Here is a 107,375-nt window from a genome sequence, read left to right on the forward strand (position 1 = left end):
GGATCGAGAGGTTAAAAAGAAAATACGAAAGAAGAGACATAAATCAGAGCAACTAATATTTAATAAGATCTCAAAATACAAGTTGAAATCTACTTGATATTTCACGAACGATTTCAATTTTTTTTTTCCATTTATTATATTTTTATATATGATTTTAAATCTTTCATACGATGAAAATCAGTTCGCTATGGAATTTCTGTGATCATATCGTATTAACTTATTAATTATGTTTAAACTTTAATTTAAATAAAGTTTTTCATTTTTTTTTTAATATTGTCGTCTCTGTCCTGTCTATTAAAAATTTTTTGTTGTTGTATTATATTAAAAGATAAGGAAGGGGAAAAGAAGAATGTTACAACTTATAACGAGATACCATTTTACATCAATTGGATTTATTAAAAATTTATAAGATTCCGACTCTCTCTAAAGTATTTCCGAAGTTTTATCGAAGGGAGGATATATTAATAAATTGATATCAATATCGAAAAGAACTAACATAAAAAGATTTACGTTCATATGAACAAAATTGTTGATGTCTTTTTATATACACATATACATGTATATATTCTTTCATGCCTTTTTTCCTGAGAAAAAAAATTTTTAATTAAATATAATGGTTTTTAATATATGTGTGCATATATACATTATAATATAATATAAATAATTCTTTCGATAATGTTATAAATATTATTTCCAAAATATCGATGAACATTTTTAACGAGAACCTTGACGTCATATTTCAAGACTAACGTATTAAAACGAAGAGTTCGCAGTTACTTCCGTTTCTTGTTTTTTTTTTTTTTTTTTTCATTTAAAAAAGAAAAAAACTCTAGCTAGCGTTGGATCCCATATTTCTATCGTTTGCTAATTGTAAGTAGAAGCTAAAAACCGTGGTGATTGTTCACTTTCCCTCTCTCTCTCTCTCTCTCTCTCTCTCTCTCTCTCTCTCCCTCTATTTGCCTCTCTTTTTTAACCATTCGGTTTTTAGCTGCAGTACGCGGCACGCTTTACACCATTTATCCTGAATGACTCTCGTTACGAATGGTACGAAGTAACGAGTCATACAATTTGCTTTTCGTTCGAGTGTTTTAAGAGAAGAGAGTTTGCTTGAAAAAATACTGCATGACCTCTATTTCTATTATACTTATAATGTATATTGTGTATTCTATGTATTGTATTTATATGTATATATATATATACACACAATGAATGTTAATTTGCATAATTTCTTTCATTTGAACAGATTGCCTGGATAAAATCAGATTCGAGAGCCATACTAGCTATTCATACTCACATGGTTGCTCATAACCCACGACTTTCGGTCACCCATAACGGGCACAATACTTGGAAGCTTCATATTAGCAACGTTCAACCTAACGATTCTGGAACTTACATGTGTCAGATTAATACGGACCCCATGAATAGTCAGGTTAGTGAAATCAATAAAAAAGAAAAGAAAAGGAACTAAAATATAGTTAAAAATATTAAATATACTTTTTTTTTTGAATTGCAAAAATCATAAGCGATCTTCTCATCGTATATTCTTTCGCTTTCAACTACTATTGTTGTTGGGAAGTTCGACTAGAATATGCGTGTTCGAGAATGTAAGGGGTAATATTTATATAACGTGTTATATTCGATGTACAATATTTTCTTTAGACAAGTTCTAAGAGACAGATAGGACAATTGGGATTGAATCAATTTTAAGAAACTATGAACTATACCATGTTATATTTTTATACGAAAAGTATATTAAATATTTCATTCTCGATCGATTTACTTGGAGACAAGATAAAAAGAGAAAGAGAATCTTTTATTTTTAAGAATAATTGTCGAAATTTTCAATATAAAATATACTGGTCATGTTTTTTTTTTCGAATAAAATTAATACTAATTAGTAAGATATATCAAAATATTGATTTCCATATAAGATATTTCAAATTTTCCAAATAAAAATAAAAATATTACAGTGCTATTTATTGCATATAAAATAAAGTAAATATTTTTTAATTAAAAAAGAACAAAAATAATAATCTTATTATGATAATAACATAATAATATAAAAATAAATAAAATATAAAATAAAATATAAATAAAATATAAAAAAAATAATAATCTTATTAATAATAATCTAATTATATAACATAACTTACAAATTCATATAAATTTCAATATTACTTGTTAGTCAATCAAATAATTTTTTTTTGTTTTGTAAAAAATTCATAAGAAAAATCTTCTGTCTCTCACTCAAACTAGGTCCTTTAACGGTCCTATTATTTGCATTCAAATATCGCACAACTCAATGCTTTCTCTCGTACTCTAAAACCGAGCTTAATGATAAATCTCGGCCATGCAATCGCAATAGTCGTCGAATATGAATAGAACGTATGTAATAAATACATATATGGGTAAGGCAAAGGAGTGTAGGGTGGGTTGATGATAATAGTAGTAGACCCTTTACTAGTCATTGCAGCAATAGTAGTATGTGTTAGTCAGTAACAAATGTTACACAGACGGGCTACATGAAAGTAGTGATACCACCTGATATTATGGATCTCGACGAATCGGCTGACCTTTTAACGACTAAGGAAAGCGACGATCTACGATTACGGTGTCGTGCCACCGGGACACCAAAACCTATGGTCACCTGGCGAAGAGAGGATGGACGTGAAATTACTCTTAGAAGCGAGTTAGGTGTTAAACGAGGTATTATTATCTTATATTCCTTTGATCTATTACGATGTGTATGTATCTATATAATAAACATATAGAGAATGTATGTTGATTATAAACGTACATACCACATGGTTTAAAAAGATGATCCGAATTCACTGATAGAGAGACAAACAGAATGTTAACGCATTGTTCCAAGAGCTATAATCCGATTAAAATCTTTAATACATTATCAACCTACCGATTGCGAATTAAGTGAATATATACGCCTATTATAGACAATTTAAGTATAGATTTATTGTATTATCGGATTGGTATTTATCATTGCATAAGAATCTTGTGAAATAAAATAAATATGTAAATATATGAATTTTACGTTTGTAGGTTGAGAGTGTGTTAATATATTGAAAATTTGAGGATAATTACATTTAAAAATAATATTTATATTGAAGCTATATATGCATATATATATAGATAAATTGTACATTAGTAAGAAGGATCAACAATGTGTTAATATACGTTCATTTGAGGATCAATCAATGTTTGAAAAATCCATTGAATGTTTTTATCATTTATATTTCTTTTGAACGATACCGTCGTTCTTTTGTACCATGAAAATTTTCTATTCGGTTTTGATCAAACCGAATGAAGGAAGGGATGTTGAGGAGGAAGAGCGAAAAGAGAGAGAGAGAGAGAAGCCAACGACGTGATAGATTTGCGACGACAATATATTTTCCATGTAGTCATCATCGTCGAGACTTTTTCGTAGTAACGTGATGAAAAGGCCGAACACTCCGTTACGTAGATTCAACGATGTCCCGCGGAAAAGCAACCATCCGATTAGCCTTTCTAACAGTGAGTGATGGATGTTGACTTTACATATATTTCCTCTCTACCAAGCCCATCGACTCTTCGTCTATCCGATTGCAATATTCAGTGTGTACATTGCGTCGCGAGAGTGTATACCAGCCACCGGTATCTCCATCGTACCAGCAATTCCGCGATTTTCCTTTTAAAATCTATCGACAGTAGCGTGTGTAATGTCTTTATTAGTTTGTGCATCCTACCTAAGTGCTCTCAAACCGTTTTATTTTTTTTTTGTTTCTTTATTCTTTTTCTCAATTTTCATCTGAACAAGAATATTGATCTTCTCTATCTCTATGCTTTCAATCAATTTATTACCTTTAATCTGATCACTGATATTAGTTTTATAACACTAATTTTCTTTTTTGTGTTCCGATATTTTTTCCTAATTTAATTAATCGTTAATATTATGTTCTTTATAAATAATTAAGCGTCTTAGCATGTAATTATAATTTCTCTTATATTATTACACATACTGCTGATCCAATAAATATAAGTAATTTTTTATTTGTTTTTGTTTTTCCTTTTTTCTACCCTTATAAAAATAAGATCCATTTCTGAAGAGCTCTTTAAAAATAAAATAAAATTTCATTCTCAAGTACAAATCTACGAGGGTGAACAACTGCATCTAACAGGGATTTTACGACAAGAGATGGGCTCGTATTTGTGCATAGCATCAAACGGTATACCACCAGCAGTTAGTAAAAGATATCACGTCAACGTTCGATGTAAGTTATGGACGAGAACAAACTTCCTGGTAGATTAAAACGAAAGCTATACGATTAATAGGAAAGTTCATTTACTTACAGTTAAGCCTTTGATCAAAGTAACGAATCAGTTGGTAGCTGCTCCGACGAATAGCAATGTCGTTCTACAGTGTTACGTTGAATCCTCTCCTAAAGCTTCGAACACGTGGTACAAGGACAACGGTGAGTTTCCATTAGGAATAATATAATCACAATTAATCTGTAAACAAAAAATAAAATAAAATAAAAAAGAAAAAAGAAATGAAAAAAGTGAAAAATATTTTGGTAGGAATACAAATGTTGACGAACGACAAGCACAACGTATCCGAGTTCACGATCAACGAATACGCGTATCAATTAAATCTGACGATCAAACATTTAAGTCGAAACGATTTCGGTAGTTATATTTGTTCAGCGGAAAATCCATACGGTAAGGCAGAGGGTACTATAAGACTTCAAGGTAAAGTAACACAATTTATTTCCATTTTATAACAAGTGAATATTCATGAGAAGGGGTTGGGTCCTATAAAAGGAGGGGTTTCGGATAGGTTAGCTATTTTAAAACAATTGTTGTCCAGATTGAAATCTTGATTCGTATAGGTCTAACTACTTTTCACGAATACAGATATGCATTTTTAAAAAGAAAGGAAAGAAGGAACAGAAAATTTTTCCATAAAACGGTTACAGAGTTGCATCTGTCGAGGACGACAGCACCGACAATTCGCAATACCGAGTCCGTCGAGAGGCAAAAGTGGGGAAAGCTAACGGAAAGGAGAAGTCACAGCAAGAAGTATTCCTCTTATGCGTTAGAACGAGATGAAGGTAGTACGAATTCGACGCAGAGAAATGTTGGAAGTTGGACGCAGACCACGCCGATCTCAAGAAGAAATAACTCCAACTCTCTGCCAAGTGTCGTCCTAGCGAAGAATTCTAAAGTTTCATCCTCCTCGTCCTCCTCATCTTCTTCTTCTTCTTCCTCCTCTTATCCAGCACCAGCACCTGCGCCCGCACATTCAGCACCGACCCAACTGGACGCACAGAATGATGCTGCAAGCACGCGTCACTTTAGATCGGTTCATCAACTTCATCTGACGATCTTTGTTCTACTCTTTGTTATTACGTCCTCTTATTGAACAAATCTTTCGATTTCTGATAACTCGATTTTTCTTTTTTTTTTATATATATATATTGCAACATCTAACATCTTTGTAATTTATAGAGAAATCAAACGACTTTCTTTAACTCATCTTTTCCCTTTGTTTTTTCTTTCTTAGAAAAACATTAATGCACGGAAGTAAAAAAATTCGTGTTGTGGTGTAAATAACAACTCCTCTCTACCTTCAGAAAAAAAATAAAAAAAGGAGAACATTTTTATGACAATAAGGGTAGATGTAATGTGTGTGACCATTATTGTTTTACAGTAGAGAAATCTTTTCTTCGTTTTGATACAAACAAAATTCTTGATACTCTCTAAAATTAAGAAAACAAAGATTATTCTTTTTCTTTAAATCAGATATTATTAATGGAGAATTATGATACATAAGGACCGAAATCACATTCGGTTTGCCCAAGATTAAATTATATTCACTTGAATGTATATACGCATGACAATAAATGTTGTTTGTATTATAAAAAAAAAAAGTAATTCATACAAATTTTTCCCTGTTTTGTAAGAAAAATACAAATCACAATAAAATTATTCCGGTTCAATGATACCACAAATCGTACAAAATAATACACCTGCATTAACAAAATGAAATTATAATAAATGTAAAAATCTCATAACTAAGGTTATCACAGGAACAGTATGAAAAAAAAGAAAAATAAATGAAATTATTACACGAGAATTATAAAAATATATAAAAACGTATCCGGAAGTTCTAACAGATAATATTATCATCTTTCCATTGAAATGAGAAACGAAAAAGAACACCCACCACTCTGTGCGACTATGTAACTGATAATAATATCGTTAAAAATATTCAGTTTGTCGCGAGATTTCCTTCGTGTAACAAGTTCCTCGACGTTAAAGGATAAAAAAAAGAAGAAAATTATAGAAAACAAAAATGAGGTGTTTATTCTACTTCCTCGTTTTCTATTTATTTGGTCACGCCTACTCGAAGAAATTTTGTCGAACGATAACTTCGAAATTTCCAAATAGAATAACTTTCGATTGTACAGAATTAAACACTTTACTAAATCATTTGGAATCGGCACGAAGTAATACAACGAATATTAAAATTTATGGATCTAATTTAAATACTATCGCAGGGTGAGTGCACATAAATTAATTTCAAGATTTAACAATGTTATAATTCTGGAAGGAAATAATTGTTTAAATTAAATATATATATATATTTTTTTTATTTTGACGAGAAGACAAGCCTTTATAAAATTTAGTGCAACTTTACGAGTTTTGGATCTACATGAAAATAATATCAAAGTATTGGAACCTCGAGCTTTCATAGGATTAGTAAACTTGAATGAACTAATACTATGGGGTAACCAACTGACATGGATAATTGGTGATTGGTTCGTAAACCTTTATAATCTTCGAACTCTCGACTTATCGTTCAATCAAATACAAACCATGGATTATAACGTCTTTCCGTTGCTTCCTTACTTGGAAAACTTCTACATCGATTATAATAACTTTCAAACTATAGACTATAACATGTTCGTCTATATGGCGAACTTAAAAAGAATTAGATTTAGTAAAAATCCTTGGAATTGGGGGTAAGTAGAAAATATAAAATTAACGAAAAACAAAAAAAAAGAAATATTTCGATTTTGAAAATAAACAAATTATATGTTAATGTAATTGCAGATATCGTGCTCTGTTAACCTGGCAAATGGAGAACAAAAATGTTGATTACTCTAGCGAATGGGATGATTGGAATTGGATGAGCAACACGATAAAAGATTGCACGGAAAGCGGTGAGGGTGAAATTCCGAATGATAGTGTAATCGATTGCGTTGTCAGGAAACTGTTGGACTTTACGTACGATACTTTGCACTTCTCTCCTATTGGATTGGCAAACGATGTTGGATGCGCTCAGGAAGCAAGGAGATTGATCAGCTGCGCAAGACCAAAGAATGTTACTCAAAACACGGATTATCAAACAATACGTATGATCCTTCAAGATTATAATAGAGTTTTACTTCCTATGATACGAGCACATAGTCCATTAAGTTATAATGTTAATTCTCAACTGTAATTCTACATCATAAATATATATTATAATATATTCAATGCATATGAAAATGTAATTAAACGTAATTAACAAAAAAAAAAGTTATTCGAATATATGCAAATTAATATTTTGATTTGTCCTATAATTATGAAACGGTATAAATAATGTTGAAATTTTTAAATAGTTTATATTTAAATAAATATTATATAATATTGAAAAATAATGTTACTTTACATATCTTCTACATATATAATATTATTTAAATTCTAATATTATATATAATATTATTATATATATTATTATATACTATAATATTATTTATTACAGTAATAATAATAATTATATATATATATATATTTATATTTATATTATTAATATAACATATAATATAATTATTATATAATATATAATTATATTAGTAATATAATTATAAAATAGTAGTAATATATATATATATATATATTACCTATTATAATAATAATAATATATAATATATATTATATACTATAATATTATTAATGTCCTCGTTGTATTTAAATAAACAAACAAAATGTCACGTGATAAATTCTCCGAAAAGCTGTCCTCCCCTAACAAGCGAAAAGTAACGCACGAACGGAACTGCTATCTCGTTGTTTTGTATCGTTTACCCTCACCATCGTCACTTGTCGCAAAGCAAGGTTTCTTTTTCTGCGCATGTTTCGTTCTTTTCATCTCTTGCTCGCCAGTGGAAGATAATAAATAGTAGGGATACAAAAATTTTCAGAGAAGGGAGAGACAAAAATAAACACGTCTGCTCCGGACACATTTCTTTTATATGCAATGTTTTGTTAACACTGGTCAGAGAAACGTCAATATAAATATATTAACCTTTAAATTAATTTCATCATTTGCGATTATACAGCTTAAGATTAAAACATATTTAATAAATGTCCTGCTACAAAAGTGGTAGAAGTTTAATAGATATTATATTTAAATATGTAGACCTTTACTTTAATATAATTAAATGAATTTCTTTTCTAAAATAGAATGTAGTTGTCAACCTGAGACTATCACAGTTCTAACTCTTGACGGACGTCAAAGAAAGATTCGTACGTATTGGTATGAAACAATTAAATCATTGAAGCAAAGAATTTCTTGCATCTACAAGTCAGAAGGAAATCAAGATTGGCCACCAACAAGAATAAAATTATGGAGCGGTGGTTACTTTTTAGAAGACAATCGTACCTTGTCGGATTATAATTTAACATCTAAACATATGATTATCATGCAATTACATTTTCTTAATAACTGTTACACATAGTATCGATTCACAGAAATATTTATTATTCCATAATGTCCGTTAAAAGAAATGAACAAGAACATTGAGATCATTTCTAACCACTTGGATTTCATTCTTATCAACTTAGAAAATATGTAACATAAATGTTAAGTATAAAGAAACTGAACGTTAACTTTTTGTCCTATGTGCTAACGTTTTAAGTAAATTAAAATGTGTTAGTTTCTCTATGATAATGCGAGTAAATATTTTATAATCTTACAAATAGCTTTTTACATTATATATAATATATAGTATAATTAAATAAAAGTCATTGTATACGTATAAAAAAAACATAAATAAAAAAGTGAAATTTTCACTTTTTTAATATCTAATATTATAAAAAAAAATAATAATTTTTTTCTAGTTGGAAATTCCAACAATCTTCTATATATATTTTTATAATGATCTATTTTTTATATTATGTTATTTTTATGTTAAATATGAATAACTTTAAACATATATGTAATATAAAACAATGATAGAGCATTTGTGTTCCAATATAAATCTAACTTAAGATTCTTCTACATAGATAATGATTCGAAGTAACGATTCTGTAAATACCTTAGCGATTAACGTTAATAATAAAATGCATTAATTATTACGGCTTACGCAAAAAGTGAATAATATTTGACCTATACATTTTTTAAAATTCAACTAGATTTGTTACAAAGTGATACCATTTAAAATATGTTTTTTTAAATGATTATTACAAACCGATCCAAGCCAACTTTATAAAAAAGTTTCTATATACTCATAGAATTTGATATCACAAAGTTGATTATAATCAATACGGTATATAATTAATGTAACATTTCATTGAAAAGTTTAAAATTATAAATGTAAATTTCGAAATCACGTTAAGGATTCGCGCGTGTGAGTTATTATATATTTTATCAATTTAGAATCTTATGATTGTAGTTAATCTTTTGCAAAAATAATTTGATTTCATTTGAAGATTACTTTTAGCATATTTTTTTCGTCGATTTCTATAACGCGTATTACCAATTACGATTAAGAAATTAATAACTTCCATTAATATAGGTATTGTACAATGAATTTGTCAATGTATAAAACTGCGTTCCATCAAATTCCACAATGTTTTGTTGCGTGCAATCTTGTGCAATTTTCTGATTGTCTATAAAAAAAATAGTAATTAAAAAAAGATTAAATATTTAAATATTTTGTTGTCGATTAAACTATGATTTGTTGTAAGAAAAAAGAAAGAAAAAATCTTACCAGGATTATTTGTATACGATTTAGACAAGTAATGATACATTTTTAACGATGTCGAACTGATTGCTTTATTTTTTGTAGGCATTACTTCTCCGTGATATTCAAAAATTGTGGCATTTCCTTTGAAAATGGTTATCTATAATAAAAAAAAGAAATTATCTCTGAAAAATATCGTGATTTAGTATAATTCATTTAACTGGCCTGATGATGGTTCATTGCACTAATTAATGAGGTGTCTGATTTTTATTGTTTTAATTATCTATAGAAAAATTAATCATCCACAATATAACATTAGAGTAATTAAAACATTGAGAATTAATGCACGTAGAGAAATATTCGTTAGATATAAAAGCTACCTAAACAGCGACTTTAAATTCCCTGAATTCTATCTTTTTTTCCCTCACACCACTCTCCCCCTCTCTCCCCCTTTCCCATGGAAAGTTTCTGGAATTAATATAGTTAGAAAATGTACGACGAAGTCCTCCCAAGGAATTAGATACATTTACGTATTCGCTATAACTTTAAACGTATTAAAAAAAAAATCAGGAATAAAAGAAAACTGTAATACATTTAAGACTACATTATTCTTTATCGTATTATCTTTCCTCGAATATTTTCCAAGGTCAAACATACGAAGTTGTCGAGAAAAAAAATGAGGTCAGTATTCTTATTGGCGAGTTCTTTTTTTTCTTTTTTTAGCCAAAGAAAAATGACTAATAATTGGACAATATTCTTATGTTTTTTCTTCTTTCTTGTAGTCCTCACTTTAATATTTATTGTTACATTCCTAATACTTCTGATTTAAAGGTTTCATAGACGCATACATACAATGCTGAGCAAATGTAATGGTATAAATTAATGTAAAAAATATTAAAGGAAAATCAAATCTTTACCAATATATCATACCATACCATCTTCACCAATATATATAAAGTTTTTAGATAGAAAAATATGTTATTTATAAATTTCGTAATTATGAATTTATTTGTCGATCTTACCTTACAAATATATCCAGGAGTATCAACCGCTCTCCAACATTCAAAGGAGCACATTGCACCTAACTTTTCCTTAACCAAAGTTTGTAATGCGATGACGTGAGCGGTACCTTTATTATTATTTTCCTCGTATACCTCTGGAAGTGCTTGAAGATAGTAATTCTTCGACAATAATGGCTTGAAACGAGCATTTCTACCAGTTGACGCAGCTTCATTTATACATTTCTGCCTCTCTAAGAGTTTTGATGCACAAATCGGTTTCGCCCAACGAATTTCCCAACCTTCTTGCTCTACGATGCTATTGCGTTCTATTGTTACCAAAAATAACATACGTATGAAATTTAGAAATTAAACGTAAATAGATATACATCAAATAAAATATTTAAAAATAGAATATAAAGAAAATACTTCCATTTATTTTATCAGTATTTTCAAACATTTTGAGTCAATATTTGTGAAATAGATGATCAATATACATACATACATACATACATACATACATACATACATATATATATATATATATATATATATATATATATATATATATATTTTGTTAAATATATATTAAATATATGTTATATATTTAAATTCTATTAAGAGATGCACAAAAATTTTACTCACGCGACATAATGTCCATTACTCTTTGTGCGGCTTGTCTTGATTCGTAATGTATAAACGCAAAATGATTAATTTTTTTCAACTTCAAAATAGGTATATTCGTTGATTTTTGAAATATTTCCTTGATTTTCTGTTGCGGCATATTCAAAGATAGATTCCTTACAAATAAAGCTGTTACCTGTGCACAATTAATATTTGTAAAATTAGATCATTTTTTAAATGTACTTTATTGGGCGCCATATTTTTTATTTCAAATTTAGACAAATAATAAGCGTTCAATTTACTTTACAAAAAAATGACGGATGACCGTTAAAGGTAAAATTTATTGAATTATAAAATGAACACTTTTAAGATTTAATTTTAATTATAGAAAAAAATATTAATTTTTTTTTATTCAAATTTATTTTATGTACATATTATAGTGAAAAAACATATTTTTAACGAAAAAGAAACATTTTAGGAACCAGTTACGAAAGTTCCAGATGCCGCGAAATTCAATGTGGTTCTTCACAACTTTTTCGTATGCGTCCGATTGGTTAGATAAAAAAAAATACAAAACTTACAGTTTGCATAATTTCTTCATCAATCGGATCGCCGGGTTCTGGATCGGCCCAATCAACAGCAATTTCATGTTCCCAAAGCATAACTCTGCCAGGTATAAGTTTTCTTCGTGCCATTGCAGCAGCACGGTGATCCTTGAATTCGACAAAAATAAATCCACGATTGAGTGACTTATCCAAAGCATTTGGATACAAATAAATATCGGTGATCCCTTCGAGAAGTTTCGTCAATTCTTCCATAAACTCAGCTTTCGTTTTATTTTTGGGTACCCCACCAAAGAAAAGTCGACAATTGTCGATCGATTTGACAACGCCAATACGATGTCCCGGTCGAATTTCATAACCGTCTAACTCCATGCAGGCCTTTTTAGCAGTTTTCGAATCTTCGTAAAGAGCAAATGCATAACCACGCGTTGATCCCGAAAAATCGAGCATCAATCTAAGTTCCATCAATCGACCGGCCTTACTCAATATTGGCATTAATTCATCCTCGTAACAATCACGAGGAAGACGACCGACAAATACTTCCGCACCTTTTTCTCGTTCTTTTCCGTCGTGATAAATTTCTGGTGCGGATAATCTTCTTTGACCATTTTCCTGTATCAATTCGTAATTGGTATTTTTCAACATTTCTAATAATTTGGCGGTCAATCGACATTCACCATTAATTATTTCCTCCATCCTATTAAATTACTAAATAAATTATTTTTATACAATTTTTTATATTATACTAATCAAAAACAGAAATCAAAAATGTAAACGTCGACTCTATAAGAGCAATCAAACTAACAAACCGAACGTTACTCGATTACTAATTACTTCTTCGTTACTTTCTTCTCTCCCCCCATTTACCTCCTCCTACTCCTTAACTTAATCTTCCCACCTCTCTGTCATCTTTTTCAACCAATAACTTGTATATCTTATGCACTCACATCAAAGTCCGATGATTCTGCTTGAAACTTTCTGTCCTCTTCTATCTCTGACGGACCAATCAAAACAAAGGTACGATGATGATTTGTGTGTGTTTAAGCATCTGAGAGATAGGCTTATCTATGCTAATGAGTGCGAGAAAGAAAGGAAGAAATTTGTAACGGTTCGCGAACTTCGTCATCGATCGTTTTTCTTCGGGATCCAAACGTTCGGCTATTTTCGGACAATAATTGAAGTTTTCGTCAGTGCACATTTACATCATTCGATAGTAGTACGCGTTACGATTGTTTATTTTAATTCATTTCATTATTGTAAGCTTTTTGTTATGTTAAAATAATTTTAATTAAATGGAGGATAAAAAAGATTTTATTTTGTAAAGAAATGTATTCATTTATGTAGTTTATTATTGCTAGAAATTGTTATTATAGAAAATATATTATCGTTTTGTGCATGTGTGTAGGTGAGTATGTTGAAAAGAGTTAGATAATTATTTTGTAACGTCGAACGTGATTGGTTCTTTTACAATAACCGTTATTTTCATATACTTCTCGGATTATTTTTTGTTCATTTCGTATCAAAGTTTTAGAACTGCTTATTTAATTCAGATAATTAACCTTAAATAATTATAATAGAATAAATTATTTACACACATTAATTTTTTTAAAGATTATTAATTATTATAACAATAAATGAAGAAAATTTATTCGGGAAGTTTTAGTTATTTCGGCGGGTCGACCGTGATTGATTTTTTGTACAATGATCGTTATTTAATGTCATAAAATCGTGATTAATTTGACTTTTTAAATATTTGCGTAAAATGTAAATATTTATAAAATATAATGATTATATATTTTGCTAATGAGATTAACAATTAATCTGACAATAAGGTGCGCACAGGTGAGATCGGTCCAAGGGAGACCCAGCCACAAGGGATCATCGTTGAAACACAGGTTTGTAATGATAGATTTAGTGAATTATAAGCGCAAATGATCATCTTCCAAAATGGTTGTATGTATTATCTATTTAATCAATTATAATTTTTTTTTAACAATTCTATTTTATTCGCTTATTTTAAATTAATATTTTCTTTGGTTTTATTCTTTTGATGTAATGATTATTATTTGTTAGATTGAAAATTGAATTATTATTTGATTTGATTAAATTATGATTAAATTACTATTTTGATTTTTCAAAAATTGATTAATGAAACAAGTTGGATCAATTTTTATCTGAAAACAATACTTCTGCTTTTTCTATTTTTTATATTAATTTTTGTCTAATATTATTTTTTATTACTTGGTAAAATCTCATGCTTTTATTCCTCATTTATTTAAATGTAAATTATTTTCAACAAGACTTCAGTGTAAACTCCATTTTGTTACGTTTGGAATGGCGAATAGTCTGAAGTTGTGTTAGTATATTCTCAACAATATATATATATATATATATATATATATATATAAAAGTATAATCTTTTTTTTAATATCCTTGATAGTTGTTCTTAAGAACGATAAATGTCATTTTTTTTAAATTTTATAAAAATTTAAAACAAAGATTAGTTTATTTTTTTACTTTAAGAAAAAATAATTATTATTTTTAATTATTGAAGAGATAGATGGCAGCACTTGTCAGTAGGATATCGATAAAAGTTCATGTCGATAAAACAGGAATTGGAAAAATTCATTGTCGATTAGTTGTTTAATACTAAATTTTTAAATATTATCATTGAGCTTAAATATTTCTTGAAACATTCTTGTATATGCTTTAGTTACATAAAACAAAATTAATACAGAAAATATAAAAATTTTATTGCAATGATATAAAGATGCATCTATAAAATTCATTTGTGATCCGTAGAAGATTTAAATATACAAATTTTTTATGTACTATATACAAATATATTACATATATAAACACTGCATATGTTGTAATGAATGCTGGAGAACAATTTGAAAATCAACAACTAAAATAACCATCAAAGGCTATCAATATCGTAGTCTTTAGCTTTGAAATCTTCGAATGGATTATATTTTACTTTTTTTGTTTCGGGTCGCATAGCAATTAACTGTTTATATAGGTCTTTGTAATGTTTGAGTGCTTCATTCATGACTTTGCTGTTGTTATCTTGATTCATAGACAAATTTTCAACTAAATCACACATCTTGTTACTTCTAGAGATATAACTTTCTAATTGATCTACTATAGTTAGTTCTTCTTTCAATGCTGCGTTTAACAAAGTGGCCTGAAAACATAATACAATAAATAATTATATGAACGATGATATGATGTTACAATCATACATTATTTTTACATACCCTCTTTGCTCTTTGCTGTAAAGTCTTCAAACGTTCCTCTAATAGTTCATATTCTTCATCAGTATATTGAACACTCTGGCATTTATCTTCATCTAACAACACATTTTTTGGTATAGAAATGTATTTCTTAACGATACTCTAAAAAGAAATCATAGATATAGTCTTTGTTGCTTTTATAAAAACAAAAATAAAAATTACAAATAGCATAGAGTTACGGTTACCTCTATGAATTTTAAATGTGGCATTGCACGTTCACTATAAGTTTGTATTAGCTTTTTTACATTTTTTTTAAGCTCTTTTAACTCATCCTTATCATAATCGTATTTATCTTGCAAACTTTGGCGTAAACTTTTACATGTTGATTCTATAGCTTCGTAAACTATTTTTTCCACTAAAAAAAAAAGGTATGGATATATTATAAAAAGCTAAGACACCTACAAGCAATTTGTATTTAGCAAAAATAAAAAGCTAGGAAAGTATAAATAATAAAATTGCAATTGAAGAAAAGTAAGTAAATAAAATAAAAATAAATATCTTTATTTGTATCATGCTGGATAAGGGTAAAACAAATGTAGGAGGCATAAATATCAGAGGAATATAATAAAATAAAATTTATTTAAGAACAAAGCTGAATTTTCGGAGAAAGAAAGAAAAATAAAATGGAAAATTAGCTTTAAAATTCAGTCGATGGTGTAATGCGTTTGGTGAAATTATTTCAAGCGTTGGACGAGTGTGACTCTAGTCATGATCAAAACTACATGACCCAGAGTTCACTCGCCCAACGACTGAAACATCATAACCCTAAAATGAAAAGAAAAAACTCTTGTCTATGTAAAAATCTCGTTGGCGGATTAAACAGGGAACGAAATAAATAGCGGCAGCGAAACGGCTTCATCATCGTCGTAGTTCTCTTACATGTTGCATTAACGGCTCTCGAGTGAAAGCCCAACAGCTGCATTTCGTATTCTTCCTCTTTACGTTTTTCAAATTCGGTAGACGCCATTGTATCTATTCGAAATACGCGTTACGATTTTATGCGATTATCTTTACGAGCACTTGTTATTCTTAATGACTGTTTTATTTTTTCTTCTTCCTTCTTTTTTTTATTCCTTTCTTTCTTTCTTCTAAAGAACAACCTCCTCTCTCGACGACCAGACACCTTGACGTCCGTTGACAAACGAAGATGGCGTCCTTTCTGCTTGCGCGTTCAAAAGCGTCCTTTGTTCTCGTCGTTCCTCGACGCATCCGGCTTGATCCAGTGTTCGTGGTGGGGTTTAGGACCGCTACGAGATGTCGACCAATCATGTTTTAGCTAAATAAACTTATGGAATTTTGTCTCTCGACCTATAAGAATAATCCAATTTTAAATGGTGAACTAATCTTTTTTTTATACATAAGATTAACTTCATTTGTTTTTAAATTTTATTTTAAATCATTATTTGTGTCTAGAAATTACAATAATTTAGTTAAATGATTTTTTGAATGATTATAGAAAAAAAATTGTTGATTCGGTCGATAACGTTGCAGGTTTGCCCTTAGTAATATAGTTACATAATTCTCTTGTTAGATGTCGACACTTGATGTTTGTTTATGAGTCATGTTTCTCTATATATTTTTCGTTTCGAAGCATGAAGTTGTTTCGTGTCGATAAGCTATGAAACATGCTATGAAATATTAGACTGAACAAATGTTTTTCAAACCACTGTCAGCAACGTGAGATAATTAAACATTTCCAATAGGTATCTTCATATCTAACAATGATTCATAAAATTACGATATACTTTTAAATGAAGGCCTTGTTTGTAGTTTAGAAAATACATTCTTACAAGGAGTTGAATACTAAGCATTCACCTGGCGGATATACAAAATTCAAATATTTCTGTACTTTTAGTCTTATCAATTTTAAACACAAACGTTTCCTGTCTTTAAATTTTATTCTATACCCTCATCATTTCGTTAAAGTTCGTGAGCGGATTTTTTGTTTCCTCAGCAGTTAAATAGAAAAATTATATTACAAATATAATCAATCGTTTGGGGTAACAAATTATGGTAATTCCTAGTGGTTACCAAAATTCCAACAACTAGTTTCACTTATATCAATAATTATGAAATTTATGTTTTTTATTTAAACTTATTTTAGAAATTTTCTGTTTTTTAACGTATTCGTAATCACTTTGGAATACTTTGTGCTTATATTAATAAAGGATGATAAAACGATTATATTTAATCATCAATTACGTAGACAATTATTTGGAATGATGATTACTTGGATAAACCAATATGGTGAACAATAAAACAAGAAGAAATATTCGAGGAAAATTGTGGGTAGATTTCACAACGGATTTCTACGATCTTCTTTCTCACATGATAAATTTTTATTTAGAAAACAATGATTAAGAAAAAAAAGAATAGGCCCGAATTAATTTGGTAATCGGATGCACGCATGGCCACAAATATGACATCAGACTTTTTTGAAGCATGGTTAGTCATTCGTAAGTCAAACTATATCGTCGAATATCGATGACGAGTGTATACGTTTCAAACAGCGGAAATAAGATTCGTATTTCATATCCTATTTATTAATAGGCAAGCAAAACGTTACTTGTAACAGATATATACGTTCATTATGATTTATCAAGAATTTTATGCAGGCTGCCAGGATAGAGATGATTTATTCATTTAGACAGTAAAAGTCAGTTTTTTCTGGTTTGCAGTTTTATTAACAATATTTCGGATTGCGTCGATAAATAATGTTGGAAGTTTATTTTTCAAGTTTATTTTTAAATAAATAGGAGAGGAAATCGTAGTTTTTATTTGCAACAAATGTTTTATATTTATATAACTTAACAAGTAATACTGTATAGTATTTTTTTTTTATATATTGATAATGTTTCAGTATTTTATATTTAAATAAAAAACTAATTTTAAATATTTTATAATTAAATAAAAGACACGTTAATATTTCTCTATTAAATATTCTTACATTACTAATTGGTTAACCCAATAAAAGTTAAAACATATATGTGAATGATTCTATAATTAATTTTTATATTATAATTACTTAGAAATTTTTGACCCACTCTGTATTTTTAAATCTTGTAGTTTCGACGCGAGATTACAAATGAGGAGATAATTTGTCTTCTTTTTGTTTATTTTTTTTCTTCACTGAAACTCCCTTCAGGGAAACAGTTCAAATTTACGTCCGTAAATTTGCACCTAAGAAAATATCATTTTCACCTAAACTCGTTTAGCACATTCCAATTAGAAATATTAAAGATGAAGTGAATGGATGATAAAAATGAAGAAGCTTGTGTTTATTGTTAGTTAGCTAAGCGTGCACGAATGCGTGTATATTACGCTCGTCACGTGCGTTCATTCCAATAACTCCACATTTACAACGTGAAGCTTATGTTAGGTGGTATCATCTAACGTGTTCGACTACATAGATCATAAGATTACAAAAATTGATTCATAATGCATTATTGTATACAAAGAATTCTTTTATCGATGAATTTTTAATTTATCAAATAAATAAAAAAAATAAAATAAGATTAAGAAATGTTAATTATCATTTATGTATATTTAATTTATTATTTAATTTGCATATTAGTAATGTTATTTCTTATTTTATTATATTATTACTTGTTTATTTTTCTATGTTGAAAAGTACTGAGCCTAGCATAGAAATAATTCTTTTTTCGGTCAAACTCATTTGTATTTAAAAGAAAAAAAAGCCAATTCTTGTTAGTCGATATTGAAAATTTTTCGACTTGTATTATATACACTTTTCATTTTTACTTAATATAATTTTATTTCAAATTTATTCGACTATATTATTTATATATTACTATTTATAATATATATATATATATATATATATATATATATATATATATATATTTATATAAAACAAACATATATATAATAATAAAGTTAGAAAAGTATAGATAAGTTTTAATGCAAAATCGGATATAAAATTTGATTTTGGCGGTAATATGCATGACTGCGCAATAGAGCTGCGCGTTTAGATCACAATCGTAGTGCGCAGGTCCCCGTAAAAAGCCGGGGGCGCGATTCAGCCGCCGTTCTTCGGATACCACGCGCGCCCGTTCTCTCAGTTTCTATTTAGTATCCACATCGAATCGGTGGATACGTGTTCGATTTCCTTATTCAGTGTAATACCCTTCGGGACGCAACTTTGATTATACTCTTCCACGTTCGTGAAGTAAAAGTTAACGATTAATTACGGTTAAGCTAATCGTTTAACAAGAGACGAACGTAGGCCTGAGTTTAGTGAAACGTTTTTATATTTTAATTTTTGCATTTGATTTTTGCATTAATTTAATCACAAGTGCCATTGTGTCTTGATCCTTTCTTTGTTATCTTAAAGAAATTTCATTGGTTTTATGTTATTTTTTTTTTTAATAAATAATTTCAAAATCAATTCGTCGTCACATCGATTACAGTGATCCTTCATCTCAAGGAAAATTAAGATTAAAAGGATGCATATCCGAGTGATCGCTTTGATAACTCTACTCCTCGTCGTTCAAGGTAAGTTTATTAAACATCATTATGTAAAAAACAATTGATACAAAAAAAAAGAAAGTAATTTAAAAAAAAGCCTCGGAACAATTCTGACAAATTGAAATAATTTATTTCTAATAGCACGTAAGTCAATTTTTGAGATCTAGTCGGCTAAAAATTTGCAATAAATTTTATTCCACAGTATTACTTTTTTTTCTTCTCTAAATTGTATTCTAACTTCAATATGAATATGTAAAACTCGTTTAGATAGTAATGACGCTGTTGTTTCAATGAGACCAACTCGTGTATTTATATTAATTAAACTTTGTTTGAATTCATACCGTACGATCATAAACATCGTAGTTGACGATACTCATTGTTCATTCGTTTGATGAAGTCCGTATAACCTTTCCGGAGTCTTAACCACCATCGCAAAAGGAACAATTACCGATAAGAAAAAAAAATTTGTAATTGTTTTTCCGCGTACGTTTATAGATATTTTTTTTTCTATTTCTTTTTTATTTTCTCCGTGCACACACCTACGCGGAACGAAGAGAGTCACAGAGGACACGCATGTTGAATCTATGATCAAAGTAACCGTGACCGTCATAAAATTGTTCCCTCCACTCATTTCATCTTCTACTTCAATTCGATCGTAATTTTATTATTGTAAATTTACAAACCCTCTTTTTCTGTTATTTTGACGTGGAAATATTGCACCGAAAATTCAAGGAAACGTTTGTTTTTATTTTTTTATGTATTATAGGCCGTCTCGAAAGTTTCTGTTGTTTTTTTCTTATGTACACAAAATCGCACGCAGGTTATTCGGTAAAACAGACATAAAATAAACAAATGTTGTCCATGTACAAATGATCAAAAAAAAGTATTACCAAATATTTTTTTCCCTCTGGAATATGAAAGAGAAAAATAAAAGAGTACACGATTTGACCGTCAGTGCCATTCATGTTTCAAGGGAATTGCAATGAGTGAGTAAGAAAGAAAGAAAGAAAGAAAGAAAGAAAGAAAGAGAGAAAGATATGGTTTGGTTCAGTGGACAAGACCGAGAGAGGGAGAGAAAGAGAAAGAGATGGTTTGGTTCAGTGGACAAGACCGATTGACAAAAGATAGAAGGTATGAGAGTAGCAAGAAAAGAAAGAGAGGGAGAAGTAATACTGGACGATAGCCGGTTCTCTGAATGGACTGAAAAATAAGATAAAGGGAAATAATGTAGTTGGTATAAACGTGATGCGAATGAGAGAGAAAGAGCGAAAGAGAGGGAGTAAGGGGCCAGGTGAGGAGAGAATATTTCATTCCATCTCTCTCTTTCTTTCTCTTTAAATCGTTCCCAGGTAGAAGGGAAGAAGGATGCTGCGCTGACGTGTTTCGGGAGTCCGCAGATGCTTTTTGGGGGGAGAGAAGCAAGGATGAGGTGAAGCCGATGGCCGATGACTGGCCTGCTGCTGTTACTGTTACTGTTACTGTTGCTGATGCTGTTGCTATTGCTGCTAGCCAACAACATCCAAGAGCATGGAATCTTTGCTAAAATTTTTTTCTTCGTTTTCGTTTTTTTTTGTTCTTCTTCTTCTTTTGCTTTTTTTATTCTTCTTCTTCTTCTTCCTCTCTTATTCTAGTTGGTTTTTTTTTTATTTTATTTTCTTATGGTGAAAAGAACGAGAGAGATGGATGGATTCGTGCTGGTTTAAACGAAAACCCATGAACGTTATACATATTATTTTTTTTTTCTTCTTCTCATTTTTTTTTTTCCTTAATAATAGGAGCGGCCTCTTTTTCTCGTGCACCGGCTAAGAAGGCCACCAAGGGCCAACTCGTTTCCTACGTGACGATCATCCTAAGTAGCCACCTAAACGCACCGCTCTCACAGATTAGGAATGAACAAATCTTACACCAAGCCCTCTTTTTTATTCTTCTCTAATGTTAGAGAGATAGATAAGTTCTCTCTTAACGAGTTTAATAGAAAATATCTTTAGAGAGAATATTATCTATGTTATGGTCATGGATTATTTTAATCTTGTATCTTTTCTCTTTTTTATTTTTTTTTTACATAATTGGATCACGTTTTTTTTTCGACGATTAGTGTAACGATATAAGAAGGCTCGTCATTTTCTCATTAATTGATCATTTTCAATCTGAATTTCAAATTTTGATTTTATTTTCGGTGGAAAAAGTGATCCTTTTTTTTACATTTTTTATTTTAAATAATTGGATCACGTGTTTGATATCTTTTGTCGACATAAAATTTTGCAATCGATCGCTCGTCGTAATATATTGTCTCATGAATTTCGATCACGAAATTTGTGCTTCATGAAAAAGTGATAGCTTTTTAAATAATTGCATCACACAGGAATATTGGTTTTTTTTTTGATAAAATTTTAAATTGATTGCTCGTCAAAATTCTCTCATATGAATTTCAATCATGAATTAAATGCATCGCGTAAAAGTGATAACTTTTTCAAATATTTCGATCATATAAATATATTTATTTTGTTAATTAATTTTTTTAATGGAATACTCGTTTATAAATTCTAACATGAATTATTCAATATTCAATTCAATAATTCATTCATGAATTTATGCTTTACGAAAAAGTGAACTTCATAAAGATTCGTATCTCCATAGGTTTATTTACTTATCGATAAAACCTCATATTTCTGTAAAACCAGTCACAAGTTCGATTTTTTTTTACAATTTAATAAGTAAAAAGTTATCAAGAAAAATAAAATATTTGATATTTAATAAGATTGTTATAATTAAACATGATAACTATCATCGCGTATAGAATCTCGAGTTCAATGCACAATGAGTCAATAAATATACCTGATAAAAATAAAACAGAAGATTTAAAGAATACAACGGAAAACTTTTGATCGGAGAATCGCTTTTATGTAGATATCAACATATACACCTATATGCGTACAATTTTTCATAGTGTTAATGTTCGATTTGACTTGGTGATTCGAGAATGTGATATCAAATGGTTAAACTCTTCGTGATTTTTATAAAACGCGTTCAATGTCTCTTTGTGTGTTTGTTTTTTTATCGACACAATCGTTCACGTAGATCAAATCGAATCATTTACACATACGAGTATACATATAATATCTTTATAGTAATATTTTTATTTTATTTAAATACACAATTTTTGTGTGTGGAGATAATTAAAATTTGATTAATAAAAAAACTTGGAATAAATAATTTATTTTTTACAACTACAACAATTAATTACAATTACAATTCTAGAATAAAATTCAATTAATATTGTATATCAAATGACTTGTTTACGAATTTTGATTACCATTAAATATTTCATAAATATTTGATTTCCAGAACTTTAATAGTCATGTTCAAGCATACTTAGGGCATTTATGAAAGAAAATTAATTAAAAATTTGTACTATTGGATTAATGTTGACAAGTTGAGACCCAGTCAATGATTCTTTGATTTCTAATATCATCTTGATCAAAAAAATGAAAGGAAAAAGCGTATGCGAGACCCCTTGTTCGTATACGTGTATATTGAACTAGCGTGTTAGTTACTTTTAATACTCATCATCGTGTTGCGTAACGTGGTAGGCATGACAAGGACCCATGTATTTCCCCTTGAAACGTTTATTGTTTTTTTCTTTTTGCTTTAACTTTTGCGTCGGACAATCCGTTAAAAAATTCGTATTCAAATGAAAGTACGTTTTAAAATTACTCGCGTTTTCGATAGACAAACCAACTGAATTATTTATCAATCGCGAACTTAAGGTATTTTTCTATGGAAAACTGTTTACCATTTAACATTAGTTTGCTGTTAAAAACGAATAGTAATCGTTGCATTTCTATTTTAGTCCATTCAAAATAGAAAACTTCTTTTCATATAATATCGAAATATTATAGTTAAATAAAATATATGGATAGGTTGAAAAGTTTTGAGTCTAACATAGTCAATAATTTTTTATTATAGAACATAAAGTTTAGGCTTAATACTTTTAAACCCACCCTTGTATAATATTTAATAATAATAATAAAAAATATTAAATTTATATATATATTAATAATAATAATAATAATTAATATGCTGTAGAATATTATTGTCATCAAAATGTATATTATCAAATAAATATGTGATAGATAGAATACAAAAATATTGTGATAGATATAATACGAAAATATTATATATAATTTAATTATATATATTAACCTTTAATATTATATAATTTATTATTAATAAAAATTTTAATTTAATATTATGTATATATTAACCTTTAATTTTGTAATAATTCTTAAGCCTTTGAGCAAGAATGATTAGAAATGTATGTAACATTATGTTTATATGTATAATAATAATAATTATTATTATTAGAAGAAAAAATTAATTCTTATGAAGTGAAAGATAGGTACAAGATAATAAAGTTAGTTAATTACAGAAATCAGTTGATTCCTTGAAGCATAAGTAATAAAAAATCCATTGGAATGGCATTTATATAAGTATACACTTACATGCATAGGTATTAAAGGTGCGAAGGACGTGCGTGTAAAAAGGGGGTCAAGTTTTTATCGATAACTAACGTTTCCTAGTGTTTTCCGATTCATCGAGTTCAATTATTTTCTCAATTTTTAGGTCGAACACGAATACGTTTGTTTGTATAGATAAAATTTCGTCAAGTGGGTTAAAATTATCACAGAGGCATAAAAAACACAAACACGCACACACATACCATTCGCTCATATTATACTATACATTCATACGTATATACACATTTTGTACGTAGAATATAATACGTAAGTTAGGAATATTTTATCTATGGTTGTTTCGTCACAAATGTGTGTGTGTATCCCGCTTTAACCCACTAATCAAGTAATTGAGCTTTATTAGCAGAAGAGTAGGGGAAAATGTCAGCATATATGGGAGGTCAACCCGCATGAGAAAAACTTTTTGGATGGGAAGATTCATTCTCACTTTATTTCTCTTTCTCTTTTTCTCTTTTCCTAATGTTTCAATCTTTCTTTTTATCTCTCTATCTCTTTGAAGAATTTTTTAAGATTATCTCTCGAATGAGCATCAGTTTATATATATATATATATATGTGTATGTATATTACCTGCATCGGTCAGTCAGAACATTAGAAAGGACGTTAGAAGTAACGTCAGAAAAGATGTTAGAAACTATGAGGAAATGCGATACCAACTCGTCTCACGAGCTAAACTGAACGAGCGCATGGTTAACTGATTTCGAAGCTCGAACTCTGGATATTTTGGACATGGATATATATTTCACCTAAACGCACACATAAATACCTTGGAATTTCGGTTCATTTCGGGTGCATCATCATCATCGTTCAAATTCTCACTTTGGAGAATGCGTTATATTTTTACCTTTCATATAATTTGTATATTCATTTTTCTCGCATGTATTATTAAATTATCGTAAACAAATCTTTTTTCTTTATATTTTCTTTAATAAGATGATTTTCTTTCCTTTCGTAGTTAATACTTTTTGATATTTCTTTTTATTTTTTTAATCTCATTCTCTTAGTTACATTGAATGAAAGAGTATGTACAAGATAAAAGCAAGCAAGTTACCAGTGAGTGTGTGTTACGCATTTACATAAGAATCTTATCTCCCCTTCGCGGTAGTAAAACGCGAGATTTTAAAGTATGCCGAAGTTCAGAAATAAAATTAGCGAACGATTAATCTCTAATTACATGTACTACTTTCTCTCTCTCTCTCTCTTTCTTTCTTTTTCGTTCTCTATTTCTCTTGTGTTGCTAAATAAGATGTTATAAAAATGAGTAAAGTCAATGAGAGGAAAAGAAAAAAAAAATAGAAAAAAAACGAAAAGAATAAAATGAGATAGAAAGAGATCATGCTCACGATTATTACTCGTTGTCCTCTTTTTCATTTCCAGATAATCACACTTGTATGTTACTACTCGTAGAACTAGACGCCGCCTTTGACTTTTGCCATGATACGTCACACACAACAGATAAAGATTATTCTTACGAAATGTTATATGTTGTATCGTGCAACTATTTCATGCGGACTATTATATTTTTCATTTTCTATAATAAATTTTTTTTTATTTATAATTTTCTTTTTTAACTTTGGTAATTTTATCGTTTCAAAAAAAAAAAAAAATACAAAATTTGCTAGAAATAATAGAAAGATAGGAAGGTAGATAAAAAAGATACACATTGCGTTTGAGCAAGATTAACGCCACACATGCGGCATCTTTTTCTTTCCTTCTTTTTTCATGTTTTTTAGGATAAATGTATTTCTGGTAGGTGGACAAAAGATTTTATAAATCAAATTTTTGGTGTATTACTTATGTTATATTTAAAATATAGAAAATATTAATCAGATATTCACAAATGTTCTTGTCATATTAATTAATAGAAATGTATGATACAAAGTAATCTAATAACTTTCCTCTCGTTTTTATTTTTTTATAAAATAAAATTTGAATTTTTGATTTAATACTATGCATACAAAGTAAGATTTTTGATATTAGAATATAAACGCTAGTCAAATCAACTTTTAAGAAAATAATTCAAACTCAACAATATATCTCCTATAATATTTAATATTTATTTATTGTAATATCATAAAAAATATTCTTGAACAAATATAAGATGAACAATAAAATGTTTGTTATATACGATAGAAACAAATAATAAAAATGGTAAGAATATATTTGTGGTTATACCTGATATCATCTAACATAAAACCAAAAAGTGATTTTTCCAACGATTCTGATTAATATTTCTTTGACTCAACTAAAGATATTATATCCTCTCATGAGGTTTAGGATGATATCATTGCCAAAATATGTTTGGTGATACCACCGGAAACACATATTGTACAATTCGCGGTAGGACTTGCAATGAAGGGGGAAAGGGAAAGAGAAAACGTAAACGAAAAACAACAACGACGACTTTGCGATGGCATGTGTGCGTTGTCGACAACGACGATGACGCTGACGATGAGAAGACGACGAAAAGAAATCTTCTGCGTTTATTCTGAGCAGAACCGCAATACAGAATAAGAAGAAGAAGAAGAAGAAGAGGGCAGCAGCCCGAGACACGATTTTTGGTCGCGGTGTTCCCAATTCGTATTTAGGCCGAGCGTGTATGTCCGCAACTGTCGTAACTCTTACGCTTCCAACCAAGAAAGATGTTTAAAACGTTCAAAACGTTCAAGAATTTCAAAATGTTTTTGAAGTTCATCGTTATATTCTTCCATTCTCTCTCTCTCTCTCTCACTCACTGTTTTTACTTTTTGTTACTTATTTTTCATTATTTCTTTTGTTTTTTTTTGTTATTCTCTCTTTATCTTTTATTTTGATTAGACTTTTATATTGTCTGGTCGATTTGAACAGCTGTGAATCGTTCCACTGGTTAATTTCCACAACTCTCACTTTTATACGTTACTGGTGACACACTTTTTGTTCTTCCCAGTCAAGTTCCGGATTTTAGAATTAGAATTAGAATTAGAATTAGAATTAGAATTAGAATTAGAATTAGAATTAGTGTTAGAGACATTTTAATTATAATTTCTGTTTCCTTTTTTTTTATTTTTTTCAAATTGCTATTTTACAATAAAGATAATACTATGTATTCTATTTAGAATAAATTTATTTCTAGTTTATAAAAAAAAAACGACAATGATATTATTATGCAGGAATTCTATCAAATATATTTGATAATTTCAAATGAATAATCATCAATAAATAAATCGTGTTAAGATTATTTATTATAAAACAAATATTAATTAAATTTAATTGTAAAAATAATAATAATACATACAATTAATTGGTAAAAATTCGAGAAAGATAAAAGCATTTAAACGATTTTCTTATCGATTGTTGATCAAACATTTATATATTAAAAAAATTGTTTGGGTGGTGTAACTTAAGAACTATTAAAACCATCTTGTCCAGCTGTTGTTCCGGAATTTTAATAGACACCGGACCCGTTGAAAAGCCTCCACCCAAAAGGGGGATTTACGAGCATCGGTTTATTTGCAAGGAGCCCAGCATATGAGGGAATACTACTTTCGATATATATATATATAAATTTTATATGTATATGCATATGTTTATATTTGTTATAGGGTTCGATGTAGCCACTAAAACATCGAGACTCTACTAATAAACAACTATGTCGATCTAATAATAATAATGATGATGATGAATGAATAACAATAATAATTCGATTTCATGCACTTACATACTTGTTTGTTTTCACAAAACTGAACTAGATCTTACATTTATTTTTGTTCCAAAAAATTTTTTTTCCTTTTTTTATCTAATCCTTTCTATTTTTATTCCCATGCATTTTATTCGTGATCACATAATGTAATTAGAACGTGAATTGTGTGTTGGTTCAACTACATCGTATATTTTGTTGTTTTAATTTTCAATCGAATCTTTATATTGCAAAGATAACATTTTTATATTCAAAAATTGTATGCAACTAAACGTAGAATATTAAATTATGAAAATGAGATGAGAATTAAATTATAATATATCAAATTTGATTATAAGTATAATAGAATTGTATTGTAATAAATTGAACAAGATCGTCCATATAAATTTTTTTTTAAAGTGGGCATTCATTTTTGAATTTGATGCATTTGTTTTTTTTTTTACTTCATAAATAATATTGTCACAATGGTGTTTTTAGTATTAGGTCAAATCGGTACGGTTAAAGATCTATAGCAGCACCTACGCCTACGATCATTTTGATTTTTAGTAATCCGAGCCCCATTAATAAACCGCCCACCAGAACACCATACTTTCGAGAGTTTCGGACTTATCTTGGTAGTTGGTTTGAGATATTTTTAGAGCTGGTTTTAAAACCATTCACGCTGGCTATTCGTTGAACCATCATCGACGTGTTTTGTGTTTTATGCTTGTTGCAACGCATATGTTATTACTTTCTTTTCTGTCTTTCTCTCTCTTCTTCACGTAGTAATTTTCAAATTCATCGATCGATACAAATAAAGCATGTTACGTATATAAAAAAAAACCAATTAATTAAACCATGTACTACTATTAATCTAACACGATTTTTAGATTATTCGTGATGATCAATTAACCGTGACAAAAAAGATATCATTATCGTAGAGATACATTTAATTTTTATCAACCAATAAATTGTCTATTCTACAGATTAATACGAACACTTACAAAATCGTATTACTTATGTAAGTGTTGCAACATTAGTCAAGCGAAAGTAATAGGAATGATTACACTCTGACGTACGTTGCGTTCAATTTGTTTTCATAATTCACAATATGACTCATTCGACGATATAACTTTTATAGTTATTTTCATGGGGTTATGCTTGTAGGGGATGAATAAAAAAAAAGTAAAATAAAAATATTAAAAAAATAAAAAGAAATGCATTTTTTAGTGTATAAGTATAAAAAATAAAAATAAACAATAAAATGCAGTTTTTATATTACAAATATTGGAAAAAAATAAGATGCATTTATATACCCCCTTAAAAAAAAAAATGGAAAAAAGGAAAAAGAAAGAAAACTCGACCAAAACAGGATCTTTCCATTTGTTATCTGTTTAGTAATCTACTAGTCTTTTGTGTCCTGTGTAAGAAAGAGAAAGATAGATAGATCGAATGAGATCGGTTAACGAGCTTTTACAACCCACGCGACACTTCTCTTTTTCCTTCGATACACCTACAAATAAATTGTATGTGTAAAATATATATACACATACTGAGATACTTAAACAACAATATACTGTACATTCATTCACCTTCACCTTCATAAACGTGTACTCTGACTGCGTGCGTACCTTTACCTTCGTTATTACAATATAACCAGTGGGACGAAAGTTAAACCTAAGATAGTTGGACGGAATGATCAGTCCGCATCCGGTCACGCATTCGGTACTTCGAAGAAACCAATCCGACGTGGTAGATCGATTTTTGTCCGTGAGTAATATGTGTTTGTTGTATGTCCCTTTTAACGATCCGCCATCATCATCGTTGCGACCATCAACAACCATCAACCATCCCCTATCGTTGAATTTTTCCGGCGAACTGATTCGTTCAAGTTTCGAGTTATAATTGGGTCTAATTATGCGGACATTTATTTTATTTCTCACCGATACCAAGTTGAAGTCTATTTAATTCGAAGATTTTTATTTATTTATTTTTTTATTTTATTTAAGAAATAAGATGATTTATTTTTATCTAGGTTTTAATCGGTTATGTGTTAGATTTATTGTTTCGGAATCAATTTGTATTTAATTAATGTTTTTTGAAGTCGGTAGATTTTTCTGCATAATTTGTATCCTAATTTATATCTATCCATAAATTTTTTTTCTATCGTCCTTCTGTTTTTTCCTCGGTTTTGGTCCTTTCCTTTTAGTCCGTTGCCATCTGTTGCCCCTTTTTCGAAAAAAATCTTTCCAACGATCTCACATTTGAATTATATATATATATATATATATATATACCCACTCATACTTTGTATTTTTTTTCTTTTGTTTTTTTATTTTTTATCTTCTCGTTTGTTTGTTCAAAATTCACTGCGTAAAATAGACTTCACATTAAATGGAAGGACATCGGTGGCCATTATTTTATAATTTTTTTTTTTTTTACCGATATCAGTTGTTAGAATAATTTTGGAAACAATTGTCAGATAAATATTTCAACTTAACTCACCATTTGCATTTTAATTATACACACATATGACATAATGATGCAATTTTAATTGCATATTTTCCGTATTTTTGTTGATACAGTTGAAGGCTATATTTTTTTTGTTCTATTTGTTATGTATTTTTATTTTTTTTTTTAGTACTTACATATCAGTTATCGATGAGTAATTTGAACATTATTTTATTCTATTATCGTGTCTTCAATTATGCCAATGTCAGTTACTATCGATGAATTATTCTTGCGGAAGCAAATAATATTACATCTACTCATATATTTTAACATATTCCTGTCTCAATATGTTTCTGTCATTTTTTTTTCATATTCATATTATTTATACGATATCGTAACAATCGATCAATGATTTATTGCTTCAAACACGATAATGGAAGATTAAACAAAAAAAAGAAAAGAAAATTATAAGTTAAGAAAGAATACAAAATTACAATAAAAATTGTGAACAAATTAAGTTGATAGATCAATTATTTTATCGTAGAAATTGAAAGTAATATAAGATAATTCAAAATTAAATGAAATATGAGAAAAATATTAAGTAATCAAATTTGAAAATGAACAAACATGAAATAGAATTAGAAATGAATTTGATCAATTAATCAACGATTACCAATCGTTGAAATAAAAGATAATTTCAAATTATTGAAATTGAAATTTTTACTTTCAGAAAATCGAAAAGCTTTCTTTTTCTTCTTCTTTTTCTCTCTTCAAATATTTATTCAGTGGAAATCGTAGAAGAAAGAAAGAAAGATTCGAATTATCGTAGCGTGGGTGTTAGAGAAGAATAGCTTATCCGATTGAAATTCCAAATGAGACGGGGAAAAAAAGGAAAAAAGAAAGAAAGGAAGAAAGGAAGAAAGGAAGACTTTTAAAAAACGAAAAAGGTTTTCGAGAAAAGGTAGTTCTCACTATGTAATTAGCTATCATGCTGAAATACACTCTCAAAGTAGTAGTAGTAGTAGTAGTAGTAGTAGTAGTAGTAGTAGTAGTGGTAGCAGTAGTAGTAGTAGAAGTAGTAGAAATAGTAGAAGTAGTAGAATTAGAATTAGGAAAAGGAAAAAGGAAAAGGGTGTCGTCGTCGTCTCAGCGGGTAATCGTTATCCCATTTTTTTTCCTCTTTCCTTTTTTCCACGGTTAACATAAAAGGGTGAAACCCGAAAATTAGTCTACTTTTATTCTTCTGTTCTTAACTTTGACTATAATAATATGTTTCTATGCGTATATCTCAATGTAAAAAAGTTAGAAAGAGGATTTATGAAAAGAAAGTGATGAATAAGAGAATGATAAAATAGTAGTAGTAGATTGAGTTAGGGTTGATAGTGTATATAATGGGGGAATGAGGTTGGAAGTAGTGGTGGGATCTGTAGAAAAGGGGTTGGTGGAAGAAATATGGGGGATACGTTTTAACCAAGGAAGAAATGCCCAGTCACTGTGGTAACTTCCCAGACTACTAACGATTCCTCTTTTTCTTTCTTTTCTTTTTTTCTCTCCATTTTTTTTTTTTGGTTTTTATCTACCGACAGAAGTTACTTTAGTTCTCTTCCTTCATTGAGTATTCAATCTACGTGTTCTCATTCTAATTACAAGGAACGCATAAGCAGCTAACACCGACCTCGAGAAATACCCCTGCGTCACTTTCTGTCAACGATGCAAGCTGATTATGTGTGTGTGAGAGAAAGAGAGAGAGATAGGGGGGGGGTGGGGAAGGAGTAAAGAGCCGATTCGTCGTTATCGAACAAACTTCTTGGATATACAAAACGACTCAAATGATTATTTATAAAATATTCTATTTCTTTCTTATTTTTTTTGTTCGATTTTTTACATGTGCTAAATTCTTGCATATTTATGATTCGATAATATAAGGCGCCAATCCCTTTTTTCTTTTTTTTTTATTCTTTTATACATAAATACAAGTCTGCTATTTAACGGGTCAATAGGGGAATCTTTTTTTTTACATATTTTTAAATAAATTCTTATTTATTTATAATGAAATATTTGTATGCAATATAAATGATTATTAAATTGTTTTTTGATGAATAGTTATATTATAATATAATAGAATTGATTAATTAATATATTTTTTTATTGTTTAATTATTTAATTATTTTGTACAGTGTTTTGCTCGATCAATGTAGTTCTGAATGTTATAAATTTTTGAATGGGACAAAAATCATTAGTATAATGTATAGAAGCATTTTTATTATCATTTATAAATTTTTTAATAATATTAATTATTATTATCCATTATTTCTTTTACTTAAATGAATTCGTCGAATAAAAATATAATATATTGATTGTTTATAGTGATTATATAATTATATAAAAAATTTTTATTTTATATTTTAATTATATAAATATTTTATATTTTATAAATAGAAATAATAAAATATAAAATATAAAATATAATTTTATATAATTTTGAATAAAACATAAAATATAAAAATATAAATATTTATATTTTAATTAAATATAAAATATTTATATATTATATATTATATAAAATATATCAATTAACAATATTAATCAAAAATCTTATTAAAAAACTTAATAAATCAAAGTTTTAATTGAGTACATTTTATTGTTTTACATTTTAAATTAGTCAAGATGAAATATTTTTATGTTCTAACATTGTGTGTAAAAAAAAAACAAAAAAAATTAAGAAAATAATCATAATTTATTTCGATAGTCTTTTTTTTTTAATAAGAATTAATTGAATCTAATCATTGAAAAGAAGATGAATGAGACAATAATTAATTGCTATTAATTGGAATGTCTTTTATATTCGATAAATGAGAATAAATGTTGGTAAATACTTAGATAAGTTGTTTTATCGAGATTAACGAGCGTAGATTATCTTCCAATAGTTTCCTATCGTGTTAGATCGTAACACTGTTTGATATATTATCTTCCTTCGAGAATGCGTATTTATGTATGTGTATGTATATATATATCGAAACGTTAATAACATACTTATAACATTCTTTTCAGAGAAAGTTAGCAAACTTGAACGTAGTAAGGGTGAATAGTAAATTTAAGATGATTTTAAGTTTAAGGTAGTCGAATATCTCTACCATGTTTGTTAAATATTTTTATTTAACAATAATTTAGTACAAATATTCAATAAATGGTTCTCCATTATCCTAGAAATTGAAACAATGTTCAATATGCATATCACATCAATAAATATAAATAGAAATGCATTGTTTCTCAATAGATTTTATCTATTAATAATTATAATTATTATTTGATTATTATTATCCGAAAATAATGTCCCTAAATATTTTCTGAATAAATCCAAGAATAATAATGCAATTATAATTTCATGTAAATAAAATGAAACAACGTTCACTCTACATACCACATTAATAAATGTAAATAGGAATGCATTGTTTGTCAATAGATTTAATAATCTACTAATAATTGTAATTATTATTTGATTATTATTATCCTAAGATTAAAAAAAGTCCCCAAATCTTTTCTGACTTAATTCAAGAGAAATAATGCAATAGTAATTTCACGTAATGACACTTCACATTTATCTGAACAACATATGCGCTGGTAGTGTTGCATCAAAGTATGATTTACATATAAATACAAACACATATATCTATCTATATATAAAGCCACAAGAACATTTGATCACCTTTTTTTAAACACGCGACAAGAAATAGAATAATAAATTCCACAAATGAATCATCACTCGATAACGATTTCTTGAAAAAAAAAAAAAATACAAAACATTTTTCAAGGACGCCTATTTATTTTATCGATAAAATAAAAAATGAGGTAAGTAACAAGTATGTTAAAAAAAATAAAAGAAACGCGTTATGCAATCTCATGGTCCGTAATTTATAACAAGAACAAAAAAAAAATAAAAAAATAAAAAAAAGATAAAAAAAAATAAAATGAACGAATAAGTCAAGCGATAAGAAAAATAATTTCTACATATGTAGGTACATGCAAATTGGTTATCGACATTATTTTTTTTCCTTTTTCCTTTACATAAATTTTACTTACGTACAAACGTCGAAATATACAATTTAAAAACGCTTTTATGCATTCCTACTTGAGAATACTTGCATTTCTCGCTAACGAAACGGGTTAAACGAAGAGAGAAAGGGGGGAATCGTGACCTTGTGCATGTAATTAAAATAACACACACAACAACACACGTATGAAAGAGGCTTAAGTAAATCGAGACGCGTTAAGCAAAACTCATGGCAAACATTTAGCAGCAATGAGAATATATACATATATATTTTATGGAGAGGAAAATGTGACCCAGTAAGAACATGTGTGGGGATGTTTCAGACGTTACTGATAAATGAAATTTCTTCTTGGTACTCTCCCCGAGCTTGGACACGCACGATATGTAAAGTGAAGTTTTTCTTGGCACTGTAGAAACCGGACGTGAATATCCAGTCAATGAATCTGATTTGATCAGAAATTCTCAGAGTAAATTAAGAATAAGCACACACGTGTGTGTGTAAGTTGATCTTATTCATTTGAATTTTGCGATAATATTATTATCATCATCATTATCATCATAAATATTATACTATCTTTTTAATTTCATTTTAATTGGATTATTTATAATTTAGATCAGTTATTATTATTAAACTGATATTTGTAAAGAGTATAAATATCGTTAAATTATAATTTTGTTTTTATGGGGATTATAGTTTTAACAGGAATATATAAACTATTGATACACTATAATTATTATCAAATAATTGTTAATATTATATAAAAATGATATTACTTTTAATTTACCTAATATCAAATTATTACACTCTATTGCTATTTTTTTTTGTTTACTTGGATTTAATTATAAATATATATATATATAAAAATTATTTTGAAATTTCAGTCGTATCTTGCAATAAATATTTAAAAAATATTGTAAGAAAAAGCAAATAATAATATAAATAAATTATAAAAAAATTATAATAAAAATTAAAAATAAATTGATAATAAAAGTTTAATAAATTTGATTATAATTAATAACGATATATAATATAATTGTATTGATGTATCAATACAATTATATATCAATTTGATTTGTAAATCAAAAAGTAAAAGTTATCCTTAATTATTTTTCTTTCGATCAATTCAAGAGAAAAAATAAACAATAGAACAATAATTTTGCATAATTACACTTCACAGTCGTTTGAACGTTACACGTGGAAAAATAGCTTTTGCATCTAAATTAAAGAGGAATATTAAATAGGTCGCGTACGATCTATTGAATCAAAACCTTTTCTTTTCTTTCTTTTTAATCCTCTCACATCAGTTAGGTTTACCATGCTTTCTAGCGTGCAATACTTATACCACTAGATTAAAGAGGTATTCTCGTCTCTATAAGTATGTGTGTGTGTGCTTTGAAATCGTGAAGTATTAGGTCTCCTTGACGTTAGAACAGTTATTAGAAGAGACACCAAAATGGTTTTCTATCTCTCAGTGTCTTTGTCATAGTCTTTCACTCAGACACCGTTGTATGTCTCACCCTCTTATCTGTGAAAGATAGAGATAGAAGATATTCTCTACTCGTCTCGTTCTTTCTTTTTTTTTTCTTTTTAAAACAAGGTCTTTGATAAATGAATGTAACGCTATGCGAGCATAATTCGTTTAATTAAACCGACTACGAGGATGACGTTTTCATCGGGTATGTCAAAGAGACCGGCTCGGTTATATTTTCGTGTTCAAAATTTTCTGATAATATCGTCGAGAATAAATGTTACAAATATCTTCTATGCCATTTGGAGTCATCCTAATAATATTTGAGCAATTTGTACGAATTTAATATATTCGTCGGTTTCTTTTTTTCTTTTGAATTTCGTATTTTTTTAAATTATCGTTGATGAACATTTTAAGATTGCAAAATTGTAGGAATGTTCGCGAATATAGTGCATGAGAGAAAATATTAACCCTTTGCACTCGAAGTTATATTTTTCATTTCATATATTACAAACAACTTACAAAGCAATTTTAATAGAAAACAAATCATATTCACGTATTATAATTAATAAATGACATATGTGCAATTAAAAGAAAAATCATAGTTGTGTGATATGTTGCAAACTGAATTCAATTTGTTTTAATTTTTAATTTTTTTTATTGTCTCCGTAGCGGAGCTCACGAGTGCAATAAGTTAAATAAAAGAAATAAAAATTAAATCAAATATTCACAAAGAGAAAATAAAAATTTGAATTTTTGAAATAAGAATAATAGTATTTGTTTTAATAAATTAAAAATAAAATAAATATATGTAAATTTTACGACAAACCTTTTAAACATTATCGATCGTATTTTGAATATTATTTTTTAAGATAAAATAAAAGAATTAAAAAGAAAGAAAAGAAAAGGTCGAAATTAACGAGAGAGAAAAAATTCACACGACAACAACGATAATAATAATAATAATAATAAAATTCGTAAGATTATTTAAACAAGCAAGATGGAAAAGAACGTATATAAGAACTGAATGAAAGGTACTTTCGTGTGTTGCATTACGATACGTGAAAGTTTCGAAAGATACTGCGAGTGTTAGGTTAACAAGCCATTTATTAAAAAATGGCGTCTAAGGAAAAAGAGACGAGTTGTTGTTGGTTGCATTATTTCTATCTTTCTTACTCTCTCTCTCTCTTTCTTTTCTTTACTTTTTCCGTGAACGTGTAATTGCGGAAGGTTCGATCGGGGTTAAATACAGCAACACTTTGAAACGATCAACAACGATCGAAGATCAACGATCGAGAAAGGTGTTTCTGTTCATAATGTTTTCTTTTTTACATTCCTAACGTTAATGGTTAAATCTCGTAATCATTTAATAGTCAATATGAAAAGCCGACTACCGCTAGTTTAGTTATTCCACGATGATAAATATTCTATCTTATTGCATTATTTTTTACGATTAATATTATCATCAACTCTGACTATTTCTAACTTCGTGTTGATAAGTAATTATATTCTATGATTTTTTATAATGTTTTTATATCAATGTTCTAGAATTTATACAATTATATTTATTATTGGAATATATTTTGATCATTTTGATAATTCGCATGCGCTTAAAATTAACGATCGGTAACTAATGATAATTGTTTCCTGCTACACGATTATGATTATAATTGTTTAGGTTCTTTTTTTATTTTAGGATTGTGAAATATTTTTTTATAGAAATATGTCGCTTTGATGAATTGTTAATATACTTAATTAGTAATTTATATAAAATGAATAAAAGAAAAAAAATAAAGTATATTTGAAATAAAAAGAAATTATATATAGGATTGTTACGAAACTAAAAATGATTATTATGATTGTTTGAAATAAATTTATCACGTTTAATTCAAAATCATAGTATAGTTATACCGTGACGACCATGAAATGTCAAGGAATAAAAAGGGTAGAGAAAAAAAGTGATGACTATGACAATGATAATCGTTGCTTTGCTTTCGCGATGAGCATTTCCATCAATCGAGATTTGTTACGTCAGAGTGGGGAATTGGTGAATAATAAAGAACGGAAGTATGAAGCGAACCGTTTCATATTAGCTTACGATAATGTATAATTGACCTAAATATACTCTCGGATTTTATCTTAATGCGTTTAATTATTTCCTTGAAAAAAACAAAAAATAAAACAAAAAAGAAAGGAAAGGAAAAAATATATACATTTAAAAAAATATTAAAACGTACATTAACATAGTTCAAAAGTTGTTTGGTAATTTTGGAGAAATTAATTAATCATTTTCAAAATTATATTTTATAAATAATATTATTATAATAGTTAATTATTAATTTTTAAATAAAAAATATAATATAATAATAATAATAATAATAATAATAAATAATTAATGATAATTAATATAATAAAAAATATATATAATAGATAATAATATTTTTACATTGTAAGATTACAAGTTTGAAAATTTTTTTATTTAATTTCGATAAGCTCGGGTAGGAGAGGGTAGAAGTATGCAATTATTTTTGACAATTAATTATGAAAATACTTTTGGTTAATTTTTTATTTATATATTATACTATGAAGTAGTATAACAATCAATAAGTTAATTTCATTAATGCATAATTCATTAAAAAATAAATTCGAATGAATCATAAGATTAAAATCGTCAAAGAGATTCTTTCAAAAAGGGCAACAATAAAATTAGATCAACTGCTAGTTAGGCAAAACTAACATAAAACTTTATCTTTTCCCCTCCAGGACGTAGAGTAAAACTTGTCAAGTTTACAGAAGATGACGTCACTAGTTAGTACCATCTGCAAGACAGCGTTCGGATGAGCATGAGGTTTTATTTTTTTTTTATTTTTTTTTGTTCGAAATCTTATCGTTCCTCAAGAGGAAGAGTTAAACCAAGTATATGAGTATAATTTACTTTTAGTTTTGTTATAGTTTTTTTTATCTTATATTTCAATACAAATTTTATATCGATTGACAAATAAGTAAATTTCTAAATTTGCATTCTAAAAAAATATTCATTTACTTTTATTTTAATTAGAATATTATTTATTTATATATTTAATATCAAACAATGAAGTATAAAAGATATTAAAAATTCGTTCAAAAAAAAAAAAATAAATAAAACAAAAATACTGCAATGCATTTATATTTATTTGGAATATCGAGTAGATATTAAAATAAATAATATTTTAATTATTAAATTATATTATATAATATTTTTTATTAAATTATATAATTATTATATTAGAGTATTATAATATTATATTATATTATTTATATATAAAGGTATATAAAAATAAATAGAGAATTATAAATATAATATATAATATAATATATAATATTATATAATATAAGAAAAATAATATAAAAAATATATAATAGAATTTATGTATAAATATAATAACATATATTATATATTGAATCGTTAAAAATATGAGAAAATTTTTTATTGTCCAAAAAAAATGTTAAACGTTTTATATTAGTTACGAAATAAAAATTTACATTTTAACATTTGCTCGTCTTTTAGAATTATGCCTCTCGTAAAAACCAAATCTATTTTCGAAGGTTACTATGATGTTGACTGATCAAATGGAGCATACGAATCTTCCTTCTAATTCTCTCTGCCCCCCTCCCCCTTTATTTTTGTTCTATGTAGATCGATGATGTCACGTAGGCCGAGAATATTGATGTATATGTAGTTGAACGAATGTTTGAAGTATTGGAAAGATGATATCATCTATGTGTCGTTTAACGGGAAAATTTAAAAGAGAAACGTAAACCTAAATTATTATTCGATAATCTCGTCTTCGAATTGTACCAAAAAAAAAAATCTTCACTTCGTTTATTTCGCAAATTTTTAAATAATTATATATACATAGTATATATTTAATTATAGTTCAGACGATAAAGCTCAAGTAATACGCGACAATTATCATAAATAATACGACATAAAAAAGTAGATAAAAATTATAGAATCTTTCTTTCATTAGTTGATAGCAGTGAACAATGAAACGTAAAAAAAGGAAAAAAGAAATCATAAAAATATCTCCCGTATCGTTTGTTTACCGGTTAAAGTCGAGGAAGAAGAAGAAGTAACAGCAACCGAGTATTTAGTGGGACAGAAGATATCGCTTTTAGATTATTATGACTTTCTTTAAAAAGTTATTGCAGTCTCGTTGGTAATGCGACAACTCAGTTAACGAATCAATATCGTAATAAACATAGACATTATTCGAGAAGACAAGTGCAGTCAACCGTACGATGCCCTGTAAAATCTGCGAGACGTGGTTTTATTAATATTTAGATCAACCAATATAATATGCAAGTTTATTTTATATTATTTTCATATATTTTATTTTATTTTATTTATTTATATTTAACAATAAATTATTGTTTGATTAGATTCCTATAATCCTCATTATTTGTTATATAATAATTATTATTATTAATAATGTACTAGTAAGTTCAAAATATAATTGTAACACGTTTTTTACAATACAAGTGTTGCAATTTAAATATTGCAATACTTGTAGAAATTTTTTGATATATTGTCAGACCATTATAATTTTATTATATATTATTATTATTATTATTATTAATATCATCATTATTTGTATTGTTTCTTTTTTTGTTAAATGATAATTATTGTTGAGAAATATTTGTTGTATGAATACAGGATTGTTGGATTCGTTGACATGGAAAATATATACCTACTTTTCTTTTTATTCTTTGATAAATGACTTAACGATGCATCATGATAATATGACCAATGCATTTTACTTTCTTTTTATTTTCACGATAGAATGGCACGGAATGTCTGATCGTAGTTGGTAGTAACTTTATGGAATTGCACAATGCCTTGTCATTTCACGTTTTCTCCTGTAAGCGTTCAAGCGTGCTCAAGATCTTAACGTTCGATCGTACTTTTGAAACTTCGATAGGAACATAGTTTCTACACACTCTCTCCCTCTCTCTTACTCTCTTTCTAAACTTCGTATGCAAATAATAATAATAATAATAATAATAATAATAATAATAATAATAATAATACATTAAGAAGTTCAGTTTAACGGGTTAACTGCCAAAGTAAATCGATTTATTCGTCTAATATATTTTTTATCTAACATTTCCTTCTTGTTATTTTACTAATATTTAAATCAAATTATAAAATATAATTCACGTTGGAAATTAAACATTTTTTTATTAAACATTTTGTTAATATATTAAATGATATGAGAAGAGAGGAAAAGAGAGAGTGAAATAGAATCCATAGTTGATCCGACACTTGAATGAAATTATAGAAAGTTTAGTGTTAGTTGCGTGTGTATGTATGAGATACGTCAATCGATATTTAATGCGAGATGTGTTTTTTTTTTTATTTGAAGAATGAATAAGGATGTAACATACTTTAATTGTAATAGTGTCGACACTCCTTGTATGATTATTAATTAATCGAAAACAAAAAAATGTATATTGTAGTCCAAAAAGCACGGAATATAAGTTCTCTTCGAAATTCACCTTCAGACTGGCACGTTTATCCTATATGAAAATTCTTTTATTCAATGTTGTTGATATGAAATTCTAAATGATGCGCATGTGAGCAATGGTAATAATATATCTAATAAAGAATATTTAAGATTGAAACGTTTTAATTTTATCATTTTTTCATTGTAATGTAATTATTTTATCACACCTGCACAGTGATGACTTCGATGGTTAAATTATGCTGTAATATAAGTAGAGTGTATTAAAATATTAAAATAATTGTTAATTAATCGATGGGAATGTGTATTGATGTTTAAAAGCACGAAATATGTGATCGGAGTACCGTCTTCCTCGAAATTCACTTTCAGATTGACACATGTCTTCTATTAAAATTCTTTTATTGAATGTTGTTGATATGACTTTCCGAACATTGCGAATGTGTACAACGGTAATAATCTACCTAAATAATAGAATTTAAGATTATAACGCTGGGATTTGAACTGTTTTATCATTTTTATGTAATTATTTTGACGCTTCTGCGCAATGAAGACTTTGAGGAGAAAAATTTTCCTGTAATATAACAAGAGTGTATTAGAATATTAAAATAAGTCGATCAAATAATTACATGACAATAAAAAAAATGATAAAATTAGAACATTATAATCTTAAATTCTCTTTATTAGGAATATTATTACCATTGTATACATGCGTAATGTTCGGAAAGTTATATCAACAACATTGAATAAAAGAATTTTGATAGAAGACTACGTGTCAGTCTGAAGGTGAATTTCGAAGAGGACGGTACATATATCATATACTTTGAGCTTTTAGACAGTAATAGAGAGTAATAGACACTTCTATCGATTAATTAACAATTATTTAAGGTATCATCTGTACTTGCACATATATATAAGCCCTTAAAATATTTATTTCATTTTCTTCAAAATCTTTCATTTCCCGTTTTGTTTTCGTTTAGAAAATTTTTGGTACTCTTCAAAGAAGTTTCATTTCAAAAAAAGAGAAAGAGAAAAGAGAGAGGGAAGATTTATATAAGTGTTCCTAATCGTAGAAAAGGGTTGAATCGAGCATACTCTTCGCACTTAGCCTTTCGTTTATTTCCTCGAGAGGATTGCCGAGACAAGATAAGTGAATGGATCTCGTGGAACTCGTGAGTCACGCATTATTACAGATAACTTTTTAACTTGTTTTTAATTTCTTTTTTTTTTATTATTCGTTGCTTTCCTTCTTATTTTCTTATTTTACTTGCGGAGACCCTTCGAATGTATCGTAAAAGAAAATATAAGAAGAAAAAGAAAAGAAACAAACCGTTGTAGAAGAGGGGAAGAGTGGTGTAAGGTTCGTTTTAAACGATCGCGATGTTCTCGTTAATGAAAACGATCTTTTTATTATTATTATTCTTATTTCTTTTCTTTATATTCTTCTTCGTTAGTAAGTTGATATTTTAGAAAGAACGTAAATTATATTAGAGATGAACAAGTTTATTAGATTAATCTTGATAGTAGTAAACGAAGGAAGTAATTGATAGATCGTGATAAGCATCTTTTATCAATTATCCTTATCCTTTTTTTTTTTTTTTTTTTTTTAATTAACTCCGATATTAGTTCCTGATAGTCAAAAAGACCAATTATTATCTTTGTTTAATTTATTAGGTTCTTCGTGTACAAAGTTTCATGTTCGTATTTCAATGCAACAAATTAAACAAGTTTCATTTTCATTTTTGTTTTAATATTGTGATTAAATTAATTAAATTATTATTGCGCAAATACTATATATTAGGTATAGAAATTAATTTGATATTAAATTTATTACATGAATTGTATGAAAGATTGATCAAACTCAAAACAGATACTGTTTCGAAATAAATAATACATTTTATTGTTTAAAAAATAACCGAATGAATTATTAAATAATACATCGCATTGAGAGATACATTTTTTATAAATAATTTAAAATAATTTATTAATATAATATATAAGAAAGTATCGGTTGATAGACATAAAAGATTTTAATCTTAACAAGTTTGTAGAGATATTCTTGCAACGTCATGGTTAAAAAAAAAAATTAAAAGAAAGAGAAGGAGAAGGTTTAGGTTGTCAAGTTCAAGGCCGTTGGAAAGGCCAACGAAAACAAACAGGTTACCTACTACCTACTCGTTGGTCGAAGGTGCATAGAAAAGATTAAAGAAAAAGAAAAAAGGTGCTTCTTACGAGTGGTTTGATTTATTTAAAAAAAAAAAAAATAAATAAACAAGAAATAAACACCGTATCGTCGTTATGTTACTCGATGATGTTGGTGCATCTCTTTGTTTCTTTTTCTTTTCTTTTCTTTTCTTCAAACTACCTTCAACCCTAGTTCAAGGACTATGAAAAGAAATAGTTAGAGTACAAGAGGATCAGTAGGAGTAACAACAACACCAGAACTCTTTTGCATTCGCGTGTTCGTTCACCTCAAGTGAAAGAGGACTGTGCTGCAGCCTTATACCACAGTGTGCAGTCCTCTTCGTAACCCATGGTTGCCATTGTTGCCAAGCCCCATCAAGGTCCAGAACTTCTAACGTTAGCTAGCAGTTTGCACAGCAGCACACATGATGATGATAATGATGACGATGATGATGTTTCTTTTTTGTTTTTCTTTCCCTATGAAGAACAAAACGATCTTAGAAAGTAATAAATTTCATGGTGGTGGGGGGTATAATTATATTTATCCATTTTAGTTTATTTTTCTTTTATTTAAACCCTTTGAGTGTTATGGACGCATGCGTTTGGTAAAAATTACTAACCTTATCGTTCGAAGCATATACGTGTTTGTTAATATTAATGTAAATTAATTTAATATTTATATTAATTAATTAAATTATATTTATATAAAGAAAAACTGTAATTATTAAATATAACTTATTATTGGAATTTGGTTAATAATAAACTATTCTGTTCCTACAAAAACATTTTAGGTAAAAGTATTCAGCACTCAAAAGGTTAATTTGTAATTTTTTAAGAAAAAATTTCTGCAACACGTTTGTCAATGTTTATTTGTTACTTTTATTTAAATGAGACTTTTCAAGCAAAACATTTGTTAGAAAAGATGGCTGAGGATTGTTCAGGGTTAATAGAAATAAAGCTCAATATTTTCTATGAGTTACAATTAATTGTCGAGTTCAAGCTCGAGATGTTAGATTTTTTTTCTATTTTTTTTTCTTTTATTCGAAGATGATACCATCTGTCAGACCTATCTGTCTGTTCGATTTAATGAGAACGAATGGAACTGAAGAAAGATCAGTATCTTCTGTTTTTTTTGTCTTTCTCTCTATCTCTTTTCATCCATCTGTCTCCGTTAAATTTTTTTTTCATATATTTCAATAGATGGTTCTATTCAATCGTTCAATAAAACAAGTATAAGTCTCCTCTGATATTAATTTACTTGTTATTTTTATTTTATTTCGATCAATGATTTGTATTAATTAATTTTTGTTTTATTTTATTATGTATTATTATTTGTATAATAATAATACATAATATACAAAATTTGTATAATAAATTTGTATGTATTATTATTTGTATAATTTTATTATATTATTATGCTAAAATAATAATTATTATTATTATGCTAATAATTAATTAAATATATGTTTAATAACGCTAATAATTAATTAAGTATATGTTTAATAATAAAATACAGATTTAATACAAATAATAATACATCAGCTTATCTTTTAATTTAACCATTTATTATGTACATGTATGTTTTTTTACCAATTATTATTTTTTTTATTTAATTTTTAATTAATTGATTTTTCTTCTTATTTATTTTTTTTTTAATTCAATCGAACAAACGAGGAGGAGTAGCTCGTTATAAATATCGACGGATTATCAGTAGCCATTTGTTAGCATCGTACAACCAATAGCTTTTCATTTATTGAAAATGTAGATAGGAAATTCCTTCATGGGGGCCCTGAGATTAATCGTGCGGAACCTGTTAGAACGTCGTCGTCGTAGTCGTCGTCGTTGTCGTTATGGTCCTTGTCATAGAAACTTTGAAGGAATATGAAGAATAATTTCCGTAAGGCGTTGCAGAGCTATGAAAAACGATCGTTATCGAATCGTTCTTTCATAGATTTTAGGATTTTTTTTCTTTTTATAAATTAGAGTCTATTCAGTTTTTGATAGTTTTTTTTTTACGAATATGATAAGAACGAGATATTGTAGATAACCAAAAAAATTTATGATCTTTTTATTGATAAAAACTATTTTTAAGTTTTTTTCTTTATCTCGAGATAATTGGTTTACAGTTTCTGCAAAATGAAGAAAAAAAAGCAAAAATATTTAATACCGAAAATTCAAAAATTACAAATTCAAAGCCACATTATACATATTATTATATAATTTAAAATATAATGCTTTTTATTTAATTATTATATAATTAAAAATATATTACATTTGTTATTATTCCATATTTTAGCAATATATTGATATATTTTATTTAATTATTATATAATTACAAATATAATACAATTTTTTTTATTATTCCATATGTTAGCAACATATTGATATATTTTATTTAATTTTTATATAGTAATATTATTAAGATGAACCTTGATTAGAGTAACTTCGATTAATTGCAATAAATAAATAAAAAAATATATTAAAAATTAAAAAAATTAAGCTAGGATTATTTATTTAATTTTTTATTATTATTATTATTTGTTTCATCAAAGGAAATTTATTGTATTTGAATATATTGTTAATAATTGTAAGATCCTAAAGGCAATGAAAATAATAGCAATAGTGATTAATACATTTATATATGATAAGACATTATTATTTATACATTGATACACGATAACACAATAATGAATGAAATCTAATGATATTGTGTTGCTTCTTCTTTCTTCTTTTCTCTACCCACACTCTCCATTTTTTTCTTCCTCTTCTTCTTCTTTGTGCGTTATCATGACGCCCTTGACGAATCCATGGGTTCGTTGAAAGTATGGCGACGATAATCGGCTGCTATCACCGACGTCGTCTCACTTTCATCGCTTTCCATGACAGTTATTAATTTACCAAGTACGAGGAACACGTAGGTTTCCTTCCCCTCACAAACGTCTTTTCCGTTTCTTAGTTCTTCTATAAATATGGTGATACTTTATTAGAGTGAGAGGAAGAAGTGAAATGAAAAGAACAAGTAACATGATTCAATCCGACACGCTACAAAATCTTCCTTCCCGTACTTTTCTCACTTCTTTTTATATTTCTTATCTTTGTTTTGGTATAACTTTACTTTTATAATAATAACTTCTATTTGTATTATATCAATTCTTTAGATTTTTATTTGAAATTAAATAAGTTATTTTTGTACGTATGTAAAACGCGTATTTTATTCAATTTTTTTTTATTATTTTGTTTTTACTTTAATAACACAATTTTATTTATTCATTGAAATATTGTAATCTAACTCTTTATTTTTATATTTAAAAACGAAAATAGAACTTTTAGTTTAAAATTAAAATATTATTTTAATTATATTAATATTATTTAATTAATATAACATAACATAATATAATAAATATTATTTAATTAAAATAATAATATTTTTTAATTTACAAATATAAAATTATTTATTATTATATTCATATTGATATTACGAAAATAAGTGCACAGAAGTTTTGTTAGAAAAATATTTCTGATTAATTAGAGTATGAATGTATATATGTGAGTAAACGTCTAAGTGTGTGTGCATGTGTGTGTGGTTGTTTCACGAGTAGAGAAATTATAAAGTAATTAGTTTTAGTAAAAACGTAGCAGATGTCTTTCTCTGAATAGGCAACGTCACATTGGCGACTTTGAAGTTTTCATTTTCCATTGATGAGACGCGAATTAAAGTCGTTCGCGACCGACTTTTCTCAGATGACCTTCGGTAGGACTTGGAGACAGAAAAAGACAAAGATAAAGAAAACAAGAGAGAGAGAGAAATAGGTAGAGAGTCAAGAGAAAGCTGGTGAATTGTAGTTTTCTTGTCTTTTCGAAGAATAAACTCATTGAAATTTATTTTTTGAATACTAAACTATATTATATACGTATATATTGCATTATTAATCTTTTTAAACAAACATTTACTTTTTAATCGCGAACGATAAATAAAAAAGAGATTAACACGTTTATTTTTGAATATAAAAAAAATCAATTGGGGTTTAAATATCTTTTATAATGAATTTATTTTAATGGGTTGATGAAAATGATTTAAAATTTATCTGAGTTATTTGTAGTTGATTTTTTAACATTTTTTTATCAGTACATATAAATATTAATAATAATGATAATAAACGTTAAGTAATATATTTATATTTATTAAAAATATTGAAACATTTTCATTTGAAATATTAATTAATAATATTTGATCTATAAATAAGAAATTCATTTATTATTAAAAAAAAAAAAAATAAATAAATCCACACACACGCTTGTTATTTTAAATAATAATAATAATAATGAAAAATAATGAAAATTGATTAAAGAATTTCAATTCGTAATATAAAACCGTTTCATGATACGTTTTAATGGTTAGCATTGATATTTGTTAGGGGAACGTTGATCTTAACTTTTATCGTGAATCAGAGAGCTCTTTTGTTCGTTAGAATGAAATAAGATGGGGATAGGAGGGATTTGATTAATCCTAGGATTAAAATTACTAGGAATAAAAAAAAGAGAAAAAGAGTAAAGAAAAATATAATCAGAAGATGAAGATGAAAAAAGAAAAAGAAGAAGAAGAAACGCAACGATGATGGCATGTTGCAGCAGCAGTAGTGTGTTGATTTGGCCTTGGACCACCCACGTGAATATGGTACCCGATGTATCGTTCGATCCATTCTGATGATATCCATAATGAATCATACGAATGAGATGCTCATTGAATGCGGCTTCGCAAAGTCTGTCACGTACCAAATGAGAAAGAGAAATTCATGAGTGAATTACGAATAAATAAATAAACAAATAAATAATAGTATTTTAATAGCAATAATGGAATTTCAAAAACTCACAAGAGATAAGAATGCTATAATTGAAAGCTATCCAACTATTTCTGAAAATAATTATCAAACAGATTTGTGTTCCATCTTCAGTTGATTATTATTTAATGTAAATCCTTATTTTGCTTTTTATTTTTTTTAATGAAAAATTTCATTGACTTTTCCAATATTTGGTCGACTTTATTAGCAATGATGCATTTTTAATATCCAAATTTGTAGATCGAAAAAACGTTTCAATCAACTTTAAACTACAACCCGTATATTGCATTACTTTTTTTTTAAATCAAATTTCTTTTTTCATTCAATCTTGAGACGCTAACTTTTGACCTATATTTTTTGTTTCTTTTTCTTAATTACTTTACATATCTGTCAGCTTATAAACTTATGCAATTATTGTTCATACTTGATTAACGATATTATTAAAATATTTGTTTGCTATTTTAAAATAGTCAACGTTAAGTTAGTTGCGGTTAATGGTTATGGTTAAACGCGGTTAAAGTCTTTTAACCAAACTACGCAGACAAGAAGCAATTTATACTTAATTAGTAAGAGTGGCAATAAGAGTACAGTACACCGAGTGTTGTGTATTTCTCTTGGTCCTTTCTCTCTCTCTTTCTCTTTCTCTTTCTCTTTCTCTCTTTTTCTCTCTTTTTCTCTGTCTATGTTTCCTTCTCAAGAAGATGAGACACCCTTCCCATTTGTGCCAAGCACGAAGCGTGATGTGCGTCAAATCACATGTTAAGAGACACTCTGATTAACTGCCAGACGCGTGATCGTTTCGAATCATGAATGAAACTTTCTCAAGAAGTAGGTATACTTTTACATATGTATTCATCTACCATGCTTATGCTATTATATAAAAGTATTTAAGAAAACTTCGTACTAATTTTTCAACTTAAAAATGTGACCTTATTATAAGATGCGACAATAATATAAATAATAATAAAAAATTAGAATATATCATCAAGTTGATTAATATATGATATTGTCAATATTTTAATTAAAATATTGAGATAAACTTATAATTATTTTTACATTGGTATTAAATTTTTTTCAAAATATACATTTTGTTAAAGTTATTTGATCAAATAGAAGTAACCTTATTATAAAATGCAATAATACTATATGAAATACTTGTAATAACGCTTCAATTTTTATATAATAAAAATTAGAATATCATTAAGTTGATTAATATACAATACTGTCAGTATTTTAATTAATATATTGAGATAAATTTATATATTATTTTTACATCAATATTGAATCTTCTTTCAAAATATAAATTTTGTTAAAGATCAGCTATTTGATCAAAATTATGATACAAATAATCAATAAATAAACCTTTAAATTTAGTATTAACATTGACATATTTTGAAAAGAAATAACTCGAGAATTTTTTTTTATATAAAATTCTTGGTGATGATAGCTAGTGAGAAGGACAGTCAAGTAAAAACGGGGGAGGTTCGTTTCAGAGATCTTTCATTACGTTAATGCGTGTTGGTAACACTTGCCGAGCTTGATGTTATCTAGAATATAAGAGAGAGAGAGAGAGAGAAAGGGTTGAAGGACTCAGAAAGAGGGTGGAAGGTGGGGGCGGACGGGAAGGAAAGAATTCGTTTGCCAAGCAAGGCTACAAGCATGGTATTCATGAACGTTCACTAACAGTAGATATACATTCTTTACTCTTGTAAATAATGTAACAGGTAAACTTTTTTTATAAGGTAAGGTTTTTATTATTATTGAAGAAAACAAGTCATGATTTTTAATACATGCGTGATAATTACGAATAACTCTAAACTTGTAGAATGTGTATCGTTCATTGATTTACATCTAATCTTGATAAGAGTGTTAAGTAAAATGTTAGATTGATTGATCAATGGAATTTTTTAATATAAATAAGTAACAGTGTTTGCTTATTTAAATGGAATAAAAAAAGTGTCTGTTCTAATGATTCAAAGTATTTAATAGTATTTTTTGTTCTTTTTTCTTTTTTGGTTTTATTAGTAAAATAATAGTAACAGTAAATTCTTGAAATTCTTTTTCAATTATATATTAGATTTTTAATATTTTTCTATTAAATATAAAATACTTTTAATAAAGTATCTATAAATATATATTAAATAATTTTTAAAATATTTTTAAATATTTATATTTTTAATGTTTATATATTTATAATATTATAAAAAATTTTAATAATATTATTAATATGTATATATATATAAAATAATTATTAAAAAATACCTATGTATACATTATATATTTATTATATATTAATTATATATTAATTATATAATGTTATATTATATGTATATATATATTATATTATATATATTATATATATTAATATAGGTATTTTAATATATATATTATAATACATATAGATAAGTGTTTTATAGATATATATATATATGTATAATATATGTAAGTATTTTTTAATATATATTAAAAAATAAAGTATATACTTTTAATTACAATGTAAATCGGTTACAATGTTTATCTGTTTATCTAATTTATTATTTTTTCTTTTTTTTTTCTCAAACTTTCGTTTGAATTTATTTTTAATTTTTTGTTCTCTTTTAAAGATTTTTTTGCATTATCAAAAGTGACATACTCTTCGAAGATAATACAAGATTCGTGTTCTAAGAGGAATGCATGCACATGCACGAAGTAAAAGATAAATCCGGGAGAAAAAAATGTCGTTTCCCCATGAGGAGACCTTCCATGGGTTTACGGTCGAATGAAAAATGTTGTGTGTATACTGACGACGAACGCATACACATACACAAACACAAACACTAACACAGAAAAAGGGGGTACACGAATGTACTTACATACACCAACTCGTGTTAAGAGATACGAGTTTCTTCTTCTTCTTCTTTCTTCACTCTTTGGGTACCTTTTTTCGAAGAAGATAGAAATGTAAAAAAGAAAAGAAGAAGACAAAGAGAAAAAAAATTTTTGGAAGAGAATGGGATGAAGAAAGAGGGAGAATACTATCAACTCTTTTTTTGGGATTCTTGTCGCGACACTTGTTTGACTTGATTATCACGGATCGGAGGTATAGTTCTGACGTGTGTGTACCCTCAAGATAACAGTTACCATCTTGTACAACGTGTTTCAGAATGACTATTATTTCATTTTTAAATCATACACGTATATGGTAGCACCGTCACAAAAAAAATTAAAAATACGTGATGTGTGTAGTAATTTTATTTAAAAATTATATACAAAATTTGGTTACTTTGTAATTGTCCAATTTTTCTAATTATTATTTTCATTTTATTTTATTACAAAAATTGAGATTTTTTAAATATATATATATATATATATATATATATATATATATATATATATATATATATTTACGTTTACCTTCGTTTCATATAATAAATTTTAATGTATATATTTTTTCTTTTTAATAAAATTCAAATAAATATTATATTTTAAAAATATTATAATACATAAGAGTATATTATCACATATGTTAAATGTAACATGATTCTAACTGTTTCTATAAAAAAATAGGTACATATACGTCAATTATTAATAGTTTTAGGATTAATTAAAAATTTATGAAAATTATACATATAATATGTGTAATTTATATACTATACATAATAAATATATTAAAAGTGACAAAAATTCAATTAAATAAAATTAATATAAAAATTTAAATAAATACAAAATTGTATTATGTTAAAATTTATTATAGATATATATATTTATTATGTATATATATATATTTTAAATTATACTTAAATTTTTTCAACAGATTTGATAAAAAATATTTCTATCTAAAATTATTATTATTATAATATAGTAATCGTTACACCATATCAGAAAAAAAACATGATATTCAATTCTGAAACACCTTGTATCGTTTGATCGAATTATTTTCATTCTCTCTCTCTCTCTCATTTTCCTTCTCCTTACTCTTCTTTACGTGTCTGGTCTTGTTTTATGGCGTGAAATTTCATATTCATCAGGGTATTAATCGGTTAAACGTGTCTTTGGTATTCTGCGAAAGTCTAACTATTATATTTATATATATATGATATCATGGTGTGCATGTGCATGTGCATGTGCATGTGCACGTGTGCGGTTTGGAACGAAGTCATCCCTTTCACTTTCATGGGAAACGCCATAAAGATCTTTGTCCTTCCTTCTTCATTCCCACCCTCCCACCTTTTTCTCCTCTTTTATTTTTTGTATCTACTGTTTCGAACTATACTACGATGGGAGGAGGAGGAGGAGGAGAAGCTTTGATTAATCGCCACTTTTTTGCCTCGAGCAAAATCGTGCGAGTTAAGACGTTATTTCTTCCTATATATATACATACATATATACTTTAATACATATTTATGCATATATAAATTTATTCTACATAGGTGTGTTTCCTATATATCTATCCGTTTATACACAGTTTAGTTTTAAACTAAAAAGGCTTACTGATCATAAACGATTATGTCAATGTTGATGTAAACCGATTAAGATGTAGTCACGTAATACGATATTAGATATTTTTTTCAATTTTTTTTTTATAACGTTGTTGCAATAATAATTTTTTTTCTTTTTCTTTTTATAATTACCTATATCATTTTTAACCCTTTATAATAATAATATATAATATATAATAATAATTATAATAAATTAATAATAATAATAATAATAATAATAATAATAATAATAATAATAATAATAATAATAATAATAATAATAATAATAATAATAATAATAATAATAATAATAATAATAATAATAATAATAATAATAATAATAATAAATAATATATAATATATTAATATAAAATTATTATAAAGGGTAATTATATTTAATAATTAATAATTAAAATTATTAATAATATTTACATATTTAGTTTATTGTAAAAATTAAAGAGAAAGAGATAAAGAAAAAGAATGAAGTCATTTATAATTAAAAATAAAGATTTGACGTTTGGCATGCCACAAGGATGCTAATATTCAACACGGGAATCCTATTGTCTTCTCAATAAGCCTTAACTTCGCGAGTCTCCATTGTATGTCGAGGTATTATTTATCACACGACAAGCACACCCATGACAAAAAATAAAGGAAAGAAATAAAAAAGAAAATGGAAAAAGAAAAAGAGAGAAATAAGAAATAGGAATGGTGGTGAAATGTATTCAGAGACACAGGAAAACATCAAGAGAAGCAATTTCGTTCTTGTAGAAGGAAAGTTGTGACCCAGGCAACAGCCACGGAACGAGCATAAAACTGCAAGTGTAAATCCCATAGTGGTTTCTACAACTCCCCATTACTAAACTCTAACTCTTGAACCACAAAGATCCATCTGAATGAACGATGAACGAATAGAATTTAAAATATTAATATATTATATATATATGTATAATAAAATTTTTCTTAAAATTACGCGCGCATGTGCAATGTGTTTTATTGTATTCTTTTTTTATTTTATCTTTTTTAAAGAAATAACATATTGCACATGAAATAATGCACGTTATCGTTCTTTCGCAATTTCGACAGAAAATAAATAAGTAAAACGGCCGGCTTTTTTTTCGGCTTTTTTTTTTTGCAAAGTGTTTTATAGGATAAGAGAAAAAATGTTTAATTAAACTTTAAAAACTCGTAGGACTCGAAGGTTTATTAGCGTGACTAAAAGATTCATTTCTTTTTTTTTTTTTTTTTTCTTAACAGAGAGAAAGAAAAAGAGGTGCGGCATTTTTTTTTATAAAAGATAAAACAACTGACCTGACACATTCGTTTTACTCACGCGATCCCAGTTTTGGACGTAATTAATCGTAACTCCCATCGCGTTTATAAATTTTGTCACGAATTCAAAATCAACGATTATTGCACGATTCGAACTTTTATTTGTAAATTGAATAAAAAATACAAAGAAATTTTTTCGTTCAAAATCGACAAATATTTTCGTTGAAAAACGTGAAAATGATTTCATTGAGAACGTATGTATCTCATTGATAAAATATCTTAAATTTAATATGAGATAAGAAAATAATCACTCGTGTATGCGTCATCAGAACAAACCGAACAAAATAATAATCTCTTTCTCTATCTCATTTCTTGCTCTTTATTTATATGTAACAAACGATGACCGATTGACTCGCATCTTTTCTATGACACAAATTCCACGATGGCATGTGCTTGATATGCGAATTACTGTTCTATTCGTTTATATAACACAACGATGAAAGATCTAACGATGAATCGATTTACACCAGAATTGCATTTCATTACATTCATTAAAAAATCAATGTGATTATAATGTTTTATTGTTTTTAAATTTAATAATAACAAATAATATACAGTATTGTAATAATTAAAATTAATAATAAAATTAAATAATTTTATTATTTTTGTAATATTATATATATTATTATATTATAATATATATAATATAATATAATATTATATATATGCATAATTAATAAATAATTAATAATAATGTAATAATTAATAAATAATATATTAGTCCACTGATTATTAGTTCAATGCCACAATTACTGGTGCATATAAGTTTATAATATTATTACTAAATTTATTTAATTATAAACAAAAAAATTTCTATTTCTTCCCCTTTTTTAATCACTTCTAGCAATAAGCAGAGATTTTTGAAAGAATAACCTTTTTTATTAAATAATAATAATAGTAATAATAATAATTTTAATGTTTTTATTCAGCTTCACAGCTAAACTTTTCTAAACGATTATAATATATAAATTATAAAATTATAATTACACAAAACGTTTAATTATCTCGCAAATAATCGAACCATTAAAGAATCTTAATAGAACATTATTAATTTAATAATATTTTATAATAGAACTTACTTTCTAACGAAGATGATTTCATCGTTTAAATTATTCCTCGTTTAACTTTATAATTCTAAGTACTCGACCCCAAGGAGAGAACACTTTCGAAGGTATTTTTTTCCTCTTTTTCTTTTTTTCAACAAAGAAAGAAGAGAAAGAGAAAGAAAGTTTTAAGTTCTCGGTACTCGGAACACATTTGTAAACATACGTATGAGAAAGCAAGAATGAGAGAAAGAAAGAAAGCTTGGCAACCACGTTATCGTTTCAACTCCTTCCATTCGTTTGCAAGCCAAGTAATTCTTTTCTCTTTCTTTATCTTCTTGCAATAGCAACAGCAGCAGCACTAGCAGTAACAGCAGTAACAGCAGCAGCAGTAACACAGCCGGTGCATATGTGGAACGAAACGACGATCCAAAGATTCCTTAGGGTTCGTTAAAAAGTCATGGTCTCTCCTACGACATTGAGATAATATAACACCATTGGTAGTCGACACCAAGAAAATTACTATGATTACAACTTGCAATGCATTCGAGTTCTTGCCTCGGTTGGTTGCGCTTATTCGAGAAATTACCCAGGATTATCGATAGATCGTCTTAGACTATCTCCGAACCAACCATTATCGAGTAAAGAAATAACATGAGTTGTAAGAAGGGGATAACAGGAGAGAGGGGGGATGATAACACGATTAAAAAATATGATTTAACTTCCTTCATTGGTTTATGATATTGTACGATGAAGGAGAAAATGTGTGATAGATATTTAAAATGTGTGAATATTATATTATTATAATTAACCCCTTAAGCAGTAGTGATTTTGAAAAAAAAAACGGCAAAAAAAATCATTCCTCTTTTTTTTTTGCATAAAAACATAGTTTAGAACATTGTTTTGACAAAAAAAAAATGAAAAAAATACGGAAATAATCAATATTTTTATGTTAATTTTGGATTTTGTTTCACATTGCAGAGAAGAGCCGAATATTGCAATGTTACACGTATGTCGACTTTTTAATCTTTCTTTTCGAATTACCATTTCGGAAAAAACATTTTTCGGAAAAAACGATTCTTTTTCTTTGCTTTCACATTCTTATTTTCAATTTGAGTGTAAAAAATCATAGAAATATAAAATAATACGCTGCTCGAGTTAACTCGAGCGTGCTGCTTAAGGGGTTAATAATAATATAATATTTAATAATATAATATATATTTCATAATTATATTATTAAATTATTAAATAAATATTATAATATTTATATTATAATATAAATATATATGTAATTAATATAATATATATATTATTTAAAATATAAATATAATTTTAATAAAAAGGTTTCATCAAAAGGAGGTTGCATAATATTCGAACCTAATGATAAGTTGTTTTTTTCTTACAAGACAGGAGGACCTTTGACGTGTGTTTAATTTATATTATATTATTAAATATAATATATAATTAATTATTGTTATTTAAAATATAAATATCATTGAATTTGTATGTAAAATAAATACAATATATAAATAAATAATTTATATATCAAAGGCCCCGGGGGGATTCGAACCCCCGATCTCCTGTTTACAAGACAGGCGCTTTAACCAACTAAGCCACGGCGCCTTCGATTGGCAAATAAAACTAGAGAAACATAGACGATGATATTTACTATAAACTTGTTAAAAATATCTACAATTAATTTGATTAAATAAAGAATCGGAGATATAAGTAATAGCTAGCAAATATTTCAAAAATGTTATTCAATTATGCATTAAAATTCAGTTTCTTGGATATAACAACATATTCAATTTAACAATACATAAGTTGTATACTTAAATGCATACCTCAGCATACTTTTTCTGAATAAAATAAAAACAAGAAGAAGAAGAAGGAATCTAACGGTAGTAACAAACTGGAACAATCTGAATAATTTCCATTTAAGTAACAAAGGAAGAAAATGTTATATTCTTCGAAGTATATTACAATTAGCAATAACATATCGTGTATTGTACTTTCATTCATTAGAAGACGTAAAAGATGTTCGTAGAAAAGTGATAATACTCTGAGCACATGTAGTTATTCTAAGAAAGATGATTAAAACGGTTTTGTTACCTTATGAAAGGTGCATATACCTATCGATATTCATGAGAAGAGATTTCGAGTTAGTTTTCATAATCATAGGGAAAGAATACGTAACGTAGATTTGTACCGTTGTTTGATTATATTCCAAGTATTATATCGTATATATATATTCACTATATACAGGTATGACGAGAATCTTCTTTATCTCTTTTTTCTTTTACCTTGATGGACCTTTGTTGGAACTTTTCTTTCTTCATTTTGTCTTACTTATTTGAAAGTACGCACCTAGACTCGAAACGAACCCCATGAATATTTAACTTACGTGATTCCTGCAATTAGTTTGCAACACCTTATTCCTCCTAGAGATTATCACGTACAAAATTGGTAATCATGCATATTCAAGTATAACGAGTTAGTACGAATTAGTATCGGTAATCTTCCATTGTGAGCTTATGAGTTAACATAAGTTTGCTTCCTTGATGGTTTCCTTTCCTTCCGATAGATCAAAGAGATAGATGCAGATAGATAGAGATAGATAATAAATGATTAATAATGACTTACGCACGATCGGATTACCTTTTACAAATTGAATTGATCATCTATTGATATTGTTAGAGACGTAGTTATTATTTCGTAATGATAGGTTTTTTTTATTTAACATAGATTATTTACGTCGTATCCTCTGTATTCATTAGGGTTAATGTCTATGATAATTAAATATTATTATGTGGTATAAATAGTAAGTGGATAATGTTCGATGATTAATACAAAAACATTATCATAGGTATTTTTCAATATTATTTTATTTAATTAAATATTAATAATAATTAATTATACGTGTGTAAATATTTTGAATTGAAAATATATTTATTATTAACATTTATATTAATATTGAGTTATCGATACATTTGACGCAATTCTAATGCAATTTTATAAATATATATAATAATGTATTGTATATTTATATATATAATTATAAATATATAATATATTATATAATATAATAATATATATTTATATTAAAATTTATACTATATTATATATATATATATTATTATTATTTATTATTTATTTATATTTATTAATATTAAATATATTTATAAATATATAATATATAAATATAAAGTTTATAAAATATATAAATAAAAATTTAATTATTTATATTAATATCAAACGATTCAATTTTTATTACAATCAAATTATATTTTCTAATTTAAAAAAAAAAAAAAATTCTCATAAAACTCGCCAACTCGTAGAAACAAAAAAAGAAACAAAATCCAGAAGTTCGAGGACGTTTAATAATAACAACGTTACACGCATAAACTTACGTGTATCCCTAACCAAAAGGATTACGATATTCTAGATAACGAAATAGAAATAAAAAAAATATATCAAAGTCGCATGTTGTCAACTAGTCAGACTAGTCATAAATTATGTTAACTTTTTAACGTGCGAAGCTAATTAATTTTCTTTTTTTTTCTTTCTTTCTCTATTATAAGACACGTACACGCATACTCGTGTATATACAAACACAAACACGGAGGTTGGGGTGGAGGGGTGAGGAGGGACAAACAGAGGCAATAACAATAAATTCTTTAACACGTGAGTAAACGAAGTTAGGCTAGGCTGTCAACGAGCGTAGCTAATGCAACATCCCCTCTAGTTTCTTGTTTTCTTTTTTTTCTTCCACCCCCACCCCTTTCCATTTTATGATGGAATCTGTTTTAACGATCCTCCTGTAGATTTTTCTTTTTTCGTTTCTCTCTAACTTAAGCTTTACACGAAAACATCCCTCGGTTTCGTTTTAACAAAACTTCCGAGAGATTAGAAGAGGAATGGGGTTAACCTAGTTCTAGGGTTTAAAGAAAATGTTTGTATCACAGGTGGTATATACACTTCTTCCCTCGATAGACAAACGAGCAACTTTTAAAAGTACCAGCAATTTGTGACAATCTTACTACAAAGAAAAATTCCGACAGAATGGTTCTCGTTGTATGACGTGAGAAAAATAACACGCTTGTATGTTCGAGATGTCGAGTGTATGTTAGAGTAGGAAGATTAGGAAAAAAAATCAAAACGTTCAAATATTATCCACTAACACGTTGACGTATTAGGTTAAGGAAAAAGTTTTTTCGTAATTTTGTTCTATAAAACGATTGATTTCACGATCGTATTAATTTTGATAATATTTTATTGAATTTGATTATACTTGAACGCGTTTAATAGCTGTTACTTGGTAGTGTAATTAAACACAAACAAAAAAGAAAGTTATTAATTACGTTCGTTTATCAGATCGTAGAAAATATAATAAAAAAATTTGTTTCAATTTTTGTCTTAAAATACGAAGAAATTTTTGTTCCCCAACCCCAATGGAAAAAGAAGAAGAAGAAGAAGTGGTGGACAAATCGTTACTAATGTATCTGCCAGTCGAAAAATATTTACAGGACACCATAGATCTTATTACTTTTTTCTCTCTTCATGTGTATAAGGGTGAGGAGGAGAGAGAGAGAGAGAGAGAGAGAGAGAGAGACAGACAGAGAGAGAAAGAAAGAACGAGGTAAACATTCCGAGATATATCTTTGGAAGGATTCGAAGGAAAAATCGAATCGATTTTACGAAGTGAACTGTCACGATGAAAAAGTAGTAGTTAACGGTAGTAATGTGCCTTAGATAAGATCGGTTTCTTACTTTCGAAACCATTGTTCAACCCTATCATCGATCTTACGGTTTCGACGAATGTAAAGAGAGAGAGAGAAAGAGAAAGAAAAAAAAGGAAAGATAAAATAATAACGAGAGAGAATTGTTTGCATAGAGAATGATAGATAAGAATCTTTATGCTTTTAAATCTTTGTCATTCGTATATTTATTATTTATTTAATATATATTTTAATGAATCAAATTTGTTAAATTAATAATGTCTTATGAATGCAAAAATATTTTATTACGATTGTGCATGTAGGTATATATATATATATATGTCAACCAAAGAATAAAAAATATTTTGAAGGTTAATATTTTCAAATATGTTGATTTGTTTTTACAAACAAGAAAAGGTTCATTAATGAAGTATGCATTGTATTTTCTTCATAAGTGTTAGATTATATTTCTACGCATATCAGGAACGAACAAACATAATATACGTATAATAAACGCATAATAAACGTTTGTCGGCGTAGAATCGAGAGAATGATGGAATTTCAGGCTCGTGTGCTTATTATACTTTCTGCGCTGTTATACAATTTGTTGAGAAGTCACGCATCCTGAGAAGACTCCTTGAGTCTCGACACTCTTCGGTGTCGTATTCTCGTATCTATCAAATTTTAAGTAAAAAACCAGAGATGACTGACACCATTTTTTACATATCTACTATTATTGAGTTAGACCACCGAGTAATTGAGGAATTTTTCATTTAAAACATACCAAGGTATTTATTTATTAATATATACCGTTGTAGGTATGCGTGATTATAGTTACAATATTCGAATAAAAAATTAAATGGTTTAATATTCAATTGATTGTTAATTTAAGTACTTGATAATTTATTCGAATGATCGATCAATTGGTTGCAAATTTGTCTTATTGTTAATACAATTGGTTACATATTTATTTGATTGCTAATTTAAATTGATTACAAATTTGGATGCTTGCAAGTTCCAATCGTTTGGAAATTATTTATTGGTTTTTGATTTATCTAATTGTTTACTTTACTAGTTGCAGGTACTTCCAAATTTTATTACTTGCTTGTAAATTCACTAATTTAAAAATTCCACAATTTACAAAAGAAAATATTAAATGAAACCCTCTCTTCCATCTTTAAAATGTTCTTTCATCTCTCAATTATTTTTTAAATATTAATTATTAAATTATTAATATCATAAAATAAATTGTTTTGTTAAAAAGAGATGTTAAATGAAGTAAAAAGATTTTGATGTATCTTATTCTCAGGTAGCTAAAAAGATATTTTCCTATCGTGTAAGATTTGGAAAAGCAGAAGCATGTTACCATACTTGTTTGGTAATTAATTATAGGAGTAGGTAGTAGCATACTGTGAAGCAAACCAAAGTCCTATTATGGTGTAAAGATTGAATACAGGTATATGCATATATATGTATAGGTAGGAAGGTTGGAGCCGACGAAACACCTGTTCGAAGAATGCACACCTTTCTAAGGTCTTTCTTAGTCCTTTCTCAGCCTTTTCTTAAGCACGGCCTAGCTCTTATTCAACCTTTCAAACAGCTGTTATGGTTGGTCTCATTCATTTCATAATTCTTTCATCTAACACCATAATATTTCTTTTTTTTTTCTTAATCACAGTGATTTATAAATTGATGTCTTATTTACTTATGGTAATAATTATACTAATTTAAGGGTATTTTCAAAGTGTAATTTTTTTCTTAAAAAGGATAACGAAAATTTGCAAATCAAACGGAAAACAAAAGATTTTAATTCAATTATACAAATTCCCTTTAATAAAAAAAAATATATTAATCAAAAATAAATATCAATAATTTATATGTTATTTAATGAGTGTTACGTTTCGTAAATTTTTGAAAAGAACAAAAATTCGATAATTTGTATCAGAAATAAAACATTTCGGCAAATTATTGAATCAAAAATATTATTCGGGTCACATATGTATTAATGTACTGTTAATATTATATTTCGTTGACCATGATACCCGTTATGCTTAGGCGCCGTTGATAATTGTTATTATGTGCACACTCCTGTAACGGGCTATCGAATTGTCTCGTGAATAATTTCGTTGCTAGCTTGATTCGGCTCATTAAACTGTCACGATTAGTGTGTTGCTTTAAGAAGGTCGAAAGGATTGAACTCAGGAGTTACAAGTTCAAGAACACACGAATGAGTGAATCATTTTCGAACGATGATGTTTTAACAAATTAATCTAATTTTCCATTTTATTTTTATTATAATATTAATAATGAATCATAAATATAATAATAATAATAATAATAATAATAATAATAATAATAATAATAATAGTAATAATGATGATGATCATAGTATTGATTATTAAATCATACCTATGAATGAATATGATCTAATGATGATCATATAATATTGACCATAATCAGTAACACAATAATGATAATAATATAAAATATTAATAATCTTATCGATACGAGATTAATTATACATATTGTTAGTTTTTTAAATATTAAATTGAAAATATCTTTAATGACAACCATGATTTCGATAATTATAGTCATGATTGGATCATATAGCTATATTTAATAATTATAATAACTATCTTCATGCATGAATTATCGTATCATCAACGTGTGATATCAAAACGATAAGTTATGGTTGTTTATTAAACAAAAAAATGTATACAAAAAAAAATTGATTAATCGTGATAATAATTTCGTTCATAAATCTGTCGTCGTCGTACTCGTAATCAAGTGTGTGTGTGTGTGTATGACGTCATATCAAACATTACAATATTTTAATTAAATCAAAGAAATAATTTAAAACAAACATTGACATTATAATGAACTTCTCAAATCATCACTTCTTTATATTATTATTTTTTTTTCTTCTTCTTCTTCTTTTGACTCAAGCAATTCAATTAAACGAACGATTACGATAACAACACGTTTCATAAAGCTGTCATCGTGTTCATAATTATCCAACGTTACATTATCATCAAAACATTCAAATTTCTAATGAACCCAGTAAAAAAAAAATCCTTGAAACAATTATTGGACATAATATCAACTTCACATCGAGTTATTATTATATTTTTTTGTTTTGTTTTTCCATAAAGCTGTCATTCGTGCTCGTAATCATCATCTAACGTTTAAATAACGTTAGTGAGAAAGAGAGAAAGTATATCACGAAGGCAGGAAGACTTCTTGGACGCGTTTTGGCGACAGTGCTAGGCATTATACCCAACTCCGATGTGGTATTATATAGCACACACACTAAGTAATGGGATGCGATACATTCACATACATACACAAACGGGGATCACGAGAATCCGAAGACACCACAGGCCGTTGAACCGCCCGCGGCATTCCAACCTTCTCTTTTTCTCTTTCTATCTCTCTTTCTCTTTCATACAACGCACATACACACACATATAAGCATACATGTAAGCACATACGCACGCACATTTTCTCCTACCGTCTCTTTCTATCTTTTCCTCTTACGTGTACGAGTACACGTTGGACGAATAGTTGAATTTTTAGGCGTATACGATAGATCACTTGAAGAATATTCGAGCAGTTCTTCAAAGCATGAACATGAACATGAACACGAGCATGAGTACGAGCACGCGCGTGTGTTTAGATTTTACGTTTTGATAGTATTTTAACACGATGATGACGTAGCGAATCTTTTCTGCACTTTTATTTTTATTATATATTTTTTTCTATTTTTATTTTGGTTGCGGGAGTGGCAAGATAAATGATATAAGTTATTTAAGAATGTTTATTATTATTATTTTTTTTTATTACAAGCTATTTAAATTTATTATTGATACGTTTTTTGATTAGAGAATTATCATCGTCTTTGCATACGAATATTTTTGTTTTCTTCTTAACAACGTTTGTTCGACTATTACATATATTTAAAAAAAATTATTGGACACTCGGTTTATGTGTTCATGATTGAATAAAAATGATGAAAATATTAAAAGTGTAATTTAAAATATTGTAAATGTAATTTGTAATTATAACTATTACAACGAAGATTCGGATAATGCTATAATTAATTAATTAGACAAGTTGCGTGCATAGTGCAACGCACTTGAGTATTTTCTTTATGTCAGTCAAGATTGTGTTGATAATATAATACATACATCACAATTATTAGATGTGCGTGTTTAAATTAATTTTATATTTTTGTAATTATTGTTACTATTTTTAATATCACATAGTTATAAATGTATAAATATATTTTGAATGTATACTTTATTATTTATGATATTTCGTAGTATTTGCAATTTTAATAGTTGAATTTTTTTTTTATACGAGATTCCCATAAATATCCTCTTGCGGTCTGTTAAAAGAAAGGAACTTCGTGCTAGTGGCAATTAAGTACCTTGGACACGTACCTACCTACTCTTAGGTTAGTATATATCAACCGATCGTTGGAAAATGGTGACATAGGAGCGAGAAAAGAGGGTCGCCGGTATGTTGAATATTTCAATGGTTTCTAGGTCGAAGAAAATGATGTCAAATAAGAATTGGGAGTAGCACGATCATTTGCACAAATTTTTATTTAACTATTATCATCATCCGTTCATCATTGGTTATCGTATTCCATACTAAAGAATCCTGTTATGTTTATTAAATTTAAACAATCAATTTTATTTGCACTAATTCATTTAAAATTATATTTAATCTCTTTTATTTATCTCGTTGACAATTTATTAGAGAAATTTACACAGTAGAAAGAGATTTTTTTGTGAAGCTAAAACAAAACGAAAAAAAATGATATAAATAATTTCAAATATTATCAAAAAAAGAAAATTTTTCAGGTAATAAAAAAGGATAATTATTCGTATTACCCCGTTGAGTGCTGAATACTTTTAACTAAAATGTTTTTTAGAAACGGAATAATTTATTATTAACTAGATTCTAATAATAAATTATATTTAATAATTAATGTTTGTGTTTCTGTGAATATAATTTAATTAATTAATATAAACATTATATTATTTTACATTAATATTAACAAATACGTATATGCGTCTAACGACTACGCTAATAATTTTTACCAAACGCATATATGTGTCCATAGCACTCAAAAGTTTAAAAAAAAAGAAAACTCATTGTAATAATATTATTGTACAATAAAGAGAGGTTGTTATGATAGGTATAATCGTAGAAGGGGTAAGTTTTGAAGGGATGTTGAACGTTAGATAAAATCGTAGAATATAAAAAAAAATAGGTAGTCCTAGAATCGATCACTCTTCGAATAGAAAATAACGCGTTACTGATAACCGTTGTTATCAGTATCCGCACGAGATAAGGGAAGGCGTTTCACGAGTATTCTCGTTCATATGCTTTAATGGAAATTAGGGCTCGCGTGCGTTTAGCCTTTCGACTTTAATATCTTCCGTAGGTATTAATAGAGCTCTAGGCCTCGAAGATTATCTTTTTCATTTTCTGTCTCACTCTCTCTATTTTTTTCTTTTTAGTATAGTGCTTCTTAGGAATATATATCACTAATGTAAGCCACGGTTAGATAAAAACGCAACCCTGTAAAAGGAACAGTGGACTACTTCTCTTGTCATTTATTTTGCCACCTGTTCTTCTAATCATTTCAAATTTATCGGAATTTTGCTCAATCGAAAAGAAAGTTAAAAAAAAAAATAGATAAAAAGGGTGTGTGTGTTTTTCTTCCATTTGCGTTACCACCCAACTCATTTCTATTGTAATTTAATTTCTTTTATTTTAAATCTCAATTTCACTTTAACGTAAGGGAAGGGTTAATGTTTGTCGAATTTATTGGAATTTATTTCATCATTAGTTAGAAACAAAATGAAAAGGAAAGAAGGAACGTGTGTGTGTGTGTGTGTGTGTGTGTGTGTCTGTATGTGCAATTTTTTTTTATTTGGTTTTTATTCTCTTGCGATTCTTTAATCTTAATTTATATTTAATATAAATCATTATTTTACATTGGTATAGGAAGAATAATGGTTGTCGAATTTATTGGAATTTACTTTGGTAGAAAGGAAGTGAAGGGACATGGTATTTTTTTTTTCTCTCTATCTCTTCGCCAGGGGTCTTTCTTTTTTAATTTATTTTCTTGTTTTTTCTTCTTTTTCAAATATATGGGAGGTGGATAAAATTTATTACTCTTTTCTTTCCTTTTCTTTTTAGTATAACATTTTCACACCATAACATATCACTAAAACCTTACGTTTACTATTAGATAAGAACGATTCTTATAAGAAATGAACAATGGTCTCCCTTTATCATTTATTCGCGCCATCTGTTACTAATCTTCTAATCATTTAGAATTTAATCGGAATTTTTTTCTTTCGAAAGGAAGGAATTGAAAAAGAAAGTATGCGCGAAAAGTTAGGGGGTGTTTTTCCTTTACTAGGGGGTCTTCCTGTTAATTTATTTTGCTTTTGTTTTTCCCTTATTTTATTTCATTTTGTTGTTGTTGTTGTTCTTTTCTCAAAATTCTAATTTCACATACGAAATAATAGGTGTTGAAATATAAGGGGTGGGTGGATATCGTTTAACCAATTTTAAACGAACGCTTCGAAGTACTCGTTACCGTACCCACTTTCATCAAGTTTGATTACCGTTTTTAACTCACCGGAAGTAAAAACTGAAAGCGATCGTTTTACCATCCTGATACCCCAACCCCCGTCCCCGTCCCGGTCCCCGTCCTCAACCCCCACCGACATCAAATTTTTTTTTCCATTTCTTCACAGACCTGATGACGCCTCGTCGTTCCTTTTCATTTCTTCTTTTCTTCCAACTTCCTTTTTTTGAAAATCCTTTTATTCTATCCCCGCGTAGCGTTAAATTTGTTTTGCAAACTACCAATCTGGGTGCAACATTTCATTCAAATTTAACTAAAATTATGTTAATTCGATCTTTTGTAACAAATTTATTCTTTAGTTTGATCGTTTCATTATAGCATTAACACATTGAGCGCCACGTCAGCCATTAGTGGCTGACAATAGACTTTTCGTTTAGGCCGCGTCTTTCACGGGTGACTGACACATTCAATTATTTTTTTAATACAAAGTAACGCCTAAGGCCTGACAGGAATTTCCCTAAGAATTCGCGTGGCGCTCAACGTGTTAAGTAACATTTTATGAAAAAAAAGAAAATTATTTCGATTAATTAACTCTTTATTTATGAAATGTTTAAAGGTTTTCTACATCGAATTCGAATGGAAAAAAAAATATTTTTTTGTATTTAAAATTATCCTTCGAAGTGTTTCGTCGCATTCGTCGTTACAGCATTTTATCGTGTTCAAATCACCCCGATTCTAAAGAAGTTTTCATTTTTAAAATAAAAAATAAGAATTGGATTATCGAATTCAACAGAGCGAAACCGAGCTCCACATATTTCTTTCCAAATTTGTAATTTTATCTCTATGTTTATCTATCTATCGATAAATCAATCATTAATTTCTAAGACGATATCGATAGGAATGTGTGTTATTCGGATAATTTACTTACGTGGAACTATTCAACTACTGAATTCCGGCATTGGTAAAGGCAAGCATGATCCCATTTGCATTATCGCCGGAGGTCTAATTGTAAGTGCACGCATAATTTACGTAAACCGATGTATCTACATTGTACATGTATAAATGTGTATATACGTATGTGTGTATGTGTATATTTATACATACATTTGTATATACAAGAGACTAGGGGGCCGTAGATACAAACTCTTAAATCCATACACATACATATACACATAGATACACACATACAAAATCAAAGCAGAGAACAGACACAATGTATGCACATATACATACACAAATTTACGTATAAATCTCGATTAGAGTATTAGTGTCCCGACTTGGACGTGATTTTCTCTCCACTCACTTCTTCCTTTATTATATATATATTATAGTATGTGTATATGTGTTTATATGTAAATGTATATAAACAAGTTTGCTCGGTTATTCGCATATTCTATGCTCGTTAACGATCGAGCTAATAATCGTCGTTGCACGACTCGTTACGTGTTTCATGCGACGGAAGCTCCATGAACTTCGTAGAACTTAAACTTGATGGATATGTATTCACTTTTCTTTTTCGATTCTTAGAATTGATTATTAATTAAAACCCAACACACTCCATGTATATTATTCGATAATAATCGTAAAAGAAATGTAATAGATTTCTTTTTCATTTTTTTTTTTTTTGGAGTAACTAATTAAATGTGAGATTCTATCTTACTCTCTCTCCATGTTCGTAACAAGAATATTTTCTAATTATTTTCTTTGTTTTTTTCTTTTTCTTCAGTTCTCGTTACCATTAGAAGTAAAATTAGAAATTAGGTTCATATTTGATAATAATCGTACTAAAAAATTCCATTTTCTTTTTCTTTTTTTATATTACTTTTATCTATATATTAATTATATAAATAAAATTATATAAATTATATATTTTTATTTATTTATATATTAATTATATAAATAAAATATTATATATAAAAAAATATTTATAAAATATTATATTTTATTTATATATTAATAATATAAATAAAATTATATAAATTATAAATTATATAAATAAATAAATTATAATAATTTATATCTATATATTATACTTTTTTCAATATATATAACACAAAAAATATAGTTGCAAATAAGAATATTTTTTAATTATTTTCTTTTTTTTTTCTTTTTTTTTCATTTCTTGTTATTATTAGGAGTAACGTTAGAAATTAGGTTCATATTTGATAATAATTGTAGAAAAAAAATTATATTAATTTTATTTTTTTATTTATATTTATATATTTTGTTAAAATATTTACTATATTCAGCACACACACAAAATCGTTGCATCAAGTTGACAACTAATCGATAAAAATGTTCAAACGTTCTTTACCCAATTCAATATGATTTGACCTCGATTCTTTTTATTCCAACATCTACAGCGGAAGTTCCCCTTAGTATAAAAAAGAAAAATGAAAGAAAGAAAGTCCTTTTCAAAGGTGTGGGAGTAAGAATTAGAATTGGAAAGAGGGAATTGGTAGTGGAAGAAGAAGAAGAAGAAGAAGAAGGGGAATATTATTTTGAAAAGAATTTTTTTCTTTTTTTTTCTGAAGGGTGAAACGAAAACCGCGATCACGAAAAAAAAGGGCCCGCCAACGTAGGTCTTTCTTCTTCTTCTCCTCTTCTTCTTCTTCTTCTTCCTCTTCCTCTTCTATTTCTCTTCTTTGTGAGAGAAATTCCATCGTTCCTAATAATAGGATCTGTTTTCACGCATTTACTCGCGTGGCAATGTTAGACAGAGAAACGACATTTGCTTTTCCTTGGTCTAGTAATCTTAACTAGTAATAGGTAACTCGTGCATATAATGAAACTAAGAAAAAAAATAAGAACAGATGTATGGTCGTCGTAAATGTACACATATACGTACATACACACACCTATCAATTTTATTTTATACTATTATATTTAAATAAAAGTAAACTATATAAAATACTATTAGTAAATAGATTAAAAAATGTAATAGTTTAGCATAGAAATAATTTACTTTGTTAAAAACAAATTAAGATTTGTTTAAAAAATAGAACTAAAAGAAACGTAAAATATCGAAGAAACCACCTCGTCGTATATTTATAGAAAAAAAACCGAAAGTATTGTATATTTTTTTGCAAATAAATGCTTTTATACTCTCGTATACGTATACGTTATATCTATATGTATATGTAAATGTAAATGTAAAATAAAAAAAAGAAAAAAGGAGGGTGTTACGCATCGTAAGTTTAACGTAGTGCTTCCGATAATGGTTGTATTAGTGAGTTTTAGTTGAACACGTGAAAACAAGGAAATAGACGATGAAAGGGCCCTCCTGTTAGAATCCACATCCGATTGTTGTTTCAAATTGTTCCGTACGGTTTAACTGCCATGGAGTTTAACGGTTTTCACTTCTTCTAGGTATACATGTGTATGTCTGTGTATGTATGTATGTATGTATGTATCCATGTAGAGAAGAGTAAATCGATTAAACTTAATGTTAGTTAATGTATTAGGTTTATACATATGTATATGTAGATATATATGGTTACCATACGTTAACTCTATTGTGTGTTCCCTATTTAGTAGATATCGATAGTCACATAGCTAATTGATAGGGCTGTTTCTGATCGTGCGAGTTAATTAAAGATATTGTCAGTCGATTTATTCGAATTAATGTGATAAGTTTATTTATAGTTAAATTTATTAACGTATGTAGAAAGTCACATGCAATTTTCTAATATATATTAAGTTAATTGGATGTATTTCGTATGTAACATTTTATTATAATCAAACGTAAAAATATTCATTATATATAATTATATAAAATATTATTATAATATAGTTATAATATTATATATAATTATATATAATAATTTTATATTTTCTAATTTTTATAATAATGTATTTCATTTTATTTTATTATCAAATTAATTATATTAATATGTGATAATTTTTAAAAAAATATATTTACGTTTAGTGATTTTTATATTAGGTTATCCTAAAAGTTTCTTTCTTCTATCTTTCTTTTTTAAATAATTTTACGAGCACAAGATTTTTTATATTGAATAATATACAATAAAGAAAAGGGTAATACAGAGTAGAATCACACAATATTACATATGTTATTTAGTAAAATAACAAAAAATATTACGCATACAATGTTCAACTTATCATCAAAAAAAAGGAAGAAATTTTTGGGATGACTTAATATAAGAAGAAAAATTAATTAAAATAATAATAAAATTGAATCTCGTTAAGATGGCATATATATATAAATAACAAACGATCGATAATTAAATCGATACGATAAAGAACAATGACAACATTTATAATATACCAATAATATCTAATTAAAATGATTATCTCGTTTATTAAACGACGATATCTGATAGTCCATAATAAGATAGAAATATGATTAATCATATTCGAACGATAATTCCACTGTCACATAATGCATATCCGCATTATAAATTCATTAGTCTTATTACTCCTTCTTCATAACGGTTGAACCATCAACTACATCTATATACACACATACATATATGAACTTACTTCTATATTTTACTTTAACGATGTTCATTGGTGAGTATCTTGTGTCATACCGATTAAACCAGCTAATTCAACCAAGTCGAGACATTACTATAGCAAAAGCATATAATATCGTTTATGCCGAAGTTAAGTTTTAACGTTAGCTTGAAAGTCATTAGCCAATGGTTAAATCACCTCGTGCTCGTAACTTGCCGCAAATGTTCATAAGCTTTTCTCTTTCCATTTCTTTTTATCCTTTATTTCTATTTTATTTCTTCTCTCTCTTTTTCTTTCTCTTTCTCTCTGTTTCTGTGTATAGGTCAATGACCTTAGTCGAGTACGGACGGTGACGAAGTTAACATCGAAAATAAAGCGTACAGCCCTCCGCTCGAATATAGCGAACGTATTATGCTACTTCTCTCTCTCTCTTTCTATCTTCCTTTCTTCCTTTAACTCTTAACCCTTTCTTTCTACTCTATTCATATTTCTTCATTTTTGTTACTCTTCTTGTCTATACTTGCTTTGTGCATTCAAACGCACGCTTTTCCTCGTAGATGCAAATATGAGAGAGAGAGAAAGAGAAAGAGAGAGAGAGAGAGAGAGAGAGAGAAAGTTCTGGGTAAAGATTTAATGAAAAGAAAGTTTTTTTTATTAAATTATTTCAAAAAATAAAGTTGTATAAAAGTTGGAGATCATTCAAACGACTAATGATTTGATTTTTAAAATTTTTTATTATTTGTATTATAGACAATATTCTATCTATTGCAATAATATATATATATATATATATATATATATATATATATATATATATATATATATTGCAATAGATAGAATATTATATATATATATATTTATATGTATTATTATTTATACTTAGTATTGTTAAAGTATTTTTTAAAAGTAATATAATTTTTATATTTTTTGTTACTTATACTAAGTATACTAATAATATATAAATAATATTATTTATATTAAAAAGTAATTTATAGTATTATTGTAAGTAAATATAAGTATTATTAATATATTATTAATTATAATACATTTATATGTATTATTATTATTATAATATATTAATATTATATATATATATTATAATATTGTTTTATATTAGTTTTATTCCATCATATTCATATAGGTTTTTAAAAATTTTTTTTATTCGAGATAAGTTAATTATCAGTTTGTCTTTTTTATTTAATATTTTTTAAAAGATAAATTTTTCTCATTTCATTATGTGAACTGGTATGAATCCCAAATTCTTAACTTGATACAAAATTGTTGTTTATTTTAATCGATAGAAATAAATATTCAAAAGTTAATTTTTTATATGTATTGGCATTTATATAAATATTATTATTAGACGTTAAAAGAAAATAAACAGAAATTTGTTAGAATCGTTTCTCACAATCGGAGATGCATTCTTCTTTTCTGTTTGACGATGTTTCCTTTTGTCCGACCGAAAAGAAATACAAAAGAAAAAGGTTGTATTCGTTGAAATCCATCCTGAAAAGTTTTCGAACACCATCAGTCCAAACTGTTTACAACGAACGGGAAAAGGGATTATATGGTGTCGACAGGACATCCTTGGTGACACGTATGTGTGCTGTTAAGTGTTACCCATATACATATACATATACATATATACAATTTTTTTTTGGCTGTCTTTCCCCCCACATATTCGTCATTCGACAAAACACATAACGCGTTATCATCGAGGTATACTTATTTATATTTTTAAATAAACCAGGAAGTGGGTTAATTAATCTTTGAAAAATAATTCATATCATAAATTTTATTTATTTACTAATAAAACAAGTAATTCTTGCAATATATAATATAATATAATATATCATAATATTTGTATTTATATATATTTATATTACATATAATATATTTAAATTATTATATATATTATAATATTGTATATATAATATATATAATATTATATATTATATATTACATATAATATAAAATAATATTGTGTAATATAATATATAATTATAATAAATAAATATAAATATAAAAAAACATAATATTATAATATATAATATATATATAAATACAATATTATAATATATAATATATATTATATATAAAGTATAATATATTATATATGTGTAATATTATATTATATGTAATATTATATTATATTAATTTAATATTTAATTAAATTAATTTATTTATACATGAGTACACACACAACATGTACGTACGATTAATTAAAGAAATTGTGAAAAAGAATATAATTTCTTTTTTTTATTTTTAATATAAAAAAGAATGAAGATATATCAAATATTAGAACTTTCTATAATTAACTATTAAAAAATATCTATAATAAATTATAACTCGAACGTATATACATAACAAAATAATACAAAGATATTGAAACGTTAATGTAAAAACTGTTAAGATAACATTTCGTCGAGTTCAAGAGAATTATATTATTAGCGTTTAACCATAACCAGACTCGATATAAAGACATAAATGCGATAAAACGTTGGAAAATGTTACGTTAACGTAGCAATGTCCTCTCTCCTCATCTTATAGTCCCGTTGCTTCGATTTATTCTCACAACATCGAAGTCTGATACCAGAATGACGCAGCCTTCGAGAATAAAGAGAGAAGAAAAGAAGAAAGAAAAAAAAGGGGGAAGAAAAAAACATGCAACCCTTCCCTCAATATGCGGTTTATGGATGCCGTAGCAATGCACGACAGCATGCAAGAAGTTTTCTTCTTAAGTTTAACTCTCATCTAATGTGTGGTCTATATAATGCGTGGGAGGAAAATAATTATGTCATTATTAGAAACGAGGGTTGTGACATTTATCTTCTACGCAAAAAATAAAAACATACAAACATAAAAGCAAAAACAAAATAAAAGAATGAACCAAAAAAATGTTTTCCTTATTTTATTCTGTTAGGGGGGGCCTGAATTATATTGAAAAAGGATTTTTCTTTAGATGAGAATAAGAAAGTGATAGAAATATGAATATTATTCTACGAACAGATGGTGAATGTATATATGTTTCTATGTATTGTGTTGTATATTCGTGTCTATTTCTTTGTATATGTGTATGTGTGTACAAATCGAAAAAAAATGTATAGATGGATATCTATTATTTACTTAGGGAATACCTTAACTCCATAAAACGTGAAGAAGAAGGTAGGTAGGTAGGTAGCTTCACGATGAAAAGTGCGTATTTAAAAGGGGGCTGCAAATATTTGCTTGCTCTTAATGGCGAAAAGAACAACCTATGGCCTTGGCCAGGATATTTGAGAAGAACGTGGGCGAAATCGATGTGAGACCATATAAGATGAGCTTATATATATATATTTCTCTTTATATTCTCTTGTTTGATTTCTAATATAAAAAAAAAAATATTTATATATATATATTCTTGATCCGAGTTCGAATGAGTAATGTAGAAACTTTTCTTTTATATTTTTTTTATTTTAGTTATGTGTATTTAAATTATTAACACTAGGTTGTAAATTTTTGTTTTTATATTTTATATCTAATAGCAAATAATATTAAATATATAATATTTTTTCAATAGGAGTTTAATAATTAATTCTTTTTTATCTTATATATAATATAATAATTATATTTTACATAAAATTTTAATTATAAATAATTATTAAATAAAATATAATAATAATTAAATAAATAAATAAAATATATAATAATAATATATTATTTATTATATATATATGTAAATTAAGTATTAAATATATATATATTAAAGTATTTTTATACTATTCTTATATATTATTATAATAATATTATATATGGAGTATTACATACAAAATCAACCACTTTTGACCCTGACCCTTTTCGATTTGGCTGAAAGATTTTCATCCTATTCTACCTTATGAAAAACAATTCTCAGAATTTTTTCAAGGTTGAGACTATAAATTGAGTATATAATATTGTAAAATTGTTCAATTGCATTAATTTTATTATATAAACAAAGTTTTTCAAAAAAAAAAAAATTAAAAATTTTTATACTTAAATACAAAATTTTTCGTTTCGTTTTTCTTTTATATCTAATTCCTAAATAGATAAATAGAATATAAAATATATTAGGATATTTTTTTTATTGAGAAATTTATTTATTCAGTTCTATTCGAACAAATAACATTGTAGAAGATTTTGTTTAATAATTTTTCAAAGTTTTAATTTACACAACTCCAATAATAATGTTATCTATTATTGATCAAAATCTATGCTTTCAAAACATTTTACTTTCTTTCTTTCTCGTTCTATCATTTAAAAGACGAAAGGTTTCTTTCCTTTATTTAATCTTCTTGATGTTTGCCATTCAAGGAATGTCAAACAGTCCAAGTGGTCGAATTAAAGCAGCTCGTTGAACGAATTATTTAAATGGAAGAGCGACTCCGTTCCAACGAGATGTGCGTGTCCCTCGTTGATGCATCATGCTTCTTTCCAACCCCCTTCCTCTCCTCTTCTTGTCTCTTGTTCCCCCTTTTTTCTTAATTCATTCAATCCTTTATTCTTAAACCGCTTTTCTTTCGGCAAATATCAAACTCGTATACTCTATGTAATCATTTCGATATATTTTTTTCCTTTTCGAATTCGTTAATCTAATTTTAATCTTTTATCGAAGATGAAATTTCTCATTGTGAAAAAAATATGTGTGAAGAATATGTATGTGTATTGTACTGGTATATCTAACCAGTATATTTTGTTCTAGTTTAAAATAGAAGATAAATCAATTGTATGTCAAGGAGTACGTTCATCATTTTGTTTCGCATATTATTTCGCGTTCATTTATTTATATTTAGAAGTGAATTTTTATTGAAAATATTCGTTTAATAAAAATATTAATAATTAAATTAATTATATTACTTTTATTCATTACTAATAATTTAATTATTATTAAATTAATATAAATTTATTTATAATTTAATAATTTAATATCTATTAAATATTAACAATTATATTATTAATATATTAATAATTAAATATAATAATTATTATTATTTATATATAATTATATAATTTAATTAGATATTAATAATTAAATTATTAATAATTAATATAAAATATTAAAATGAATTATTTCTATAATCAAATAAACATAAAATAAATTAATTCCATTTATTGTTCTGGATTGACAATTAAATCTACACTTAAATTATGCACACATACATATAACATATAAATAAAATTTGTATCGAACAAAATTAGGGTTGCGTTTACGATTAATCATAATATTAAACCTATCATGTGTGTCTTGTAATTGGCATAAAAAAAGCTACAAAAAAATTTTCCATTTCTAAATAAAAGAAAATATTTACCTTCGTTACATTTCATTTTAACCAAAATTTCGTTTTATATTGAGTTATGCTTTATTTTTTCTTTTAAGTGGTTCATTTGACCACTCATGACGAGAATAAGTAAACATGAAGTGTCGGTAGATGTTTGATGTTAAGTACGTAATAAAGTTGAATTAAGTAATGACATCACAATTATGTTTATGCAAGTTCTTATCTTAAAAAAAAAAAAAAAGAATACATACATATCTTGATGGATGATTTAAAAAAATAAATAAAAAAAGTATAGAGTGAAGTAAAATAAAGTAGAGTTAAAGTTATGTAATGTCGAGTATGAATTACAACTATCTGATAATCGCGAATACATGCGAATACATATTGTATAAGTGACTTGATACAATGTTATGTTTTACACAATGGATTCCACGTCGCGTAAGCGCCACAACCGGTTGCATAAGCGGAAGTATTTCGCTCCTTCTCTCTCTTTCTTTGTACGATTTATGTATTCGATTCTGTGTGCTGGACGTTGATTTATAACAGCAAAGAAGTGCCATTGAAAAAATAAAAAAAATAACAAAACGAGAAGGAAAAGGAAGGAAGCAAAAAAGGGGGAAGGAGGGGTAAGGGTGTGAGAAGGATGCCGAGGAAGACCTTTTTCGAATTGGTGAATAAAAAAAGGGTCGGGGGGTTAAGGGAGGGTAAGATCTCTTGAGAAAGAGAACTTCACGTTGAGTTGACTCAATTCGAGAATTCGAGATCGATTGATATAATTCATGACGTTGATATTGTTGATTATGTCAGATGCGTTGGCCGACATTGGTGTGATTGGAAATTTTTTTTTTATTAGGTTTTATACTTTAATCAATTTCTTATTACGAAATAATATTCGTGAGTTATTTGAAATTATAATTTAGGACGACGTAGGTGTTATGGAAATTGGGTTGTTTTATTATTGTTGATTTATTAAGATATTTAGGATTATTAAAATTTATTTTAATTTTATTTATATAATATTATATATATTATATAATAATTTTATTAAATAATAAAACTTATTATAATAATTTAATAATAAAATAATAAATAAAATTATTATAAATATAATATATATAATATAAATAATAATTTATATATTATATAAAATTATTATGTACAAATAAAATTAAAATAAATTTTAATAGTATATATATATATATATATATATATATATATATATATATATATATATATATATATATATATATAATATTATATAAATAAAATTTAATATATAATATTAAAAGTGTAAATTTAAATTTATTAGTAGATTTTTTTTGTAATAATTTTTCTAATAAAAATAAAAGTTCCGGACTATATTTTTATATTATTCAGTACAATAATGTAAAATAAAAAATATCGTGTATATTTAAATTACGAAGAAAAAATAAAAAAAGAACATCTCGTTTGAGACGATATAATATTTATAATAATTTATCAAATGTTGAAATATTTATTATAAAAAAATGCATGAATAAAAATATTTTTCATCGCAGATATTGACAAGTTATTTTAATAGAGATGAATAATAATTAATAGAAACAAGTATTTCTTGGATTACTGAATTATTAAAATCTGATCAATCTCGATATATGATAATTACGGATAATATTTTCAAATAAAATTTAATCAAGATATTTTATAATTCATGACACTTGTTTATTTACATTAATCTCTATAACAGATCAATGATTATTTCATATTTAATCTTTCGTAAGTATCAAGTTGGCAATTAATTACATTCTCTTTCTCTCTAAAACTTTCCCTAAAAAAGTTATTTTTAAATGTGGGTTCTATATTTTTAGCAAACTCTACGATAAAACTTGTAAAGCCAGCTGATCGTAGTATTTTTAAAATTAACACTCACTACATATACGTAAGTAGTACTATCAACGTACGGATACACTTTTTTACTCGAACCTGAACTTTCCACGTGATTTTATTTTCGTTTAAAATCGATATGGCTGACACATTTGCAAGAGATAAGATGATAAAGATCAAGGGTTATTTTTTAACAAAAGGGATTCATTAATCGATTGATACAAGGATAAATTTATTTATTCGTTTCTTCGAAAAACAGTAGTTTAGATCGATATATCTATATATATATAGGTCTTATCAGAGACCAGATTGGCCGATCAATTAATATTCATCTATAATGGTGAAGCTGATAAAAATAAAAATAAAAAATCATTTCTATGAAATGTATTTAACAACTTAGTAAACCCGATGAAAATGTTTAAACTAAATATTTCTTTAATAGTTTCATCGATTTTATGAATATTAATAATTATTTATTTGGCTAATATTTCAAAATATTTAATTAAATTAAAAAATTTAAATTAAATTAAAAATATATTCATATGATAATAGTAATAATTTACAATAAATTGTCATTGATCAATTATTTTTCGTTCATAGTAATATTATATTTTGATTTCATAATATCACTTATTTTAATATTGAAATATTTTTAAATAAATATTTGAAAAATATATTTGATCGGATAAATTTCAATAGGAGGTTGTTAATTAATTGAAAATATTGTACAACGAATACATTCGACAAGTTCTCACGATTCCTTAGGATAAACCTAAGGATCATACGTCGCTGAGAAAAAGAGAATCCCTTTGCATTCAATACTATTGGTTGATATTACATTGGTATTGGTAAAGCTATACACGAACATATATATATTTCCTTTTCTCTTGGACTTAACGTAAACTCAATCGACCAGTTTGTCGAGTTTCGTATATGGCGAAAGGAGCAAAACTCTCTCGTTTGAAAGTCGAGACTGCGGAATAGAAAAGAGGAAAAAGAAATGATGCATGATGTCGTTTGAGTTAGATCAATGCACCGATCATACATAAACAGAACCATTGACCTTTGCGATGGGAATTCATTGAATGTTTCATCGAGCTTTGCTAACATACAATAAGGAAAGATGAAGTGTTGTTGTATGTATAGTTGAATGTGAAAATTTAATCAAAAACAATTTTTTTTATTCATTTCTATTGAGTTTAATCATCTTAGATTCTAATGAAACTTAACAACCTTCTCATACACATGCATAGAAGCATACACATGTGTATTCCATGTATCCTTCGAGTTTTCAATGATTAACTTAAGCGAAATGGTTCAAAGATAATTTTTTTTTCTTTTTTATTAGACCGATACTTTATTGAACAAATTACGAAGTATTTTTTTTTTATAACCAATGGACACAAGGAACATTGGATTGATAATATAACAATTGCTTTTTTTTAAATCCAATATCAGATGGTTCACCAATAAATTATTATTTTATTATTATATTATATTTTATTTTATTTTATATTAACTTATATTTTATTAACTTTTATTATATTATATTAACTTTTTTATTAAAAATTTTATTTTATTTTATTTTATTATATTTTATTACAATTATATTATATTTATATTTTATTATATTACAATTTATATAATATAATAATATTTAATTATAATAATATTTATTATTATATTATACTTATAAAAAATTTACAAAAATTGCATACATTCAAAAAACTGATTTAATCAATTTTAAATTATATTATTTGCGTATATCTGAAAAAGAAAATAATAATTATAATCCAAATAAATAATGATCGGAAACATTTCTAGATTCTTAATCTCAATGTCAACACCCAATCATTTATTTTGTTGTTCTTTTTTTTATATCGATTTTATCTCTTATTCGCTTTTCACTAAACCAACAACTCAGAAGTAAAACTCGACAGACCGGTCAATTAATGTGGTCCATGGTCGAGCACAAGAGCACGTTCAGTGCATCGATCGCAGTGTCAAGGAACCTACTATTACTATTACTACTACTACTACTACTACTACTACTAACAGTTTGCTGCTTATCTAAACCAGTCACGACTCGGCTAGTTCATTGAAGATTCACGGAAATCCACGACACAACAGTGAACATCTCTCTGCCATCTCGTCTGATTTACCGAAGATGCTTTTAAACTAACTGGGTCAACCACGACTAACCTTATATTTATTGTATATACCAACATTTATATATTAGCAACATCTCTTATATATTTTATATATGTATACGTGAAAAACCCTCATAAATTTATCTCATTAAACCCGATGAAGTATAACAATTTATTATAGTGGATTTTCAAAATTATAATTGATGTTAACCGATGAATTGTTTGTACAGTGGTTTGGATAATTTAAAATTCGTTTTTTATTTTTTTTTATTTACTATACCAGTCTTCCCACGATTCGTACTAGGACGGGTTGATCATTACCGGAAGTACGAAGAAGAGAAACGACATGAACTCGCGAACCGTCGGTTGTCCCGTTAATTGTCATGGTAATGCTGACTGCGTCGTAATTAAGGATAGCCAAGTCGAAGAACTAGAATGACATCATTGAATACCGTGCACGTGGCACGTGCTAAATGAGAATGAAAAAAGAAAAAAGAAAATATAGTAAGAGATAGAGATGTCTTTAAAAGTACAACTAGTACAAATAAGTACACCAACTAGACTGTAGTCTTAACACGAAACTTACAGACTGTTTATGTATATCTATTTATACCGCAACCGGTCTAATGTCAGGTTTGAAAAAAAAATAAATAATTTCGATTTTTTATTATTGAACGAAAGTATTAATAGTCGATTTAGGGTAGGTACTGGGTTAAATAATAAATCAAATTATTTGTATATGTTGTTAAAATTGTTAAGTAAAGTTAAATGAATATTTGGTGCAGAATATTTAAAAATGCAGGATTTTAAAGTCATATTAATTTTTTATAACTAATAAAAATTATTTATTTATTAATAATTAAATTGTGTATTAATACTACTCTATTAAATATTATTAATATATATATTAAATGTTATATATTATATATTATATAATATATATAATATATTCAATATATAAATAAATTATTATATATTATATATAATAATAATATATATAAATATAATTAATACATATATTATATTATATATTAAACTAATATATTAAATATAATATAGGTAAAATTTAATTATAATTGATGATCATTGAAAATAAAATATGTGTGTGTAAAAAGAAACATTTCTGATATAAATTATTAATTAATATTTTATAAACTATATATAATAAAAATAAATTATTGTACATATCCACACACACACATATATATATATAGGCATACGAATAAATATTCGTATAAATAATCGGATAAAAGATGAATCGTAGCGTGAGAAAATAGATAAATAGATTATATCTAAATATAGAATGTAAATTGTGAATAGAGACATCTCTGAAATGCTTTTTCTCTCCACATTATAATGAAGATAATAATGGTAGAATGATTTTATGGTTTATGGGTGTTTCAACGTTGTCACATTCATCTCTAGAATTTTATTAATCATTTCGTATCACGCAAAGGGTGGGTGTGTGGGATCGGATAATCGATCAATCGTTGTATATATTATATTGGTCGAATTTTTGATATTCACGATGACTGTCACTACCCCTTTTTCCTATCCTTTTTTTTCTATTCACAATCACAATTAAGTAACTACTACGATCCATATGGTAAAAGAATTTCATTCGGAATTTAAGAGATAAAGAAAAAAAAAAGGAAAAAAATATATCAAACATACGTAACATATTATAATACGCGTGATTTGAAATGTTGACGATCTTTCGAAAGAATTGAAATAGAGGACTAATAGAACATAAAGAAAAGAAATTTGTCTTCTTCTTCTTCTTCTGTAAGACAGCTGTTACTCCCGATTCGCAGAAAAATCGATTCCAAACAAGGGAAAGTATTAAATCCTGTTTTGCGATACGTGGGTAGGGTTAAACGTTTACGTGACAAGCATTTAAAGTTACTTTCTTTGTTTTCAGGTTCATTGTTCTTAAGTTACTAAGTTTCTATTTTTTGTATTTTTTGGAATTTGCAAGAGATCTTTTTAACTGAGCTCGCATTTTCCACTTTTAAAGATGCCGTAAACACGAAATCATTACGAAACGAGTCTAATTAAATTCCTTTTTATTTATGGTTTATTTACAATCGTGCTTGGGTATGTGAATTAACAAAATTTTATTTAAAGGGAAAAAAAAGAAGAAACGTGTTGTGATAAATTATTATTAGTGTAACTAATATATATATATAATTATATATATATATATATATATATATATATATATATATATATATATATATAATAAAATTAGTGTAACTAATTAATTATATTTTAAATATAAATAACAAATTTAATCTAAAATTAATATATACATAGGAATTTTATTAATATAAATTTTTCCATATACACGAATATCACGACATATTTTATAGTAAATTGTTTGAAGTATTGCTTTAGTGATATTTATATATATATATATATAAATATCCAAATGTAATTTAACGATAAACACATTCCTTTCGTTAACATTTCTGAGATGTTCAATGAATGATAGTTGATCATTAATTATACATTTTATCTAAAGACCTTGGTAAAATACACGTTTATGTTAATTTAAAATGAAATCGAGGTTCCTCAGCCTCTTCAAAATACTTTCACTCTTTTTTACCCTTGACACCTTGACAGAATAGTTCGTATATATATGTTCTCGTAATCGTTTATACGAAGTAAGATAAATTGTTGACACATCCTACTCTTCTAAGATGAATACTATGAGGCCAAATACCATAATTACAACATCCTGATTACGCGAACACGAAACAGAACGATAAGGTATAAGTGTTTTGTGGATGAATCTTAGCTAACTCAAAGATTACTAAATCCAATGCTTCGTTTTCTTAACTCACGTTCTAAAAACAGAATACTTGTCATATTTCCTCTTTCTCTGTTTTTCTTTTTTATTTAATATTTGTCTCATTTATATGCATTTTATCATTTAACTTATCATGAATTTACCAAATATGAACACGAGAAGCATAAAACGTTTCAGGTATAGTGACATCATTCTGAGTCACGTTATGTGATATATTCATGCATATACATACATGTGTTTACTTTTGCACCTTTTTAAATATATACTCCTTTTTTGTATACTGATTAAATAAAATACTAAGTAATACTACTAAATAAAGTAATATCGTTATCATTATTTATTAGCAACTTCTTGATGAAAAGGTTTTTTTTACGAATGAATATGTAAAAATATAACAAATCTTGGTATAAAGAGATGAGAGAAAAAATTATTATTTTGGATTCTTGATAAAAAAGATTTTCTTATAAACTTAAATAAATAATTTTTCAACAAATTTTTTCTATATATATATATATATATATAAAATAAAGTTTTGTGGAAAAATCATCTTCGATCGAAATTACGATCTATAAGATATAATATTATTATAATATTAATATATAATATATATAATATATATAATTAAATATAATTAAATAATAATATAATAATTAATATTATATTTAATAAAAAATAAATATAATAAATAAATAAAATAAATAATAAAATTATAATAATTAAATATTAAATAATAATATAATAATAATTTAATAATATTATAGATATAATAATAATTTTTTGTTTCATTACATTTATTATAGAGACTTTCAGGAATATATATATATATAAATTTATTATTTATAAAAAATTAATTAATAAAATACAATTTCATAACATTTCATTTCAAATCTATCGGTGTACGAATACTTTCTACACCCACTGTATATTGATCGAAAAATATTATTAATATTTGAAAATAAGTTAGTTTCATCATAGGGAGTGTTTTGGTGATGGCGTCGGTGTCTAAATCAGGCACACCCCTGTAGTTAATAAAAATCCAGCACCGTAGTACGCGAGAAAGACCCTCGAAAGAAGAAACCCTGGGCCAACGGAGGTTCTTACACCCAAAGCAAAGCATCATCAGCATCAGCAACAGCAGTAGCAGCAAAGGCATCTGTGCTCCTACGTTATCTTCCCGTTTGGCTTTTAGCCAATTTCAATGTCGTATTATCCCTTTTTGCTATTTCTCTTTCTCTCTTTCACACTTTCATACTTTTCTTCTCTATCTCTTTCTTTTTACTTCCAACGATTATATATCCCCGTTGCAGACTGCTCGAGAGAGAGAGAGAGAGAGAGAGAGAGCAAGGTTATTTTCGAGTTAGCGAACTACTGCTCGTAATAACGGATTTGAATCGTTCATCCACGTCTTCTAGAATATCAGTTAAACTAGAGAAGAGTAGTCCCTCTCTCAGGGTTGCGCAATAGAACTTTCCCAAGTATGTATGGATGTAAATGAGTGAGTGAGTAAGCGATTTGAGTGAGTAAGTAAGTGAGTGTGTCTACCTACTATATGTGTTTGTGTTTGAGGTTTGAGTTTGAGTTGGTATGTTAGGTATATTTGTTTTATTTTTATTAGTGATAAAAACTAACAGGAGAGATTGTGTGGACGTAGATCTTGGAAGATGGGATTGAGAAAATCATGGAAATACTAAAGACGATGGTTTCCGGTTTTAGAATGAAATTGTTCACTTTGCTATGTTATTGCGTATTCACGTGTGACTCATTTTTAATTAACCGAACTGTTATTCTATTTTTATCTTATATGTCAACTTGGATGAGAGGGCCAGGTGACGATAGTTTTATATATTTTATTTTTATTGAATTTTTCTAATAATAAGTAAAAAAAAACTACGGTTGAAGTGATTTCATTCTAATAAGAGACCAACCGACTTTTTTTTCTTATCAAACTGATAACATTTCATAGTAATAAATAAACTATAATATATTAGGTTAGCATTTAAAATGAATCATAATTACATAATAATAGTATCAGTATATATATATATAATAAGATAAGCTATTATTATTAAACCAACACAATCAACTTTGACATGAACCCTGACACAACTTCAATGAATAACAAAATACGATTGTTGGTGGTGTACACTGACGATAAATTATTCATACCATAGAAAATATTTACAAATATATACCGATCAAGAATGTACGAAAGATGATTGATCGAAATGAAAGAAATTAATTTAAATAATTATAATGATAATAATTATTAAGAAAGAAAAGTGAAAGGAAGATTGAAACAGCTTGAAAAGTAAAAAAAAGAAACGAAGAACTTAAGAAACCAAAAAAAGTCGAATGAATCCGTCATTCAGATGATTTCTTCTCTTCCTCTTCCTCCCTACCCCCAACCTACCAGTTTTTCCCTCTCTCTCTTCCTCCCTTTCTTGATTTTTCTTTCTCTCGAGTTGGACGTATCAAAGGGCGGTACGAGCTGTTTAAATATCCTCTTTGTATTAGGCATCGGTCTCTTCTGCGATTCAGACCTCGCACTCCGAAGAAATATGGAGATGGTGAAGGAGGAGGAAGAGGAAGAGTAGTAGGTAAAGAGGGTGGGAGAGAAAGAGGAGATGATGGTGGAAGAAATGGTAGAAGGGGGTGGTGGATGATGGTGAAAGAGAAGGAGGAAGAAAGGCGTAAAGCTATGCTTTTTAGGCCTTACACGTGCACTCATACACATATATGTTACACATACATATAACACACATTATACCATGTAACGTAAAACACCGTTCAATTCGGGCAATGGCACTCCCTTGTTTTATTATTGATGTTCTGATATTCACGATTGGTTCCTTACGTTGCACATTCCATTCCTGCGGATTATGTATGGTATTTTATGTGCATATTTGAATATATATTACTTGTTGACAATTATATTTTTATTCTGTAAATCTTTATAAAAAATATCGCGTTGAAATTATTGTTTAAAATTGTATCGAAAAGGACAAATTATTTGGTAAATTTTATTTTTAAATTTTATTTCAAAACTATTTATGTATAATTTATTTTTAAATTTTATTAAAAATTATTTATATCTATAATTTATTTTTAAATTTTATTTAAATTTTATATTTAAATTTTATTATTAAAGGTAACAGATAAATTATTAAGATATGTTTAAATGTATTTGATATGTGCTGCAAAGTATTGCAAAAATATTTTGTAATATTTTGTACGTTGAGTGTTTAGAATTAATATTACATTGAAACAAGTTTCGTAATTTGAATTTCTTTTTAATAGAAATTTATTCTTGAATAGTATGCAAATGAGATTACATACGCTTATGGTTAAATTATCAATTTTTATTGGAAATATTGCAATTTCTTTCTACAATTTACAAAAATAAAAAATGTAACGTTTAAAAAAAAAATAAAAAAAAATACATTTAACATATTAGATTGGAAATAAATTATTCGAATGATTAGAAATATCCTAATCACGATGAATAATAACAAGAGAAAATATTCAATTCTTACTAGAGGAAGTATACATATACGTACTTGCGTGCGTGTGTGTGTATGTGTGTACATATGCATACGCCGACACACACGTGTATTTTATTTATGATTACAAACTCGAACCCAAGAAGAAAAGGAGGAGGAGGAAAATAAGAGTGCGTACCTCCTGGCAATAATAACCATTAAGGCGTGAGAGAATGCAATGGCTGACGTCATTCATTCAGCATTCCCAATCCATCGGAGAAGGCTGACAACAGGCTCAGCCTTTCGAAGGCTTCTTATTCTCAACCCTTTTGAATCGAAATATTATGAGTGTGGTTTTAACTTCATCAAATTTTTCATAAATGGTATTCGAAGCAAAAGAGTATATGAAACAAGGATTCGTATCGAGTTCGGTTCCAAAATTTTTTAAAATTAGTGTTAGCAAAAAATATATTGAACTAATAAACTAATCGTTGTTATACAGTTTAAACAAAATTTCTATGCTTGTAAAATATTTTGGTAAAAAAAAGGGGTGAATTAATTTAATTAAATATCTCGACACATTTTTAATTCGTCCTAATGTTAAATATTATATTATCGAAATTATAAACAAAAAATACGAATTGCTTTAATTCAACATATGTGTTGTTAACTTTACTGTAGATTTTATCAATCCCATTAAACTAATTTTTTTTTAACTATTATAATTTAAAAAATAAATAACCCTTAAAAGTTCTAATAAAGGTTACATTGATTTGTTTTGAAAATGTAACTTGTGACATGATATTGTGTTAAGTTTAATTAGATTAATTTATTTATTGTAATTTTACGATTTGTAAAAAAAAATTCTTTAAGTTCTAAAAATTATACAGAAACTTTTTGATGTTATCTTGGAGGATTACGTATAATCTAAAGTTAAAAAGTACGAAAGATTTGAAAGATTATTATTCATGTAAAATCAACGCTGCGAACAGTTAATATCGAGTGAAGGAAAACATGAAAAGAAATGAAAAATAACCGTGAAATATTTCAAGATTATTTTTTGAAGACTTTTCCCATGGGAAAGAGTAGAGAAGGGAGGAGGAGAAGGGATAGGTGGTTATACAATAAAAGGAAGATAAGTTTTCCGGAACAAACAATGACGAGAAAGTTTATGACAGGAAAGAAGGGGTGAATGGGTTTTAAGGATACGATCGATAAGAACAAAAATTCTTTGAAACTTTTTCCCTTCACATTGATAACACTTCTTTTAAGTATAACATTTAATAAGTATATTACTTTATATATACTTTATATAATACTTTATTTATACTTTATATATACTATACATATATACATACATATACTTTTAAGTAAAACATTTTCCTTCATATTGATAACACTTCTTTTAAGTATAACATTAAAGTATAACATTTCTTTTTTTAAATATAAAAAATAAAAATAAAAATGTAGATCATGCAAATATAAATTGCAATATAAAAAATGAACATTAGTTCGATTTTGTCAAGTGTTTCGGAGATCTACGAAAGAGACTACACATACACACATATGAAGCCTTTCGTTTGATCAAACGAAATGCTCTCTTGGGAAAAGGAATGCTAAATTTAGATCAAAACGAAGATCGTCTTGCATCCAGATTCTTTCTTTCTCTCTTTCTCTCTCTCTCTCTCTCTCTCTCTCTTTCGATCGAAGATTCAAGTTCTTTAAAATAAATACAGGTTTACCGATAAATCCGCTGACTAATATGCATTGTTAATATAAAATCGTTTAACTTGCTACTAACGTTTATTCATTGAAATAACATTTTATTTTATTCCAAATTTAACTAAAACTTTTTAAACTGTACTTTATAATCATTTAAAATGATGTAGTTTTAAATCTAATCAATTTGGTACTATGAAAATCATAGAGATAAAAGTTTCGAAATTATTTTCGAATAATATAAAATTTATATGACCTTTTTTCAATAGAAAAATAATCATTGATAAGAACATAACTTTAAACAGTTATTTCTTTCATCAATTAGTATTATATAAATATTATAATTATTATTATATAAAAATATATAACATTTATATTGTGTGTATATATTATATACTTTTATATAATATATTTATATAAAATATTAATATATATATATATATACTGATATAGGAAAAATTACTTAATTATTTGAATCTAAAAAAATATTATAAGTCCGTATTATTATTAAGAAAATATTATTTGTGAAAAATATGAATTATTACCACAGATATTTTAGTAAAATAGGAAAAATTACTCATTTGTGAATCATACCGAATCGTGTAGGTATATATTATATAAGTCAAGATAATTATTTAAAAGAAAGTTATTTAAACGCAATTATAATAATTAAAAAAAAAGTAGAAATTAAAAATTTTGTTTGATTCTACAATAGATATATTCATCATGTGACATTATTTCACTAATAAGATCCAAGATATACGGAATAATACATATTTTTAGCATATATAATATTATATCCGGTGTGATACAAAACGGTCAACCTTTATATCACATAAATCACAGAACGAATCGTAAATTCTAACCGCGTTGTGTATGTTTCACGTATGTATATAATATAACTTGGGTAAATGTCAGAGTGCAGAGAGACAACTGTGACTTTTCTTTCTTTCTCTTTCCTAAGTTTCTTTTTTTCTCTTGAAAAACCAAAAATATATACATCGATAATTTTAAACGTAGACGTCCTCTTTCTCTTTCATACGCTTACTTATTCGCTTGCTTGCTTTTTTGATACCTCTGGTTAAAACTAAGTCAACCTTTTTATAATAGAAATGACACAATAGTATTAGAAGAGTATATTAGCTAACTAGAACGTTTTATCATCAGTCAAAGTACTCAAATGTACGTTCCAATTTATTTTTAAATGATTCGTCATGAACCGTGAGACACATACCCACACACACACACACATCTATATTTATTTGATATATGTGTAAACGTTATGCGTGTCTGCGTGTAACCAATAATAATGAGTAATCTTGTTAGCAAAGATCAAGATAGACAGAGAGAAAGGTAGATAGAAAATTACATTTGCGGTCAAGATATTTGCGTATTTTTCAAACCGCAATGCCAATAAAACGACGACTTCTCTTTAAACTTTATTCACAGACGTGTCTCTCGTTATAATCAAATATTTTAAGATTTCGAAGAAGTATTATTTACCTTCGATAAACGTCAAGATTTTTGTTTAAATAAAGTTATAATCTTTGTTCTCTTAGGCTTACTTTACTCTTTTTTTTCTTGCGATTGCGAATAGAACAAAATCTACTATACAGGATAATTCATTCATCAATTTTTTATTGTTTATTATAACACTAGTATATAATATATATATACAATATAAATATATTATATTTATATAATATAATTATTAATATTAAATATAATTTATATAATATATTATTTTATAAATTATATTTTTTTATAAATATTATTATATTGCTAAATAAATAAAATTATATATTATTATAAAATAAAATATTATAAAATAATTTATTTTATTTATATAACAATATAATATATATAATAATTACTTAATTAATTAATACTTAATTAATTATATATATATTAGTCTTCTAAATTTCAATTAAAAAATATTTATTTTTCTATATATATAATCGTTTAATTGTAAACTAGGTTATCAATAAAATTCATATATTTTTCTAATTACATAACATTGATCATATTTGAATGGAAATCGTAGTGTAAATATGTTTCTGGTATCTTGTATTTTGATTTATGCACTTTCCTATCTCATAGAAATTGTAGACTGATGAAAGAAAGAATGCTGTCTAGTCTTATCCGCGTTTACTGTTGTTTACTTGCTGCATGCTTACGTAGTACGCGAATCATGTGAGAGAATAAGAATGTTTCACTCTCTCACTTTCTGTGGGAAAGGATGACGTGTCCAAAGGATAGCCTGAGCTGTTAGAGTAGCAATACTTGTTAATTCTTTTTTTTTCTTTTCTTTTTCTTTTCGTTGTTTAGTCTGCATCGTTTGTATTTCAATGTGTGACATCATCATCATCATCATCATCATCATCGGTATCGGCCTAACGTCGTGTGCCTAATGCAAAATAAAGTTTGCGGTTTTTGATCACGTCCGTTATATCTCTTTCGCAAGTTTGTCACGCGTTAGTTTGTCCCTTTCTTTCTTTCCTTGTGATCAAAAGGAAAAAGGATAAAAAAAAGGAAATTAACGATCAGACAACTTTTTTTTGTTGACCATTCTTTTCTTGCGATTGTTTTACGGTTTTATGATAAAAAGAAAAATTATGATTTAAATTGTTTTATAAATATATCGAATAAAATAATAAATAAATATACAACAAACACGAAACGTAAGAATTATCGTCACGAATTCACCTAATTCCTGTGTCATTATCGAACAAATTGGTCGCAAAAACCGCACCTTTGTGTGTATACAATTCGTTTGGTTCCGCACAAAAAAATGAGGTCATCATCTTGACCACCATCAAATAAATTTTTCATGTCCTTTCATTTAGTCATTTGATATAACAAAGAAGGTTATTCAATTTTGAGAAAAACGTCCAAGAAAACTTTTTGATAATACGTTGGATAAGATTAATGGATAAGATGAAAGAAATTTTGATGGTCGTATAAAACGTTTGTTTCATTAACTTTTTCTACCTTACTCTTTTTTTTTGTTTCTTTCTTTTGTTGAGAAAAGTAATCAATTAATCACGTATAATACTTGTATACACGTAAAAAGAAAAAAAAAGGAAGAGTTAAAAAGAAAGAAAAATGTTAGCTTTTCCGGCAGATAGGAGAACATGTATCTTGAGTGGAATAATATATAGACGTTTAGGGGTGAAACTGAATTAAAGCTATGGGACACCATGGCGCCTTCCATGTGGATAGATGGTAGTTCGTTGCTAAGGGACTTGGGGTTGCTAACTAATTGGAAACTGGCTTGCGTTATAGTAGAGTGCACGCTGACCAAACCATTAGCCCAGATTCCATAGGCTTCTGTATATTATTTCATCAAATATTACATATATATATATATATATATATATATATATATATATATATATATATATATATATATGGTTATATGTTAATGTGTATGTGTGTATATATGAAGAAACGATATTTGAGATAATGTAAATAAAATGGACATAAATGATTGCTTTTATATTTTAACGAATAAGTAATAATGGTTTATTAAATAATAAATTTATCAATGTCCTTGATATACTTTTTAGAAATAAAAAAATATATATATCTAGTTGGTTAATAATAATTTTAGAATTTTTAATATAAAAATTAATTATTACTTTTATTCAGATATAAAATATTACAAAAGTTTTTCCAATAAATCAAATACTCGATAGGTGTTGTTTTATTTAAAAAAAAAAAAAGAAATACTAGTTTTATTTATTTCCAAATAAACTAATAAAAATTCTAACACACCGCTTCGAGATATTGACCACAACCAAATGTATATATTCTTAAGTATATGAATTAGAATTTAAATAATATTAGAGAGGTTTAACATTTTTCATTTATTATTATAGGTCATGCAAAACTGGCAAGAGAGTAGGGTAAATGCAAATGTAGTTAACTATGAATATTGGTATGCCTTAGCGATAAGAGGTTCGAGGTAATAGCGTTAACGTGTGGAGACTTAATGTCGTGGAATGACAAGTATATACACATACATGAATATGTAAATGTATACATACATATATATATAAATAAACATATACACATACGTGTATTATGTAAAACAAAAAGAATTAGATGTAAAAGAGAAGAGAAAATCGAAATGGGGGTTTGGCAAGTAGTGCAAGTTACTTTTTTTCCGAGGGTGTGGTTTCAGCCCGTGTATCAGAAAAGTCGAATAATCTGCGGAGTGTCTAACTTTAGCAAAGAACCTAGTTAGAAACGGCGAACCTTAAAAAATGAGGTTATCCCGAGGCACAGACACGAACCTGTTGTTGGGCGTGGAAGCTCTTATTTCATATCTTTACTTGGTCATCTTTGAAAAGGCTTTTCTTTTTCATTTTCTTCTTTCTTTTTTATTTGACTAATCACCTGGTAACATGTAGAACATTGATGCTTATATCGACGGGAATCAATAGATCTAACGTTAAATAAAATTAATTAATTAATGTTGTTTTAGCATTACTTTATTCGATCTAAAAATCATTACAATTGTAATTGAATGAATTTGTATCTTTCGTTCCTTGCTACAACTTGCACCAATGTGATTTGTTTTTATATTTTCTCCTAATTTGATTAAATTTAACATATACGCCCTTTTTTCTAAATTTAATTATTGTTTCATTTATTATATAAAAACCATTATTTCAAATTAGTATACGTAAACCTTGTCTTTAGGTTTACCATCAAAACTTTCTGATCCACGGGATAATAAATGATCTAAAAAAATGTTAACAGCCAAAAAAAAAAGAAACGTAAAGAACGTCCACATCTAACACGAATGCTTGAAGTTTTGGATTATGGATTGCGAGCTATGTATGCTAGACACAACGCTGAAGTTAGGATAGAAAACGTTGATGATGGATGGAAAAAGTAGGCAGCGCCATTGTTGAGGTGCAAGGGTTGCTTATGGTTGCCTCTTTCTTTCTCCCTCTCTCACTCTATCTTTCTTTCTAGTCATCGTGTATTATTAGAATCTCTGATGTGCCTTTATGTATACATATACACAAATACACATACACACACAAATGCATATTTAAACGTAGATGCTGTCCTGAAAATCAGGCTACCGTTCGTGGACTAGAAATCTAATTTCAACTATAGTTCGTGTGCAGCCGGTTCCGGTGCGCGCTATTTGGTAAACGATCGTTCTTTCGTGCTTTCTGTATAATCAAATGTCTTCTAGTGTCGAGTTTAGAAAACGGGTTAACGATATTATCGTTCACATTACTGAGAAACCCTTTTAAATTCTTTGAATTTTCCTATTGTAACATTTTCATCATCTGGTTCTGTTTTATTTTTTTTTAAATGTTCTTGTATTACATCTGCTTCTATTATTATTATTATTATTATTATTATTATTATTATTTTAGGCTGGTGCAAACCGCCCAAGGACATCGAAGCTCTTGAGGATTATAACGACGATGCACAAGCTGAAGAAAATGAAGATTATTCTCAAACCGAGGACGAGGATGAGAGTCCGGACACGATGGAGGAACCACCGCAAATTATATCACAACCAATAAGCAATACTGTTAGAGCTGGAACTACCGTTACTTTACCTTGTCTAACGGAAAATGCAGGTTTGTAAAAAATACAAAAATGAAGAATATGAAAATAAATAAAAACAAATATATCATTCAAATTTTATTCAGATTCCTTTGTGGTTATTTGGAAAAAGGATGACCAATTTCTTTACTACGGACCTAATCCTATGACAGAAGAACCTAAAAGAATACAAAGATTAGCGAATAACAGTTTGGTGATACATAACGCTACGATGACCGACTCATCTGACAATTATACATGCAGCATTACCAGCCGTATACCTGTTATGATCACGCACAGATTACACGTTGAACCATCTAACGATAGATCACCATCAATGATGATGACAACTATGACAACAACATCGATGATAACTACAACGACAACTGCACCACAAATGGTTTCTACGTCACCTTCGATACCATATATACACGTTATACCTTCGAACAAAATTGACGTGAAACAGGGTGAAACTGTCAAATTTTCTTGTATCCCATTCCCCAAGTCCCAATTTTTGCAAACGAAAATGAAATGGTATCTCAAGGTATGTCAAATTAAAAAAAATTCACTTTTATATTATTTAAACATTAAATTCATTCAACAAAAGAATCGTATTGAATTTAAATTAATTATGAATGTTTGAAAGTAATCAGAAAAGTATTAAACAATAAAATACATTCGTATAAAGGTTACAGGAAATTAAATATACTCGTTTCGTTTATGGTACAGTTGACTCATGCATATTCAAAAAGTTGAGCGAATACGTTAGTGAATTATTTTTTTAATGAACAATACCGTTTATGGTACGTTAGATCTTAATGGATTAAGGACATAATAAGTTATACTTTTATTTATTTGGATATGATAAATTAATTAACAATTAAAATATTACAAATATTTTGTAATATTATCTAAAAACTTGTTTTCTTCGTTATTTTATCAAAGGAATTATTATTAATATTATCATACATTTTCTGTTTCAGAATGAAAAATTACAAAACAGTAGTCATATAATGATGAATGGAAATGATATTACAATATTTAAAGTTAAAAGACACGATGCCGGAATGTATCAATGTTTGGCTGATAATGGAATGAAGAATCCACCTATGGCTGCCATTCATCTCATCGTTCAATGTTAGCAAAATTTTATACTTTTAAAATATATATAAATATATATATTTTACAATTGGAATACATTATAAAATAAAATGTTTTTTTTTTTTAATGTAGACTCTCCAGAGATTGTAGTGGAACGTGACATTGTACACACGGGAGACGGCGTTGAGTCAGAAATCACGTGTATCGTTCACGCTCACCCACACGCGAACGTGACTTGGTCTAAAAATCAGAAAGAAATACCGAAGGGAGAAAACGGAAAGTTCTCGCAAGCGCAAAATAAATCAAAATACTATCTTAAGATTATGCGTACGAACGAACAGGATTTCGGTGACTACGTTTGCCATGCTAAGAACAAGTTTGGTCAAGCAAGCAGGACAATCACTTTAACTGGTAATTTGCTATTTATTTTCATTTTTTGTTTTGTTTTTTGAGAAAAGAAATTGTATCAGTCATTAGAAGAATATACATATGTATATCAAAAATATTATGAATGTATTTTAAATTCTTTTTTTTTCCTTTTTATAGGAGCTCCATCGCAAGCAAGTATCTTCGAAGCGTTTGTGGCGGATGACAACAATGATCTTGTTTTAAAATGGCGTCTCGAAAGCTACTCTCCAATTGCCCAATACAAAGTATGTTAAAAATATATATAAACAAATATATTTCTAAGAAAAATATGTAAAACTTGGAAGTAATTTTTTCAAATCGATTTTCTTTCATTTTCATCACTTTTTAAGTAACTTTTATGCGTGCAAATTGTAATTTATAAGATTCTTTGCAAATAATATTGAGAAAGATATGCATTTATGATAATTGTATTTGTATCATAATCATAGCTGAAATATCGTCGCAAAGGGGACGAACAATGGCAAGAAATTGAACCTCGTGTCAAAGATGGCGATGGAATTACATATATAGTAGAACATGTTATTGTTGGCCTTGATGCTGGAAATTACGAAGCAATCCTCGAAGCTAGAAATTCATTTGGTTGGTCACCCCCATCTAAACCTGTTTCTTTCAAAAAAGGTTTGTGTACTGATAGAAAATAATATACAATTGTTGTGTAATTAAAAAAAAAAAAAGAAAAAAAGAACAGGAAGTAAAGTAAAATTTTATTCTTTTTTTTTGTTTATAGAAAACGTTGAAAAAGCAGAAGCAGCAAGTGGTAAGTACAAATATTAATAATGTTATTCATAAATTTGGTAAATTAAAACAATGTCGCTAATCAAATTCACTATTTTGCAAATCAAGATAATCTAAACGATTCTTCTTTAGATGTGAATTTCCGTTTATTCATTTAAAAAATTGTTTTAATTGATTTTAAAATGTACTCGAATTTAAAATGCCTAATTAATCAAAATTATAATCCAAACTAAACGGTTGAGCAAATTTAAAATCTACACGAGTATATATTTATTTTGAAATGAAACATTATCTTTAATATTGTTCATTTATTATTTAGTATTATTTGATTTTGTAAATTTCTTTTTTAGTCGGTGGATCGGCAGTTTCGATCCGGCCATTTTGGGCTTTCCCAGTGTCACTCCTAGTCGTTTGTGCCTTCATAAAACTGTAATTAACGAAACTGTTTAAACTACGTAGGTAAGTAAGAAGAAATAAATCATCCAAATGTAATCATTTCATTAAAAAAAAAAAAAAAATCCTTTTTAAATAATTGAATCATTTAAATTGCGTAGGTAATTTACTGCAGCCAAAGCTACACCAGAAAACGTCGTGGTGCGATTAATAATGTAAGGGATGCCTTGGGAGAAGCTTCATTATTCAAATACGCTTCCTGAAACATCCGTTGTCTTCGTCGAACAACACTCTATGCAGAAAAAAAAGAAAGCAAAAAAAAAGAAAAAACAAACCAGTATTTGCATTGATTTGAATGAATGAGAAATCTCCTCGGAATGAATTAAATTCTTACAAGTGATATTTTTCGAGTGTTGTATAAATTATTCTAACATTACAAAAAAAAAAAAACAGAACAAAAATGTAAAAAAAACAAAAACAAAATGGCAACGGAAGAAACATAACAATTCTCCTAGGCGTAAATCGTTAATTTGTTTTAACGATGGAAAAGCATTTTTATTTTACTCTGTCAAATCACGAGTAAATATTAAGAGTTTCTATACTTTAAAATATATTTATATATCTATATCTATATTTATATACATATATGTACATATATGTATACGTATGTATATACATATATGTATATACGTATGCATGTAGATATTATATAATAAATATAGTATTCACTGTACATGTGTAAGCCCAGAGATACACAATCATTATTATAATTTATTTTTGTATGCTTAAGATTATCAGAATATATCTGTGTTTATTAATGAGTGTTACTGCTTCGTGCCATGCGTATACAGGTATAATGAAATCCTGTATTTTGTAAACTTGTAAAGAAAAAAGAAGCGGCACTAATTAATTACTTTGCCTATATGGCAAGAATGAAGATAGAACAGGGCATGTACCTAATATATCATAGTAACAACAACAAAATAAACATACTTTATTATCGATAGACGGGATTATAAACATTTTCAAAAAATTAATGAAACTAATCATAATGATTGCCATAAGACTTCGTTTAAAATTGTCAATGATTATTTTCATGCATTAATATTATTATTATTATTATTATTATTATTATTATTATTATTATTATTATTATTATTATTATCGATAAAAAGAAAGAAAATTGATTATTTTCATTCTCATTTTAAATGTGTATAATGCTATGTGTGAGTTAATTAAGTATGTTTCTGAAGAACGTAAGAATGTGATCGTGTTGTGCTAGAATTATTTTCCATATTAGGTTTGCTAGTAGCGATGTATCAATCTAGTTATTTTTTTTCTGACTTTCCAATTAGCGAATATAAACGATTTAAAAAACCTTACGAAAATTAAAACAAAAACAAAATTAATAAAATGAGAAAATATTATTGACTTTAAATGCATAAAGCAGATACAAACTTTTAATCTATTCTTTTGATTTTCGTCTATCTCAAATATCTCGTATATGCCTATTATTACATATAATTGAATCATTAAATATGAAATGTTGGATTTCAAATAAAAAATATTCGAAGTAATCAGACATTTTATATTTATTGACCTAATAAAAATATTAATACGTATATATATGTTAAAGTATGCGACACGATTTTTTCCTTATAGTTGACTGTAATTAATTTTTTTGTAAAAGTTGAGAACAATTTTACTGAAATCGAATATTAAAAAAAAAGAGCAAAGTTTGTCAAAAAAAGAAATGTAATGGTACATAGACTGGCTAATTAGTTGAACAAATTTGAAATATTTTAATTGTAATAATAACAGTTATACTATACGTAAAATAAAAGTTTCGCGCAGTACTTATTCTATCATATCGAACGTAGCACGTAACATTGAATGCGTATTAATTTTTTGGACAAAAATTCAAAATAAATCACAATTTTAGGACTCAATTGATACAAACAAATATTATTTATCTTTCAGAAGAATAAAATATTAAACAGATTATGTAGTATATTGAAATTTCTGTACATATTACAAAGTGGTGCTACTTATGGTTTTTTTCCGTATAATTTCGCAATACTATTGAATATCAATGAAGTTAACAACAACAAACGAACGAATAAAAAAAGTGTCAGAGAGAGAGAGAGAGAAAGAGAGAGAGAGAGAGAAAGAAAGAAAGAAAAAAAGAGAAAGAGTGAGAGAAAGGAAAAAATTAAATTTATATTTTTCGAAGTAAATAATATGCAAATTATAAATTGGATATATATTTATATATATCTTCATACACCACTCTACAGCTTGTATCGTTGCCTTATTCGATGTAACTTGTACAATCAATAACATGCATTAATCAATAGAATAATATAAAGTAAATTAAAGTAAATAAATAAATGCCTATACAAAAATAAAATAAAAACAAAACCGCAAATAAACATATTACGCAGAAATAATATAATAATACAATTATTTCTATTAATAATTATCCGCAAATCACAAATCCTGATAAAATGATCCTAGCATTTTAAAAAGCTTATAAATATGCATCATTCGTTGTTTAAAAAAAATGTAAATCAATTAAAAATATTAATTATTTAAACTTACTTGTACTAAGAAGAAAGAGCTCCAATGTTCACTTATCGAAAATTAAAAGAAGACTGTTTCGATACACTGCAAACATTAATCGAATTAATCGAACGTTCGATAATGACATCACGTGACAATTTCAAATTTATTGTTAAACTGTATTAAAAATATCAAATTCATATGATTTTATAATAAATGTACTTTACGGGTGTAATGTTTAAATAAATGTATTTTTGTTTTAACAGTTACGTGAACGTTAAAATTACATGTTTAATAAAATTACACATTTAATACATTAAATAATTCTACTATTATATTAAATACGAATATTACTTTCATAGTTAATATTATTTACATTTTCAAGATTAATAATAACAAAATATTTAATTAAAACATTTTATTTTTAAAAATTGTTAAATATATCATTGACGTATTTTACGATATATTCAATGAAGTAACAATAATTTAATTACCTAGAGTTCCAAGATATTATTGTCGGTAATGTAGAGTTCTATAAAACTGCCGTAGTTAATCAACGATTTTACCTACTTTTGGTAATAAAAAAAATGTATCAAATTATATGTAAAACGATAGAGGGAGATGGTAGTCCATCTTATTTCGATTTTTCGATTCTAACTAATTCAAATCACTTGTTAAAATAAATAATTCGAAAAATCGAAAGACACACACACATACACAGACGTTTATCAATTAATTATAAATTTTGCGATAATTAACAAGTCTTAATGATTCCTTAATCGTGTAAAATCAAGAATCAATCGATGTCAGGTATCGACAAACTCAGTGGAATGGAAACGAGATTTCATCGAAATTGTATTATTCACATACTGTGCTACTGTCCGCCGAGTTGATTTACCAACGTTAACTCGCTTCCGTGTTAGTTCGCGTAATCTCGTATGTTTATCGTCACGTTTAGGTATGCCGCAATTTCCGTTTCTAGAAAAATCTTCAAGAATCATACTCGTTGTGTTCAGTCATCGATAAGAAGAAAAACGTTCTTCTGCATCATAAAAACTAAATCAAATCTTTACTCTATAAAAGTCTTTGAAAAATTCATGATCATTTTATTCTCGTCTTGTTTGCCATATAGACTAATTATTAAAATGATCGAAATTACGATTAATTAGGTCACCCGATTGATTATAATTCGTTAAATTTATCCTAGACTCTTTCGTATGAAATCTAATTCGAATAAAAAATTCATCAAGATTGAAGAAAAACAATAAAAACATTAAGATCGAATGATTTCGGCTATCTTCGGGTTTCCCGCTGGGGCTGATTAGCGGGGTCACGTGATTCAAGCTAGCCCGGATGTTTTTTTCTTCCTCTTTTTCTTTTTCTTCTTCTTCTTCTTCTTCTTCTTCTTATTCTTATTCTTCTTATTCTTCTTCACAGTACTTCGGTTAGTCGACTTGGGGTCGCTGCTGCAAAACGCGCCACCGTGCAAAAACGCGTGCACCGAACCGCACGGGCGTTTGCGCTTTCACACACATATACGTAAATACACACGTATATATCTGCGCATACCATGTACAAACAGAAGAAGGAAAAAGAAAAAGATGAAGAAGAAGAAGCAGAGAAGAAGAAGAGGAAGAGGAAGAAGAAGAAGAAGAAGAAGAGGAGGAAGAGGAGGTAGTGCATGTAACTCAAATACATACAAACATACACCTACATCCATCCATTTATATATATATATATATATATATATATATATATATATATATATATATATATATATGTATATACTTTTTACTCATCGTACATAACACATACTTTCTCGTTTACGTACACACAACATTCATCATTTATCTATCCATGCATGGGATACACCTACACATTCTCACACACACATATACACATACTTTTCTTTCTTAAATACACAATTACATACAAACTTAAATACATACATTTATCCATCCATCTATCCATAAATACAAACATCAACATATACTCACGCATACACATATACATAAATTATACATATAGAAACATATATAACTATACGCATATAAACACACATATACACACATTTCATATATATGTGTAAGAATCATATATCGTAGCATAAGAAGGGTAAAGAGAGAAATATGGACGATAAAGACATAGAGCAAAAGAGATGATGCTGTCGTCTCTCTTTTCTCGCATCCGCCAGCATCGTCTTCCTCTCGCACGACCTAAACGAGATGACTTAGCCGCGAGAGAGGACAGAGAACGACCGAGGGGGGAAGGGGGTGGTGGTGGTAGGGGGAAGAACCAAGAAGACGAGAGGATGCTGCTGCTGCTGCTGCTGCTACTTCTGCTGGTGATGGTAGTGGTAGGTACGGAATGGGATGGATGGGATGGGTTGAGGGATGGGGGAGGGGGTTAGAGGGAGAAGGAAGAAGACGACCCTCCGGCCGTCGCACCGCACAAAGAGATCCGCGCTTCGACTCTGCCATCTCTCTAAAACTCTCTCGATCCATACGTACGACGACCATTTTTTTTCTCTTCTTCTATTATTTTTCTTTTACAAAACTATAAAGACAAATCAGAAAAATTGTTTCGTTGCAAGAAAAGAAAATGGTGGTAGTTGTACGGTTCATCCGTTATGGAGAAAAGAAGAGAATGGTTATTTCGATAGTTTTTTGTTTTTTAATTACATTTAGGCATATATATTGTAATATGGTATAACATATATGTGAGTCATAGATAATGTAGATCATTATAAGATAATAAGGGTTGATTGTATTTACCTGTTTCAGGGCAAATTTATAAAAATGTTTCTTTCATAATTTATTATAACATTTAGGCATATCTAATAAAATTAGCATGTTTAATAATGATATTGTTATATATATATTTTTGATAATAACGCTTGTTCCATCAAAATGGCAGTTTCGTGTATTTTATTGGCCATGTTTATTACTTGCAAATATTCAATTATTTTAAGTGACAGGAAGAGAGCATTGAACATAAAAATGCAATTTACAAACACGTTTATTAATTTTAATAATTCTATAGAAAATGAAATATCAATGGGAATAATTACAAGAATGACGCGTGTTATATTTTATTACATTTATATCGAAACGTAAAAATTTACTGTTATTTTCATCAATTTAATGAAGCAACTGTAGATGTAAAGTACATATTTAAAATACTTTAAATACTTTAAAACGATTAATAAAGAAATAATCCTATAGTGTGAATATATTTTATATATTTAAATAAATATATATATGTATATAATTTATTTCAACATACAAAATTGGGTAAAATGATGAAAAATTGAAAGAAACGTAACATACGCTCTTATAAAAATCCTCTCATTCATATATAAAGTCTAGGTCAACCCTTGACATTCGAAGTTGTTGGAAGGGAAAGAAAAATAGCAACCTGTTTCCTTGTCGTAGATGTTATAAATCATATTTTATTTTATTTTGTTAGATTCAAATCAGAATGATCGAACTATCGATCTATATCGTTACAATAACATTCTCTTTTATATCAATATCTTTATTTTTCCTTTTCATTCAATAATTTCATCGTAATTGTAAAATATATATTACAAATTAATCTAACTATAATTAAAAGCTACTTTTTATAAACTAATTTGAAGTTTTATAAGAAAAAAATATGAGGGAAAAAAATAGATAAATGAAAGAATGATATAAAGTTAAATATATACAAGGTTAACAAAATTTTTGATACTTTAAATGAAATTTTTTCTTTCTAAAGGATACGGTATATTCGCGAAGGTTTCACGAAAAAGAAATCAAGGATTTCGATCGCGTCTCAACGAAATTCTACGGGCGTAAACGAAAAGAAAGGTTCCAAGTTCGCGGAACGTCTTACGGCGTCTACTCCGAGGGGAGAGATAAAGATCGGATATATGGTACATAAATACATAGAAATACATACACCATATATATATACATACACATATATCTATATACGACCATACATATCTACAAAAAATACTTTGCCTACATATCTAAACACATATTATACTTATTTACATATCTGCGTATATCTCAAAAAAATATAATACATATATACATTTACATACAAATATATCAATACATAACACAAATACAAATACATAAATAAATGTTTAATTTATACGCACGTGTATACGTATACACACAAGGATATAGTATGTCGGTTAGGTATATATTGTACATTTTAGCAATTATACAAATAAATAGATGTATGTATACTACTTACATATATATAAATATAAATGTATACTATATAAAGGTATAAGCATTGGTAGATGTTGAAACGTCTCTTTTATAAAATTCATTAGCACGATACAAAACATAGCGAGTTAGAATAAGAAGAAATATGAGAGACAGAGATAAAGATAGAGATAGAGTATATATATATATATATATGTGTATGCGTGTGTATGTGAAAGGAACGACGAAGGATACATCGTGCTTCGTCCATTATATCGTCCTATCGATCCCTCAGCATCCTTCGTTCCAGTCGTGCGAGTCTCAACGAGCGAAACCCCGGACCTATCGTCCCACAACGGGCCATTTTTGTCGGTTTCCCTCTTGTATTCCTCTCTCTCTCTCTCTCTCTCTCTCTCTTTGGGTTGTCTTTCTTTCTTTATCTCTCTTTTACTCTCTTCTCGCACGCGCCTTTACCATCTATTTTCGGCTATGTCGAGAAGGAACAAAATGTGTTGCCGTTGCACGTTGAGAAGGGATATGCCAAGGATAATACAAAATTTTCTTTACAGACCTTTTTTTCCTTTTCTTTTTTTTCTTTTCTTATTTTTATTATCTTCCGTTATATATTCCATATACCCCAAACATGAATTTCAATTTTGAAATAGAGAAATTCTTTTCTTAATAAACTTTTTCACTTATGAGACTAAAGTGGGTTGTTATTTGACATATTGATAGTTTGTTTACGTGTTTATTAGTTTTCAAATATCAAAATTTTTGTTGTTAGTAATTATGAGAAGATTTTTAATAGCTATTAGTATCAACTTTATTGTCTAGACCTAAACATAAATTCTTATATATATAAGAATTATAAGAGAGTTAATTATATATATAATTTATGTATATGTATAATAAACATATTAGAAATCCATTAATTAATGTCAAAATTGATATATTAAACATCTTTATTGGAATAACGATTGAATCGTGTTACAGTGATAATTATTTCATTAGGATTGTTATAATGTTTCTTATAATAATTTATATAAACATCATACACACACACACACACACATCAATAGAAAAATGCATACAATGAGTCATAGGAACTCATTCGTGTATCTCTCTACTCTTAATTTAAAATAATCAATATTTTCTCGCGATACAATATAAAATATTATTTTTTATTTAACTCTGTCCCTTTATTATATTTACATTTGTTACAAAATGCAAGGCTTCGATCAACTTACAAAAATTAATAATTATTGTAATTTTTATTATATCTCAAGTAGACACAAATAACTCTAGCGAAATCGATTATATTTTGTTATCATTCGAATAAAATGATATTTCTTTTGCTAAAAATAGAAATGTTTTTCTGCAATAAAATTTCATATCAATTTGAATGTTTTAATAATCCTAAAATAGATTTATGTGTTACAAACATTTTAGTAACAAATATCAATTATTTCCAATTTACAGTTGGAAGCAAGTACGAATATTACTCGCTGTATATAATGAGAGAAATAAAGAAAACAAGAAAGAGTGAGAGAGAAAGAAAGAAAAGATAGTTGAGCGATTAAACGCGTTCGCGTGTCCTTTACTCGCGTCGTAGGTGTTCCCTCTCGAGATTCTACGGCGACAAAAGGAATCCGCGTACGAGGAGACCAAGAAGAGAAAAGAAGAGAACGTTCGTTAAGCTTTCACGAGTCAACCTAAAGAGATAGCCATGGGCACTGGCTACGATCTCCAACGCGTATTGCTACGTTCAAAGACGAAGAGAGGACAAGAACCATTCCTCTTTTCTTTTCTCTCTCTCTTACACTCTGATCCTCTCTCTCTCATTCTCACTATGACTTTGACTCATTCCCTCTCCTTTTCCTTTTTCATTCTCACATACTTCGACTCTCTTTCTCTCTCTCTCGCTCTCTCTCTCTCTCTCTCTCTCTCTCTCTTATACTGATACTCTCTTTCTCACTCTGACTCATTCTGACTCAGCTGTCTCTCTTTCTCTTTTACACACACTCTGACTGTTTCCGACTTTTTTTCCTATCTCTCTCTCTCTCTCTCTCTCTCTCTCTCTCTCTCTCTCTCTCTGATACTCTGACTCTTTCTGACTTTCTTTTTTACTCTTTCGAACTCGTTCTCTCTCATTCTGGCTGCGACTGTCTTTTACCTCGTTGGATCCGCCAACAACCCGTCCTTCTCTCCCTTTCTTTCTCTCTCTTTCTCTCTCTTTCCTTTTCTTTTCTCCTGTGCACGCCATGGACCGCGAGCTACGCGACCGAACGAACGACTCTTCTCTTTCTCTGGATGGGAAACGAAGCAACGATGAGGCTTCCGAGTCGGCGCAACGACGACGACGACGACGACAACGACGACTACGACGATGACGATGAAAGAAGAAGAAGAAGAAGAAGGAGAAAGAGAAAGAGATGGGGGTGCAGGAGGAAAAGAAGAAGGAGGAAGAGGTGGTGGATGGCAAAGTGCGAAGAGTCGTACGCATCTCCTTGCCTTCTCGAGATTAATGAGTTTCGAAGAAAACGACTCGATTTACGAGATTAAAAATTCATCTTCCTCCATCTTTGCCATTTTTTTCCTCTCCTTTTCTTTCTTTATCTTCTTTCTTTCTTTCTTGCTTTCTTTTTTTCTTTTCTATTTTTTTTTATGGTCGCTATTTATTGGGTCAATATTTGAAATAAACTATTGGTACTTCTATTTTTTTTTAATTTTTTTTTTTAGAGGAAAATTAATATCCCAACCCTGACCTGTTCCATTGTTAATGCGAATAAGTAATTATTATTCATATATATTAATCTTTTGCCTTTTTTTTTTTTTTTAAATACCGATCAATCAAATGTACCCTAGTAGCACAAAATATTGACAAATATTGAATACATGTGTACTTATTATTAAAAAGACATTAAATCTCTTTTTAATATAAAATACATATGTATTTAATATTTTTCAATATTTTGTGCTACTATGGTACGTATACTGATTATTATTATTATAATTATTATTATTTTTGATATACAAATGAGTTTTTAAACTTGGTTTCAATCGATCTCATAATTAATTTGAAATTCTATCCTCGTAAAAGGGTGCAAAAGAGATCTGCGGAAGAAGAGAACGAGTTAAATTTATTAATATAGATAAATTTTTTAAGCGATCTAATTGCAAGACTATGAAGACACCCGTTAGGTGGACGATCTCGGGTCACGCAGCTTGCGCGGCCTGTTCAGAGGCCAATTAACGTAGTTACAGGGAGCAGAGTTCGAGAACGGTGCTGGTTTTATTACGATTATGACAGGAAAGTAACGAGGTAAACGTATCAACCTTATCGTAGTTATCCCTGCGCTCGTAGAAATAATATGGTTAGTCGCTTCGAAAATAAACGCTCTTTGAGTTCATCTTGTTTTTCACGAAGAAGGAGGAAGAGGAGCAGGAAGAGGAGGAGGAAGAGGAGAAGGTGGAAGAGTGAATTTCAATTGGATAAAAGTAGAAGGATATTTTTACTCGGTTTAAAGACGATCCATGCGAGATTTATTTCAAAGATTTTTTTTTCCATTTTCGTTTCTTTCCTTTTGATCATTTTTTCTTTTTTCTTTTGATAAAAAAAAAATTACAAGTTTCGTTAATTTGATTGTGGAAAATTGTTAGTTGGAAAAGTTATTGATTGTAATCGGGTAAAAAAATATTTTTACGCGATTTAAATGAATCTGATTGAAAATAATTTGATCTTTACATATATAATAATTTTTTTC

General features: G+C 27.4%; 5 protein-coding genes, 1 long non-coding RNA gene and 1 other non-coding gene across 8 annotated transcripts in view; 4 read left to right on the forward strand and 3 right to left on the reverse strand.

Annotated features, from left to right (window-relative positions):
* The window catches only part of LOC107073945 (lachesin), a 20,776-nt gene extending 15,303 nt beyond the window's left edge, over positions 1-5,473 (forward strand). For both annotated transcript variants that reach the window (XM_089171225.1, XM_015334914.2), the window contains 6 exons: positions 1,244-1,429; positions 2,514-2,706; positions 4,137-4,265; positions 4,347-4,466; positions 4,573-4,743; positions 4,971-5,473. In XM_089171225.1, coding sequence (XP_089027351.1) covers positions 1,295-1,429; positions 2,514-2,706; positions 4,137-4,265; positions 4,347-4,466; positions 4,573-4,743; positions 4,971-5,416 — 1,194 coding nt within the window. In that variant the 5' untranslated portion in view covers positions 1,244-1,294 and the 3' untranslated portion in view covers positions 5,417-5,473. The remainder of the gene's footprint in view (positions 1-1,243; positions 1,430-2,513; positions 2,707-4,136; positions 4,266-4,346; positions 4,467-4,572; positions 4,744-4,970) is intronic.
* Positions 5,474-5,813: 340 nt separating this feature from the next.
* On the forward strand, positions 5,814-7,602 carry LOC107073947 (uncharacterized). The gene is made up of 3 exons (XM_015334915.2): positions 5,814-6,555; positions 6,663-7,019; positions 7,111-7,602. The coding sequence occupies exons 1-3, from the start codon at positions 6,350-6,352 to the stop codon at positions 7,499-7,501; spliced, it is 954 nt and encodes a 317-aa protein (XP_015190401.1). The 5' UTR covers positions 5,814-6,349; the 3' UTR covers positions 7,502-7,602.
* A 327-nt stretch (positions 7,603-7,929) lies between these two features.
* LOC149033000 (uncharacterized) lies at positions 7,930-9,019 on the forward strand. The gene is made up of 2 exons (XR_016176135.1): positions 7,930-8,422; positions 8,503-9,019. It is a non-coding gene; the product is annotated as an uncharacterized LOC149033000 (long non-coding RNA).
* Positions 9,020-9,163: 144 nt separating this feature from the next.
* LOC107072348 (RNA-binding protein 47) lies at positions 9,164-12,963 on the reverse strand. The gene is made up of 5 exons (XM_015332210.2): positions 12,208-12,963; positions 11,648-11,822; positions 11,027-11,331; positions 10,032-10,164; positions 9,164-9,930 (listed from the first exon to the last, which is right to left on the reverse strand). The coding sequence occupies exons 1-5, from the start codon at positions 12,883-12,885 to the stop codon at positions 9,815-9,817; spliced, it is 1,407 nt and encodes a 468-aa protein (XP_015187696.1). The 5' UTR covers positions 12,886-12,963; the 3' UTR covers positions 9,164-9,814.
* Positions 12,964-14,921: 1,958 nt separating this feature from the next.
* On the reverse strand, positions 14,922-16,676 carry LOC107072446 (uncharacterized). Its single transcript, XM_015332391.2, has 4 exons — positions 16,365-16,676; positions 15,671-15,840; positions 15,450-15,587; positions 14,922-15,376 (listed from the first exon to the last, which is right to left on the reverse strand). Exons 1-4 carry the CDS (start codon positions 16,450-16,452, stop codon positions 15,110-15,112), a joined length of 663 nt encoding a protein of 220 aa, XP_015187877.2. The 5' UTR covers positions 16,453-16,676; the 3' UTR covers positions 14,922-15,109.
* Positions 16,677-19,554: 2,878 nt separating this feature from the next.
* On the forward strand, positions 19,555-99,310 carry LOC107073964 (opioid-binding protein/cell adhesion molecule). Its single transcript, XM_015334945.2, has 10 exons — positions 19,555-20,000; positions 94,015-94,224; positions 94,297-94,733; positions 95,173-95,326; positions 95,423-95,701; positions 95,837-95,943; positions 96,148-96,337; positions 96,447-96,476; positions 96,805-96,913; positions 97,009-99,310. The coding sequence occupies exons 1-9, from the start codon at positions 19,952-19,954 to the stop codon at positions 96,885-96,887; spliced, it is 1,539 nt and encodes a 512-aa protein (XP_015190431.1). The 5' UTR covers positions 19,555-19,951; the 3' UTR covers positions 96,888-96,913; positions 97,009-99,310.
* TRNAT-UGU (transfer RNA threonine (anticodon UGU)) lies at positions 57,038-57,111 on the reverse strand. Its single transcript has one exon. It is a non-coding gene; the product is annotated as a tRNA-Thr (tRNA).
* Positions 99,311-107,375: the final 8,065 nt, after the last annotated feature.

This window comes from Polistes dominula, unplaced genomic scaffold (genome assembly GCF_049000335.1).
Source record: "Polistes dominula isolate Pdom_NZ unplaced genomic scaffold, Pdom_raw_medaka contig_31, whole genome shotgun sequence".
In the NCBI taxonomy this organism is placed as follows: Eukaryota; Metazoa; Arthropoda; class Insecta; order Hymenoptera; family Vespidae; genus Polistes; species Polistes dominula.

Bases quoted from the DNA above. Each gene is read 5' to 3' on its own strand.
- LOC107073947 (XM_015334915.2), top strand. From the start codon at position 6,350: ATGAGGTGTTTATTCTACTTCCTCGTTTTCTATTTATTTGGTCACGCC. The intron at 6,556-6,662 runs GTGAGTGCACAT...TTTGACGAGAAG, and splicing joins AATTTAAATACTATCGCAGG to ACAAGCCTTTATAAAATTTA. The intron at 7,020-7,110 runs GTAAGTAGAAAA...ATGTAATTGCAG, and splicing joins AAAAATCCTTGGAATTGGGG to ATATCGTGCTCTGTTAACCT.
- LOC107072348 (XM_015332210.2), bottom strand. From the start codon at position 12,885: ATGGAGGAAATAATTAATGGTGAATGTCGATTGACCGCCAAATTATTA. The intron at 11,332-11,647 runs GTGAGTAAAATT...TGGTAACAATAG, and splicing joins AGTAATGGACATTATGTCGC to AACGCAATAGCATCGTAGAG. The intron at 9,931-10,031 runs GTAAGATTTTTT...TTTTTTTTATAG, and splicing joins ATCGTATACAAATAATCCTG to ACAATCAGAAAATTGCACAA.
- LOC107072446 (XM_015332391.2), bottom strand. From the start codon at position 16,452: ATGGCGTCTACCGAATTTGAAAAACGTAAAGAGGAAGAATACGAAATG. The intron at 15,841-16,364 runs GTAAGAGAACTA...TTTTTTTTTTAG, and splicing joins GAGAGCCGTTAATGCAACAT to TGGAAAAAATAGTTTACGAA. The intron at 15,377-15,449 runs GTATGTAAAAAT...TTATGTTTTCAG, and splicing joins TACAGCAAAGAGCAAAGAGG to GCCACTTTGTTAAACGCAGC.
- LOC107073964 (XM_015334945.2), top strand. From the start codon at position 19,952: ATGCATATCCGAGTGATCGCTTTGATAACTCTACTCCTCGTCGTTCAA. The intron at 95,327-95,422 runs GTTAGCAAAATT...TTTTTAATGTAG, and splicing joins CATTCATCTCATCGTTCAAT to ACTCTCCAGAGATTGTAGTG. The intron at 95,944-96,147 runs GTATGTTAAAAA...TCATAATCATAG, and splicing joins CTCCAATTGCCCAATACAAA to CTGAAATATCGTCGCAAAGG.